Source organism: Juglans microcarpa x Juglans regia, chromosome 4S (genome assembly GCF_004785595.1).
Source record: "Juglans microcarpa x Juglans regia isolate MS1-56 chromosome 4S, Jm3101_v1.0, whole genome shotgun sequence".
NCBI lineage: Eukaryota > Viridiplantae > Streptophyta > Magnoliopsida > Fagales > Juglandaceae > Juglans > Juglans microcarpa x Juglans regia.
Window position 1 is genome coordinate 4,829,358 of NC_054601.1, and position 140,802 is coordinate 4,970,159.

General features: G+C 35.3%; 16 protein-coding genes and 2 non-coding genes across 33 annotated transcripts; 10 read left to right on the top strand and 8 right to left on the bottom strand.

Annotated features, from left to right (window-relative positions):
- Window positions 1–4,177: 4,177 nt before the first annotated feature.
- Window positions 4,178–8,450, top strand: LOC121262973 (serine/threonine-protein phosphatase 2A activator-like). 6 transcript variants are annotated; one of them, XR_005940185.1, is made up of 3 exons: window positions 4,191–5,445; window positions 7,373–7,444; window positions 7,582–8,450. XR_005940185.1 is itself a non-coding variant. In XM_041165700.1 (3 exons), the coding sequence occupies exons 1-2, from the start codon at window positions 4,289–4,291 to the stop codon at window positions 7,646–7,648; spliced, it is 1,224 nt and encodes a 407-aa protein (XP_041021634.1). In that variant the 5' UTR covers window positions 4,191–4,288; the 3' UTR covers window positions 7,649–7,663; window positions 8,116–8,450. The 6 variants fall into 6 exon arrangements, 4 of the variants coding, with proteins under 4 accessions (XP_041021636.1, XP_041021635.1, XP_041021634.1 ...); XR_005940186.1 differs by having other exon boundaries at window positions 8,116–8,450; XM_041165700.1 differs by lacking the exon at window positions 7,373–7,444 and having other exon boundaries at window positions 7,582–7,663; window positions 8,116–8,450.
- A 2,825-nt stretch (window positions 8,451–11,275) lies between these two features.
- LOC121263097 (40S ribosomal protein S6) lies at window positions 11,276–14,033 on the bottom strand. The gene is made up of 6 exons (XM_041165890.1): window positions 13,915–14,033; window positions 13,757–13,821; window positions 12,390–12,447; window positions 12,204–12,312; window positions 11,824–12,096; window positions 11,276–11,655 (listed from the first exon to the last, which is right to left on the bottom strand). Exons 1-6 carry the CDS (start codon window positions 13,918–13,920, stop codon window positions 11,417–11,419), a joined length of 750 nt encoding a protein of 249 aa, XP_041021824.1. The 5' UTR covers window positions 13,921–14,033; the 3' UTR covers window positions 11,276–11,416.
- Window positions 14,034–16,769: 2,736 nt separating this feature from the next.
- On the bottom strand, window positions 16,770–19,756 carry LOC121263026 (serine/threonine-protein kinase SAPK2-like). The gene is made up of 9 exons (XM_041165794.1): window positions 19,324–19,756; window positions 19,142–19,216; window positions 18,599–18,700; window positions 18,407–18,460; window positions 18,204–18,296; window positions 18,023–18,115; window positions 17,816–17,920; window positions 17,576–17,674; window positions 16,770–17,191 (listed from the first exon to the last, which is right to left on the bottom strand). The coding sequence occupies exons 1-9, from the start codon at window positions 19,441–19,443 to the stop codon at window positions 16,919–16,921; spliced, it is 1,014 nt and encodes a 337-aa protein (XP_041021728.1). The 5' UTR covers window positions 19,444–19,756; the 3' UTR covers window positions 16,770–16,918.
- Window positions 19,757–23,707: 3,951 nt separating this feature from the next.
- LOC121263085 (14-3-3-like protein) lies at window positions 23,708–26,160 on the top strand. Its single transcript, XM_041165874.1, has 4 exons — window positions 23,708–24,422; window positions 25,015–25,137; window positions 25,681–25,797; window positions 25,918–26,160. The coding sequence occupies exons 1-4, from the start codon at window positions 23,937–23,939 to the stop codon at window positions 25,981–25,983; spliced, it is 792 nt and encodes a 263-aa protein (XP_041021808.1). The 5' UTR covers window positions 23,708–23,936; the 3' UTR covers window positions 25,984–26,160.
- A 6,853-nt stretch (window positions 26,161–33,013) lies between these two features.
- On the bottom strand, window positions 33,014–34,484 carry LOC121263040 (VQ motif-containing protein 9-like). The gene has a single exon (XM_041165816.1). The coding sequence runs from the start codon at window positions 34,129–34,131 to the stop codon at window positions 33,160–33,162; it is 972 nt and encodes a 323-aa protein (XP_041021750.1). The 5' UTR covers window positions 34,132–34,484; the 3' UTR covers window positions 33,014–33,159.
- Window positions 34,485–40,129: 5,645 nt separating this feature from the next.
- LOC121262985 (alcohol dehydrogenase-like 2) lies at window positions 40,130–43,988 on the top strand. 2 transcript variants are annotated; one of them, XM_041165725.1, is made up of 10 exons: window positions 40,130–40,455; window positions 40,601–40,737; window positions 40,862–40,908; window positions 41,040–41,365; window positions 41,766–41,848; window positions 42,775–42,817; window positions 42,966–43,033; window positions 43,169–43,264; window positions 43,404–43,565; window positions 43,726–43,988. In XM_041165725.1, exons 1-10 carry the CDS (start codon window positions 40,404–40,406, stop codon window positions 43,840–43,842), a joined length of 1,131 nt encoding a protein of 376 aa, XP_041021659.1. In that variant the 5' UTR covers window positions 40,130–40,403; the 3' UTR covers window positions 43,843–43,988. The 2 variants fall into 2 exon arrangements, with proteins under 2 accessions (XP_041021659.1, XP_041021658.1); XM_041165724.1 differs by having other exon boundaries at window positions 40,131–40,455; window positions 42,775–42,850.
- A 362-nt stretch (window positions 43,989–44,350) lies between these two features.
- Window positions 44,351–47,001, top strand: LOC121263032 (protein arginine N-methyltransferase 2). Its single transcript, XM_041165804.1, has 3 exons — window positions 44,351–44,698; window positions 45,313–45,708; window positions 46,534–47,001. Exons 1-3 carry the CDS (start codon window positions 44,419–44,421, stop codon window positions 46,845–46,847), a joined length of 990 nt encoding a protein of 329 aa, XP_041021738.1. The 5' UTR covers window positions 44,351–44,418; the 3' UTR covers window positions 46,848–47,001.
- A 1,190-nt stretch (window positions 47,002–48,191) lies between these two features.
- On the bottom strand, window positions 48,192–50,864 carry LOC121262846 (subtilisin-like protease SBT1.7). Its single transcript, XM_041165497.1, has one exon. It carries the CDS (start codon window positions 50,747–50,749, stop codon window positions 48,437–48,439), a length of 2,313 nt encoding a protein of 770 aa, XP_041021431.1. The 5' UTR covers window positions 50,750–50,864; the 3' UTR covers window positions 48,192–48,436.
- Window positions 50,865–58,045: 7,181 nt separating this feature from the next.
- LOC121262744 (ctenidin-1-like) lies at window positions 58,046–58,576 on the top strand. Its single transcript, XM_041165335.1, has one exon. It carries the CDS (start codon window positions 58,046–58,048, stop codon window positions 58,574–58,576), a length of 531 nt encoding a protein of 176 aa, XP_041021269.1.
- Window positions 58,577–59,147: 571 nt separating this feature from the next.
- On the bottom strand, window positions 59,148–62,868 carry LOC121263003 (acyl-CoA-binding domain-containing protein 3-like). The gene is made up of 5 exons (XM_041165758.1): window positions 61,673–62,868; window positions 60,884–60,989; window positions 60,687–60,784; window positions 60,527–60,593; window positions 59,148–59,458 (listed from the first exon to the last, which is right to left on the bottom strand). The coding sequence occupies exons 1-5, from the start codon at window positions 62,482–62,484 to the stop codon at window positions 59,447–59,449; spliced, it is 1,095 nt and encodes a 364-aa protein (XP_041021692.1). The 5' UTR covers window positions 62,485–62,868; the 3' UTR covers window positions 59,148–59,446.
- Window positions 62,869–66,980: 4,112 nt separating this feature from the next.
- Window positions 66,981–69,013, top strand: LOC121263206 (uncharacterized protein At2g23090-like). Its single transcript, XM_041166039.1, has 3 exons — window positions 66,981–67,173; window positions 67,275–67,315; window positions 68,596–69,013. The coding sequence occupies exons 1-3, from the start codon at window positions 67,101–67,103 to the stop codon at window positions 68,713–68,715; spliced, it is 234 nt and encodes a 77-aa protein (XP_041021973.1). The 5' UTR covers window positions 66,981–67,100; the 3' UTR covers window positions 68,716–69,013.
- Window positions 69,014–70,941: 1,928 nt separating this feature from the next.
- Window positions 70,942–71,071, top strand: LOC121263889. The gene has a single exon (XR_005940375.1). It is a non-coding gene; the product is annotated as a small nucleolar RNA snoR80 (small nucleolar RNA).
- Window positions 71,072–74,806: 3,735 nt separating this feature from the next.
- On the bottom strand, window positions 74,807–78,897 carry LOC121262929 (transcription initiation factor TFIID subunit 4b-like). 5 transcript variants are annotated; one of them, XM_041165632.1, is made up of 10 exons: window positions 78,700–78,897; window positions 77,042–77,773; window positions 76,718–76,830; window positions 76,497–76,584; window positions 76,255–76,390; window positions 76,073–76,128; window positions 75,942–75,998; window positions 75,722–75,862; window positions 75,509–75,574; window positions 74,807–75,422 (listed from the first exon to the last, which is right to left on the bottom strand). In XM_041165632.1, exons 2-10 carry the CDS (start codon window positions 77,450–77,452, stop codon window positions 75,042–75,044), a joined length of 1,449 nt encoding a protein of 482 aa, XP_041021566.1. In that variant the 5' UTR covers window positions 77,453–77,773; window positions 78,700–78,897; the 3' UTR covers window positions 74,807–75,041. The 5 variants fall into 5 exon arrangements, with proteins under 5 accessions (XP_041021566.1, XP_041021567.1, XP_041021565.1 ...); XM_041165633.1 differs by having other exon boundaries at window positions 75,972–75,998; window positions 77,042–77,787; XM_041165631.1 differs by having other exon boundaries at window positions 77,042–77,787.
- A 9,123-nt stretch (window positions 78,898–88,020) lies between these two features.
- TRNAA-CGC lies at window positions 88,021–88,093 on the bottom strand. Its single transcript has one exon. It is a non-coding gene; the product is annotated as a tRNA-Ala (tRNA).
- A 214-nt stretch (window positions 88,094–88,307) lies between these two features.
- On the top strand, window positions 88,308–90,338 carry LOC121263186. 2 transcript variants are annotated; one of them, XR_005940192.1, is made up of 4 exons: window positions 88,308–88,771; window positions 89,512–89,579; window positions 89,704–90,154; window positions 90,200–90,336. XR_005940192.1 is itself a non-coding variant. In XM_041166013.1 (3 exons), exons 1-3 carry the CDS (start codon window positions 88,669–88,671, stop codon window positions 89,920–89,922), a joined length of 390 nt encoding a protein of 129 aa, XP_041021947.1. In that variant the 5' UTR covers window positions 88,308–88,668; the 3' UTR covers window positions 89,923–90,338. The 2 variants fall into 2 exon arrangements, 1 of the variants encoding a protein (XP_041021947.1); XM_041166013.1 differs by having other exon boundaries at window positions 89,704–90,338.
- A 26,173-nt stretch (window positions 90,339–116,511) lies between these two features.
- On the top strand, window positions 116,512–125,233 carry LOC121262835. Its single transcript, XM_041165470.1, is given in 7 exon segments — window positions 116,512–116,799; window positions 117,291–118,355; window positions 118,358–118,960; window positions 119,105–119,255; window positions 119,345–119,492; window positions 119,564–119,809; window positions 124,474–125,233. Coding segments are annotated over 7 exon segments (2,493 nt in total). The 5' UTR covers window positions 116,512–116,795; the 3' UTR covers window positions 124,750–125,233.
- Window positions 125,234–125,381: 148 nt separating this feature from the next.
- On the top strand, window positions 125,382–129,690 carry LOC121263193 (QWRF motif-containing protein 9-like). Of its 5 annotated transcripts, none has more exons than XM_041166025.1 (6): window positions 125,382–125,760; window positions 126,657–126,810; window positions 126,911–126,946; window positions 128,331–128,438; window positions 129,284–129,401; window positions 129,451–129,690. In XM_041166025.1, the coding sequence occupies exons 1-4, from the start codon at window positions 125,707–125,709 to the stop codon at window positions 128,357–128,359; spliced, it is 273 nt and encodes a 90-aa protein (XP_041021959.1). In that variant the 5' UTR covers window positions 125,382–125,706; the 3' UTR covers window positions 128,360–128,438; window positions 129,284–129,401; window positions 129,451–129,690. The 5 variants fall into 5 exon arrangements, with proteins under 5 accessions (XP_041021959.1, XP_041021955.1, XP_041021958.1 ...); XM_041166021.1 differs by having other exon boundaries at window positions 126,657–126,773; XM_041166024.1 differs by lacking the exons at window positions 129,284–129,401; window positions 129,451–129,690 and adding an exon at window positions 128,975–129,223.
- A 5,079-nt stretch (window positions 129,691–134,769) lies between these two features.
- LOC121263133 (LOB domain-containing protein 38-like) lies at window positions 134,770–135,804 on the bottom strand. Its single transcript, XM_041165935.1, has 2 exons — window positions 135,555–135,804; window positions 134,770–135,428 (listed from the first exon to the last, which is right to left on the bottom strand). Exons 1-2 carry the CDS (start codon window positions 135,736–135,738, stop codon window positions 134,986–134,988), a joined length of 627 nt encoding a protein of 208 aa, XP_041021869.1. The 5' UTR covers window positions 135,739–135,804; the 3' UTR covers window positions 134,770–134,985.
- Window positions 135,805–140,802: the final 4,998 nt, after the last annotated feature.

Below are 140,802 nucleotides of genomic sequence, written 5' to 3' on the forward strand. Positions count from 1 at the left end.
TAAAAGAATCATTACAACCAATTTTAATATTGAGAGAATCATATGATTCAGTTTTTGAGCGACACTCGAAATCACTTGGACTGAATTCATTAATATCGGATGATGCAGAAGATTTTATTTCTAAAAGTCGAAACAAATCCTCTTGATCATTATCATTATCATATGATTCAGTAAAATGTCCATACAGATCCTTTTAACACTGCTTCTAATTATTTTCCCATTGGTTTTCACTAGATTCTCAATAATCTTGTAAAAGACCTGCACTTCTACTCTGTTATCCTATTCCAAAAAGAATCTTAAATTATTAAACCCATTTATGATAAGATTGATAAAACCGACTTGGTGTTGGGGCTTGAGTGTTACAATATGTGTGTGTGTGTGTGACATCACATATAAGCTTGGTTTTATCCCCAAGAAACATAGAAAGCTTGAAAGTACAAAAAACTATCAATCATTTACCTAAGTTCATAGTTTTGTTTCCAAGTTCATGGTCATATATATAAATATATATATATATATATGTATATGTAATCTGACTAATCAAAGTTATTAAAATATTTTCTTGTTCTTCACTGTTGGTTAAGACATTGATTGTTTTACCAAAAAATTTACAACAAGAATCATTATAACCAAGTTTAATATTGGGAGAATCAGATGATTCAGTTTTTTAGCAATACTCGAAATCACTTGAACTGAATTCATTAATGTCGAATGATGCATAAGATTTTATTCCTAAGAGTCGAAACATATCATCTTAATCATTATCATTATCAGATGATTCAGCAAAATGTCCATATAGATCCTTTTAACACTTCTTCTAGTTATTTCCCCACTGGTTTTTACTGGATTCTCGAGAATCCTATAAAAAAAACCTGCAATATTACTCTGCTATCCTATTCCAAACAGAATCTCTTATTATTAAACTCATTTATGATAAGATTGATAAAACTAAATTAATCTATCACAATGCCTACATCTTGAATATTGTTACTAAAAAAAATGGAGAACCGATTCCTATACTTCCAACGAACTCCTCCATTCTAATATTTTACTGTTACTCTGACTACATCGATGTCTGATTCAAATTTATGCTTTTTCAGATCCCAATGATGATATTAAAGACTTTTCTGAGAAAAATATTTATACCAAAGCTCAAACTATTCAAATGAATAGTGATACTTTTGCAAAATTGAAATACAGGATTTGCTTGCCAAAAATATTATTAGGCATAGTAAGTCTCCTTAGTCTTGTGCTGCATTTTAAGTCTAGAAAAATGCAAAATTTGGGAGAGAGACACCTCGCATAGTTATTAATTATAAACATTTGAACAAAATCTTAGAGTGGATTACGTATCCTATCCCAATAAGAAATATTTGATTCATAGGTTTAGTAACGCAGTAATATTCTCCAAGTTTGACCTGAAATTAGGATTTTGGCAAATCCATATTAGTGAGTCAGATAGATATAAGACTTCATTTACAATCTCATTTGGACATTATGAGTGGAATGTAATGTCTTTTGGGTATTACTATTGGAGTAATGATATACCTACAACTCTTTTACAACTATTTTACAACTAATATTCAAACAACCAATGAAACCTTGCAACTTCACTAAAAATAAATTTAATATTACAAAACTACCCTCCATTTCATATAGAGTTGTAAACTAGTTGTAAAATAGATGTAGGGTTATCATTTTCCTTACTACTGACCATTTTAGTCAGAAAGTAAAGTTTAAATTTGCTTCAAAACTTGATATTGATACTGATAAAAATTTAAAATCTTTAATCTCTGCTAAAACAAAATATTTGAATTTCTTACAACATTAAATCAAATATAAAAATATTGCTCCAATCGATTGTGTCCAACAAGGGATACTACTTTTACTAATCAATTTTGGCAAGAAATTTTTAAGTTGCAAGGAGTCCAGATGAACATGAGTACCTCATACCATCCTCAAACTGATGAAAAATCTGAGGCATTGAACAAGACAGTGAAAAATTACTTGCAGTGTTTTACAGGAGATTAACCGAAGGATTGGTCAGTGTGGATCCCACTGGCTGAGTGGTGGTCCAATTCCACTTAGCATTTGTCTACGAGTCACACCCTATGAAGCCCTCTATGGGTACCCCCTACCCCGTGTACTAAACTACATCCCAGACACCTCAAACATGGAAATAGTGGATCACACAATACGCAGCAGAGATTAGATACTCAATATTCTCAAACAGAACTTGCAACATGCCCAAAACAGGATGAATAAGTATGTATATCTCAAACGAAAAGAATAACAATTTGAGGAAGGTGATTGGGTTATACCTAAGGTTGCAGTCGTACCGTCAGTCCTCAGTGGCCCATCGACGGAGCCTCAAATTGGCTCCCAGGTATTTCGGGCCATATAAGGTATTGAAAAAGGTGTGAGTCATGGCTTATACCTTGGATATGCCAACAACATCAAGAGTAGGGCTGCAAATGGTCCGGTCCGATCCGGCGATGGACTTAATGTTTTCGGTCCATCATTTTTTCGGACCGGACCTGACCGAACACCCAAAGGGACCGAATCGGACCGATAGCAATCGGTCCGGTCCGGTCCGGTCGGTCCAGCTTAATTTTTTTTATTTTTTTAAATAATTAATAAAAAAATTATTTAAAATACTAAATTAAATTAAGTGACTTATTAATGTGGATTATGTAACAAACTCAATAAAAAAATATTTTATATGGTCAATGATAATAAATTTGATGAAAATTATATTATTAATTTATATAATTACTATATAATTAACTAATTGATATTATATATTAGTTAATTCATAGATTATTAACAAGTGTTAATAACTTATTTAAAATTTTATATTGTTAATAGTGATCTGTTAGATGAAGATATATATATATATAATATTGTTAATTTATAGAATATTAACAAGTATTAATAATATATTTAAAATTTTATATTGTTAATTGTACAATTATTATATATAAAATATATATATTTTCATTCGGTCCGGTCCGGTCCGGTCCAGTCTAAAAAAACCTTAGACCATGAACCGGACTGAAAAGTTTCGGTCCTCTAAATTGTGGACTGGACCGGACCGGTCTAAGTCTCGATCTGGTCCGGACCGAAATGGTCGGTTCAGTCGGTCCGTTTGATCCGACTGGACTGTTTATCACCCCTAATCAAGAGTTCATCCCACATTTCATGTGTCCCAATTAAAGAAGAAAATAGGGTCAAGGGCAGTAGCCATACCGTTGCCGCCTCCTGTTGATGACAATGGAATCCTCTACCCTAAACCAAAAGAAGTGCTCCGTGAAAGGATGGTGAAGGTGGGAAACAAGGCACGGGTGGAATTATTGGTGAAGTGGCACGGCCAAGATGCCACCAACGCTACCTGGGAGGGATACTCGAAGTTAAAAGGAGACTTTTCTCTACCTTGAGGGCAAGGTTTTTTAAAGGAGTAATGATACTAATCATCATTTTTCTCATCATCTAATGATGTGACATTAGGTGTTTGGAGCTTATTTATTATGTTTCACTTGTGAACGTATTATTTAATGTCATATTATGGGATGATGAAAGGATGATGAAAAAAAGAATGATAAATAGATTTTTCCTTTTTAAAGAGGAATGGTATGTAACAGGAGCGGCGAAACCCCAAGGGAAAAGCTTTGTCGAAGGAAGGGGCTAGAAGGATGATGAAGAAACCTAGTACACGTGTGTGAAGTAAGTGTTTGAAATGAAGTGCAAATGGGGACCGGCGTGAACGAAAATGAAGTGTTAGACTGAAGAGGAGTTAAGTCAGTGGGCTGGATTATTAAGTCTCGTTGCATTACTTTGTAAGGGTGAGCCCAAATTCAAGTGTTAAATGTTGATTAGTAGAGTCTTGGGCCGTTTGGGCCATTATCAGTTTTATTTGATTCCTGTCGTTAGGCGATTAGTCTAATTTTTATTTCAGTCCAACAGGAAGTCGATGGCTTTTTTTAAAGAGTGCGGCTATACATCAACTGCACTCTCCGCACACTCCACATACAATTTTTTTTTTAAATTCTGTATTACGGCTCCCGCATATAGTAGGCTACAATAAATATTTTTCTTTTTTTAAATTTCTAAATCCAATGAAAAATATTAGTAATCAAAATCCTAATTTTTTTTTTTTTTTTCCTTCTCTGTTATCTGTTCTCTATTCTCTATTCTCTTCTTTCTTCTATATACCGGAGGTGCTCCCCTCTCGAAGTGAACTATTTTTCTGTGTGAATCCCGAGAGGAGTGTTACAGCTATCCACAACCCATGGACCACCAGCACTCCCCCAAATCGCCCCAAACCCCATCCCCACCGACGGCTACCGCAGCCACCACCACCGATGCTACCTGCCGCAAATGCGGTAGTCCCACCACCTTCACACCACCGCTGCCATGGTCCGAAGTCAGCCCGCCTCCGACATACCGCCCCATCCGCTCTCCGGCCATTAATCTTCCCCCAAACAACCACTCCCAGCAGGCCATAATCCTCGCCCCTGTCCCAAAGTCCCAAAAGGTCCCTCTCGTCTCCCCTCCCTACCACTTCCTACTCCCCACCAAAAGACTCCTATCCCCCGAGGACATCCGCCGCTTCCTAGACTCAGACGCCGCCAAGAACTTTCTCGGCTTCATCGTCGCTCTCTCCGAGTCCATCCGCTCCCACAAAATCTCCGACCCATGCCACTTGTCCCCGACAATCAACTCCATCGTCTCTATCATCGAGACACTAATTCGCTGGATCGACGAAATCCCTCCGCTTCAGCAAGCCTCTCGCTATGGCAACCTCTCTTACCGTACGTGGCATGACCGTCTGGCCGAAACCAGCGAGTCCTTGATGCTCAGTTTTCTTCCCGACGATCTCCAATCCGCCACGGTCGAGATCATTCCATACTTCGCCGATAGTTTCGGGAACTCGAGTCGCATTGACTACGGTACCGGCCACGAAACCAACTTCGCCGCTTGGTTGTACTGCTTAGCTCGGTTGGGGCTCATCAAAGAGGAGGATTACCAAGCTGTTGTGGCTAGGGTTTTTGTGAAGTATCTCGAATTAATGAGAAAGTTGCAATTGGTTTATTGCTTGGAGCCTGCGGGTTCGCACGGGGTTTGGGGCCTCGACGACTATCATTTTCTGCCGTTTATCTTCGGATCGTCGCAGCTGATCGATCACAAGTATATGAAGCCCAAATCAATTCATAATCAGGATATACTGGATAATTTTTCGAATGAGTATCTGTACCTTGAGTGCATTGCGTTTGTTAAGAAGGTGAAGAAGGGTTTGTTCGCGGAGCACTCGCCCTTATTGGATGATATAACCGTAGTGCATACTTGGAACAAAGTCAACAGCGGGCTGCTGAAGATGTACAAGGTGGAGGTCTTGGAGAAGGTCCCTATCATGCAGCATTTTCTGTTTGGGTCGCTTATAAAATGGTATGTAGCCTTTCCCCCATTCTATGAACAATTAGGATAGTATTATGTGCCTAAGGAATTGTCCACTTTAGTCACTTTTTTTCCTTGGCTAAAACATTGGGATATTTATAAAAGTTGAGGTCAGTTATTAGGATACATATGCTGTCCTGTTTGCGGCGTCTTGTGCTAGACTTCTTTTGTTTTCGGATCTTTCATTGCTTTGTAGGCATAAATTGATAGGCATGTGAATCCCAATATATATATGAGCGTCTGTGTGGGAGTCCTTTAGATGGTTGTGACCCACTGCATCTAAGTAAGGTATTGGAAGGAACGGAAGAAATCATTCCGAGAGAGCCGTGGCCTGAAGATTCCATAGAGTTTGGAACCTTTTCCAGCTTGAAAGATGGTTCTTATGCTCAGGGAATTGGTCTTTTCATGAGCTGTTTGATGTTGTGATTAGATCATTTAATTTTCTCTAGAGCATGCGTTTTGCAATATGCCCTAGATGAACATGGGTTATCCGGTCAGGTCTGATCTCAATTTTCATGACCTAGGAACGTGGTAGCAATAAATGATGAGTCATAGTTAGGAATGAATGATGAGTCATAGTTAGGATTGCCTTTAATCGCTTATATAGCCCAGATTGATGTAATACTCCCTATGTAGGACTGCATGCATCGCTCAGCCTATGACTCTAGCCTAAAAGGACCAGTCACAATTCAGGTTACCCTTTTTCAGGATATATTTCTGCAATGCCCTCACACTACAGAAACTGGGGTACTAGAAATTTCCTTACTCAAATTCTAACATCCTCGTCATGGAAAACTGTCTTATGTTACAGTGTCCTCAAGCTGTGTTGTGTTTATCGGTTGGCTCTAATGTTGTTTCTTTTGATCCGAGTGCGCTAACCATATTTGTGCAACCTATAAAGGGTAATCGCAATCAGGTTCCCTGTAATCGTTTTGTAGATCAACTCAACCTGGTACACATGTGAGACTCAGCACACACCTACATGATGCTCTCATAGTACACAATTCGGAGTACTGCAGAAAGTACCTTAACAGAATTGAAAAAACTTAGTATAATCATTTTTCTTCTCTTGCTTAAGGCTGTCAATGGTGTGTTGGCTTTTCTCTCTGAAATTTTGTTGATAAAAAGGAAAGCTTTCATCCTTTGAACTATACCATTTAGAGAAGCATCTGGTTTTAATGTTTTTTGCCCAGAATTTCAGACCATGTTCATAGCTCTTTTAAGATTTTGTTGGTTACTACCGCAGTGATGACCACTGTATAAAGTATGTCACCCAAATTTGAAATCCAATGCACTTTAGAAGTAGTTCATGGAAGGCTCTTTGTGAGCACCTGGGAAACATAAAGCTTTATGTCCATCTCCTTCACATGAGTGGCTGTCAGCCTAAGGTGAAGGTTAAGGCCTCGTTTGTTTTCACAACACTTCTCAACTCATCTCATCTCATTTAATCATTACAATTTTTCCAAATTTTCATATAAAATAAAATAAACAATTTGACTTTTTCAAATCCAAAAATAAAAAATAATATTAAAAAATATATATTCTAACAATACTTTATTTAACTTTCAACTTTCATTTCAACTCATCTCATCTCATCTCATCTCAAACGAGGCCTAAACCTTCACCTTAGGCCTAAACCATTCTTGTCAGATGCATGGCAACCTTTTCTTGGTTTCATTGTATGGATTTGCTCCCTTATAAAGTTTCTTCTGTGTTCATTATGCATGTTGATATTTTATGGTTGTTGTGCTAGGTTCCAATTCTAGAACATGTGTATATTCATGTTAATGTTTGGAAAGCCTGTTTACTTTTCTGAGTCACGTCTTTAAGAATTTGTTGAATATCCAATTTAGTGACATTCTGCAATGACTTCATTGCAATCCATTGGTCTTGATTTTGTTGCTATTAACACTTCTAGATCAATTGACTGAGAAGGTCTTCATAGTGGAGGTGTCTTGACTGTCCGTCCTCAGTGGTTAGGAATTGTGTGGTAAGATTGAAAAAGAGACACTATGAAGCTCATTCTTCCATGCGGATCATATTATTGCCATCAGTAGCTTTATGATAGAAGTTGCTATAATTTTGCTGACAAAACCACTCAAGATAATGCTGAAGACTGTCTTGCAGGAAACTCCTTGCCAAGTGCCGTGCACCCCCAGGATTAGTACCAATAAAAAAAAAAAAGAAATGCTGAAGACTGTCTTGCAATATGTGAGATAAGTTTGTGACAGTTTGAGAAGTTTCTATTATTAGGCATGGTACTAATTAAGTTCTTTAAGCTATATGGAATCACCTCACCGTTGGACGCTAGTTGGATGATTTTGCCAATTTACATTGAACAGCATATGGATGAATTCTCTGGGATTAATTTACCATTAGCCATAGGGCCACTGTAAGAGTAAATTTGATGGACCACCTGTTAAACTATTACTTTGAGCCTTTTTCTCTTTGTGGATGTTCGTGGGTGGTGTTATTCGGAGCAATTTTCAACTTTGGATTCCTTTCTACTCAAGAGTTGGTTTCTGATTGATAATTAAACCTCTTTTTTGTTTTTTTCCTAGCAAGGCTAATGTGATAGTTGTTATATATATACATGCTTATGATTAAGGGAAATGATTAATATTGAACTGATTTCGTCTTTTCTTTTTCATCTACTGTCAGGGAGTAAGGTGTTGGATCACCTTATTTGCAATTAGCCGTGGAACCCAGAAAGTTGTTTCTTACGACGGCCCTTGCTATTACAAGTAAGGAAACTTATTAAATTGGAAACATACTTTTGGTAGCATGTTCCCGTTGAGGATTTTTTTTTTTTTTTGGTTCTTATATGTGTTTGTGTGTGTGTGTATATATATATATATATATAGCACAGTTATGAAAGTTTATCGGCATTTTAGTGAAGGAAAATGATAGAAATTTTTGTAATAATTTCTTTACAAACTCTGTTTTAAATGGACAACATTTTTGTAAAAATGAGTTGGAAGAGTATCATTATTTTACGAAGACTTCCTCAATTTAAATCTGTGCTGTAAGATAATCGTAAAAATAGATATATCTTTAGCATTACTTTTTACAAAATATGACATCCTATTCCTTCTTTCTGTAGGAAAGGTTTGTGAAAGTTAAAGCAATGTTCCTACTTCCTACCAAGGCTCCTAAAACCTGCTGCGAGGCTATTATTTTTTTAGTAGTACTGCATGTATTTATAATTTTACTTATATGATTCATTTTGTTAGTTTTTTTTTTTTTTTTTTTATGGATTTCTAATTTTATAATTTTTAACATATCATTAACTGATGCGTGGATAAGTAAGTTTTTTTTTCAAGTACATTTAACATTTTTCATTATTTTTTATTCTTTTACTTTCAGATAAAACTGAAGCAGATTAATAACGTTTGAATTGGATTGAATTACACATGAAGAGGGCTCGTTTTACAATCTTAACGGAACTAGCATCATCGCGCAACTTAGGCTCGTTTTGATGTTGAGATGAAGAAATCTCATCTCATCCAAACACTACACAAACACAATCACTTATCAATTTTAAATATTTAATTTTTTATCTAATCATTACAACTTTTTTAAATTTAAAAAAATACAAAAACAATTTAATTTTTTTAAATCTTAAAATAAAAATTATATTAAAAATTAGATTTTAATAATATTTTAATTTTATAATATTTTTATTCAATTTTTCTAAAATTTTATAAAATATCTTAATTCGAACAATTTCAATACTATTCATAAATCTTTCATCCCATTTCATCTCAACATTCAAATAAGATCTAGGCCGGCATGCATACTGAGTGAACCTCATGGGTTCTAATTTGGTGTTACAATTGCAAAATTCAAACAATAGTATAACTTTATTCAAAGAGAAATGTAGCCACAAATAAATTTTACAAAAATAAATCTACAAATTGACATGATTTGATGTGATATGTCAAATTATAAAATTATTTTTGTAAAATAGATATAATGTATCATAAAAAATTATATTAATTTATATGTTTATTTTTTTAGATATCTTTTAGTTGTAATATTTCTCTTATTCAAAAATTACAGAATCAAAATCACTAGTGTCAATAGACTCGCTACTTATATCAAGATTTTACCTGCGAGCCTATCTAAGATCCAACAAATCTGTCATCGGTTGCAGCCCATCTAATTAGGGGTGGGCAAAATTTTTGAGATTCCGACTTCAGACAATTTCGACGAGGCTCCGATTTCGATGGAGTTGGAGTTGAAGTTGGCGAAATTCGGAGTAAGAGTGACTCTGACTCTGATTTATAAAAAAAAAAATTAAAAAAAAAAAAGAAGAAGATCAAAACGACGTTGTTACGTTTAACTGAAGACGTTTTGGTCATATAAGTGTAACTAAACGTTTCGAGAAAGGGGGCGGCTACTATGCCACCCCATTTTGACCGCTGGGCAATTTTTTTTTTTTCTTTTCATATTTTTTTAACATATTTAAATATATTTAAAAAATAAAAAAAATACACCAATACACTTAAAATCACTTTCTTAACCACTAAGTAAAAACAAAATTGACTAGCGGTCAAATAGAGATGTTAAATTGGAGAGGTAAAATAGACTTTCTCTTCAAGAAAAAGGGGGTCAGGAGGCTTCTAATTAATTTTGCAGGACATGAAATCCTCGATTTTGAAGTATAAGAACGCATTTCACCTGAAACGGTCAAATCAAATTTCCTTATTATTAGATTAGTCTGTATGATACTCAATCCAATTATTATTGGACTCAACTGACCAATATAAGTTGGGTTACTGCAATAATTGTAAAACCATTTTTTTTCCTTTATCTCTTGGAGATTTGTTTACCTGCGAGTGGTTCATTGTTCAACACTTAAAAATTATTCTCAACCTCTTGTACATGATTTTTTTGCTGGTAGAATACAATTATTTGTAATACATTTCGACAGTTGATTCTCTTGTTCAAGTAGAATACTCATCCTGCATTTTCTTTGAACAGGCTGAGGTGAGAGCGTTCTTTGACGAGCATGAGCCAGAAGGAAGCCACCCGGGAGGAGTTCATCTAGAGATAAAACGTGAGAGAGTGCATTGGAGGGTCACAAACTGTGACCTTCGATGACTTGGGTTCGTGTTACCACACCCACAGTGACTGTGATCCCAGGCTGAATGCTCCACAATCTCTTGAGCTGGCTTTCATCACCGCCGCCTACGAAAGAGGAGGATCGCATCTCAGCAAAATCTCTTGCCTCCTTAGGGATCTAGACGGCTTTAAGCGCCCGCCGACATGTATTCCCATTATCAATTTGGTATTTCGTCTATGTTATGCTATGTACTGAATGTCATCTTTTTGTAAGAATGAAGCATGTTCGTTGCATCGCGATGGTTGGCATACCATTCCTCCTCTATAGCCTAATGGAGATCCAAAAATGTTGAACTTAACATGTAGTAAGGCTCTAGTTTGGAACTAAACTAACTGAATGATTACGACGCCAATTATGCAAGCTTTGTTTACGAGAAAATGGCAATGGGCTGTGATTGTGACATTTAGAAAATTATATTTACAGGATGTATCCTTACACTGTTGGTCGATTATGAGTTGATTTAACAGATAATTTAATTTTAAATATTAACACCTTAAATTGGCACTGCCACAGAGAGACGGTGCAGATGCCCTAGACAAGGTCTTTGGATACATTTTATGAACTCAACTAGGATCTCTTTTTTGATAGAGCATCTCATCGCTATTAGGTAAAATAACGTTGAAAGACTTAAAAAAAGTAACTATAATATAATGGTTATAATCATTACTAAGCAGAGCATTTGGAGAAGCTCCATTATAGGAAACCATCAACATGTCCTCATTGCAATCTTAAAAAATATATGTTTTACCAAATTCAATACTAGAAAATCTCATAGATATCCAATGTTCATCTTCTTATCAAAATTTAATCACTTGCCCAAAGAGATGCACGAACCTATGCCACAATAGATGGCTTAGATGCGGCAGAGAGCCTGGATCGTTTCTTGGCTAAGCTTTCACTGCGACGTTCTCTTTGCTCCTTCAATCTAGTGGCAAGGAGCTTCTGGTACTCAGCAGCCTCCGACTTGGCCTTGGAAATTCTCTTCTTCTTCTCTGCAATCCTTGCTCGCTTCCTCTGCAAAGTCAATGGGGTGACCAACCTCTGAATTTTCGGAGCTTTACTCACTTTCTTCCCTGCCAATTGTACATGGAGCATTACGTTAACAACTAACAAAAACATGCAGCTAACCACATAGTGACCAAATTAGATATTTAACTTTCTAAACACTTTTAAACAAGCAAACAAAAACATTCACAGGCTCTTCTGGCCCAAGAATTCAATAATGATTGCGGAAAACTTACCAGCCTTTGTGGTAAACGATCTGCGATAGGTGTTGACATACTTTCGAACATCATCCTCCTTTGAGAGATTGAAAAGTTTACGGATCTTTGATGCCCTCTTTGGACCTCGCATTCTTGGTTTCTCGGTGTCAGTCAGACCAGGAAGGTCATTCTCACCCTTCTTCACAATAACCAAGTTCAGAACAGAAAGGTCTTGGCTGACAATGCATCCACGTACAGACTTCCTCCTTCGCTCTCCATTACGCCTACCGTACCCACGGAAGCAAGGGGTGCCTGGAAATACAAATTTAAGTATTCCTTATAATCTTACTTCAAAGACAATCTAGCAAATCTCCAACTTGAAAGCAATAGCATGCACTAAGAACGGAAGTTTGGCCAACCTCTCCGAAGCAAGAGACGAACGCGACCCGGGGTTAACACTCCCTGCTTCATTGGGAATCCTTGCTTATCACAGCCTCCCATGATTTTGAAAACGTAGCCCTTAAATTCCTGTCAAACATGCTTTTTTTTTAGATATTTGGAACCAGTAGCAGGATTTGGGAAATGCAAACATAATGGGTCAATACCTCTCCAAGAGAATCTCCACTGACTTCCTGCGAAATCCTCTTGTCAAAAAATGCTCGGCTGCAAGGTCAAAGAAACATGAAACATAAGGGAATAGGCAAAACTTTAATTAAAATAAATTTGTAATTTCAAAGACTCACATAAGCAAGTGCTACACCACATCAGTTACAATTCTGACATTTGGCCTCGAGGTTAATCTTAAGAAGTTACAAATCCAGGTAAATCATTTCTAAAAGGTTAAAAATGCTTAAGAAAACAACATATATCAATCAAACATAGAAATGATAAATAATCATTCAGCTGATTACAACAGAAGCTTCAAATCAAGGTCTTCCTAGCTAGTAACATCTGTGAGAATTTTTTTCTATAAGTATGAGCAACTCTCACTGAAGAAAGTTGAAACTTAATAGCCATCTTTTGTTCTCATCAAAACCTACAGTTTTTTAAAAGAAAAAAACCAACCATCGGAAGGGTAGAAATGCTCACCATTAAGAGGCCAGAAAGAAATATGTAACTGATCATATGCTATCAGCACCTTTTCTTTTCAAAGCAATATATGTAATACAGCAATTTAAAAACTTTTAGTCGAAATCATTGCACAAGAACACAGTATATTTTGTGGAATCCTTAAAGATGATGCCTCCCATTAACATTCATGGAGCTAGCACATATATCATTAATTAATTATCGTATGCAATTATATACACAAGAGTCCAAATTATAGGAATGATTGCTGTCAAATGAAAACAACAATAAAACGTACTCAATGCCTATGAGTTTCAGGGGAAGCAGATAATGGCTCTGCATTCACGAAGTTCAACAGAATATAAGATCTGCAATTGGAAACTCGGAATGATGGTGAATTATCTTTGATTGGACAATTCCTGGCATTCTGCCTTAAAAGGCGTTAGGTAGAACCGAAAAGAAACTGCAAAAGATGACATGCACAACCGGTTGGGAAAAATATCCCTTTGAATTTGACTGTGCAACGCCGCATTGAGCATGACTGTCATCTAGTAAATCAACTTTTCAAAATCTTTTTTTAATTTACGTTATATTTACAGCCCCTACTTCTATTTTCTAATTTATTTTGCCTTTTTCCATTAAGAAATAGAGCTTGTAATAATGAAATATAAGGCTCACATAACTCTACATATCCATATGGTTCTATTCGTGGAGTTTACATTAAAGAAAAAATCCCAGGAGAAGAGAGAGTTATATTAAGCTGGGCTAAGGTTCTTTGACTAAACCGATTCAACAAATGAAACTAAAACGAGTCCTGTTTAGAGTGAAAAATTAAAAAAGAAATAGCAACTGATGTAAAATGTAAATAAAAACGTTTAATTTCGTAAATGGGAGAGGAACTAACAGTTTCTGATCATCGTCGATTTCAAGTTTCTTTTGGCATCCCGTAGTTGGGTTTGCAATGTTGAACTGCAAAACGCAAACAACGCCACTGTTAAAAATGTCTATGAAAAAGAGAGATAGGTAGGGAGAAGGGGAGATTTAGAGTATCAGATAGGAAACCTTCATCTTGGATGAGATCTCGAGTGGCTGGAGCAGAGTCGAGCAGAGGCGGCTGCGAATGAAAGATGAAAAAGAGCGACCTCTATTTTTAGGGTTTTGTACGACGCGCTCGGAGCAGCTATTTATTTATTTTTATTTTATTGACTGGTTATTTATTGGGCCAAGGCCCAGAAGCCCAGTGAAATTATTTGGATTTCAGCATCAGATCGTTGCATCCTCTTTTTCATATTTTCTTTTTATAATTTTTAAGACAAATTCTATTTAACAGTTATACACCACACCTGCTAGTCGGAAAAAAAAAAAAATAAAATAAAAAAAAATAAAAAAACCACATCAATAGGTGTATGGTATTAGATTACTAAGTAAAAGAACTCAATTTTTAAACATATTCTCTTTTCTTAAGTTTTATATTTCTTTCTTTTCTTTTTCTCTCAAAGATACAATGAGTAGGATTTCATTTTATTCATACACTAACATGAATCTTGCTTTACCCAATGACTACCATTGTTAACCGATGAAAACAAGCAAAAAGGGTATTTGAAAAGGAAAATGATTGGGTGACTCCCAAATGTGCATATTAAATATGCTTCTTTATGTATTTTATTTTTTTAATAGTTAAAAAAATGATTATTAGTGAATTTGAATTTTTTATTTTTTTTCTTAATGATTAAATATGTTTAAAAAATGTTCGAAAAAAAAATGTAATTGCACTAGGGGGCATATTTGTGGTGCACATATGGGAGTCATCTTAGCATCATCCATTTAAAAATAACGTCTATTAGAAAAGCTTATTTATAGACAAACAAGGTGATATGAATTAAGAAAATGCAATATAAGGTTATATAAATACAAAATATTCTATTCTGCTTACTAAAATAAGACAACTATACTCTACGATCATTGTATAGAGTCCATGACATGACAGAGCATTACTCAATCCAAATAGTATAGAATAATTATATTATCGAATCGGTGTATAAAGTATATTGAATAAATTATTTACATATTATAATTTAATTTAAAAAATAATTATTATAGATTAAATTTTATCTTTTTAAGTGATGTTAAGATGTGTTCTACAAACTAAGTTGAGAATATACCACACGCAGCATAATAAATGCGGCAAAAGTTGTTTGCTTTTTCAATCCAATCATTTATGAAAAACGATAACGTTACCTTCTTATTATTACCTATATACCTTTTTTTTATATTTGATTTTTTTAATTTTTAATTTTATTTAATAATTAAAAAAGTGAATATTAATAAAATTATATATTTTTTAATTTTTTTTAATTATTAAGAATGTTAAAAAATTATTTAAAAAAATAATATAAAAATAAAAAAATTTGAAATATGCTTAGTAGTAGATAACCTTATCACTGCCCATCATTTATTCCCTTTGCATCAAAGAACGAGCCGCATTGAAATTACCAAAGTCTTATCTCTGACTACTTATCACATTGAATTTTCCGAAACTTCGTACCAAAGTTTACCATGTACCAAGAAAACAGCATCAACACATACAGGTGTGGGTTCTTTCAACATTTTTGTAGTCTTGTTATTACCTAATAAGCTGTTTGTTTTGGCTGCTATAGTCATAATCGCAACCGAAGCATTATACTAATTAAAATCATATACAAGCTTAAAGATGGTTACTCAATCAAACTTTGAGGACAACTCCTGAACACAGATTCAACTTGAGTTTGTAAAGGATCGTTGTGCCCCAACTATTGTAGGGTCTACCATCTAAAGCATCAACCATTTGCATCACGGTAAGTGCAAAGCCAACTTGAATTGTGAGTGCTGCCAACCTTCTGTACACTCATTTCAAAACACATTAGAGAGTGAGGGAACAAAAAAGGCTCATCTCTTGGATTGGTGTAGGTGCAAGAACTAATCATCTTCACAACAACAATAAAGTTAAGCTTGTCTTGATAATAAATCTATTATCTTTAGTGAATATCAAGTATTGCTGAACTTACTATATTTGTTTTTAAAAAAATGCAATATGGTATAAAAAGCACAAGTCCATTATAAAGAATTTTTCGATCATTATGTGATAATATGATGTAGTTTTCTAGAAATTGTGCAGTCCCTTTCTTTCCGATCTTTATTTTATTTTTCGTTCATATTAAGGAGAAGTGTCAATCTACTGCCTTTCGAAGCCCAGCAAAAGCCATGCGCCCCATCATAGGATTTCTCAGCTACCAATCCTTTAGACGGCCGAAGAATACTGTCAAACAGAACAGCGGGTAAGTCACACACGCAGATCAAAGCGCATGTGAGATCCACGCGCCACCGCACTGAGAAGCACTTGTTGCCGCTATATGCAGCATTTCTAGGGCCAGCCACCTCGGATTATTCAAATCCAACCGACCTCCATACTCTTAAAGTTGCTTGTGCCCCCCACACTCTGCCACATCCCCTAACCGTCATCTTCTGACGATTCGATGGATCTCATGTTTGCCATCTACCTATAGTTTTATTTTTCCTAAACAAGGATCGTGGGAAAGAGGTAGTGGCAGTCACTTGTAGTCAGTTCATACCAGTAAAATGCACCACAAATATATTCATTGCAACTTTCAGTTATAATATAATAGTCTATTTATCAGATTATATCAAAACCGCTTTAAACGAATTCCTTTTGTGAGAAATGGATGAGGGTAAAGTCATTGACCCCATATCCCCTTTTTTTTCTTTTTCTTTTTTCGTGTTATATTTGCTAGTTTGGGTCGAATGTTGGGGCCTCCCACTCTGTCAACTATTGTATCCTATAACTCCTATATATATATATATATATATATATATATATATATCTCTTTGCTTAGAAGAAGGGGAAAAAAAAGGCGAAACAGAAATTTTTTCATCGAGGAAACTACGAAAAGCAAGTATTACACGATGACATGAATAGCCCTTTTCTCTGCTCAAACTGCAGGACAGATTCTACAATAAGGAGTGGTAAAAACAAAACCACAACAAACATGAGTTTTATCTACCCTACAACTCATAGTGGGCACACAAAATCACCACTTGTTTCTATATCTTCAAGATCTGCATCAGCATCTAAGTCAAGATCGATGCTTCCTCCGAGGATATGCGCGCCAACCTCGGGGACCGCAAGAGGTTTCATTGCCTCTTGAATAATAGACAATACTTCCTCGATGCTCTGTGAGGGGTTATTTACATCATTACTCTGCCAGCTTCCTCCTTCCATTAGTTCTACAGGCAAGTTCTTTAAGAACCATGGGTGGTTTTTAATTTCTGGGATAGTTATTCTCTGCAAAGGAGCAAGGACAGAGCATGAAGAGAAAACTGAGAGATACACATTAGCAGGAGATGAGGCCTGGCTTAGCATTTGTCAACAACAAACAAGTGATTTGGGTAGGAACTGACACTCAGCACCGTAAAATTATTGGGTTGATAAATTAAAAACCTCAACATTTATTAAAGATCATATGGGGGTACATGATGAGACTTGAACATCTTCACGGCCAAAGAGAAGAAAAATCCTAAACTTGAAAACATGTATCTTGGTCTTTTAGTGCTTATGCAAAAAGGATAACTACAGTTGGGTATATGGAATGCAATTCCAACACCAAATTTGGCAAAAGCAGGCTGTCTTGTGGGCAAACCAAACCAAACCAAATTTAACTGAGCTTACCTTTTCGGGGTTGGCAACGAATATCCGAGATAGAAGATGTCTACATTCCATGGAAACTTGGACAAAATCAGGAATTTCATAGTGGACACTAAGTATCCGCTGCCATAAGCCATAACATTCAAATTAGGACTCCAAAATAGAAAAGACAACTCACGTTTGTACCATCGATATGGTAGTGGGATAGAAAATAAGAAAGGGACTAAAGGGGAGAGGTTGAAAAGATTATGCTTTAATATTCACCCCAATTGTTTTTCTGAAGTTTCTCGGATCATTAGGATCTCCAAATGGATAAGCCCCAACTAGCATCACATATAAGGTGACACCAGAGGACCAAACATCTGCAATCTATATAGATCACAAGGATTAGCTATAGATAATAGGTGCCAAGTGGCGGAAAAGAAAAGTAATAATTCAATGGATAAGGAAAAAGAAAGAACCAAATATCACCTTTCCATCATATTCTTTCTTAGACAAGACCTCAGGTGCAATGTACGCTGGTGTCCCTACAGTAGACTTCGGTTGTGAATGGAACACAGATGACTACAAACATGAGGTAAAAGGATTAGTAATCAAATTCCAATGAACATAAGGCTCTTGTGTATTTGGTTGGACTGGTGAACGCCATTACCTTTGAGTACCCAAAATCACATATTTTAACACATGGTGCTGTGCTGCCATCTAAGAGTGTATTTTCAAGTTTAAGATCTCTATGACAGATTTGCTGCAATGCATGTACACACAATAAAAGATCATATATACATAAATAAAAAGTTGGATTAAAAGGTCACAACACACATTTATACACCCCCAAAGAAGGGTCACAACTCTTACCATTGAATGACAGTAGCTGACCCCCGATATCAGTTGCTGAAAGAAAAACCTTGACTAATACAAGAAAAAAAAAAGATATGTGAGGAATGATTCTATAGTTTTATCACAGTTATTATTTATAAATGTTTCTAAAACAGAATGATTCGGCCATCACTGGACACACAAAAAACCTCATGTTTTGTCGCAGAATACCTCATTTTCACTAAATCTACCAGCATTGCATATCCTCTCAAAGAGTTCACCTCCAGCAGCATACTCCATTACTATAGCTAAATGTGTTGGCGTTAGCAGGACCTGCAACAATCATTTGAGTTCTTCAAATAAAAACCCTACCCGGAAATGGACAAAATAATGACAAAACCTTACCCCTCCCAAAACCTTTTGATTCTCCCTTTTATGCCACATGTATCTTATTTTGATACCAAGAAATGGCTTTTACAAATCTAGAAATAATGAAAGTGCAGGACTATATGATCCATCATGCATAAAAACTACTTTCTCCGTAAGCAATCAAGCAGGAACAAGCATCATATTCTGATAGATACGAGGTTTTGCTCTAAAATTAAAAAATGATCACCCACTGCTCGTAAAAGGTATTACTCCGAGAGATCGTTATCAATAAACTTGGTACGGTCCATCTTCATTAAAAAAATAATAAATAAATTATCACCCAAAACTGCAAATAATATTCACTGTTACTATGTTGAAAGAAAATCGGCACAATAGATTTCATACCTCTTTGAATCTAACAATATTAGGATGCTTCAATGACCTATGGTTCATGATTTCCCTTTGAACATGTTCATCAATCTGCAACATTAAGAAATCCCCTTAATCAAGCAGAAACCAGAACCCGTATAAGAAGCAAATAGAAAGAAACAAATAAAAGAATTAAAAGGCCGAGAGAAGAAGCAGACCTTGTGGCCTCTCTCAATAAACTTAACAGCAAAGAGTTCTCCGGTCCACCTATCTTTAACCAGCTTGGCTACTCCAAAATTCCCAGACCCAATTTCTTTCAGAATCTCATACCGTTCCATAGCTTCAAAATATCCAAAAGAAGACGAGCCAAAGCAATATCTATTCCCCCCAGCTACCCACTGTCTTGTTTCCCTACCCTACCTTGTTTACTTGACGAAACCAGAGGACCAATAAAACATAAAAGAAAAACAAAGCTCCAGCGGCAGAGGTTTAGGCCCAATTGCCAGTTGTAGCTGAGCTCGTGTTCTCATCAACTTTGACTGCCGTGAAACTTGGGAGAAGCTGGGGAGAGAGAGATTTGACACGTTCAAAATATGGTGCAGATTGGACGAAAATTGACAAATTGTAGTCGGTGCTGAAGGATGAGAAAATTCTCTTCACAGTAAAAATTGGCCACGGGCCCACGGACAAAATGACTTGGATGACTACAAGGCTACAAGCCAGTGTTTGGTGGCATGGGAATTTTTTTTTGAAAAGATTTTTTATTTTCCTTTTGAGTCGGTGGTTTGAATAATGAGTAAATTGAGATAATTTATAAATAATAATAAAATTATTAATTAAAATTTTTTAGATATAGAGGTGAAAATTTTTTATTTTAGATGAAAGTTTAAGATATTATTTTTTAATATTATTATTTTTTTATATTTAAAAAAGTTAAATTGAGATTTAAAAAACTTGAATTATTTATTATATATTGTTTAAAAATTTAAAAAAATTATAATTATGAGATAAGAATTTTGTGTCTCATCCCACTTGCCAACTCTATTAGGGCTGCAACCCGACCTGAAACAACTGAGTTTGCACCCGACCCGACTCGACCTGAGCAAATAGAGATCAAGTCGAACCCGTATGACCCGACATTCACCACAGAGGGCCAAAAAAAAAAAATCTGCGTTCTTCACTTCTACATCGATGTACAAAATATTTCTATCATCTGTATGATTTGATCATAATATCAAATTATCAATCTCAGATCAATATCCTAAAAAACAAAAAATGAAAAGCGCAGTTTTTTTATTATACATTGTATACCTTCTGCAATGTCTGAAGACCTCAAAAATGCCATATGAAGACATTGCGAACAATACTTATCAATCAAAATCTGTCACATTCTATTATAATTGATGGGGTTCAAAACCAACAAAATATAAAAAGTCGCGAATCAAGAGATGTTTCTGGATCTGGGGAAACCTTCATCTCCATACTTTCTTCTACTCGTAAAAACAAAACGTATGAAGCCCATTAATTCAGATCCAAACGTTAAAGCAAGTAATGCAAACCCCACAGCCATGGCACAGTTCTGCGGGGCCAAAGCATAAGATGAACTACAAGGACAGCTACTTGAGTAGCACCTTCTGCATCTTGGGAAACAAACAAAAAGAGAGAGAGAGAGAGAGAGAGGAAAAACCGTCGCCAACGGCCAAAATGTGAGGGCTTCATTCCCTTCCATCGCCAAGGGCTGCAGTGATACCACCGCCGTCAGCATCGACGTGAACAAGAAACAGCCACCACCGGCGACATATGTTAAGAAGGAGAAGCAGCCGCAGCAGTCGAGGTCACCGCAGTTCGCACAGGACTTGGATGGGCTGAACTGCTTCAAGACTCTCATCTCGTCCGTAGCGTCTTTTTGCTACATATAGAGAGAGAGAGAGAGAGAGAGAGAGAGAGCAGGGCTAGGGTTTGTGCTGAATAGAAAGAAGAGAAGGGGGCTGCGGTTTCATCAGTTTCATCCGCTTAAAAGTGGGTTGGACAACCCGCATCTAATTTTAATCCGATTTTATGTGGGTTGATCGGATCGGTTTTATCGGGTGGGTCGGGCTTTTTGTGTTTTTGCACAGGCCTAAAACCTATCAGAGAGATGAAGAGATGAGATGAGATGAAAACTTCCATATATAAACGGCCCTTAAATATCCATTAAATTTTCTTAGAGCAAAAATTATTTTAGTAGTTAATCCAACTAATTACAAGCAATATTGTTTTTTATCGTTTCTTTATTATGTTGATGTGATATTAAACTATATAAATTTATAAAATATGACCGATGTGATTACAAGTAATATATGTGAAGAATATTTCCTTTTTTATGAGTTATTTTATTGTTATTATTGTTTACTGTTTTCCCTTAAATGTCAATATACTCGAATATCGGTCTCATTCAAACCTCTGTGATTGTTTAGTAAACTTCGACACGAGTAATTTGCACCAAATTGCCATTAAACCATCTAAATAGATAGGTGTGTATTTGCGTCTGTGTATGTATAAATGTGCATGACACATCTTCTAGGGTCATTTTGTATTGCATACACATACACCGCACATATTTTAAGAGTCATCTTACTACAAACTAATATGTAAGACACATCATCCATACGTTAATATGACATGATTTGATTTATCGAAAATATTTTTAGTTATATTTTTTATAAATAAAATATTAACATTTCAACAATATAAAATTGCGTTTTTCTACCTACAAATTAGTTTTTGGCATATCTGGCATCTAACATACCATGTCATACCAGCCTAACTAAAAAAAAAAATTCATTTTACGTGACAATTCAAGGGTCAACGTATGGTGCTCCACTAACGTGAATTAGGTCATTTGCACATCTGTCTCCTTCGGCACAGCATAGCCTGGGCAAGAATGGACATATCAAATGAACTAATGTACACTTGATCATCAATGATTTACATGAATCAATCAATCTTTAGTAATTATTAGGTAATTTATGTTGGGGTATATTTGGAAATTGGTTTTGGAGCTGAAAATCGAGAAATTGAGTGTTTGCCCGACGTGCGCCCGAGCGTAGCTTAACCCGTGAGGTCGCTCGATGTGCACTCGATAGTGAGTTTGAGCGAAGCTCAACCCATGAGTTTACTCGAGTCCCGCGTGACAGTGAGCTCGAGCGAGACACAGACCCTTGTGTTCACTAGACGTGTGCTCGATGCATGCTCGACATGCTGCTCGAGCGAATAATGCAGTTTTTGTCAGATTAGGGTTTCCAGTATTGTTTGCTATATATGTCATATTTGAATTGTTTTGTACGACTTTTAGTATATTTTGAAATAGAACTATTGTCAAGTGAGTACATATTGTGTAGGAGAGAAAATGGCCATAAAGAGTGTGAGTTGAGACTGAGTGATTATAATCTCCCATGGTTAATAAGATTTCTGCAGTTCTGTGGACGTAGGCAAGTTCCTGAATCACATATATTGTGTATCGTGTACTTCATCATGACTGCTTTTACTTTATTTGTCATTGTTAATGTGTGTGTTTTGTACAACATCACGCAACAATTTATTATAACCAAGAAAAGAAGGGATATATAGAGTAGTCTAGAAATAAGTAGATCAAGTCCTTCCAAGCTCTTCAGAATATGGTGGAGACAACACATCCAAGATAGCACAAGGAGTAAACGCAGTGAAAGAATGAGTGTTACCACCACTACAGAATGAATGTTGCTCACCATGTCAACACAAATTTAACAGGACACAACAAGCATTAGTAAACATCATGTGCTAAAAATACCGTTCTTACAGAAATTTTATTCTTGGTGTCTTACATGATTGGCAGCCAGAATTCAGCAATTTCAGCCAGTCGTAAGCTTGGACATGAAGTATAAACAGAACCATAGAGAAGTTTGCTGAAGACTGTCATCCCAGGGTGATCATGAAGACGAAACACCGTGCGCGCCTGCTGGGAAGCAAGATACGCCTATCCGACTAATTACCCAGCCCGTAACTGAGTCCCGTAGTTTGGTAACTATAATATGGCGCATCACCGTATCCATAAAGAACCGTCATCCAAATACTTCCGAAGCAGTTGGGCCATTTCTACCCGTTTTACTTTTACAGGCCTCCGCCTTCCTTGGTACCTGGCCCGAAGGTCAGAAAAGGCCTGAATTCAAACCAGTACCAATAAAAAATAAATAAAACTTGAATAAACCCAAAAAGATTTTAAAAGCAGCCGTATCTTGAGAAAACCCAGCTTTGTCATACTTTTCCTGCTCCTCCCTTCTTCTTCTTCTCTCTCTTTCACATTATATAGGATTTTTCTCTCTACTCCTCATTTATTATATAGTATATGAATAAAGAGTTTTAATTTATAGATAAAATCTTGAATTAGTCCACTTTATTTTATATTTAATAATGATAACCTGAATATAGACTCAAAAATCAAGGTATTCTAATGCTGCGTTACATCATATATAACATAGATCTAAAAGAAGTATTATATATGTGAACCGGTTTGTAATAAATAAATAAAAAAAAAAGAAAAAGAAGCTCTTATTTATAAGCTGCAGCATCCAAAACCAGCAACTCGTGAAATAACCTCAACTCCCTTGAGATCCAACGGCTCACAGTTCGTCCATACAATCGAACTTTGAACGCAATTATCGCTCCCAGTAGCCCCCAAAAAAGGACACCCTTTCCTCCACCAATTTACTGTTAAAAGCTCGCGTCGACCCCCCAAATTTCCCCAACCCAGATCTAAAGTGCTCTAAACTCCTCTTTCCCTCTTGCTCTTTCTCTCTCACATTGAATCAAGAAAATGGCGGTGGCACCCTCAGCTCGCGAAGAGAACGTGTACATGGCGAAGCTGGCCGAGCAGGCCGAACGCTACGAGGAGATGGTGGAGTTCATGGAGAAGGTCACGGCCTCAGCGGAGAACGAGGAGCTGTCCGTGGAGGAACGTAACCTCCTCTCCGTGGCCTACAAGAACGTGATCGGAGCGCGCCGAGCCTCCTGGCGCATCATCTCCTCCATCGAGCAGAAGGAGGAGAGTCGAGGCAACGAAGACCACGTCGCCACCATCTGCGACTACCGATCCAAGATCGAGTCCGAGCTCTCCTCCATCTGCGACGGCATCCTCAAGCTCCTCGACACGCGCCTCATTCCCTCCGCCTCCGCCGGCGACTCCAAGGTCTTCTACCTCAAGATGAAGGGCGATTACCACAGGTACTTGGCAGAGTTCAAGACCGGAGCCGACCGCAAGGAGGCCGCCGAGAGCACCCTCACTGCCTACAAATCCGCTCAGGTCACTCTAATTTCTCATCATTTTGCTTTTGTTCCTTTCTATTAGGCTTTCAGATTTCTTTCTTACATTCTCTATTATACTGTATCTATCATCTGTTTGTCACGTTTAAGCAGTCTATTTGGCTTGTCTTAGTGCTCGTTAAAGATCTGTTATCATTCACTATTTATATCGGCATTGGCGCTGAATTTGAATTCCTTGATATTTGGTTGACTTTGTGATAAATCTAGATATTCATGCAAAAAAAAGATACAGGAACTTGAGGATTGACTGTTTGATAATATTTCATTTTCATTTTTTTTACGTGAACCTATGAGCGTCTATCATACAAATGCTTTTGCTTATGTCGGTTTTTGTTTAAGATTCTACATATGCATATGGTTTCTATTTCAAATTAGTGCGATTTTATTTTGTGCAGACGTTTTTGCGAGTATCATTCCGCTCTCTCTCTCTCTCTCTCTTTTGTGTGTGTTTTTGATAAAGTATTTGTCATTTTGATTCCATGCTTGAGTTTTGGTTCCGTGATAACTATAATCCTGGTCTAATTCCCACTCCTTCTGTTATATACTTACTGAATAGAGGTTTCTGTCTGCAGGATATCGCAAACGCGGAGTTGGCTCCTACACATCCAATCCGGCTTGGACTTGCTCTGAACTTCTCTGTATTTCACTACGAGATTCTGAATTCCCCCGATCGTGCTTGCAGCCTTGCTAAACAGGTTGAGGAATCTGAACTTTATCTCACTTTTCATGCATTTTTTTCTTTTAGACTGTTTATCTGCACGCTAAGGAGGTATTATTGTTGATTGAAATGAAAATTATTTTACCTAATTTTTTGTTGGTTCTCCAACTCTTTCAAATAAATGACGAGTTCTTTCTTGTTGAATCTGGTGATTTGTGTTGCTTTGACGAGTAATTATTAGGTACTCCCAGAGTATGGACACGTGATACTCATATCCTATTATACGATACTATATCAATTAAAATTGATATTTACATAAGTAATTTTAATTATATGACATGTTGTAATAAGATGAGAGTACCATGTCTCCTGTGCTCCGGGGTACCTAATAATTTGCCTGCTTTGACCATTAGTTATTGGAATGCTCTACCTTGGTAGAGCCTAACAGTAATATTTGTTCAAAGCAACCAAATAAAATATAATTGATACGACCTTGCTTATTTTTGGTTTTCAATTGTTAGTTTCATGTAAGTTCTTTTAATCTCTGTTACCAAGTACTTCTCTTTCCTGTGCAAATCAGGCTTTTGATGAAGCAATTGCTGAGTTGGATACCCTGGGCGAGGAGTCATACAAGGATAGCACTTTGATCATGCAACTTCTCCGTGACAACCTCACTCTTTGGAGCTCCGACATGCAGGTTTTTGAGTTTGATACTCTTTGGTTATTCTTTTTTATGTTTTTCCTCTTGTGCTTCACTGTTGATTTATCTATTAATTTTTGTTTTGATTCTGACGTAATATTTCTGGTTTTGATGTAGGATGATGGGGCAGATGAGATCAAAGATGCAGCACCCAAACCCGATGAACAGCAGGGAGCTCATTGAACTATGGACGAGAGTTCAACTTCTCCTCTATGTGTTTTTTAATTGGAGAAGGAGAGAAGGTGCTTGTTATTAATTTCACCGTTTCTGAGTTTTTAGGCCGCCTTGTTTATTGGTACCAATATGGTGGACATACCAAATCCTTTTAGCTTGTCTTATCAAATTATAAGCGTTTGTGGATGCGCCTGCATTTTTGAAAGCATATTGTCTATCATTAGCTTCTTATCATGTTTGGTTTTCTCCCTTGCGGGAATTGATCGATCCATAAAAATGGGTGTGTCTGGCTGTAGTTTGATTAGCATCATATTCTGACAGATTAGATTCCTGTCTACCCACCATGATCGTAGTTTACTGATTTCCAGAGTATTAGTATGAACCAGCCCATTGTTGGTTGTGCTCGCAATCAATGCCGCTAGTGAGTTAGACTAGTTTAATTTCCGTTGTGTAGGTGCCACTTGCTTCGAGTCTTGCAATCTATGGAAAACTGGATCTTTACCCTTCCCTGAAATTCGTCGTAGCCTTTGATTTGCTTTTGAATCGAATGATAATTGTGATAGTTTGTTTGAACTTTGTGAATAATGGTCGGAAGCTGAAGCTCGTGAATTTTGTTGACTCTATTATTGGTCGTTTCCGAGTCGAAAGGCGTAACGATCATTGACTTAGGGTTTGGTAGTAACGTACACTTGTTTTAAAGGAGCACGAGGTTTCAGCGTTTTTTTATGACTTTTCTACTGCGGACAGTTGGAATCTGCATTCGCTTAACGGGTCCCCACACGGATGGGCAGATAATGTTGTCATATAAACTGTTCGACATCTCTTAACTTCTAGTACAGGCTGTGCCATCTTTTATGTTTTGTTGCCCTCGATGCTCCCATGGTTCGATCGAGCCGGATGGTGATGATGATTGATGAAGTCCAATGTTTGCTTGCTTGGTAGGAGGGATGAAGAGGGAAGACCAAGGGGAAATAAGTTATTACTCGTCTTGTTTGAGAGAGAAGAACGTTAACAAGAAAACAAAGAATGGTGGATGGATAATAAATATTATCTTTATCTGATCATCTGAACGGCTAATGGCTTAAAGCAAAAAACAGATAAAACGCCAAAAGAAAAAAGTCGTTTTAGTTTTGGGCTGACTTAATTCTGATGTTCTCCCCTCTCTCTATCTAACTTTATTCTCTTATCTAATTAAGAGATTGTAGCTCTTCCTTCCTTTCTTTCACTTTCGTCCGTTTATCTTTTTCTCCAAAAAGTGCAAGTGATGTGCTTCACATGGGGTTCAAATATTTGAGGATAGTTTTTAAACCATATTGCTGACTTCTTGTTCGACCCTATGCAAGTTTTGGGACAATCTAGAAATGATGATAATATAACCGTGCCTAAGAAAATTTGGAGGAGTGTTAATGGTGGCCAGATTGAAGAGGTAAAATGGGTGGTCTTCGATAGTGGGTGTAATGTGGGGGATGTCCCCAGCTCATAATTGCCTATGGGCTAATCTGTCCCCTGCACGATTGAACGACTAGTGCTTGATGGAATGCCGAATGGGATGGGATGAGCTAATCAACCACTTGTTTTTTTTTTTTTTTTTTTTAATCTGGGTGGAATCAATTCGCAAAAGTGTTATTTCAATGTCTCCTTTCTTATATCCACTCTGGGAATATGATCTATATTTGAAAACAAAAGTAGAGAAAATAAATCTTAAAATAGGATTATCGTGAATTAATCCATATTTGTGTATAGGCACGACTTGATTCTCATAAATGCGAGAAACTGAATGAAATTTCTATATATATATATATACACTAGTAACATACATACACACACAAGTAAGGGTGGTATGCTTGCACGTATACCCCTTGCACATTGCGCCCGGTTGGTGGATAAAAAAAAAAAAAAAAAAAAGACGTCGCAAAGTAAAATCTTTTCACATAAGTAGATTACTGTAATAGTTCATCTAAAAAAAGTGTAAAAATTAAGAAAAAAGTTTTAAATAATAAAACATCATCATTTCATAACAACATGTATCAAAAGTGTCAAAAAAGCTCTTCAAATGCAATTTGTGAAAAACAAACGAATGATATATTCTTCGGCCCCATCTGAGGATCAAACAAAATAGTGTACTCTCAATAGAAATAACGCAAGATGCCTACGGTTATAGCCTGCCGACATGGTTTTTGCTGTTGATCTCTCAGATCTCCCCACCCTTTTGTTTATTCTACAACTTTTTAGTGAGATAGAATTTTGGGTCTTTTTTGTTAATTAGATATTCGATTTAAGTGTCATTTCATTAGTTTGAGAGTTGATTCTCTTGTATACGACCTGTGTACGTTAGCATTGCCTAGATTTCTACTAAGAAGGTTGAGTTCCATCTAATAGGAACACTAATACAAAGATCATTCTTTGATGTTATGCCTGCAGTTTTCGCAGTAATTTTGAATTTCTCCAATCTAGAAGGAGAATACCTCACAAATTTCACCTAACTCGTACAACCGAATCATCAACATCTTTCAATCATTCAGTTACAATTATATTCAAGATATGTGCAACACATCTAACATGCAAATATTCACCACCCAAGAATGTCTTATTTGTCTTTCTAAAATAAGTGTTCAGATATCACAAGACGACATCATTAGACGAGGCATTATCAACCGAAACTATCAAAACCAATGCCAACCACCACTCATTTATTGCGGCTTCCAAGATCTTCCTAATCGTCTCACCCTTGTGATCAGTAATTTGACAAAACTTAATAATCTTTTTGTGAAGAATCCAATCAGAATCAACAAAATGTACAGTCAAAGATATGTAATTCATATTTTAGACAGAAGTCCAAGTATCAGTAGTGAGGCATACTATAAAACCCGCTAATTGACCCCTTAAAACATCTTTATCTTTTCTATACACCTTTTTAATATCATTTGCCACAATATAGCGAGAAGGAAGTGTAAATCTAGGTTCCAATTTTTGGACAAGTTCTTAGAACCCTCTCCCCTCCACAAACTGAAAATGTAGTTAGTCTATGATAATCATGCGAGTTAACTTCTTTCTATACTCATTGGGATTATACTTCGTATACCCCTTCAACGTTGGACTCCCACTACTCCCATCTGTCATTTGTTTTAGTCCAATATCTAGTCTACATTGACTATTCTCCGATAAAGATCTTAATATTAGACTCTTTTTACATTGTTCCTCTAAATGTACCTTTAACTAGGATGTACCACATTTCTTATAGTGATATCCATATATTTTTTCACAGTGATTACATTTAGTTTCAGGGTTATTGGGTTCACCACCCTCTAGTTTGGTAAAGTGAGACTAGACTACGGAAACATGTTTCTTGCCCTGTGTGGGCTTGGGGGCGGGACAAGTTGTACTCCCAGGGGTTGGAGTAGGGTTAGGTTCTGGGACTGGGGTACTGGTAAGAGTATGAAAGCTATCACTGAAATCCCTTTGAGAATAATTCTTGATTCCCCAACACAATAAAAAAATTAGAAAATTAGGCAACATAAGACATAAAAAAAAATTATAATAATACATCACACATGAAAAAACAAGACAAATTGATCTAAGGGTTTCGATTGAAGCCCCTAAATCAATTTATTTAGGGTTTCGGATTTGGACCATAAACTAATTTAGGGTTCCAAATCCAAAAACCTACAAACTACCAAAAAAAAAAAAAATCAAACATGGTGCACACGCCACACAAATTCGTTCAATTTCAAACACATACACAAATCAGAATCCACAGCACACAAATTCTCAATCATTCACATTTTTCATCTTTGATTTAACCCATCCTTCCCCAATCTCCAATCCAAAACTCAATAAAATAAAATAAAATAAAATCTAGGTTCCAATCGAGGTCTGGAGTAAAGAGTCTTACCTTTGGCGTAGCAAACGACAGACAAAGCGATGACGAGTCTCAGTTTTTAGATGTTGTGCTTGTGTGTGAGAGAGAGAGAGAGAGAGAGAAAGAGAGAAGAGATCAAGAGACAGAGACAGAGAGCACGAGAGAATCTGAGTCTGAGAGAGAGTTCGAAAAGCTAGAATGATGAATAGGCCAAAGGGGGACTTAATAGGTAAAATGAAATGGTGCCGTTTGTCATGAACAAAACGACGTCGTTTAACTTATGGGGTGTTTTATTTATATATATAATATAAATATATTATATATTATGTAGGGTCGGGAAAAATGGAGTGGTGCTTAGCCCTTTCCGTCCCTCGCCTCCGCTAGAGGCCTCTGGTGCAGGCGGGGCCCCCCGCCCCCCGCATATGCAGAACGGAACCCCTGGGCCACATGGGTGGGGGCAGGGCGGTGCAACGGGGTGTAGGGCCCCGCTGCCCACCCCTAAATTATAATATATATAATTAATTTTAGGAAAAAAACTAATAATAATAATAAATATTTTATTATTATTATTTTGACTCAAAGATGCATAATCTAATGTTGAAATTTTTCTTGAATGACAAAGACAATTTCTAAAACTTATGATTTTGTATTTGTATATAGAAAAACTAATGATAATGCTTATTAGGGTTAAACATATTCATCAAACTCTAGTCATAGAGCATCAAATACTTCCATGAAAAATATGGTTAAAATTCATTTTTCAGATGTGAAATTTGGTACAACTCAGTACCACGCCATGATAAGGGTATTACTATTGAGGGGCTCTTCTAGCTGATCCGACTGCTTTTAGTATAAAAACAACCCTCCACTAATTATATGCCACATCAGATATTACACATAATAGAGACAAGGTACACCCACAGAGAATCACAACCTCACACAACCCTCTTTCACAATTTTCTGCATTTCGATACTCAGTTCGTCTCGTAGCTCACGTATACACTACGCCCACAGTTCCAACGCCTACCTGAGTCCTCAGTCCATCTCTTGTCGTCGCCAACCTCTCATTCCAATGCCCACAATTCCAACGCCCACCTCAGTCCTCAATCTTCAACAAAATCATGCTCAAAACTGCTCCACTCAATGAAAATCATGCTCAGCAGCTAAAATCATGCTCCACTCAACGAAAATCAAAGAAGAAGATCAGAGAAATAAGAGAAATTACTTACTGTTTTGTTGCAAAATTATGGAGTCGTTTCACCACCATCGTCACGAGATGGGTTCTATCGCGAAATAAGATGAGAGCTTGCGGGGTCGAGAGAGGTGGGTTGTTTCACCACCACCATTGAGAGATGGGGTGGCCGTCACAGAAAGGGGGTGGGCTGAGAGGGGCTTTGATTTCTTTTTTTTTTTTTGGGTTAGGACACACAGAAGAGAGGGGAGCACGAGAGGGAGACGAGAGGGTATCGTATACATACTCTTCATCGTTTACATCTCGGTCACACAAGTGAATAGGTGTGCCTCATACGTGGCATCACAAAATTGACGGGTTGTTGTTAAACGTTTATAAGCCCAATTGACTCTAAGGTATTCTCATTACTATTAGCCCTCTAACAAACTAGGATAAAAAATCGTGTCTTCGAGGAGATATTCACAAATTTCTAGAACAATAAGACAAAGGTATCTGACTGACCACAACTAAAATTACATTAAAAAAATAAGAAGACTATAAAGTACCTCGTTGGGGAGCTTGGCAACCAATATTGTTGCTACAATAACTATCTAATTATTAATTCTAAATATAGTATGTGTGATGTGGCAGACGTTACACAGATTGCCATTAAAAAAATAATCTGCACATACATAAAACTTGATCGGCAAAGACTGTCATTTTCCCATAAAATAATTAACTTGAAATGGCAACATTCAGATCGAACGAAAGGGGGTGGGAGCTTCGGCTCTTCCCCCCTCTTTCTTCTTCCCCTCCCCCCTTTTCGTCTGTCCTTGGTATTTTCTGTGTAGTGTTTTTTTTGGTTTTGTTTTTTTTGTTTTTCACGCCGAAGAAGGGAGGATCGCCGTTCCGGTCTTTGCAGCCGTCGCTATCCTACACGCGCCCCACCGGGATGAAGCCAGCCACCGATCTTCAAGACCACCAAATATGGCGTTCATCTAAGTGGAGCGTAGCCCGCACGCGCAGGACGAAGCTCCGAATCTCGTAAACGCATGCCCATCACACCCCACCGCGGAGCCCTCTGTCGATGCCACGATCGGTTTCTCTGGACTCCTTGACTCCGGGGCTTCCAAGATCGACCGTCGGTTTTTCCTCCCCGAGTGACTAGGACCCTGCACGCGCCACTGCCGTCGCGTCGTGCACTGTTCATTCGCTTTGGTTTTCTGTTTCTTTGTTGTTCTCTTCCAGTATTTTGTTGCGTTTGTTTTTGTGTTCTTCTGTTTTTTTGTTGACCCAAGTGAAGTGTTGTGCCTTTGGATCATACGCAATATGGGGCAAGAGCTGTTCGAGAGTGGGGGGCGATGTTATGGTCGGTGATATCGTACTACCAGTGCTCGCGCGTAGGTGCTACCTGCATAGTGGAGGTTGTTGTGTCCGTGTGTGAGCTGGGTGCTCGTGCCGTCAGGGTTCGAGATGCCGATGCTTGCGGTGGGCGTAACGTCCGGGTCACACCGAGGCTTGTCGTTTTGTAGTTTAGTTGTTAGTTAGTAGTTGTTAGGTAGTAGTTGTTATTTTAGTTTTTAATAAAATAGAAATATACTATTAGATTTAGTGTCCATAGTAGTGTCTCGTACTCTTCCTCCCTAGGAAGAGTTCTGTCTACAGAACGCTTTCTTTGTTAAGAGAGAGTTTATTAAGAAGTTAAGACAATGTCCACTATAAAGAAATTTGTGTGTAGAGAAGTCCCAGATCTTATGCGTAGTTGGTTTATAGTCTAAATTTTTTCATATATTGATAAGTCACAATTATAACTTTGGTTCATTAATGAAATGAGACTATTTCCATTTAAAAAAAAAAAAAAAACCATGATTCTGCAACTTCTCTTGCCTTTTATTTCGTACCCAAAAAGCAAAGAACAACTCTACAATCTAAATCTGTTTTTTGGATTGTTACATTTATCCTCACATTCTGATAAATTTTTATTTTTATTTTTATTATTATTATTTTTATATATGTGAATCTGTGGAATAGTAAATAGTAAATAATTATTCATTAAATATTCCTGACGCCCCCAATCGTTTACATATCGGCAATGATAAAACCACTAAGAGCGAATCGACGTCGTCTTGCAGAAAGGTTCACCTGAAGAAGGAACTCAGACGGCCCTCCATCTGGGGCTCTCAACCTGTACTGTTGGCGAAAGCGGGAGCTGTGGAAACCCTAATTGACCGGGCGAAGGCGAAAACAGCAGGCCTGGGGAAAGTAAGGGGTACGGTGACCTCGGCGAATTAAAACACCCGAATGGAAGCGGTGAGGTCGGCATCGGAAACTGCGGCTGTGACGGTATCGTAGCCGATGGCGGAGGAGTTAATCCCTGATGCGGCGGGGGAATTAAATTGTTCCAGCGGGGCGAGACTAGAGGTGCTAGCGGCGAGAATCCCGAGAATTGCGTAGGGTTCGAATCGACGGTGGAGACTGGGTTTTGGAGGTATCGCATGTGGGCCGAGACGGGCGACTCGGCCACCGTGTGGACGGATGGGAACGGCGGCAAAGGGGATAACGGCGTTATGGGTTGTCCAAATTGACCAAAGCTGGAAGTCGGGGCGGTGATGGGGATATTTGGGTTTATAATGGGTTGCTGTGCACGGAGATCGCCGCTGTCTAGCAGGGGAGGGGGCCGATTGCAAACGTGCGCAAGGGGTGGAGGGCGAATACGATGGAGTCGGGAGCTGGGAGGCCTGGGTGCTTGAATAGGTTGCGGCGTCGAGAAACGCCTGTGTACCGGTGAGCCTGTGAGCTTCTGGACCACGTCCCTGAAGTCGTTCTTGTTGATATTGTACACCGGCGGCTGATGTTGCTGCTGCGCCTGTGCCTGTACCTGCTGCTGGACCTGTGGCTGTTGTGAGGCTGGTTGTGATTGAGGGTGATTTTGATTAAGACTTTGACTTTGATTGGCGGGATCAGTAGAGGATTTTTTGATGCTGGGTTTAGAGATCTTGTGGGAAAGCATGTTGAGGTGTCTGAGGTATTGGTCTCTGTTGGTATTATTATTGCTACCGCTGCTGTTTGTGGTAGCAGACGTGGTAGCGGCAGTGATAGTGGTGGATTGACAGCTTTTATCCATCATACCATCACACGCAAAGACACTTAGCGGCTATGCCTCTGTGTCTGTCTGATTGTGTGTGACCGGTGGGGATAAATCTTCTTCTTATTCTGGGAATTAATCATTAAAGAGACATGGTCCGAAGACTGATATAAAGAGACGTAAAGGGAGGAAGAGGAATATGTCTCTCCTTGGTTCTATCGTCTCTTTTTCTCTCTTATTATGCTTTGAGGCTGAAAAGAAGACAATGGAACTGACCCGTAAACGAAGGCACGCATATATTATATCTTGATCTATGACTGTGAAGTGTCAAGGCTGTCTTGTTTAATCTTAATAGCGTTCCATACTCCCTACTCTTGATAGTTTTATTAAGTTAGGTTGCGTCAACCAGTGTTAAGTTCTGCTTTGAGGCTCACGGGCCGAGGTTTCAAAAATGAGGGACCGAGTCAATTCCTTGTCGTTGGTCATAGTTCAGAACCAACTTTTTTTCTTTTAAGAATGGACATATCTCTTTTACGTCGGACCCACTTTTATATTTTACTCATATGCCTTTGTCTTTCTGTTCTCAGATTGACTTAACTTTATGGCTAGAATCCGATCTTCCTCTCTTTGATCCGATGGGAGAGAAGCGGCTTCTTCCTTCTCCTCCTTTTTATCTCTCATCCTCTCACAAATCCTTGTTTATAATTTGTTCGTATTTTCTCCCTTCCTGTATGGAGGATTGTGCATAATTTATTGTGCTTATTTCTCTCAACTCATCCAATTTGGATAATTGAGTTGAAATAAGAGTGAAGAACAGCGTACTAATGCCGCACATGAATTTCCTGGACCATCACGAATACAAGCCTCTAAACGCAACGCCATACTTCTAGCAAGACTGGATTTCCAGACTGTTATCTTTCACATTTGCCTGACCAGTGACCACTGTTCAGTACTCACAATTCGCTCCCCTAAGAAGAGTGAAGAACATTTACTCATTTAGTGGGAAAAAAAAAAACTAAGCTTAGAAGAATGGTATTTTACTGATAAAATCACCATTGCAGATTTATACTAATTGAATTAATAATAATTTGGGAGGTTCTCACTGTTTTGGAGACTCCCAGATCAAATCCCAGCAAATTCCAAGTTGAATCCAATTAATATAAGCCATTTCCTGAGTGACAGCACTCTTTCTTAGAAAAAGTTTCTCTTCGACTGGAATTCTTGAGAGATGCTAGATATTTTTCTTCTTGGACACAGATTCGGCGGGTTTTTGTCTGATTTTGTTTTTATTTTTGTTTTTTAACATATTTGCTACGTGCCAGCCGATTTTCGTCTCCAAGCCCGGGTACCTGTAGCAGTTTTGCTTCTAGCAAGACTGGATTTCCTGACTGTTGTCTTTCACATTTGCCTGACCACTCTGTCCATCCATGAGGATACTATTCTAGTCAACAATTCGTAGGGGCCATATCACTCTTTTATTTATTTATTTTTCAAGTGGAGGTCATCTTTCCGCTAGCTTTATATTACACCATCTATTATTCCACTAAATGCCAGGGAAAAGGAAAAAAAAAAAAAAAAAAAAGGAAATGTGAAAGAATTATCATGAGGGAGTGGGGCGGGCATCTCTAAAACGTAAAAAAGTCTGTGAATAGAAGGTATTAATTAATTACTTAATTACTCATGATGAATGGAGGGGACTACAAAATGACCCATAAAAGCATGGATATAAAAGGGTTGATCAACGACAATCGTTGAATGGTATTTTGATGTAATGCTTAATTATTCTCTATGGAAGAGAAATGCACACGGCAGCATTAATTTTTTTTTATTAAAAAAAAAACGTAGTTCTTTATATATTTATGTGTAGTGTGTATATTCAACCGTTAGTCTCGATTACAATTCACATACCCAACTCCTTCCAGAAGCATTTCGGTTTGTCGTGGTTGAAGGGTTGGGAATTGAAGAATTTAGAGCATTAGTATTGGACTCATCAAATGAATCCAATCTTTAAAATGTGATGATTTTAGCTTTAAAATCTTGATAGTAGATTCACCATATACTCAAATGTCAACCTTTTAACTACAGTACATTTATCTTTATCTTCAAATTTGAAGACTCACTATTCACACTCTATAACCATTATTTTATTTATTTAAATTATTGTTTCATAATTTTGAGCCACAATATATTTAAGTTAAGAAATAATAATTTAAATATCAAATTAAATTATTAATTAAAATATAGTTAGTGTAATTGTAAAATATGAAAAAAAATAGATTAAAAATATTATTATTAACAAAATAATATTATATTATTATTTTGATGAATCTAATAGCTAATCCAATATGGGGTTATGGATAGAGATGTTTTTTATTTATGAAAAATATGTACTTTTCATCAAATTTTAAAGATGAAAATGATGAATCCAATACTAATACTCTAAAGATCTAATTTGGTACCAGATTCATCAATTTTTTTAGGCATAAATTTGTATTTTCTTTTTTGCATAAAAAACGAAAGCATGGAAGAATGAGGTTGATTGATCAGCTTGCCCTCAATGCCTTGTACGAGTCTTAATTAAGCTAAAACTTGATCCGTGTAATTAACAAAACTGAAAATAGTTAGCATGTATCGGTCTTTTCCTTGAGCAAAACTTCACTGATCGTAATGCAGTCTCTTGTCTCCATAGTCCAAATAATCTTTACGTTGGATGATATAAGCTTTCTTTTATACGTAATACTATTCTCCGTCTTAACTTTAATCATTCCCATTATTTTAATAAATTAATTATTTAAATAAAAGTCGGTTAAGATTAATTGGTATGAATAAAAATGATGGAATGCAAAATGAGGAATGATATTGTGGAGGATAAAATATCTAGTCTGCTGAAGGCTAGATCCAGCCCACCAAGGCACGTTAGAAGACAAAATAGAGAGGAGGGAAGTGAGAGACATAGGAGAGTAGCGGGAGACAAATGAAGGTTAGGGCAAAAGAGTAAGAGAAATGTGTTAGGAAAGAGTTGGAAAAGAATGGACGCTTAGACACGTCAAGGGTTAGGCCTCACCTTTGCTGACAGAAACGCAAAGAGACCGATCACGTCATGGTAGACAGGCACGTGCAATGAGAGCGAGTTGAAAGTAAGGGACTAGATGACCAAAAGGGATATGATCAGATCTTCTTCTTCTTCTTCAACATCTCGAGGAAGACATCTTCTCTAGCGGAAAGAGTTTTAGATTTCTTTGTGCAGTGAGGAATGAGAGGCAATGAGAAATTGTAAACAAGTATATTATAGTGAATTTTTTCTTCTCAAATGCCTGTAGACGTAAGCAACATGGCAAACTATACAAATATGTGTTCATTCCTATTATTTTATCTATACTTATTTTTCATTTACCATCATGAATTTGCACATCAATATTGTATAGCAGCATTGGAATACTATCGGGAGCTTCCAATAACTCCGATCAAGGTCCAAGTCGATCAGTATGTTGAAAATGACTATTTCTCTCCTTCTTACGTATTGTGCGATTTTTTCAGTACCAAATTTTCCTGTATTTATTGCGGTCCAACTTATAAAAAACGTGACGTCCAACTCTTTGTTTGTATCATTTGCATCTATGATTGTTTAATGGTTTTGAAATCGAGAATCAGACCGAGTGTGTGACCTGACAAAGCAGCCCGTAATTTGAATCGGGCCGCTGCTTGTAATTTGTTAGGCTTATGGACAAAAATGGAACGGACGTATGTATCGTGCGGATGCTACCTCCAAACATGTACCACATGAACTTTGGGCCTTACGAAAAATTAAAGAAATTTTATAAAAATAAATGAACGAATTGATGTAACATATATTAAATTATAAAATTATTTTTTTTAGAATAAATTTAATCTCTTATATAAAAATACGTCAATTTATCAAATTATTTTTATAAAATCTCTTTATAACTGTAGTATTTTTTAAAATAAAAATTAAAAGACTCAAAAATCATTTAACTTACCCCCTCCTTAAAATATAAAAATTAAAATAAATGATGCTGTACAGTTTTAACTATTTAATATTAAAAAATAGAGTGAATTATTAGAGTGACATAAAAATATTAATTATTCTAGATAATAAATATTAATTTTATCTTAAAAGATTTATCGAAGGATCAAAGATGTATATGATTGGATATTGGATGAAATGGAATCTGGCATCATCTCTTCGACAGCTTATGATGTGCCTACATGGATTTAGGTATATATCTCGTCCTATTATTATAATTTTTTTAAATTTATAATTAAAAATAATATTAAAAATATATTTTTTTAATAATATTTTATTAAATTTTCGTGACATCATCTCATTGGCTAACTCGAGTTAAAGAGATTAGCGTGACATACTGATATCGGGGCACCTATGCATTCAATGATTTTGTTTGTTTTGTGTGAACGTGAACTCTGCTCTTCACAGAGAGAAATGATATACTTATACTCTACAATTTTTTTTACAACTTTTTAATAAAATAATATTTTTTAAAAAATATTTATTTTAATTTTGATTTTGATTTGATGTCTTTAAAATTTTTAAAAAATATTATTTTATTAAAAAGTTGTAGAAAAAATATACATGAATGGGTATGGCTATTATTGCTCCTTTCACAATTTGTCCACTTTAGAAAAGTAACAAAGATACGGGTTTAGCTTGGCTAGATTATTTGCTCTATTAGATGAGAAATGATTTATACAAGTTTTAAATAGATAAATTTTATATAAATTTTTATAAAAATATAGATCTTATTTTAAAAAAATATAAAAAAAATTATAATTTATAAGTGAGATTTATTATTTTATAAAAAATTTATATAAAATTTATCTATTTAAAATTTATATTTAACATTACCCATAAGAGAGATTGGATGTAAGGAGGCACCGAGACAAGGACACCAGTGAGTAGCTGAGTCAAACGGACAAGGCCAACTTTATTGTACACGTACTTGTGTCGAAAATAAAACTTTTTTTTATACAATAATTTTTGGGGTGTAAAAAAAATAAAAAATAAAATCATTTAACTGAATCACATGCTATACCAAAAAGATGGAAACCGACTTGAGCGTTATATTATAAAAGTTATTTAAATGAATCGCTATATATATATATATATTTATAATTTTTTATATTATATTATATATGTTGCATGTTAAATTTTTAATTAATATAATATGAATTTCTAATCTTATAATATAAAATTAATATAACATGTGATATTACATAAAATTAACCTTATAATTTATAATAAAATATTTGATATAATATATAAATTTTAATCTTATTATATAAAATTAATTTAACATAAAATTTTAATTTTAATTTTAAACGTAAACATTAATATTAAATTATTAATATAAACTTATTTTTGATATATATATATATCAAGTTTTCGGCATAATAAATTATAATATATATATTCTTTTTGTAAATAAATTTTTACACATTTAATCATATATATTCATATATAATATATTTATACAAGTATATAATATATAGACTATAATTAAATTCAATACTATACAAGTATGTGTTAATTATTATAAAATCATATATTTATACTATAATATAAATAGACTGATAGTTTAGTTTATATAAACATCATAGTACTATTAACATAGATAATTCGTAAAATTGAAAAAATCAAACTAGACCAAACTGAAATAAGAAAAATTAGAAGTTTCGATTTTAAATCAATTCGATATTAATTCTTAAATTTTTAAAATCAGTATATACTGTTCGGTTCTAAAAAATGTACAAAGCCATACTAGTTACACTCCTAATATTTTTAAATAAATTTTATAAAAATAAATTTATAAATAAATAACAATCTTAAATTTACTTTACACTAAAAATAATTTTAAACTTAATTTATTTTGATGAAATTGGCTAAAGTATTTATTAAAAATAATCATTAATTTTATAAAACACGCCGTCCGCGAGTTTGTCGCTTGCAGACGGACTGTCTCGAAGGGCATCTCTATGGGCGTCTAAATTAAAATGCCGCTCGAAGAAAAAAATGGCCTGCAGAAACGAAAAAAATATTAGGAATGCGTATAAAATATAATTCAAATAACTAAATTTATTTGTCAAAAACTTAAGTCCTAGACTCGTAAGAAACAATATGATGGAGATCTTATGTTTTTTATTTGGGGCAGTTCTAAAGGAGGGCCTTATTTGTGAGAAGAGAGAGAAACTTTTACCTCCATAAATTGAAAGAAAGTCAGGAAGAAGATCGGCAAAGTTATAAGCTTTCCCAAAAAGAAGTGGTTAATTCATTCATTGCCATGGAAAGCCACTGCACCCCAGAAACGGCAGGAAAAGTAATCAGATGCAAAGGTTCTTTCCCTTGATCTCTCTCATTCTCTAAAATCTATTACTTAGTTTTTCTGTATTATAAAGATATATATATATCTATCTATTTTGGGCTGTTTGGATCTCTTATTAACAGAATCGTGTTTCTTTGTTTGTAATTCAAAAACAGCTGCAGTTTGTAGAAAGCCGGGGGAGCCACTCATGATCGAGGAAATTGAAGTTGACCCACCAAAAGCTTGGGAGGTTCGGATCAAAATTATCTGCACATCTCTCTGTCACCGTGATCTTACCTTTTGGAAAATGAAGGTAAGCTCTCCAATCAAAGAAAAGAAAAAAGAAAAAAAAAAATCCAGGTTCCTATTTAATCTTCCAAAGTAAAAACCTTCAAAAGTTTTATACGGAATCAACTCAACTGCGCTATCCCCTCTAGGCACCCATTGGAGTTTTTCCAAGAATTTTTGGGCACGAAGCTGTCGGGTAATTTGACTCTTCAGTTAATATTCTCAATTCTCCTGTTCAGCTCATTAATTACTATCATCGTTCTGGGTTTGTTTATTTTTCTGGTTAGTTTTGGCTTTTGATTTGGTCATGCTTGTCTTGGGTAATAGTGTCGTTGAAAGCGTGGGAGAGCATGTAGAAGAGCTGATAAAGGGGGATATAGTGTTGCCCGTGTTCCAACCAAACTGCAGGAAATGCAGGGATTGCATGTCGGAGAAGAGCAACGCCTGCTCGGTCTTTGGGAAAAACATCTCCACCGACATGCCCAGGGACAGAACTAGCAGATTTAAGGATCTCAAGGGAGAAGTGTTGCACCATTTCGTTGGGGTTTCCAGCTTCTCCGAGTATACCGTGGTTGATGAAACCCATGCCGTGAAAATTACGCCCGACATTCCTGTTGATAAAGCCTGCTTGCTTAGCTGCGGCGTCTCAACCGGTTAGTCTGTGGAAATCTCTCTCTCCTTTCTCCAGATTTTTTCCCCCACTTCCTTTCATTTTTCCTTTAATCATTTTTGCCGAAGTATTCGGATAACTTAGGTCTGTTCTTGTTCGACTGAGAATATTCACTACTATTTATTATTATTTAATATTACTATTCAAAGAATATTAAAGATGTTCTTCTACTCAAACCTAACCAATAAAAAATTATTTTCTGTTAATTATACATATTGAATTGGAAAGTAAGCAGTTGAAAAATGGAGTAGAATAGGATGTAGTCCACTCATGTTGGGATCATTTTTGATATTTTTGGGGACATGCGCTCTGCCCTTAGTGCTAAAGTCCCACTAATTCAAGTGGTCAGTTGTGGAAATGTGAATGGAGATTGCAATGTGCAGGGGTGGGATCAGCGTGGAAAGTGGCAGCGGTTGAAGAAGGATCCACAGTGGCTATCTTTGGGCTCGGTGCTGTTGGACTTGCGGTATGTAAATTGAACACAATGATCAGCAAGGCAGAGTGGGCCTTGTTTCAAGTCCATTGCTGGCCTAATGGGCTTAAATTATAGTGTCCATTTAGTAATGTCCCAATAAAATCAAACAAAGTAATTAAGAAAAACATTGTTTCACCTCTTAAATTTTAGGACCCATTTGAAAACAAGGAATATCTTAGAAAGATGGATCCTACTCATTATCTCACACCACACGCCTTTTAAGTTAATTGAATTGTTCTACTTATCATTCATATATTACATACTTATTATGAAAAAAAAGAAAAAAGAAAATTAAAATAGGTAGTGTGTGAGATGATAAGTAGAACTTTTCATCTTAGAATATATGTAAATAGTAATAAAATAATTTGATTTCAGATGTTTTATTAGGTTTTGTTAAATGTGAGAGAAAAAATTAAATAAAAATGTTATAAAATTAAAAATTTATTTAAAAATTATTTTTTTTTTAAATTTGAAAAAATTGTATTATTTTTTGTGTTTGGAGTTTGAAAAAGTTGTAATAATTAGATGATAAAGTTTAAAATTTTAAAATTGAAAATGCTTTGTTTTTTAGTGATATTTGGAAAAAAATATTTGAGAATATTTTAGTATCCGAAAGGACTCTTATTGTCTTTAATTGATGTAACATATTTTAAAATTTTATACGCTTGACTAAAAATAACAAAATAACCTAAAATAAAAGTAGCATTGTTTGTAAAAAAAAAAAAAAAAAAAAAAGTAGCATTGTTCAAAATGCTCTCGAAATCAAGTAGACTCAAGAAGTTAAAATGACATAACACAAATAGTCAAAATCATTCACTTATTTATTGGTGCCAAAGTAATGGAAGTAAAACTAATTACTACCTCACAAGAAATCATTGGAAATTTTGATGAATTTTAGAAGCACAAATTGATACCAGGTTGCGGTGGGAGCAAGACTTCGTGGAGCTTCGAAGATTATAGGTGTGGACTTGAATCCTGAAAAATTCGAGATAGGTAACTGTCTATTAACTTGAGGATCTCTCTTTCCTTTTATGGGTCGAAGGATTTTTCTCTTTTAAATGTCATGCAACAACAGGGGTTGCCATCTCATTTTAATTAAACTATGCAGGAAAGAAATTTGGAGTCACTGATTTTGTCAACCCTGCAACCTGTACTGCAGAAAAGCCAGTCAGCGAGGTCAGAGTATTGAAATGATTATTTTAAATAAAATATAATTATTTTTTTGAATTAAAAAAACATAATGAAACCCATCAAGTTTATTTTGCCGGACTGTGCTCTCTGAGTTTGTAATCTGGTGAAACCGATGAACAGGTAATCAAGGAGATGACTGATGGGGGTGCTGACTATTGCTTTGAGTGTATCGGGTTGGCATCAATAATGCAAGACGCTTTTAAAAGCAGCCGAGAGGTTCTCTGTCTCTTCCTCTCCTCGCCTTAATTTATGCATGCATGCAATATGGTTTGGTTCGTTTCAATTTCGAGTCCTTTTTGTCTTAAAGAGTGTTTAAAGAATGTTGTTGATTCGGTGGTTGGTTTTCTGAGGTCAGGGTTGGGGAAAGACGGTGATAATTGGTGTGGAGATGCATGGCTCGCCGTTGACTATCAGTCCCTACGAGCTTCTGAGAGGCAAAAGTGTCATCGGCTCATTCTTTGGAGGTCTCAAACCCAAATCCGACATTCCTCTCCTAATCAAGAAATACCTTGATAAGGTGATTATTATTAAGGCGACATTATAATCTCGCTTATTTCATACTTTTTGTGACGAAAGTGATCTTTTTTTTTTTTAAATCCAAAACAAAATGTTGTAGTGTCGATGTTGAATACGCATGATCATCGAGGTACTATAATTAGTGTGTGTTTGTGTTGCAGGAGCTTAGTTTGGACGAGTTCATAACACATGAGTTGAGCTTCCAAGAAATTAACAAAGCCTTCGAATTGCTCCAAGCAGGGAAGAGCCTCCGTTGCATGATATGGATGAATCGCTAGACAATGTCGCTACCTTGCTATCTTGTATTAATAATACCTTATCAATAAGGAAAAATAAGAAGTTGGTGATAATCATTATATGATTCACAATTTAAACCAAGATCACACTTCAAAGTTGCAATTGAAAGTTTTTTTTTAATCTTGTTTTATTCGGTTTAATATAATGTTTCACACGTGATTTCGATGTTCATATTATAATTCAAATATAAGATAAAATTGACATAAGATCCTACATTTTGAGAAGTTGATCAATAAAATTATGAATAAATATGTGATGATATTCATCCAATGAGGCGGTATTAAATTTGCAAAAAATCATTTATATATTGTAACGTAGAAAATGATAAAAGATTGACAATTGAAATATCAATGAATTTGACACTGATCAAATTGGCCGAAAAGGGGAAAAAAATATACATGAAAGAAAGTTTAATTTTAGAAACCTCAGGGGAAAACGTCAATAATACAAAACTTCAGTGGAGGAAAGTTCAATTAACGTAACCTTTAGATTTTTTTGTATCTGGGACTGGGATTCTGGAGGTCCGAGCAAGGGTTTCATACTCAATCGCGCAAGACATGGACCAATTAGGTGAGCAACTATGCGAGGCGGCGAAGAGTGGCGCCGACCCGAACGAACTGAGAGGTCTGATCGAGTCCGGAGCGGACGTGTCTTATTTCGACGGGCACGGCCTCACTCCGCTCATGCATGCATCCAAGCACGGCCACGCCCACGCTGTCAAGATCCTTCTCGAAGCCGGCGCGCCCTGGAATGCTCTCTCCCCCTCCAATCTCTCCGCTGGCGATTTTGCTATGGAAGCTGGCCACCAGGAAGCTTTTGATACACTCCTCAATGCCGGTAAGGTGCTTTGCTTGCTTGTTGCGTGCTTCAATGTCACTCCCTCTTCATTCGTCTCTGTTCTGCGTTTCTCCCTTTTTTTTTTTACTTAATTTTCCGGATAATGTCGAGATACGACAACTTTAAATGCCATAGATGGATGTATGGTGTCCCAATCCAATTGCTGTTTTCTGAAGGCGTCGAGAAATGGTTCACTAAAATCTCTTGTAGCTGATACCATAGGTTAGTCACTAACAACTAACAAGCGAGGATTATAAAACGTTACTGTGAAATAAAGGCAGTTCGTGATGTGCATTCTTCATTCTTGTTGTATGTACCCTTGATTACTAGGTCCGTGTGCATATTCAAAATTTCAAATGGATTTTGGTGACCGTAACTCCTCATGAAGCTAATATTCTTACTTCTTTGAACAATGGATATCCTTTGTTTTAACCAAAAATGGGTTTAATCTCTTTAATTGGGTCTGTATATGGAGCTAATGAGCTCAAGGAATTGGATGGAGGGTACCTGATTTCCTGGGTGCGAGAATCTAATTACATTCGTGGGTGTGTGTATTTATATGCATATACTCATAAAAGGTATATTGATATGCATATAACTCTGTATATGAACAGGGATCCAGGCTGAATTGGTCCTCGGAACAATTGCAAGAACAGAAAATAAAAATGGTAATCTTGATGTAGATTACTTGGAAGATAGGGTTATTTTTAGTGAGGATAAGCTGATGGACTCTGACAGTAAGGCTGTCATGATGGCTTGGGAGAAACCTTTAATGGAGGCTCATGCCAAAGCAGTTTGCTCAGGAGGTGGCAACATTCTGAACATTGGATTCGGAATGGGTCTTGTGGATACTGCCATTCAGCAATATGCGCCTGTCAAGCACACTATTATTGAGGCTCACCCAGAAGTTTATGAACGAATGCTTCGTACTGGCTGGGATGAGAAGGATAATGTAAAGATAATATTTGGCCGTTGGCAAGATGTTCTTCCTCAACTTGAATCTTATGATGGTAACTCCATGCTTTTTTCTATAATCAAATTAAACTTGACATCTTTATGTTTTATTTTACACCCATGTGTAAGTACACACACACAGCTACTTCTGTATATCTATGCATTTTATGTTAGAACCATATGTGTAATTCCATTATATGACGGCTAACTCAAATGTTCTCTCTAGTAACTCCTACAATTAAAATATACATGAGAAAGTGGGATGGTAGTGTTTCTTATAGCCTGACAGCCATGATTAAACTGTATAGCCAGCATACATTTGTATCTCCGCCAGCTCAGAGGTTCCCAAAAATTCAGTGAATTGTTTAAGTTATACTATTTCCTTATACCAATTTATTATTGGCTTTCTGTAACAGGTAACAATTTTTTCAATTAACGTTTATCTATGCCCAAATCTACATTCTGTAAAAATTGTCCAGCCTAACATTCATTCTTGAAGAGCAAATTTATAAATGTTTATGTGCCATGTGTAATACTGAATATGGGATTAAAGTGGAGGTGTTGCGAGAGGAGATAATATTGAAGAGAGCCGTTTGATCTAGTGTTGGGCAGTGTATGAGGGGGGGGGGGGGGGGGGGGGGGGGGGGGGGGGGGGGGGGGGGGTTGTTATGGAGCATACTTCAATGTATCTAAGATTATTCCAACTAGGGCATGAAAATCTTGCACGAACTGATACAGTTATTCATGTCTTGCATTTGAGCAGATTAATTCCACCTACTTTCCAATCTGTAATAGCAATCTGAAAATCTGTTTTTTTTAGCTGGTGCATAAGCTTGTGCTGATAATATGATATAGTAGCTCTTTGATATGCTGGCTTTCAGGTATTTTCTTTGATACTTACGGAGAGTATTATGAAGACCTGAGAGAGTTCCACCAACATCTTCCTGTGTTGTTGAAGCCTGGGGGAATCTACTCATTCTTCAATGGCCTTTGCGGAGGTAATGCATTCTTCCATGTTGTCTACTGTCATTTAGTTTCTTTGGAACTGGAGAATTCGGGCTACTCCACGCAGTTAATTCCGTTGCCTGTTAAAGATTGCTTAGGAGAAGAAGTTTGGGAAGGTGTGAAACAAAAATATTGGCAACTCGATACATATTATCTTCCTGTTTGCCAGTCAATACAAGATTCTGAGTGATTCTTATTTTGTTTTTTTAAAGATATTTGGGGAAGTGCTGATAACAAGTTGCAAGTCATTATCGTTTAATGCTTGCATTATCGTGTGGTTTTTTAGTTTGTAGGGTTAGGATCCCGTAACAGATAATCATGATAAAATTTTCTTCATATCAGACCATATATTGCCTCTTATTTTCACTGATTTGAGCCTGTGTTGGCAATGGAACTTTTCTTTTCTTTTCTTTCCTTTCTCTCTCTCTCTCTCTCTTTTTTTTTTTTTTTTTTAAACTAAAATTGGCAATGAAACTTTAAACAATGGTTCTAGTATGTTAGAGATCTGAAGCTGTAGTGGAAACATAATTGATACTTTCAGTCGTACCTCATAGTCACCGTCGGGAGACGACCTCTACATCGAATATGAATGTTTAATTATGGTAGGTCTTTGCAGTTCAAGCAACTTTCTTGGGATGTTTACTCTGAAAGATGTGAAAAATTATTGACAGGAATGAATGCCTATTAACACTAAATTGTTTTTTTTTTTTTTTCAATTTCAATCTCAACATTTTTAAACACCAAAATAATTTTTTACCTCTTAAAAAACCATCTAACCATTTGCCTAAATTTCTGTGGAAAATAAAAAAAGAAAAACTAATACAACTTTCAGAAAAATCTAAAAAAAAATCACAATTTTATCGAGAAGACTTTTCAATTCTATATATCCACTTTCACAAACCCGAAAAAAGAATATATCAAACAAGATGATAACGTTCACATAACTCCCTTGGTCTCTTTAACGAGCATAACATATACAACCTAACTGCAATGTTCCTTAAAACTGCTGGATTCCATTATAAAAGTAAAGATTCGGAATGATGCAAATTTCTCTTTCATTCCGTTGTGCTCATGAAAGAAATGTATAGGCATTCGTTTTCTACTTCAATATGAGAATGGAACTATTACAAAAATTGCAAATATTATGTAGTTGTAGATAGGATAATATTACAGGCAGAAAATTTTAGCATATTTAATATACATGCTTAGAGTTGTAGTCACAGAAATGGAAGGAGTCCCATGGTTTTCATTTTGGGGAACGAAGCAGATGATACCTTAATAGGTCGGTAAATGCAATCAATTCTAGGCAATACAGTTAAAGAAGACAGGTACTACTTATCCTACAAAATCCATGACGACCAAAAATCAGTTTGAGGCTTTAATGGCATCCTGTTATCTGTATTGATTTTGTTTAAACTCTGAGAGGGCAATGAGTTTGAGCAAAATAGATGATCCCTGTGATTACCGTTCATAATAGCAGTTCGCAACAATAACTTTGGCACTTTGCACTGGGAAGTTGAAATCATAGAAGCTGTGAAGCGAATCCCTGTTTTTCTTTCTTGGATTATATGAGCCATGATAGATGATGAGCAAGTTTTGTGAATATTAAGACATCTAGATTTAATTTTAAATCCATAAGGGCAATACTACCTTGCAGTATTCTGTACAATTATTTTCCCCAGATTTCCTTATACAGATAGAGAGCATCTAATAGAGAAACCAATTCATTATGCTTATAGAGAGCATCTGACCCTGTTGGCACTTCATATCCTGAGACTATCATGTCCAGGTGAAAGCAACGGGACTACGAACAAAGTGTGTCCCATCCGACCATTCCAAATGAGCGAAGCTGGTCGAACCAGATGGCATTGAAGTGGCAATGAACGTCACCGTGTAACTCTTCTTCTCATAGGCACCATTGAACGCCAGTGATTCTGGCTCAACCACAATCTTCACAGAGGGAACCTTTGATGGTGACACAACCACCTTATATGTAGCCGGTGTGCCCACATTACTCAGTGTCCTAGTGTATTTAACTGTGCTTGACACGCCAAGGCCACCCCCTTTGCCTGAAGCTGTCGTCAATGGAACAGCAAAAGATGGGTAATTAAGATCTCCCGTGCTGTAGTTCTTGCTTGAATCACAGGTGAAGTCTCTGTTTGTAGCTTTCTTAATCTGATCTGAACTATATTTTAAGGCGCATAGGAATCTTAGGTAGTCATCTACCGTGGCATCGTATACTAGGCCAGGATCAAGAGCGGCAACTGGATTCACATGTCCGGCACCGAAGTCGAAAGGTGTTGAGGCTATTCCAGAAGCAACATCTATTATGGTTTCCCCATTTTTGTATGCAGTGTAAGCTGTGGTCATGAGGGCAGACCTAATGGCTGCGGGGCTCCATTCAGGGTGAGAAGCCTTGAGGAGGGCTGCTAACCCGCTAACATGCGGGCACGACATGGATGTACCAGAAATGATATTGAAGCTTACATGCCTGGTATCATTTTCCAGCCCTGTTGGTCCGGCTTTACCTGTCCACCCAGCTAGGATATTGACTCCTGGCGCTATAAGATCCGGCTTGAGTATTCCTGGAGTGAGCGGGTTTGGACCTCTAGAACTGAATGCTGCAACCACCGGTGATGGTTGAACTCCTAAGTTTGTCTCTACTTTTCCAATTGTAGCTGTGGGATCATGACTCGAGAGGATATATTTCTTTATGGCGTCACCGGCTTTCTGACCTACAGCTGCTGTAGGCAAAAGATGCGCATCTGCAACTAGCTCCTCCCCATAAGAATCTGTGTTAGCTAATATCATCCCCACGCCACCAGCATTTCTAACTTCCATACCCTTTTGCACTCTTGGATTTGATCCTCTATCACATACTACAACTTTCCCAGCAACTTTTTCTGGAATTAGAGTGTCACTCATGCACAGATGACCGTATGACTCGGTGCTTACATTGCTGGCATAAACAAGTGGTACTTGTGAATCAGGTAACGGTTTCCCGTTATAGAGTGATACACCAGTGTAACTCCTTCTGTTTCCAAGGTTAACAACTGCGGGAAAATCACGGTCCAAAGTTCCGGCACCCACGGTGGTTATCCATGGCGCTACATTGGTTAGACTTCCGGGACCAGGTCCACTATTTCCTGCCGAGCACGATACAATGATACCCTGGGCTGTTGCGTTGAAAGCTGCAGTGGCAATAATGTCATTGTAGTACTCGGATACCCCTCCCCCAATAGACATGGATATTACATGGACTCCGTCTTCGATGGCTTTGTCCATTGCTGCCACGATGTCGGAGCTGAAACACCCACCAAGCCAGCACACCTTGTATGCGGCGATTCGGGCCCGTGTGGCCATACCACGAGCTATCCCAGAAGCATAGCCAAAGAGGTTAGCTCCTGCAACGGCCGATCCAGCTGCTGTGGTTGAGGTGTGAGTTCCATGGCCATCATCATCCCTAGGTGATTTTGATTCCGTCTTTGGGTCAATTGATCCAAGTGCAAGTTCATACCCTTTCGAGAAAAACTTTGCGCCAATAAGTTTGCGGTTGCAGCTCGATGACAAAAAGTTGGTCCCAACCTCACATCCACCTTTCCAGCCACTCGGTACAGGCCCCATCCCCGTGTCGTCAAAGCTCTTAAGCTCAGGCCATACACCTGTGTCGAACACCCCAACAATCACGTCGCTCACCTGGTTGGACGTGGGAAAGAGAGCCTCGGTATTCTCTAATCCGAGGAACTCAGGCGTCCGAGTTGTGTGCAGCTCGTATCTCACTTCAGGCTGGACACTGAGGATTCCCGATTGCTGTTCAAGTGACTCGGCTTCCTCGACGGTTAGCTCTGTGGAGAAGCCATGTATTGCGTTTTTGTAAGTGTAAAGCATCTCCGCCGAGTCCGATACTGATTTTAAAGATGCTGCATACCACTGAGAATGATCATTGAAACTCGCTGGCATGCTGGTCTTGTCCACCTGAACTATGTAAGTCTGTTTTGTTTTCCGGCTTTGCTCTTCTGCCGCGGCGTATACGCAAGCAAAGATTACGAGCACAAGAACCATATGTAGAAACCTGAAAGCCATAATCTTCATCCTCTCGCGGTGTCTTTGTGAGAGTGAGGTGGATTTTCAGGCTATTCAGAGAGTATAGATGTTTGCCTATTTCTGTTTCTGAAATGCAATACGGAAATGAATATGAGCTTAGACATTGCAGGTCAAGACAAAGATGGGCTAGTCATGACTCATCCATAGAAAAATACTGGGTTAAGGGCTGTTTAAGCTTCGTTTGATCTCTCAATTCATCTTAATTCATCATTATAATTTTTTCAAATTTCAATACAAAATATAATAAACAATTTAACTTTATCAAATCTCAAAATAATAATAATATTAAAAATAATATTTTAACAATATTTTATCATTTTAATTTAACTCAACTCAATTCAGTTCAACATTTAAATACAGTCTCAAAAATGAAATGAAATAGTTTTAGATGAAAGATGAAAGTTGAAAAAAATATTATTATTATTTTATAATTTGAAAAGTTAAATTATTTATTATATTTTATATAAAAATTTTAAAAAAATTATAATAATGAGATAAAATATTTTTCGAATAGAGAGATTGGGACTCGTTTGTTTTTAAAGATGAGATAAGATGAGATTAAAGTTAAAAAATTAAATAAAATATTGTTAGAATATATTTTTTAATATTATTTTTGTTTTGAAATTTGAAAAAGTTGAATTTTTTATTTTATTTTGTATGAGAATTTAAAAAAATTATAATGATAAAATGAGATAAAATGAGATGAAATGTTTCCTGAAAACAAACGAAGCCTTAAAGATAGACAAAATCTAGAATCTAATATTCGGAGGTCAAGAACTTTTGACAAAGCGCAGAAAAATGGCATTTGTTTAGTCGTCCATGGAGAATCGCACCCAGCTACAGAAATGGATGGAGCTCATTGAGTGGACTAAAGTCTTCCAAACAAGCCACTAATGCCATTAAACTTTACAGGTCAGTGTCCGGATGAGCCAGCCAATGTCATTAGGTTGCTTGTTACTTTGAATTCATATGCTATAATGTGCATCCAAGATTTCAATCACTTCTTAAATATTACATGGCAATTGATTAAGCTTTTGGATCGTGACACGTGCGGTTGTATACGTAAATACTTCATATCATCGACAGGGCGGTGTGAAAACGAAAAATATCAGCCAACCACATTATTCGGCTCAATGCATGCCTTTGCACATGTCCAAAGAAGATGCCATTATGCAGGCCTTGACGTACGAATAAAATGTTATTTTCAAACTGATTAATTCATCTTATTTTTAGAATTCTTTTCAATTTATCTTATCTAATAATTATAATTTTTTTAAATTTATATATAAAATAAAATAAACAATTTAATATTTTCAAATTTGAAAATAAAAGTAATATTAAAGGAATATATTATAATAATATTTTATTTAATTTTTAACTTTAATCTCAACTCATCTCATTTCATCTATAAAAACAAACGAGCCTTAAATTGATGAATAAAATGACTAAATTAATCATTATTTTTTTACTAAATTAACAGCAAAAGAAAGTGAAAACTTGAAGGCAATCTTTCTTCTCATCATCACGTTTCACAAAGGGGGAAAAACCGAATTTTGAGGAGGAAAAAGGTCACAAAGTAGCTGAATTGGAATCACAAGTTGCAATTAACTCAATTTCAGTGATGAATGGAAAGTGTTATGTCTTCTTTTTGGGTTAATCGATTATGCCTTTCCGTCAACCACCCACTCACAAAAAAACTACTTAAAAACTCTTATCCATAAAGGTTTAGTGGGATGGCCACTAATGATTTGATCTTAGGAATAATGAGAAAAGAAGGCATTTGGTCCTTTTTTAGGACACTCTTTTCTCCATCCATAAGCCAATTACCTTTGTACCTAATGGCATCCCATAATCATAGAGGTGTCATGCCTTCGTAAGGTAAAGTACCCAATAAATATACACTTACATAAGAACACATATTTAAAAAAAAAAACAAATAAGTGTACCTCTTATCAGCATCCATAAATGGATTAAATATATAATAATAAGAATAATAACAACAAGCAAATTGTATTATGTGAGAGATTGACGTAAAGATGATTAAAATTTTCTATACAAATTTTAGTTAAATAATGAGAAATACTTTAGTCACAATTGTAAATCTACATATTGACGTGACTTTGATGTGATAAATTAGATTATAAAATTATTTTTATAATAAGATAAATCTAATAGTATTATATGAAATAATATCAATTTTATGTGTTAATTTTTACTAGATATGTTTATATTTGTAACAAAGTAATTAATTAATTATGTTTGATGATTTTTCATGATGAGTTAGGTCGAAAGTGTAAGATTTCTCCCACAATATCGGCTATCCTCGTGGAAATTAGCTGGAATGGGCCCGCCCCACTAATAATTGATGATTATGAGATGAGAGAGCACTTTCCATTGCTTAATAATGTCTGGTAGGAATCTCGCAGCAGGGGAATAAATTGATGGCGTGTAATAATTTTATAAAATTTTAATTGAAACGTTTTTCATCATTCGAAGAGATAAAGATATATCATATGGTTTGTAATCTTTACTTTCATCCGAATTATAAAAAATAATTGAGTTAGAAAATTATATATCATAAATATTATTTCTTTAGAGTTTTTGTATATTAAAACTATAAAATATAAAAATATTGTTGCCGAAAATATGAATGGATTCGTGTTGAAAAAAATCTCGAGCCATTATTTGTGAACAAAATGATTTTATCGATGACGGTAATATTCTATTAATATTAAGAATTTAACCAAATCAACATTCGATAGTCTTTAAACTTTTAGAACCTTCACAAAATGTACATACACAAAATGTTGGTATATGTGTATATATCCCCCTTATACTTAAAAAAGCTATAAACGTGAACAGTAATAAACAGTTATACGTGAACAGTAATAAACAGTAAATTTTTTTTAGCTTTTCTTCTCCCCTTTACGTCCATCTTTGCATCCGCGTCCCTCTCTACATCCTCACATCAAAATCACTATAAAATCACAGTAAAATCACCACAAAATCAACACACAAATTACCACAAAATCATCACACAAATCACAAAATCACCACACAAGTTTCCACACAAATCACAAATCAGGGGTTGTCAGTTGGAGGAAAGGAGGAAGTGGAGGGGTTGTAGGCGAAGGACGAGGCTGGTGGTGGTGGTGCGGTGCCGTAGGGGTAGCTAACGATGGTGCTACAGGGAGAAACCCATGCGTGTAAAGGAAGAGAGACAGCTACAGGCTTTGGCCTATTGCGGGGGAGAGAGAGAGAGGTCTGTGGGGACGAGATCGGCGGACTACTGGTAGTGGTGTAGTGCCGTAAGGGTGGCTAACGACGGCGCTACGAGGAGAAACCCATGCATATAGCAGAAGGGAGAGGGCTACGGGCTTCGGCCTGTTGCGGAGGGAGAGACAGAGGTCTGTGGAGACGAGATCGGCATGGAAGGTTGGCGATGACTGGGCTTGGTGGTGGCGCGGTAGCGGCGGCCGGTGGTGCTGAGAGGAGCCGAGGAGAAGAGAGATTGAGAGGGAGAGGGGCGTGCGGCTGGAGGGAGGGAGGAGAGAGAGGGAATAGGAAAAAATGAGGGGAAAAGTTAGGGTTTGAGATTTTAAATCTCAAACTCTTCATCTTGAATCTTCAGAATTGATTCAACAGTGGAGGTTAAACACATTAAAAATAAACTAAATTAAAATAGATAATTAAAATATAAATTCAACTTTAATTTATAAAATACTAATCTTTTATCATTAAATAAATGATAGAGTTTTGTTAAATATTTTTAAGAGAATAAAATCATATAAATAATTAGAGTTTTTAATATAATTTAAATCTCATAATATTCTTAATTAACTAAAATCATTTAGATAAAATGATTTTTTTTGTGCTCCCTAAGTTATTGAGTAGTACGGTTGAATTCTACAATTCATATAATTTGCTAAAAAAAACTATTTCTAGAATATTCAAAATCTTTTCATTTTCTTATTACTCATATTACTATAACGTTTTGTTAATATTATGATATTTGTAAGAATTTATTTTTCTGCTCTTGACTAATTAATTTTATTTAAGAAAATATATTATTTTTTATATTTTATGGATATTAGTCACTAAGAAAAAGTGCATTGTACGTCACTCTGCAACTAATATATATATATATATATGCATATATGTGAGAGTATTAACTAGTTAATGATTACCTTCTAATAGCTAGGTTTGTTTTGAGGGTAAGGCTAAGAACAAAATGAATAGAATCATTAGAATCAGTTGCTATAGTTATTGGGAGTTGTTTTTTTTTTTTTTTTGGAATAAGTTATTGGGAGTTGTTCATGTGTCTTTATCCCTCCCATTCACATTTATTAAATTAAGGCAATATTAAAAGGGAAATAATAGTCTCTTTCCCATGCATGAAGGTTGTCTGAACAATTTCAACGAAGTCATTGGAGTCGTCAAGTCGTTTGATTGGACAAGTTGGAGCTTACTCTGATTTGAACTTGGCAACCAACCAACATCCGCCAAACTTAAAACATTGCTTCAATAATTTAATTGTATTATCGGTTACTATTTTATTACTATTTTATTACTATCTATTTATTATTTAAATACATTTCAAGCTTTTTTATTTTTGTATAATTTTTTTAAGTATTTTTTAACGTCTTTAATCACTAAAAAAAATTAAAAAATATATAATTTTATTAATACTCACTTTCTTAATCATTAAGTAAAATAAAAAAATAAAAAAAATTAAATACAAAAAGAGTGATAGATGAATAGTAATAAGATAGTAACCCTATCAATAAGTCAATTATTAAACGACCTATTTCTATAAGGAAAAGCAGAAAAAAAATGCTACTATTATTGTTCAAAATTATTACTCGATCTTTTTTTATTTTACTTAGTAATTAAGAAATTAATTATTAATAAAGTTATATATATATATATATTTTAATTTTTTTAAGGTTAAGGATGTTAAAAAATATATTTTAAAAAAATGATAAAAAAACAAATCCCACTAATATTTTTTTGATTAACAATCTTTAAAATTTCTTACCAAACTTAAAATCCAAAATGGGAGAACTTATGAAATGAATTTTATAAAATCCACTTAAATAATTATAACTATTATAAGACCTACTTCATGAATATTTTATATGTCAAATCTCTCTCATTTTAAGAATTTTAATATTAAGGTTAAATAATCTAAATCTAATTTCAATATGATTCTTATGATTTATTGTTGTGAAAAGTGGTTGTTAGTACGTATAATGGGATCGAGGCTGTTTAAAATTCTTATCTGAATTTAAAGACTTTCAAGTGGAAATGAAATAGACACGTAAGATATTTTCTATATTATTTATTGTATAATTTATAAAGTCAGAAATATTTGCTATAAATGCTTTAGATGTATCTTTTCTCTCACTTGGGGTTTTTTTTCATATATAATGAACTCTAATTATATAGTTTGCTCGGACAGGTTGTCATAAGGTAGTCACATCGTCTCCCTTGCAACAACTAAACTTTAACTACCCAAGAAACGTTGAAACTTTTCGCTAGCCCAGCTCGTTTTCTATATGGGCCTAATCTGTTCAAAAAGGCAAAAAATAACTCTGTTCGGCCCATTATGTACGTTCAAAGCCTTGCGGCTCACAATCCACGTGGAGTTGCTACTTGCTAATAACTTCTACTCGAGCTATATAGTATTGCTAATTCTATCATACATATATTCGTTAAAAGGATGACGCTATCATGTTGTCCAGCTCTTATCGTAAGGCATGGATGGCTCCTAGTGTAATCTCAATTTTTTAAATATTTTTAAAAAATACACAAATTTACTATTAGTAGCTTTGTGCCTTTGTTAAACATTTAAAAAAGAAAAATTAAAATACTAGCAATCAAACCCAGGGGCAAACTAACATTTTCCTTTGTTAAAATCTTCAAGGGTGGTGCTACTCATCTCCCTCATTTTGCCCCCTTACCACTAGTTCAAATTGGTTTTTTGTATGTTTTTTTTTTTAATTGTTTAAATGTTAAGAGTAATGCTACTCTCTGTTTTAAGATTTTATTATATCAGCCATATTTGCAGATATTATACATCTACATAATTTTTTATTCAAGTAATTGACATACAAAATTATTTATGATGTATTATATCAACTAGTATGATTTTTTTTTTTATATAAAAAAAAACTATTATGATTTAGGGGAACAAAATTTACAACGAAATACTTTGATATTTTTCTTATATCATTTCTCGTAGTTAAAAAAACAATATGCATATCCCAAAAGATAAATATTTTATTCACAAAAAAACTCACAAAAATAAATCTATAAATTTATATGATTTCATATAATATGTTTGGAAGGGGTCTAATTCTCTCTCGAGGGCCTGCTAGATCGTATCATGGGCTTAGATCGTAGCACAGCCCGATAACCTAGTTAATCCAAAGCATAGTCCAATCCAAACATATTCTAGTTAGAGCCGAAGAAATAACTACCCGAGAATTTCGAGAAAATGGCTATTAGCTCATTCAAAGATAAATTAAACCCCAATAACCTAAACGCTTGAATTTCAAATAATGGGTGAGATGGTTATCGCACAACAACATGAATCATCATGAGCTCTATTTATATCATCCAGGTATGATTATGAAACCTATATGAATGAATTGTTAGAGAGATTTTCATTATCTTCATTGACTTAGGTATTAGAGGCGTTCTCTCGAAGCTCCAAGTCTCATTCCTCTTTGGTTGCAGTGATCGTGTGTGCGCGAAGGTGTGAGTCACGTCCAAAACAATGTTAGATTGTAAAGCTATCTACATCTAACGTATCGATTTGTAAATTTATTTTTCTAGATATTCATTTTTCATTTAAATCTACCACAACTGGCTTGCTCACCAACTTGGCACCCTTTGTAAATCATGCAGATCGCTCTCGTCACCAGAACAGCTCACACGCGCCGGCTCATGGCGCCCGCTTTCCGTGGGATACCCGCCTCCTAATCTGCCGCAACACCTCCGGACCTATATATATTTATAGATATAATTCCGAGGTTTCAACTCCCAGCTTACTACATACACGTAGCGAGAAGGATAAGACAGCGCGCGAGGAATATTAATTAAGTGGTAAGCACTGACCTTTGATTCTATGATCTTTTCTCACATATGTATCCAATATATAGAAGCATTTAATTTTAATTCAATTTGCTACGTACGTTTTCTTTATATATGTACTCTTTTACTTGAGAGATTCTTGTGTTGTTTTGCAAAAGTGCAGTTGCATTTCGAGCGAGAGCAGCCATGGGAAGAAATAATGTGGTTTCATGGAATCTCAGTTTCTTGGTTTTGGGGCTCTTTAGCCACGTACTGGTCGAAGCTAGCAGAGAAGGGAGGTTCACGAGTGGTGAGAGATATGGTTTGGGTAATGGGGTACGCAGTAGGTTTAGTGAAGAGGCTGGCCATCTAGGGCTTACAGCTGGTGGTTACGACGGAGGATACGGCGGTTGGAGTGGCTCTGGTGGAGGGTATGGCAATGGTAATGGTGGTGGTGGTTATGGCTCGGGCATTGGTGGTAGCGGTGGAGGGGTTGGTAAAGGAGGGGGCTCGGGTGATGGCAGCGGTACTGCGGGCCAAGGTGGTGGGTATGGTTCAGGTGGTGGTAATGGTGGCAATGGTGGTGGTTTTGGTGGTGGATGGGGCAATGGTGGGTCTGGTTCGGGAGGGGGAGGAGGTGGTGGCTTTGGGTTTGGGAATGGGGGCGGTAATGGTGGCGGAGGTAAATATGGCTCAGGCTATGGTGGGGGATCCTACAATCCTCCTGGAACAAACTAAAATGAATTTTACTTAGTCTGATTTAAAATGGATAACAAGGATGACTTTTCTCCAGGATATAAAGGCCCAAACAATGTTTCAAGTCTCTTTGGGTTTTAGCTTGCCGTCCAAGTATAAAGCTTTAGCTATATTATGTAATAAATCAAAGTAACTGTCTAGCTCTTATTAATTTGCTAATGCCAGGTGCCTTCATCATTATCAATTGCAAATCTGCTTTCGCAGAGAATACTTGTGTGTGTGTGTTTATTCTCTTTTGCTCTTTTTGTGGAACACTCAATAATCTGTTCCCAGTCAATTTTTCCAACCAGTTGTGCAAAGTCATCTCTGCCAAAGATCGTTCTAGGTCTTTGGATGATAAGTTGTAAGAAAGATAAACAAGTCAAGCTACCCTTTTTAATGTTTATATGCCTCGTAAAATCGAAATAAATCAGAAGCAGTACCCTACGTTGTTTTGCTATCAAGAACACTATCGTTCTGTTTCATTATCCAAAAGCCGCGTCAATCAAAAAAGAAAAAATGTCAAAACGTTGCAAGGAAAAGCATCCGTGAAAAAACTTCCACGTAAAGTCAGTAGAGCAATAACTTCTATGTCAATTCTATATACATCAGCAGGTAATGAATCTTAGGAACCCGAGATAATTATATTCACACCCATAACATATGCACAATACATACATAACATATGTTTTATAAGAACACAGCATCATGATGAACCCAGGACACATAAATGGTAAGCGTAAACAGCACAAGAATGAAGAACCTCTCAGACTGTAAGCTTATTCTAGACTTGGAGATTAAAATCAGACCTGCATCTAGTCAAGCAAATCCAGGAGAATGACCACTGTGGCTGGGGAGGTCAGAGCAGTTCTGTCATTCTTTGGCCTGGAATTTTCACACTAGACGATGTTATATATTGTCTTATACATGATTTTATACTATCAAAATAACTCAACATATGCATCAAGAAATGTCAGAAACCGGGAGATTAGATCGGACATAGGACAAATCAAAGATTACTGATGCTGGGAGGCATAAATTATGAACTGACATATGCAAGGTTAGAAAAACTATACAGTATAAAATCACCAATTGTCCCAAAAATTTAAGCTAATGGAAATAGGTAAATTTTATTAGTTGTATTTATGTCTTAACACTCATCACGTGTGGGCCAGACTCACCCTCAATTAGTGAGTTCAATACGTGAAATATTTAATTATATAGGGTAGAGTGTAGAGTTAGAATTTAACCTCATGAACTCTACTCTGATACCATGTGAAATCATCTGCATGTAGAACCATTGACTCAATACTTAAATGGTTGGCCGTCCATTTATTTCATTTAGCTAGAACCAAGTGGCTAAAGAAGCACAAGTAACGTAAAAGCCCTGTTCCTTTTGGTTTTGTTGCTCTTTGTCATATTCTTCATAGTACAATCAACATGATTAGCAGACATACTTCATTTTTCTAAGAACAGTCACGTGGGCAAATAATTTTTACATATATACTCCAAAAATACAATCATTTTGGTAGTGAAAGTGAAATAATGAAGACGACGGTCCTTAAAAAGGTTAAAAGTGATAAAATTGGAATCATTTCTTTGGAGTACAACAGCTGCCTATTTTAGAGGATTCCTACAACATCGCGATATTTTCTTTAGAGTTCAGTTTTGAAATTTTCATGTACAACCTGGTTCAATATTAACACAGTTAGCTCTTAATCTGGTTCTTTTTTTGTACACTTTTTGTTTAAAAAAGAAAAAGAAAACTCCCAGTCTAGACACAAAAGCATAAAAAATTATGTGTGTATTGTATATGCTGTGAAATGAACTTAATGCAAATTATGCACTTTTCCACAGAACCTAACATTCTGAATGGTACTCTGAGGCGGCCGAGAAGCAGAAGCATAAAATGCGGGATAGGTAACTAAAGTGTGATAAACTTCACAATTATACCTTGTAATCAGAGTTTGGGCCCCCACTACTACAACCTCCCTCAGCTCCAGCCTTCTGTTCTGGTTTCCTGCAAGTGGGAGAAGAATGTGCAGAAAACAGAGATACAATAAACAATGACGAGACATTAAAGCAGATGGAGGCATCAAGTCTAGTAGACTACCTTTCATCAACATCACTAGGTTGATGAAATGAAAATGTGCTCAAGTCAACAGCAACGGTGGATATTCCTGCTTCTGAGGGTTCAGGTCTAAAGCCACCCTGCATAAATAATTACATACAAATTAATTGAGCCAGACATTCCATGGGAGCATCATTGAGAAATCCAGAGATACACATTGATCAACAGCAAAGACTCACTGCAAATTCTCCTTCCATCCAGGCAGGAACTTTATCAGAGAGAATTTTGATATACTGTTCCATTGCCACCTCTGGACTCATTCGCCCCAGCCTTTGCCAAGCATTCCTTGCACAACGTAACCAGTGCCCTCGATCACTCACACATAGCAGCTTTCAACCCTGTTATTATGACTAGCAATCAAGCTATACCGTGTAATTTGGTTTATGGTACTCCCTAGAGTGTTTTCCTTATTCAGTTTTTTTTTAGTTTGATAAAGGTTTCTGGTAAAAGATTTTACAAGTGCTATTGTGTCAGACTCTTTTTGAGCACTAGATGAAATGTGACAGATCTTGTGCGAGTTACTTGGGAACATAACTGCTAAGAAGTTGAAAGAGAGGAAAAGAATGTGTAGGACTGAGCCAAAACACTAATTTTGTCTCTTTGGTTTTGGCGGGCTAGTGAACTAGTTAATCATGTCGATTGCAGATTAATTAGTGTTTTCTGCTGTATCACTTCCTAATTATCCCAGTATTTCACTTCAAGTATGGATACAAGTATTTTCAAAACTCCTAATTAATTGTTTCCATTCTTTTGCTTAGATCTAATGAACTTCTATTGTTTTCGGACAATTCATCGAGCATAGATATGATATAATGCCGATTGAGAAGAACACAACTCATTCTCGGTCTCAGTCAAGCATTTTCTATTGGTTGACATGATTCAACAGGCATAGATACAAATCAACATATCTATGAAATCTAATTTCAATTAAAAAATGAAAGAGCAGGGAGCAGAGGAAAGTTTAGAACCACTTGGCACGGGCAAAGAGCTTGAGAGCCATAGGCTGAGGGTCGCGGCAAGGCCCTTCGGTGGCAATCCTGTGAAGCCCGTACAACTCCATCTGCAAATCAGTCCCAACACCTGCCATCGCCAAAGGATCCTCATTATCCCCTGATGACGACTCAAGAACGAAAGTGGAGGCCGCCGCGAAAGCCTTCTCCAAATCAGTCGTTTCAATCCCTTCCCAATCATCCTCGTCGCTATCAAACCTCACCTCCTTCTCTTCATTTGTTTCCTTCACTTCACAGTCCTCAACCCGATTAATCTCCTCAGATTCAGCAACAACATCATTGTTTGCTGCCGACTTGAAGCCCACTCTGTTCTCTAAGATCTCTTTTACACTAGCCGAATCCTCTATATTTTCCTCCGATAGCTTATCCGGGAATCCAACGCTCTCCGGGAACTTGTCGACGTCGGGTTCTTCTTGCAAACCACACTCGGATAACTTTTCCGGCAAGTCATGACAGCGATGTATAATTTCCACAATCTCCTCGGCCGGAACCTGTAGTCCTTCAAATTCAGCGACCTTCATCGGAGGCGCTTCGTCGAGGAATTCATGGACGTTCTTCGTAACGCTCTCGGAAACCGGAACGGTCAATCTATCTCGGGATGATCGTATTTCCTCCATAACAATCCGCTCACCAACGATTGGAGAAGATTTAGAGAGCGAGTGGGGGGGACCAGCGTCATCAGGAAAAGCAATGGAAAGGAACTTAGCGACGAGGAAAGGGAGGAGAAGAGCAAGAGAGGCAGTCAGGAAGAGCAGGTGAAAAAGCTCCATTGGTGTATGAAATTGGAAGAAAAAAAACAACTAGAGAAATCGCAACAGGAGTAGGAAAAGGAAAGAATATTGAGTTGGTGAAGAAGATGGATGATCAAAGAAAGAAAAAGCAAGAGCAGAGAGAGAGAGAGAGAGAGAGAGAGAGAGTTGAGCTTTTGGCTGAGGAAGAGAGCAAAGCATATTCGCTTTTTCCGCTTTTATTTATTTATGTATTCATTGATTTGCTATGGCCGATCATAAAAATGAAAAAAAAATAGAGAGACACGGTGGCCAAATCCAGCTAGGGGCTGACGGTTGAGTTCATCCGAAACTTTGCTATGCTAACTGTCACTCAACTCTCGACTCTCACGTTGATGATGGTGGGGGCGCCTTTGCCCCGCTCTCTCTCTCTCTCTCTCCGTGCATGTTAATCCTGCGAGCAGTGCTATACACCCATACACGCACCGAGGGTGTAGCAAGAGACGGGTATCGATAGGAGTAAAATAATTTTTTAAAAAATAAAATTGACAACATCGTTACAAAAAGTATTTTTTTAATTATTAAGTAAAAAATAATAATAATTTATTAAAAAACCAACTGTTATGAGAGTAGCATTAATATTTAGCAGGTAAATGGCCTGAGGTACAAAAGTTGAATGTTGGTTGGATTAATGTCTCGTTTGTTTTCAAAAAATATTTCATTTTATTTTATCTAATTATTACAATTTTTTTAAATCTTAAAATAAAATAATATTAAAAAATATATTCTAATAATATTTTATTTAATTTTTTAACTTTAATCTCAACTCATCTCATCTCATCTCCGAAAACAAACAAACCCTAAGCTGATCTGAGCAGTCGAATAATTAAAAAATTTTGGAACTAAAAGAGTGGTCTACATCTGACGTTCCATTAACCAATAAATTGCATGCTTCATGTTTCATAGCCTTTGATGATTAGTAGGAGGGAAGATGGTGAACAAAATGACTAGCAATATGACATTGAATAGATTCTATACTTGTCTAAGGAGAATTGTGTGATTCTCACGTCGTAGTCTTACAAGTTCAAAGAATATGAGGCTAATGAATGACGGCAAGGAAAATTTATTGGAGGGTTACGAGAGTGAAGTGACTTACAATAAAAAATGAATTGGACTTTCAGTACTTTGTCTCCCCCACAAAGTAGAATACGTCGACTCTAGAGTTAGAAAAAGCAATAAAATTAAAAGTAATGTCCACAGTACATGCGAATCATGCATCGGCGGTGGAAGAACATGTTAGATTAAAAAGATTTGAAGTTGAGATCAACATTCTACATGCCACTTTGAGCTACGCACGAGGCACAAACATCTATTGATTACGGGGTGGAGGTGTGTTTGGGTTAAAAGAGAAGCTCTCTCTTCATTTGTTTTGGCTAGCTACTATATATTATTTATGTAAAACATCTTCTCCTCACTTGACTGAAAATATTCATCACTTTTAGATTGTGTTTGATTTTTGAACCAAATTCAACTCATTACAAACTAATAATTGATAAGATTAATTACTTTTTCAATTTCATATAAAAAAAATTAAACTTATTTCAATCTATTTCATATATTTTAACTTATAAATTTAAACTCATCTCAGTCTAAAAAAGTTAAATTCATTTTAATATGATCCACAAAATATTACTATTCACAATTTAATTCAATTCAACTCAATTCATCTCAACATCCAATTTGGCAGGTTTGGGGGTGGGACGAGACACAAAATTATCATCTCATCTCATCATTATATATTTTTTAAATCCCTATACAAAATATAATAAACAATTTAACTTTTTCAAATCCCAACACAATAATAATACTAAAACATAATATTTTAAACACTAAAACAAAACATAAAATTCTCATATCACCTCCCAAACATGCACCGTTTTGTTCATGGTGAAAACTATATTATAATTTGAGAAATGATTTATATAAATTTTAAATAAATAAATTTCGGATAAATCTTTTTAAAAAAGTGAACCACATCTTTAAAAGTACAAAAAATTATTTTTTATTAATAACACCTACTATTTTACAAAATAATTACACAATTTTTCCATTTCAAACTTATACATCGCATTTCTGTCTGAGAATTAAGTTGACACGGACACGGGACACGGACAGACACAGTAGACTATCGAGTAGGTGGGTTTGTCGCTACATTTTCTCTCATGAAAAATTATTCTCATCTATTATTATTTTTCACTCTCTATTATTCATATTATTAAAAGTAATTTTATATTAAAAAACACTCTAACACTATAAAAAAATACCCTCATATCCAAAAATTTTTTTTATATAATAGATAAAATATATGATGTAAATAGTTACTGATTCAAAACTATTTCTCGCATTATTATCTCGGTTCAATTCCCTCCGTACACGGTCGTTTTCTTGTTGGGCCCCAAGCTCACATGAACTATTACATTTTTGTTTTGGATTACGAATATGTATAGGCCTCGACGCGAACATGGGCATCTTTTGGGTGGGCCTTTGATAATTCTTTCGACTACGACTACTTCGGACATGCATAGTAAGTTGTTCTGATACAATTTTTATTAATTTCATTTTAAATTATAATATAAAGATACTCTTATGATCATTTTATAAATTAATTAATTAAAATTATTTTAAAAAAATGGTCTTGAAAATAATTATGGGCATTTCCTCTGTTGTACAATGGCATGAAAAAATGTTTAATTTCTTCTCTATTTTTAATTAATGATAGAATGTGGTCTAATTTTGTTGATCAAATTTATTTTCTTTCAAAATAGTGTCTGTACTTATCCCTAGTGTCACGTCCACGGCATTCGGCCATTTATTGTAGAAGTCTCTAAAGTCCAAAACAACCATCTAACCAACAACGACTCTTCTTCATTAAAATGGATGGGTGACGTTTTAAGAGAGTATAATGGATTTGCTTTCTTTGCAACATTTATTTGTGGTTTATGGGTGAGTTGTAATGGGTCCACCACGTGTCCTAATTTATGGTGATCGGAGACTAAATGACTAATTTAGGCATTGAAATATTTTCAGGTATTTATTATTTTATTATTATTTTTATCTATTTTTAACTAATATTCATTATTATTTAATATTTTTTCATTATTTTTTTACTACAATTTATAGAATATATGAGAATACCTCATTATCCAAATGCAACAACCTTGTTTGTTTTCGCAGATAAGATGAGTTGAGATAAAAGTTAAAAGTTAAATAAAATATTTTTAAAATATATTTTTTTAATATTATTTTTAAAAAAAATTAAATTATTTATTTTATTTTAATTAAAAATTTAAAAAAATTATAATAATTAAATAAAATGATATGAGAATAATTGTAAAAACAAATAAGACCTAAGCAGCCTAATATTGCCACCACTCATGGCAGCAAGCTCCAGCTGTATATTTCTAGAAGAGTATTGCTATCAAATTTACTTGGCTCTTGATTTATTAAAAAAAAAAACTCAAAAAAATATATCTAAATCAGAAGAGAATCTTCTAAAAATTTAAAAGGATAAAATTCTAGATTCTAGATTTTTTCTACCATTTTGTATTTGTGTTTTTAATTTTCTTAATAAACAACGTAGCATCACATTGTTGTGTCATGTTAAGAAGATTATTTTAGTAATAACTTTCAGATAGCCAATTAAAATCATTCTTTCTTGAAATAGCTTACCTATTTACAAAGTGAGAGATAATATATCTTATACAAATAAATTTATAAATTAACATATTTTAATTGTAAACTAGATCAAACTTATCACATTATAAATTTATTTTTATAAGATTCATGTAAATCTAATACTATTAAAAATCTTTATTCTACTCATTATTCATATACCATATACTTATTATGAAAAAAAAATTAAAAGAAATGTGGTGTGTAGGATGATGAGTAAGATTTTTTAATAAATAATATGTATTATAAATGGAGTATAAATTCAGCAATAAAACTTATTTATGGGCAAGAGGTAGTGAATTTGAGTCTTGACAGATCTGACAATATAAGAAAGGATGAGAGTGACATGAAATTCATGCTCTTGTCTCCAACCACCACTCTTTACGATATGGCGGAAACGAAAATGATCTCTGAATTTTATACGTTTTTATTTTTTGTTTTAAATAATGCGATGGCTTCTAGACAAGTCTCACGTTTTCATCAAATATTAGTTAGAATAAAAGCTCACGTTTTTATTTTTATAATTTAAATTTGTTTGATAAATTTATAAATTAATTCTTTTATTATAAAGTATATATAATGTAATTCATATATATTTTTATAATTTTTTTAATTGATTTTTTATTTAAATAATATTATATATAATCATAAAATGTATAAATATTATACGACCGTTTTAAAAAAAAGAAATCTATTATTAAAAATTTATTTATTTTATATATTAATTCCGTATTTATTCATTATTTTTAAAATGATTACACGCTTACGCACGATTGTAACTATAATTCTCTTCGTATAAATAGGTTCAACTACGAAATTTCTTGGTAGCTCCTGAGATAGGGTCTTTTTCTTTTCTGTTCTTTTGTATCTTAGCTTCACCCCTGTGTATATCCCTAGATCGGAAAGAAGAAGAAGCACAAGTAGCAATGGGAGGAGGCAATGGGCAGAAATCCAAGATGGCCCGTGAAAGGAACATGGAGAAGCAAAAAGCTGCTAAAGGTACACAACTATGTTTTGTTTTGTTTTATTTTATTTTTTTTATATTTATAATTATAGTCTTACATCGTATTTTGTTAGTAATTGGTCGGATCTCTGCGCAGGAAGTCAGATTGAATCGAACAAGAAGGCCATGACGATACAGGTAAATACTCGGTGACACTGCTTTTCGAGGTTTATTATGATGTTGTTATTAGATTTCTAAGATTCGGTTTCGAACATATATATCAGCTGTGGATGTTCTAATGGGACTTCATTTCTCGTTATGATTTTTGTGAAATCCATGTCTGCGCTCGTTACTATCTTCGTAGTTCGTGCAGAAAAATTCATGTCAACAGAAACAGTAGCAGATTTATTTATTAATCTCCGGCATGAGAATTATCCCAAGAACAAATAATCATTCGCATTGGCTATGTCTATGTCCTAATCTGAAGGCTTTCTCGACAAGGATTGGGTTAAATTTATCCCTTTTTTTCAATTTATTGAAGAGTTTCGCTATTTTCGTTGTCTCACTTCCAGCACACTGGGTTGTTGTGGCATCACCTATTAACCATTACATCAACTCTTATGTTCTGAAATAGATAATGTCACTCTCAAACACAATAAGAGCCCTCTGATAGTGATGGATCTAGTCAGGTTAAAACCTTCCACACATGCTGGGCTACATTCTAGTCCTCTTTCTAGGGGGGAAAGTGTTAGAATAAGCAAGTCAGTTGGCTATGGTTGATTGAAGAATAAGTTAGTGAATTATGATCTAAGGTCTAGCACAGATGTTTATAATCCAGATTTCGGACACTTCGAGGTGGTTGGAGAATATGAGCATAAAGTGGATCTCTCAATATCATATGATCCTACTTGCCGTGAGAGATTATTTCTTCAGAATGCAGTCTGTATCTGAGATCTTTTAACCAAAAATTAATGGAAGAGAAACTTATATTTCTTGGAATTACATTTTGAAGTTACTTATCAAAAATAAATGGAAGAGACATTAAAAAGTGGATATATCTTTTTCATCTAGTGGTTTTAATTTTGTAATTGTAACTACTTATATATAAAGAAAGTTGTGGTTTTGTAGTTGTTCTTAGCATTTTGGCATTAATTCCCATTAACTTTAGGGGTAATGTCTCAAAATGGGATAAAATGTTATAGTTTGAAGGTTATGTTTTGTGCACAAAGCCCTTTTAACTCCTAATTACATGTAATGCGGTGATTATTAGCAGAATTCTTAATTTTATATGTTCTGTTCAACAAATCAGCGGATAGCTATCTCTTTTTACAACATGAAGATATTGATACAACAGTATTGAATTCATTGATGTAGCATCGATGACCAAGAAGCTTTTAAGGTGATTTACATTTAGACAAAACACCTTTTTTCCATCTTCATTTTTGTTTCTGATGTATGGTTGTTGATGATGATTGCAGTGCAAGGTCTGCATGCAGACGTTCATCTGCACCACGTCCGAGGTGAAGTGCAGGGAGCATGCTGAAGCAAAACACCCCAAATCTGATGTGCACACTTGTTTTCCTCATCTTAAGAAATGATATAATATTGAGAAGTACTTGTAGACATGGGTGCAAAGCCTAATCTAAGATGTCTTATTGTTATAAGTTCAAAGCTTGTGCAAAAGAATCATTCCAGACTTGAGGGAGGAATAATCAAGACCAAAAACCGAAATCAAAGACCACAAATCGGAAGGATTGCTTTTCACAAGCTTTAAACTAAATCCCAATAACGCGAAGCTTTGCACCCATATCAATTCATAAGCTTAATCTGTTTGTGAAACTAAACTGTTTGTGGAGTATCTTGTATCTTGTATTATTATCGATGCCTTTGCCTTAATTTCTTAGTTCAACCTGCATGTTAGTTATGCTTGAAACTAATTAAACAGTAAGAGAAGTGCTAGATCCACAAAATAATTGTATAAGAATAAATTTACAAATTGATGTGATTGCCGGATCTATTTACAGTAGAAAAAAAGCTTTAATATGGCAAATTAGATTAAGAGCACTGGCAATGGACTAGCTATTGCCAAGTCCCAAGTCTAGTTTGCATCTGGTTTTGTGATAAAATCCCTGGCATTGGAATCGGCAAAGCCATAATTTTCTAATTTATGCTACAGTAAATCTCCTTCTCTCGTCATTGTTGGCGAGCTCCTGTATAGGAATAAATGAATATTTTATCACTATTCGTCCAATTGCCCCTCTCTTTTTCCCTCGTGTTTTCCATTTTCCTCGTGTTTCCCTCGTCTCTCATCTCTCGTGTTTCCCTCTTTCTCTCACCATTTTTTTTTCTGAAACCTTCTTCCTCTTCTCTCTCTCGCTCTGTCACTCGTCTCTCCCTCTTCTCTCAGTCCACCATTTTTTTTTTCTGAAACCCTTTCTCCTCTTCTCTCCGTCGCTCGTCTCTCCCTCTTCTCTCAGTCCACCATTTTTTTTTCTGAAACCCTTCTTCCTCTTCTCTCCCTCGCTCTGTCGCTCGTCTCTCCCTCTTCTCTCTTTCTCAATCAATTTTATCTTCGTTCCTGGGTCGATCTTCCACGGTTGTGCAATTTCCTCTCTCTCTATCGGCTTGGCTCAACAATGCAGCACTCTTTTTCGGTTTGGGTTGGTAAAACTACCGAAACTTTATTTGGGTAAGCTTTGTATTGAGTAATTTGAGTATCGATTGGTGAATTTTTGAAATGGGTATGAATTTGTTTGGATAAGCTGGTTATTATTGTTGCTGATTTTTCTACAATTGGCGTTGTTGATTTTTCTGAAGTTTGTGTTGCTGATTTTTCTTCAGTTGTTTATTATCGCGTCCAGCCAAACCTCCTCTCAGATTGACAATTTCTAAAGTTTGTGTTACTAATTTTTTTCGTGTCTCACTTTGTTTACTAGTCATTTTCCAGTATAGTTTCAACATACATTCTACAATTTATTAAGTGTTAGAAATAGGACCATATACCCAAATTGAGTTGAAGATAAAAAGCTCATGGAACTTTTTATGTTGTTGAGTTTTTTTCGGTTTTTTTTTTGTTTGCTATACAATACTTGGTTTTGTATTGTTTGTTGTTATTGTTTTTGTATTAATTCAGGGTTTTGATTTGGACCTATTGGAGTAATTATCAATCTTTTAGAATAGAATACGTGCAATAAGGTGAATGCCCTCTGTGAAGTTGACTTGTCAAATTCTTATGGAAACCAGGCTTGTTGATGCTGAAAGGCATACCCTTCTGTACACTTGAAAATAGATTTAAAGAGATGTCCATTATTCGTAGCATTAGGGAGTCTTCACAGACCATGGGGACACTATAATTTTCTACCCAAAATAACATCTTCTTTTGCTGAATGAATGCTGCTGCAACAACAATATTCACATAACAAGTGCTCAATTTTATCATAAAGATAATTTGGAGATTACTATTGCAGCATTCCCCAAACATTAACCAAGAGCCAAAGAGAATTGGTTTGATGTGAACGAGTAAAATATGATTCTCCTTAAAATAAAGCATTGTTACTTCAAGCTAGAGTAAAACATATTTACAGTACAAGTAAAAATGAAGTGCAAAATGATGTTGGCATCACCCTTTTCGAGTAAACTTCCATTTTCTTCCTGTAGCATATCAAGCTGCAGTGGAATTGATACCTCAATTGCAAAGGCTAATTGACAACCTGCTCATTGTCCAAAACTACAAAGACTTTTTTCTGTTTGCTATACAATACTTGGTTTTCTATCATTTTGTTGTTATTGTTTGCTCTCTCCTTTCATGTAAGCATGTTTTAGGGTGTATTTATGTGTATATGTAGTAGTATATGTATGTGGGTAATGGCTTGGACGCTACATATAACGTTTGTGACTATCCCAATCGATGGTTTCTTTCAATGCCATTTGATCCTGGAAACACCACATATATTATTTGTTATCATCGTTAAGACACTTCTGACTCCACAACCAAAAACAGAGTTTACTTTGTTGTTCTTTGCAAAACAGATGAGGAATAAAATGTGTTTGCTGTTCTTCTTTGCAAAACAAAACACGAAGTTTAGTTTTGTTGCTGTTTTGCAAAGTTGCTGTTTTTCTTTGCAAAGCAGAACAAGAAGTTGATTTCTTTGCTGTTTTTCTACATATTTTTCTACATATTTCTTTGCATACCAGCTTATCCAAACAAATTGATGATGTAATATTTGTTGTTTTGTGGGATTTATGGACAGTTGGTAATTTTTGACTTGAATGAGACTGTGTTGTTGGACTTCAATGGGACTGTGGGACTCTTTTGTATGGGCCTATTTTGTATTTGCACTTAGTTTGGGACTGTGTTGCTAGACTATTTATGGGACTGTGTTGCTAAATTTGAATGTGACTCTTTTGTATTTGCACTAAGTTTGGACTCTGGTTTGTGTATGGTTTGTGTATGGCTTGTGTATGGTTATGTTTTAGCATAGAAGGACACACATACTCCACTGATGTAGTATTATGGAGATGCATAATATGGTTATGTTTTGGACTAAGTTTGGACTCTGCCATGACAACCTTGTTGGTTGTTTTTTTGACTTCACATTTCTCTCATTGCTAGAATCTTCAACAAGATTTGGTTCTTGTTGGGTTTGTTTTTTTTGTGAATGATTGGTGTCTGTTTGGTGTATAAATACTGCCATTTATATTGGATAGTCCTAGAAAAGTGGCTGTAGGTGGTTGTTTGATGCAGTTTAGTGGTGAATCAAGTGTCTTATTGTATTATAGTGGAGCTCTTATTTGTTTCTTTTGTGCTGTTTATTTGATGTCCATAAATTGTGTCTTCATTATTTTTTGCATTTATTTGAGCAAAGTCTTGTAACAGGTCTCTATCTCTCTCTCACACAATTTTGATGTCCATATCTGCATGATTCATTGTGAGATTTGATTGCACTTGCAATTTTATAGGAAGTGATATTATAATAGATGTGGTTAAATACCTCGGTTAATATTAGTATGAAATGTTAATATTAGGTTGAGAAAACAAATAGTTGGGAAACAATAATTTTAAGTAAAATGTAAATTATTAATTAATATATGAAGTGTATTTGCAAAATTTAAAAAAAAAAATTGTAAAATATTATTAAAATATATAATATTATATTATTATTTTGATTTTAAGATGGCTAGTCTAATGTAGATTCACCTAGCCAAAAGTTAAAGCTATAGTCAAAACCAGTGTTTTAAATTTGGTACCGTACCGGCCGGTAAGGTCGAAATTTTTCGTTTCGGCCGTCCGGCCGGTACAGGTACTATACCTGTTCCGTACCGCCCAAAATACCGGCCTCAATTTCGGTCTGTACCGGCCTATATTTCGGCCGGTACCGACCGATATTTCGGCCTGTGTTTTTTTTTTTTTTTCAAACTACAAGCTTATTTTTTAACTCCCAATTCAGACTAGACTATTTATAATTTATATATATATGTATTTGTATATAATTTATTTATATATAGACTATTATTTTAGAATATAATTTTTATATATATTTATATATAATTTATTTATAGATTGACTATCCCGAAACGTTATCCCGAAACGCTATCCCGAAACGGTACCGGTACTGAAATATTTCATTCCAGTGCCTTGACCGGTACGGCGTCCGGTACGGTATTCAAAACATTGGTCAAAACTTAAACTTCTAGCTAAAATTTGAACTTGTCAATGGCTAGGCCATTGCCAATGCTCTAAGTTGTGTGTGAGTTGGGACGTATGGGAAAAAGAGCTAGAAATTTACCAGAATTGTTCCGAACCCTTCTCGGGTAGACGTTATGGACATTAATGGCTTTGCTTAGTTTAGAAGGAACAAAGAATGACTTGCCATCATCGGGTCACCAGATCTCGATTGGTCCGTATTTAAGAAGGAAGTGATTGATGCTCCACGGAATGATCATTTGGGGACCGGGGTTGTCTGTTGAAGTGAATGAGGGTGAGGTGTGGTTACTCTGAATGTTGTGGTTATAAATTTAGAAAGAGAAACACTACTTTGCCCACCCATTTGTACCGGTCTATTTGACCGTTTGGCAAAAATTTTTTTTTTTTACTTAATGATTAAGGAAGTGATTTTAAGTATATTGGTATATATATATTTTTTAAATATTTAAATGTATTAAAAAATGTGAAAAGGAAAAAGGAAAAAAAAAAATTTTGCACTGGGCAGTCGGGGCGGCATAGTAACCACACCCATGTAGAAAAATTTTAGTACTCGCGAGTCGGTTCTATACCATACACCTATTGAAATAAAAAAAATAAAATAAAAAAATTCTACTTAACATATGTGTGGTATAAGACTACTCTGTAGAATAACTCATAAATCTACGTCCAAAAAAAAATAAAAATAGAACTACATAAAACCCTTCAATAAAAGTTTAAAATAATTAAAGAAAAACACAATCGAAAAAATAAATTAAAAAAATGTGATTTGTGTAAATTCAATCAGGACTGATGTGAAAAACCTAATTTACACCAGTCCGCGATTGAAATTATTTTCTTGCTAAAATTAAGCAATTGCTGTAACTTCTTCGGATTTTCTTCTCGTTCAGCTAAATTGCAAACCTGATTAGTATACGCGTATATATATACCATCTAAAACAAAAAATGATAGATACCATATCCATCCTACTTTTATTATATTGCATTAATGTGACATCATCTATAATACTTGGATTAGTATTTTTTTCTTTTTTCTTTTTTGTGTAAAGAGAAATTCAAAGGTTAAAGAACAATGTTACATCAACATAATGGACTGAAAGTGAAGTTAGAAGTATAGAATATTGCATATCTTTTTAATAAGAGAATATTGCATATCACAGCGTCGCCACTCAGAGGGGGGGGGGGGTGGAGCTTCGTCTCCTCCTCCTCTCCGATCGCCCAGCCGTAGTTTATAGGTTTTTTTTCTAATTTTTTTGAACCTTTTCCGACGATAGTAACTAGTTGTTCCGATCTGCTGCTTGCTGACCTTTTTCGACCGCCACGTGCCTCTCCATTAGTCTCCCCAGCCGCCGATCTGTTGGACGAAGGTAGAAATCTGTCCAGATTAGTGGCACGTATGGCTCACGCACGGCTTACAGTAAGCGTAGGTCCCACGGGCCACCACACCAGAAGGGGTTTCTAGCCGTCACGCGCGGCACCACAGTGGCCAGCGACCTCGGATCTTTCAGACTCGCCTGCTCCTTTCTTGCTTAGTGTGGCGTGTGCCTTACACGCGCCACTGCCGTCAGTGGCGGCCTTTTGCCGGTGTATTGGATCTTCTAGTTGTTGTTCTCTTATGTTCCTGCTTTCTAAAACCAGCGATCAAGATGATATGGTCTTGATAGTTTCTTACAGTTGGACCAGATCAACAAAATGCAACGCACCCCTCTCGACTACGACGTTTAGTCGTAGGTTTATAGTCTGTTTATCAGACTATGTCAAAATCGCTTTTCAACGGCATCCCCCTGTGAGACTGGGTTATCAAGCCTTTGACTTACTCCTTTTTTTTTTTTTATCTTTATTTTTATTTTTATTTTGGTGCTACTTTTGTTTGTTTTGGGAAGATTGTTGGGGACTCCCACCCCACTGAATCTTGTATCACTGTAACCGCTTAGTTTATCTATGCTATCTTAACTTGTCAAAAAAAACAAAAAAGAATATTGCATATCTACTCAAACAAATTCTAAAGTTTGAAATATTAAAGGGGGAAAAAACACAAGATACCATCTTCTAGTTAGGAGGTCACAATCAATATACTTTTCCGGTCGATGGTCATATTCTCTCTGCCGAACTTCAAAATGACTTCAAAAGAGAGATTACTTCAACACCAGCATATACTTGCATTCCAAACAGAAACGCTGATTAGACGCTAACAGCTGAAAAACGAACGTCTTTGCACCTGCTTCACTTACTCAACGATGCCATCAGAGCGATTCTCTCATATAGACTTGACCTAGACATCTGGGGTTCCCTTTCCAGGACTGCAATTACATCCTTAATGGAGATGTTTCGAGCCACCTTAGTTTGAGGCACAATAATTTGGTTCCTTCCAGATTTTTTAACAGCCCCTGCTTTTCGGGGAGGGGGAACAGATGTTGACAGAGGCTTGCAACTCGCATCTTTGCCTGGCTGAGAGCCAGATGCATTCATCCCTCCTTCACATTTCTGCCGGGCTTGCTCAGCCATAAGTTGCCATCTTGACAGCATGTCATCTCCTCCAACAGCAGCGAGGGCAGCCAGATTTGCAGCCGTTGTCCTCGTTTTGTCATCCTCCTCTTTGTTTGCCTGCACCAAAGCACATAATCAAAATTTTGGACATTTGGTTGAGTTGTTAATATACAATGGCTAGCAAATTGAATTATACTGCATACCTTAATGGATTTAGCACGACCTTCATCTTTATCCTTCTCGCCATCAAGTCCATTATTACCCTCAGGCTGCATTGGGAGATTATATAATAATTATCAAAAGCATAGAGAAATGGATACAGAATAAAGATTTTGTGTGCTTTATGATATGCACATATAAAGATTCATACTCTTAAGACCTCAGTTTATCATCTCATATAATGCAGCGGCACTCACTTCATCAAGTCTTCGAAGCCTCTCTGCTTCAGCCTGTTTTTTCTCCCATTTCTCCCTAGCCTTCTTGTTCATTGTCATTATTTGATGTCGAACATCTGAGGTGATAACAGTTCGGTGTCTTGGTTTCTCAATATCATCCCGCTATAGAGATCCAATATTCAGAGCTATTTAATTACAGATAACCCAAGTCAGAAGTGGGAGAAGGAAAAATAAAACTTGCCTGTTTTGACAGTCTGATCAGATTACTTAATAGTCCACGCACTCTTTCCTCCACACACTGAAGATTTAGTTGTGCATGAGAACGCGTGTAAGCCTCAATAAAGAAAAAGGACCAAGTAGCTAACATCTCACCAATGACAAGCATCGCTCCACATCATTACTTATACTCTTCAAGCCACATTTGGCCACTGCCATACAGAGAATACAGCCAAAATCTCAATATCCCCAATTTTTGTTGACAAGCAGTCAAAGGGCATACAGATAAAAAAATGGTGGCACCTCTCTAAAGAATAGGTATTCACTAGAGTACTAACCGATCTCTGCCAATTTTTTCTGGAGGGCTGCTTTCTGCAAAATCAATCTTTCTTCCTCTTCTTGCACAACTCTTCGAGATGCTTCTGAAACTTGACTATCCTCCTTGGTCACAGAAAATAACTGTTCTTCCTCTTCCTATTTAAGAGCAAAATATCAGGAGGGTTTTGAGGACATCTGCTTAACTCTGATTATTTATTTAGCTTAACCAATAGGTAGAGCTGAAAGTGGGAAAATAGCATACCCTCAGATTTACTCCACTGACAGCAGTGACATCATTTAGTTGTTCAATGCTTTGATCCGAAACGGCCATGGATACTTTTTGCTTCTTACTGTAGGGTATCAGATAAACCATACATGAACAAAGAATTCAATAAAAAGGTTGCTATGGGGGATGGCAGAATCACTTTGAAAGCATTGATAGTCATCCTCAGGCTGTAAAACAACAGAAAAAGAGTTATCCACCTTGGCAGAGGTTGTGATGAACCAAGCGTATCAAGTGGTTTCTTCTGGCCAATAGAAGGCTTTTTGGAAGGTGTTCTTGCAGGAGAGGCTGCAGATGTGATGCGAGATCCTAACTGATAAAATGTAAAAGAAAAAGATTTTTTTTATAAGTAATTGAATATTTTATTGAAAACCGCAAAAGATGTAGCCCAAGTACACAATGTATACAAGAGGAACACCTAGTTAGAAATAGAAAAAAGATATGAGAAAAGTCATGGAAACTCAGCTCATTAAGATCTATAGTGGTAGCCCATTAATTAAAAAAAACACAAAACTCAAGATTGCCGGGACATAGGGATCTGACTGTGTCGGCAGACCCATCCTCGAAGGATGCTTTTCTAAAGCTTCATCCATGTAAATTCCAGAAGCTACATTTTCCTGTTCAAGCTGTGCAGCATAATGAGAAGACAATCCATGTAGATGAAGAAAATGGGGCCTGTGCTGCTCCTCAGTTACCTGATCAAGTGATTCCTGTTTTACACCGGCCGTTGATGGTGAAGGGGTAGAACTTTGTTCTTTATTTGTGGATGATTGCCGAGGAACCAGAATATGTTGTGATGTTGAACTGTTTGCCAAGTGAGAAACAGATCCACCCTGAACTCTCTTTAGATCATTGATAGAGTTTTGCCTTTGAAACTTAGGTGTGCCCATTGTGTTAATGCCCTGTGTTGTCCCATTTAACTGAGTTGAACTCATGATCTCATGCTGTGAGATTTTCCTTACTTGTGCATCATGAGGTTGTGGTTTGACAGATGATGTCAAAGAATTGACATTTGTCCCAGAATATGGGTGAAAATTACCACCAGTATTTCCATAAATGGGAGGAAAGTGCAAATGCTGTTGCTGCTGCTTATTGAGTCCTTGAGTAGGAATTGAGGACCGCTCCCCTTCTTGATTGATAGTGCTCTCACTGGAAGAAGACACTCGACTTGCTAGTGCTCAGAGAGAATCTGACTGGCCATTCACCTCTTGAGGTTTCTGCACATTATTTTCTATAGTTGGATAGCTTGAATCAGCCTGCAGTTGGACAGCTGAAGAGGTAACATGAAGATACGCAAAAGAGCTAGCACCCTTCTGAGGAGGTTGTGCAAATGAGTGGAAATCACTGACTTGTCTGGAACTAGACCAGAACAGTCTGTCATCTACTTATTCCTATCATATATTAAGCAAAAGATGTCCATTTTGCAAATAATTTTTAATCCAGTTCCGAAGGGTCCCTGCAACATCAACTTTTTTTGGGGGGGGGGTGGTTCCCTGTGACAGCAGCATCTTCAAAACTTTGGATGGCGATTTAGCACAAAATTAAGAACAGAGTTCACACCGACTGGAACTCTAGAACGTCCTGTGAGATGCACAATTACAAAAGGTGCATCCTTTGCTTCTATAGTTTACTTATTATTTAGATTTCTTAAAGCCTGAATTTCCCTTTAAAAGCAATCAGTGGATGGGAAAAAAATGCTAAAAGATTCTTGAACATGACTTCTTTCAAAACCAACAGCTAAACACAGGCAGAGCATATTTCATCCGCATCATAGAATATTCTAAACTTATGTAGTTCTTAATTAACGTGATATTCATTTAATAGTCCACCATAGACGATGCCCGCGACGGCCTTCAATTTATATCAGTGATCCGCAATTTTTATGGTTTTTCGGAAACTATTTTTTGTGTGTGTCGGTAGAACTCTGGGATAATTCTTTTTTGATAAGTGAACTCTGGAATAATTCTAAGCAAACATTAATCATATTCAATTCCTCTGATAACATGTGCTGATGGATATTTGAGCAATCTTGGATGATTTTCTTTAAAAAAAAATAAAAAGGAACCAAATATTCATGTATACAGCGCATCGTAACCTGAAATTTTATGAATTACACTACGAATTAAGAACCTGGGAAAATTGCATAGCATACAAGAGAATTTGAGAAACCGAGAGAACGCACCTTTATCTGAATCAAAGTTGTGAGAAGTGGAGGCATCTCCGCCTATGTCTCTGTTTAGGGCAGCCTGGAGCGCCTCCACGTCCGCCCCCGAATGCATACTCTCGTCCTGCGGTGCATATCCAAATTTCAACAGAAGTAGAGAATCTAAACTCAAAATTTCAAAATTCCAGAGCAAGCGAGAGAGAGAGAGAGAGAGAGATTAGTCACGAATGTGATTTTCTGCTCTATATAAAATTCTCATTTCATTAGAATTCTTCTAAATATTAATTTTCAGTCATGGTATGATATTGTCATTGAAGTATCATTAATAATAATTAGTTTTTAATTACTAGGTATTATTAATTTTTTTAATAATGTGAAACTGCTGGATGAGTGTGAAATTATTATCTTTTGAATAATATTATATATTATTTTTTTATCCTATTTTCAAAAATTACCAATTAGATTAACTCTTATTTTCTTAAAATAGAAAAATTCAAAGATTGATAAAATAAAAACAAGAAAAATATATATTAAATAATAAAGCATAAAACTTATCCAAAAACTAAAGCCTTAAAAATGCCAAAAAGTGAAAAATAAATTTAGAAAAGTAAAATTAAGAAATTAAAAACAAAAAACAAAATACATTAAATATTTATGCAAATCCAAAGCGGAAGGGAGGATTTCCCCTTGCTGGAAGGTATTTTTTTTTCTAGAATAAATCTTCACTCACCAGGTCCCGATGCAATTTATTTATATAGTGATTAAAAAAATATTTTTTAAAAAATATTAAAGATTTGAAAAAATGAAAAAATAATTTTTTTTTTAATTTTTAATTTTTATAATTTGCGGTAGCCATCCTCATGCTAGCACGGCTCTTATTTTATTTTATTTTTGTAATCATTTTCTTGTTTTCTGTTTAAATCTTTATAGGTTTTATTTTAATCTTGAAGGGAATTTTAAATTTTGGCTATTCTTAATTTTAATTTGTTATCTAATTTGCAATTTTCTTATTTTTTTCTGGTATGCCGTACAGCTGAAGGTTGGCTGCATCGATGCTTGCGTTTAGGTCCAGTTTGGATTCATAATCTATCTCAACTCATTTCAACCCATCTCACTATTATTTATTACTATTCATCAACTTTTAAATCTCATTATTATTTACAACTATGTCATTCTTCCTCGAACCTTAGTTTTCGTTTTTTTTTCAAGAAATACTTTAGAGCAAATAATTTTTATAAATAAATTTATATGATTTGATGTGATATGTTATATTATAAAATTATTTTTATTATAAAATAGATAAGATTATTGTAACACCCCGTATTTTAGTGTATTTTTACTGAAGGAATTATTTTTATGTAATTAAAATAATTTCTCTTATTTTAAATTGGTTGGATTTTTAGTGAGTTTATTTCTATGATTTTAATTGGTGGAAATTAATTTTTATGTGCTTTCTTAATATTTATTTATTGTTGTGCATTTAAATTGTTTTTCATATTTAATTAATTACCGTGGGATTTAATTATTTCAATTTGACTTTACCATTACGTTTAAATTATTTCATTTAACTTGTGGTTTTAAAATCGTTTCCGTTGGATCATTTTCGTCACCCAAGTTATGAGGATTGGACCTCATTTCTTTTCCCTCTATTTTTTCTTTTCCTTTTCTTTTCTTTTCTTTCTTTTCTTTTTTTTTCTTTTCTTTTTTTCCTCCTTATTTCCCCTCCCCCGCGCGCGGACCCAGCTCCCTCTCACTCTCTCTCTCGCCGTGCATCCATCTCTCCCCCAGCCCGCCGCCGTGCGCCGGCGGTGGTCGACACCGCCCGGCTCCCCAGCTTCCCCAGCCACCGGCGACGCCACACCTCCGTTTCCAGCTCCATTCGCGCCGCCGTTAGCCACCACGAGCCCATTCAAGCCGCGGCGTCACTTTCGTTCCAGCGCCGCCGTCGCGCCACCTCCGGCCACCATCTTCCTACCACTTCATCCCCGGCCTCTTGGCAACCCATTGGACCCAACCCCAGCTCCGATCCGTCACCGGTGAAGCCCCACCAAGTCCATCTCCGATTTGCACTTTTCGGGCCTAAAACCGCCCCTTGCGCCGCCACCCACGGCAAACCACCACCACCACTAGTTTCACCGACCTCCCTAGGCCCTACCCTATCAATCTTGGGTCTTCGTTTGTCCTCGTTGGAAAGTTGGTAATTGTGACCCACGGCCACAGTGTATTTTACACTGTGGTGTTGCTCAAACGTCGCTTTTTTCAACTTCGCAATTCTCGGAAAATTATTATATTGCACTGTAAGTATTTCTTCAAAGAACTTTCGTAATTTAAATGTATTTTTGCACTAACCCATTTCACTGTGTTTTTGGCATGCCGGACTGAGTCCGAGGAGTTCGGGGGTCGGATGGATTTGTGATTGGAGTTGTTTGGTTGATTTGGTTGATTGGATATTTGTTGTTGATGGGTTGTTTGGATATTGTGTTGGTACATGTGCATTTCATTATTTCATGCATGATCATGATTGTAAAAGAAAACTGGGTTTTCGTGTATTGCATTCATGTTCATGTGCTTTGAAAAGCTATGATTTTATGTGAGAATAATTTTGGTGCGTGTGTATCACGACCCCAAGCCGAGATGGGGCATTAACTCGGTGGAGCTCCTCTGGTTACTCGGGAGCGGAATATACTGAGTAACGTCCCCTGGATTGTCGCCGGGCGACAATGGGATCGGACGAGATGGTCTCGTGCCGACTCCGTGGTCCTTCTGCTGGCGGGGACTAGAGGATGTCTGGCCACGTACGCGCTGGGCGCGGAACTGGGCATCGCTCGTTGCGTAGTGTGAGTGCTTGGCCACGTACGCGCTGGGCGCGGAACTGAGCACCGCTGCGAAGCCAGGACGTGCGGATGGTCCATAGGGGAGACCATGGTGCATATGGAAATAATGCATGGTGCATTTGGTATTAATGCACTATTTTCTGGGAAAATAGTGCGAGTTGATTTTTTTGGGTAAATCATTTTCTGGGAAAATGTTTTACGGATATTTTGGGCCAAATGGGATTTTGGCGTGTGTTGGAAAATTATCATTTTCGGGAAAAATAATGTTTTGTGGAAAATGCATGTTTTCATGTGCATGCATGTTAGTTGCATTTAATACATTTTGTATTATATTGTTGTTTGGGTTATACTTACCTGCGAGACCATTTTGTGGTGTCGCAGATTTTGATGCTGAGGAGGAGGAGGGCGAGCCGGAGGAGACGGCTCCGCCTGAGGAGTGATCTGGGATCACTCGTTTGTAGCTTTAAACTATTGTAAATTATTTTATGGATGACTGTATAACTGCTATTTAAATCTTTACTGTTGTTTGATTGTAATTAAATTCTGGTACTTAGTTGACTATCCGCTGCGTTATTTTATTTGAACACTGTTGCATTTACACACACTGGCACTTCGTTGGGATGTGTGACCGTGTTGTCACCATCCTGGCGTCTCGATCCCTGTGTATTTTTATAAGGGGGATTGGGGCGCCACAGGTGGTATCAGAGCAGTTCGGCTCTGGGTAAAACCACATGTCCCTTAGGATAGTACCAGAAAATTATTTTTATTATTATTTTAAAATAATAAAATTTTTGTTTAAGTGGTGTAAGTTAAGTTATTTATTTTATATTATGAGTTTATTACTATTTTATTTTATGTTAATTGATGTTAATTGACGTTATTTGTTTTTATTGTTTTAATTAGTGTTTACCTTTGGTTGAGTATGGTTTTATTGGCTTTGTTTATTTTATTGTATAATAATTCTGTTGTTTATTTATTTTATTGTATAATAATTTTGTTGTTTATTTATTTATTTGTATGTCATTTTAATTTAATTGTTTTATCTTATGGCGGATTATTTTATTGTTATATTTATTTTATGGTGATCTACTTCATTGGTTTTATGCATTTTGTCGTATGTTATTTTATTTATGAAATTTTATTTTATTTTGTTTTGTTCGAAATTGAAAGGTGGGTTAAGGGTTATGTTATGACAGGAAGATGGTACGACTGAGAAGGCCATTGTTAGGCTTAAACATTGGTATAGTAGGCCTGAACTCTTGGTGATTGGTTGTTTTAATATCAAGGCTTGAACATCAGGGTCTGGGTGAACTCTTTGGATTAGGTACTCAAGTTGCTGCTAAGGAGGGGAATAGTTTTTAATTGCTTAGGATAATTGAGGATTTAGGTTCCGTAGAATTTAGGTAATGAGTCTTTGAGGTAGGGGGTTGTAAGTTCAACGAATGTCAATGTTAGATTTATGAGAAGTTCATCTAAGGTTTGTGGCCCCATAGTTTTTTTTGAAAATAAGTTAATGGGATTTAAGCTGGTAGGTTCAACAAGCAATTAAGAGATTTCTTAGACTAGAAGTTTTTGATCTTGCCGACCTCGATAAGCAATTTGATAACATTTGGGGTTTTAGAATTTACAAGTTTTATAAGGCGAATGTTTTAGATTTGAGTTCATCGATCTTGAGGATTTCAGGAAATGATTTATATCTGGGTTAAGGTTTTAGAATTGCAGAGTTGAATGGCTGAATTAAAATAGGATTGATTTGAGTTGAGTTACTGATATGAGAATTTTTAGGGGAGAATTTCTTTGGAGATGGAAGATATTGATCTAGTTCGGTTAATAATTATTTTTAGCATGAGGTTACAGTGTCAGGTTGAGGATTTAATTTATACCAATTTTAAGGATAATAGATGGTGACGATTTAAGAAATGATTCTTATTGATTTCGAGGATATAGGTTTAGTGATGGAAATGGTAATGAGGATCACTTGCACGTTTGGAGGATTATTGGTTTTGGCTAAGGGTGCGTAAGATTGATGTATAGTAGTGGTGAGTGGTTATGGATTTCGGAGAGTATAGGTCCTAGTCTCATTTTGGTTTGAAAGAAGTGGTTTTGGTAGGTGTGGAAGAGGAGTCGACACAATAGTAGTAATTCAAGAGACCTTGGCTTGGAGTTTTTGGTGAGTCGATCGAAGTGTGCAATTGAAGTGGGTTACTCAATGAATCATGGTTGGGAATAGTTGTTGTGATTATCTTCAGGAATTAATTGTGACTTGAGGTTACCTAGGAATTTAAATTTTAAGGTTATACTTTCTTTTGGAGTTTGAGCATCTAGTTGGTTGAATGAAGGACATTGTTATTTAACTTGAAGAGAGATTGATGGGATGTCACGTATGGTATATGATAAGATCTTGGAAGTTGAAGTTTAGACGTTAGCGATGAATGATATGATCAAGTATGTGAGTTAATAAAGCATTAGGATCCTTGGGTGCTTTGCAATGGCTTTTGGTAGATTGAAGATTTGATCAGTATGGTTTGCCCTGAGGTTAATAGTGATGTGCTATTGAAGGAACTAGTTGTGTTAATACTAGCTTATTGGAGTAGAAATAGGTGGGCGAGTTACCGAGGAAGTTTTGTTAATGTTTTGGTGAAGTCAATGGTGGTTCGTTGTGAGTTTAGTCACCGTTAGATTAGATGATGTTTAGAATGTAGATGGTGAGCTTTCGGGTTTAGGTTGTTAGGTAGAAGTCTCTAGGCACTCTTTTTGATTCGCTAGGTTGGAATTGAGTCTTTTAAAGTATGTTTCTTATCTTAGAGGAGATGAGTGTATTTTGGGTTGAGGTTGTTTATTTTCAATTTGGGATGCTGAGGTTGTTTGATATTGGGTTTCTGTCTTTGATCATGGTTGTATTTTATAGAATTTGATTTTGATCAAGGCAGCAGAAGTTAATTGAGGAATTTGAGTTATAACTTGTGGTTTGGGAGAGAGAGTGTTTTTTCTACCAAATTATGATAAGGGTTTTGGTTAGTAGGAATGGAGCCACCTTGTACTCTTGGTGTTAGTTTCATGAGGACGTAAGTTTTATGCATGTGGCGAATATCTGAGTGCGCAGCAGAAGCGTGGTATTTTTGTTGTAGTCAGGAGTTCAAATTGTGCTGATTTGAAGAATTAACGGTGACTTGAATTTTGAGAAGATATTTGTAATTGGAGATTAATCATTTGGTTGTGCAATTTGTTATTGATGGTTAACATTGGAAGTGGCTATTAGGTTTCCAATAGTAGAATTCAATAAAGGTTTAGAAGTTGGAGCATAGGAGTTGATTGCAGTTGGCACATATTATTGTAAGGGCTTTTGATCATTGGAATTTATTGGATGTTGTATTAAGGTTCTCGAGGAAATGAGATTTTTGGATAGCAGTCACTCTAGGAATACTGGTCGTGATGTGTCATTGGGGGACTAAAACGAGTATATTGGATATTGCCATGTTCATTGAGAAATGTACCACGTGCCGTCTAGTTAAGGTTGAGCATCAAGGTAGACTTCAACCTCTCCCTATTCCAGGGTGGAAGTGGGATGATATTTCTATGGATTTTGTGGTAGAGTTGCCGAGGACTCCTAGTGGGAAGAACTCAATTTGGGCGATTGTTGATGTCTAAGATATGTTGGTCATTTTCAGATCGTAGAGAAGGTTGCGCTTGTTGCTTATAGAGTGGCCTTGCCGGACTATTTTGGCGGTATGTTCTTAGTCTGCTCTTAGTTGAATCTTATTCCTGTCTTAGTCTTAATGTTGACCTTGCCAATTTCGAGGACGAAATTTTATTTAAGGGGGGAGGATGTAACACCCCGTATTTTAGTGTATTTTTACTGAAGGAATTATTTTTATGTAATTAAAATAATTTCTCTTATTTTAAATTGGTTGGATTTTTAGTGAGTTTATTTCTATGATTTTAATTGGTGGAAATTAATTTTTATGTGCTTTCTTAATATTTATTTATTGTTGTGCATTTAAATTGTTTTTCATATTTAATTAATTACCGTGGGATTTAATTATTTCAATTTGACTTTACCATTACGTTTAAATTATTTCATTTAACTTGTGGTTTTAAAATCGTTTCCGTTGGATCATTTTCGTCACCCAAGTTATGAGGATTGGACCTCATTTCTTTTCCCTCTATTTTTTCTTTTCCTTTTCTTTTCTTTTCTTTCTTTTCTTTTTTTTTCTTTTCTTTTTTTCCTCCTTATTTCCCTCCCCCGCGCGCGGACCCAGCTCCCTCTCACTCTCTCTCTCGCCGTGCATCCATCTCTCCCCCAGCCCGCCGCCGTGCGCCGGCGGTGGTCGACACCGCCCGGCTCCCCAGCTTCCCCAGCCACCGGCGACGCCACACCTCCGTTTCCAGCTCCATTCGCGCCGCCGTTAGCCACCACGAGCCCATTCAAGCCGCGGCGTCACTTTCGTTCCAGCGCCGCCGTCGCGCCACCTCCGGCCACCATCTTCCTACCACTTCATCCCCGGCCTCTTGGCAACCCATTGGACCCAACCCCAGCTCCGATCCGTCACCGGTGAAGCCCCACCAAGTCCATCTCCGATTTGCACTTTTCGGGCCTAAAACCGCCCCTTGCGCCGCCACCCACGGCAAACCACCACCACCACTAGTTTCACCGACCTCCCTAGGCCCTACCCTATCAATCTTGGGTCTTCGTTTGTCCTCGTTGGAAAGTTGGTAATTGTGACCCACGGCCACAGTGTATTTTACACTGTGGTGTTGCTCAAACGTCGCTTTTTTCAACTTCGCAATTCTCGGAAAATTATTATATTGCACTGTAAGTATTTCTTCAAAGAACTTTCGTAATTTAAATGTATTTTTGCACTAACCCATTTCACTGTGTTTTTGGCATGCCGGACTGAGTCCGAGGAGTTCGGGGGTCGGATGGATTTGTGATTGGAGTTGTTTGGTTGATTTGGTTGATTGGATATTTGTTGTTGATGGGTTGTTTGGATATTGTGTTGGTACATGTGCATTTCATTATTTCATGCATGATCATGATTGTAAAAGAAAACTGGGTTTTCGTGTATTGCATTCATGTTCATGTGCTTTGAAAAGCTATGATTTTATGTGAGAATAATTTTGGTGCGTGTGTATCACGACCCCAAGCCGAGATGGGGCATTAACTCGGTGGAGCTCCTCTGGTTACTCGGGAGCGGAATATACTGAGTAACGTCCCCTGGATTGTCGCCGGGCGACAATGGGATCGGACGAGATGGTCTCGTGCCGACTCCGTGGTCCTTCTGCTGGCGGGGACTAGAGGATGTCTGGCCACGTACGCGCTGGGCGCGGAACTGGGCATCGCTCGTTGCGTAGTGTGAGTGCTTGGCCACGTACGCGCTGGGCGCGGAACTGAGCACCGCTGCGAAGCCAGGACGTGCGGATGGTCCATAGGGGAGACCATGGTGCATATGGAAATAATGCATGGTGCATTTGGTATTAATGCACTATTTTCTGGGAAAATAGTGCGAGTTGATTTTTTGGGTAAATCATTTTCTGGGAAAATGTTTTACGGATATTTTGGGCCAAATGGGATTTTGGCGTGTGTTGGAAAATTATCATTTTCGGGAAAAATAATGTTTTGTGGAAAATGCATGTTTTCATGTGCATGCATGTTAGTTGCATTTAATACATTTTGTATTATATTGTTGTTTGGGTTATACTTACCTGCGAGACCATTTTGTGGTGTCGCAGATTTTGATGCTGAGGAGGAGGAGGGCGAGCCGGAGGAGACGGCTCCGCCTGAGGAGTGATCTGGGATCACTCGTTTGTAGCTTTAAACTATTGTAAATTATTTTATGGATGACTGTATAACTGCTATTTAAATCTTTACTGTTGTTTGATTGTAATTAAATTCTGGTACTTAGTTGACTATCCGCTGCGTTATTTTATTTGAACACTGTTGCATTTACACACACTGGCACTTCGTTGGGATGTGTGACCGTGTTGTCACCATCCTGGCGTCTCGATCCCTGTGTATTTTTATAAGGGGATTGGGGGCGCCACAATTATGATCTCTCCTTGCTTCTCCCTCAAATCTTCTAGGCCTTTTTATTTTCGAAAAATGTTTTAATCTTAAAAAGATTCTACAAAAATAAATGTATAAATTGATGTAACTTGATATGATACGTTAAATCTAATATATTACATTATCCCATCTTAATTTATTTGATTTCTAGGTAACTCTTAACACTTTTTTTTGTATATATATTTATTTTGCGGTGCCAAATTCATAAAATTCAAACACAAAAATCAGACTTGTAACCCATTCTCAACAGCTTAAACGCGGGTTTGTTTCTAAGATGCCATCTTTGCTTGCAATCCCATGCTCCGATACCTCTCTTCTTTACGGTAGGAAAAAAGAAAAAGCCCGAAGCAACGAGGGCGTCCGCCCATCATTCAACATTTCTAAAGTGGCGCTGCGCCGCTCCGCTCCGCATGAAAAGTTAAAAAATATGGAGAAGTAGGATGGAGGTGCGGGGAATCGAACCCCGTGCCTCTCGCATGCGAAGCGAGCGCTCTACCATATGAGCTACACCCCCTTGTCTGTGACTTCCAATAGGCTGAAAACACAAATTTTATGGAAGTACGAGTGGTGTAGTTTTATCAGAGGTGCGAGGGCTTTTCTGTCAGCAAGAATGAGAACCGCAAAGACGTGCCCAACGGCTCTCATTCCACCACGACTCGGCGCAATTAAAGTCGCTGCATTCCCCACTGTTTCTGCAACAACTATCAAACAAAGGCAATAACTCCTCTCTGTGCATCTTCACGGCAATGAAAGACAAAGGAAATCCTTATGACATGGTCTCCTTTATTTATTTCTCACTTGCTGCTGCTCCTATTTAAAAGCACGCATACATATTACTACATTTTCAGTGTCTTTAAGCGGTTCTTTCGTCCTTTTACTCCACGGATTTTCTGGTGGACTTTGGAGTTCTCTCAATCTATAGGTGAAGAAAGCCCGTTATACTAGTCTACTTTTTGGAGTGGGCTAAGTAGCTTAAAAAGGGGGAGTTTTTAGTACGTAGTCCTTAAGCCATTGGAGCACTTTTTTCTGAGTTCATTCTCATTTGGTATTTTCTGGTGTGTTGGAATCACTTAGTAGTAGTTGGACATTATGAAGGTTTCTGGGTTATGCGTCTTGTTCTTGGCACTGGGGACAGATTTCTTGCTTCTCAACTTCTCGAGTGGTATAAGTACTGGTTCCTTTATTATTCCCGGTACGCACTTTCCCTATGTGTTACTTCTATTTTTCTGCATTGTTCTGTTTCTTTGTTGCTGAAATTTTGGTGTCATTTTATGATCATGATTTCATTGATGCTTTTGTCTCTTGTTTATTTGTTTTGGTCCCCAGGCCACTTTACAATGCAATGCCATGCTATTATTGTATTCTCGTTGTTCATTTCGATGGCTGCATTTCCTGTTCTGCATGACAAAAGAATCTATTTGGTCTTTTATAATTTAAACTTGGACAAAGATTTTTATGATTCGTATTATTAGCCGGAGATCAATCATGAATGAATCGGATGGAACACTCTTTCTATTATTAATGACGACAGATGGGTTCAATTAACCATAGAGTTGTTTGCACCGGCCGGCTGCAATATATGGACTATCATGATTATCAGTTCCATCTGTTTCATTTCGCTATTGTTTAAAGATGCATATTTTTTAGTGCTAAAAAAAAGACGTATTTTTTTTTTTTTTTTTTTTTTTTACCATTGTCTCTGTCAGATTTCCAACATGTAATTAGTTTGATGATAATGCATGTATAAAACATCAACGTTAATCACTGGCTATAATTGGAACTATGAACATGATGATCATAACCTACTAGCCTGGCCTTTCAATGGACAGCAGGAGGTAATAATGATCTGTGTTAAAAGATTGGATCTCATTTCTCCTCATCTTACCATGCACTTTAAATGCTGACAATATATATATTTCGATTTTATTCCAGAAATGGTCTTCGCCCAACATGCTGGCGGCGATGCTATGCCATTGACCACAGCGAGTAGGAGGCTGAAGGTGCATTCACTGTAACTCTTGGGCTCGGAAATCCTCTTGACGTAATCAATGTTTCGGGCACAGATTTTTTTTTTTTTTTTTTCACTGAAATTATGGGATCTGTTCTTTTTCGAAAAAAATGCAGGAAAATGGCCATAATTCGCGCTCTGAGAAGAAGCACCGCCAAATAGGTGATGTAAATCTGGATGATTACCATCCCATGATCCAGTACCAAATTCAAAGGCTTCCTTCAAACCTGGACCTATCGAACACGGGACTCCTCTCATGCCATTTATTCCAAGACCTTCGCGGCCTCCTACCCCTCCTGAAACTGGAGGATTTGCATAGCCTACTCACGATCTAGATCTGTTCTTCAACAGTGGATATGCATGTAGTGAGAAGTATGAAAAAAAATGAAGAACCTTGCGCGCAACTTAATCATATACTCTCGTTGTTTCTCTGTATTTATCAATCATGTAGTTGTCTTCTTTCATCCTCTCAAAATATGATTGTCACCTTGATCTTTTCACTTTAATTATTCTATTTAGAGCAATCACTTTAGAGATGATAAAGTATTGAAGTTGGTTTAATGTGATGTTATTTTCTAGAAAACTCTTCATATTATGTTTAAGTTTACTAAGTTTAGTCTTTACTATTATTAGCTATTCTTGGAAGTTGTCTTTCTGATTTAAAGAAGTTGTGAGTCTCAATGTAAACATATATATCAGATTAATGAGAAATGAAGGGGTAGAACATTTAGAATCAATCTTCACGTTGTAGATTGAAGTTTCTCTAAAAACCTCCTATGTTTTCCTTCTGTTTTTATCAACAATTGGCATCAAAGCAAACCAGGTTGATCTGAACTATCGTCAATGGCTGCCTTTGGGGCAACAACATCAGTTCCTATCTTTAGTGGTGAGAACTACAACTATTGGAGCATAAAGATGAAGAATTTTTTCTTATCTCAGGATCTCTGAGATGTGGTAGAAAAAGGAGTTGCAGTTCCTTCAAAAGGAGTCTCGGACTTTACACAACAGAAACAAGAAAGTACCAACGATGCAAGGGCTTTGTTTATTCTGCAACAAGCAATGACTGGATCAATCTTTCCAAGATTGATGAGGGCCAATACTTCAAAGGGTGCGTGGGAAATCCTGCAGTCAGAATTCCAAGGAAATGCAAAGATAAAAATAATCAAACTTCAAGGATAGAGAAGGGAGTTTGAAAATTTAAAAATGAAAGAATCTGAAGAGGTGAAAGAGTATTGCTCTAGATTAATTGAAATTGTTAATCAAATTCGTCCTCATGGTGAAGAGGTTGTTAATCAGAGGATCATTCAAAAAATTTTGATTAGTCTTCTAGAAAAGTATGATCACATTGTTGCAGCAATTGAGGAATCGAAGGATCTACAAACTTTATCAGTTACTAATTATCAGTTACTAAACTGATGGGATCACTTCAAGCTCATGAACAGAGAATAGCAAGGAGTGATGGCTCCTTGGAGCATGCCTTTCAATCTAAAGTAACTCTAAAAGATAAGAAAGTGAAAGATTATAAGAAGAAGCCACATAAATATATCAAAAGCACACAGATTACATTAAAAAAGAAGGAAAGATAAAAGGGAAAGAAAAGCAAAGTGAGTTTCCACCTTGTGGTATTTGTAAAAAAAAAATCATCTTGAGAAGAACTGTTATCATCTCGGGAAGCTTCAATGTTGTAATTGCAATAAGTTTGGACATATGGAAAAAGATTGTAGATTCAAAAACAATCATCAAGATCATTATTTTGAAGAAAAGGAAGAAAGTGAGCATCTGTTTTTTGCTTGTCAAGCTATTACAAAAGAAGAAAAACTTTGGTTCATTGACAGTGGGTGTAGCAGCCATATGGCCTCAGATGAATGCATCTTCACTGATTTGGATTCATATGTTAAAACCAAAGTTAAGATGGGTAATGGAGTCTGGTTGAATCCAGCGGCAAAGGCACAGTGGCCATCTCGACAAAGAAAGGTACAAAGTTTATTAAAAAAATATTACTTGTTCCTAGTCTTGATCAAAATCTGTTGAGTGTTGGTTAAATGATGGAAAATGGTTATTTTTATTCTTTGAGAATAATCTGTGCAAAATATATGATGAAAAAAAAATAAGTTGAACTTGTTGAGGTAAAAATGGGAAGAAGTATAAATTTTCCTGTTCAATGGAGCTTTCCTAAAACTATGGTGGCAACTGTGGAAAATATTATGTTATGGCACCAAAGATTTGGACATTACAACCTCAACTCCTTGAGATTGCTGCACCAGAAGGAGATGATGAGGGACTTACCTCTCTTAGAAAAAGAAGCACAAGTCTGTAAGGGATGCATGCTTGGGAAACAACATAGGCTACCCTTTTCTTCGGAAAGCACATGGAGAACTATAAAAAAATTGGAGCTGGTTCATACTGATGTGTGTAGGGCTGTAATCGAGCAAACCCGAGCCGATCTTTGGCTTGCCGAGCTCGGCTCGACTCAAAATACTCGAGTTTGAGATTTTTTTTTTTATTCTTTGTTCGAGCTTGACTCGATAAGCTAAACTCTCAACTGGAGCTCGAGCTCATCCCACAAACGAGTTCGAGTCGAGCCGAACTCGAGCTCGAACTGTTTATTTTTTTATTTTTTGAATAAGATTTAATAATTAATAAATTAAAAAAATAAAAAATCTAATATTAAATTTATACAACTAACAAGTAGAATCTCTATTGAATTATAAAATTTTAAAAAATTTATAAATAATTAATATCTAACTAGTTGATATTTATCCAAAATAACAATATATTATATGCCTACATATATTATTAATATATACACTTAATATGATAGCATATATCTATTTCATATATGGTTCCTATATAAAAGTATATGAAATTATTAAATTTTATTGACTAATTATTATACAAATTATAAAATATACTTATGAAGTATATTCACTATATAGACATAAGTAATTAGATTACATATTATATATTTAATTATAAAAATGGTATGCTTATATTATTAGTTACTACATATGTGTGTGTGTGTGTTTATACATAGGTGTATTGTATATATTTATTAATATATGAATGAGTTTTAATCGAGTCGAGCTAATGAGTCGACTCGAGTATAAACGAGCGAGCCTTAGCCGAGTTGAGTCAAGTTTTGTCAAGTATGTGTCATTTAAAATTCGAGCGGGTATATGTTTTCACGAACGAGCTTTTTTTTTCATGAATCGAGTTCGATTCGAGTTTAACCGAGCGAGTACCGAGCGGGCTATCGAACATATTGGTTCATTTATAGCCCTAGATGTGTGTGGTCCAATGAGAACTTCAACTCACAATCAAAGCAGGTATTTCATTCTCTTCATAGATGATTTTACTAGAATGATGTGGGTATATTTTCTTCATGAAAAATCTGAAATTTTTGGAACTTTTAAGAAGTTTAAGCTATTGGTTGAAAATCAGTCTGGTCATATAATTAAATCATTGAGGAGTGATCGAGGCACTGAGTATAACTGCAAAGAGTTTGAGAAATTTTGTGAAACTGAAGGGATTGAGCATCAATTAACAGTAGCATATTCTCCCCAACAGAATGGAGTATCCGAGAGAAAGAATAGAATAGTGATGGAGATGGCAAGGTGCATGTTATTTGAGAAAAAATTTCCTAAAGAATTTTGGGGTGAAGCAGTGAATACTGCTATGTTTTTACTTAATCGAGTACCAACAAGAGTAGTAGAAAATCAGACACCTTATGAGGCACGAAGTGGAATAAAACCTACTGCAAGTTTTCTAAGGGTGCTTGGTTCCATATGCTACATCCATGTTCCATCTTAGAAAAGAAGTAAACTGGAAGAGAAAGCTGAGAAGGGTATTTTTGTGGGATATAACACTATTTCAAAAGGCTTTCGAGTTTTTAACTTGGAAACTAGAAAGCTTGTTGTTAGCTGAGATGTAAGGTATAATGAGAATGCCTCTTGGGATTGGGAAGCTGATAAGGTGGTTCAACAAAGTGTAGAGATACCACTTGTACCATCATCTGAGATAGAAGAAGAAATAGAGGATGAAGTAAGTATTCCTCTGAAAAATGAAGCTGGAAGCCCCACAGCAACCCAACAGATTTCCTCTAATAGTGATGAAGAATCAACATCAGAATCTCCTATTAGAAGATCAAGATTACTAAGTGATGTTTATGAACATCAAGATTACTAAGTGATGTTTATGAACATTGCAATTACACTTCTCTTGAACCAGAGAGTTTTGCAGCTGCATCAAAAGAAAGAGTGTGGCTGAAAGCTATGGAAGAGGAGATAAAAATGATTGAGAAAAATGAAACTTGGGAATTAGTGACTCAACCTTGGAGTTAAATGGATTTACAAGACCAAGTTGAATTCCAATGGTTCAATACCGAAGCATAAAGCAAGACTTGTAGTCAAGGGCTATGTACGGCTATGTACAATAGCTAGGAATTGATTACAATGAAACTTTTGCACCTGTTGCAAGAATGGACACTATAAGAGCACTTGTTGCACTTGCTGCTCAAAAGGGATGGAGAATCTGACAACTAGATGTAAAGTCAGCATTCTTAAATGATGTTCTAGAAGAAGAGGTTTATGTCAATCAACCTGAGGGATTCATAAAGGAAGAAGGACAAGTTTACAGATTAAAAGAAGGCATTGTATGAATTGAAACAGGCATCACATGCCTCGTATCGAAGAATCGATAGTTACTTTACTGATCAAGGATTCAGGAGGAGTAAAAGTGAACCAACCTTGTATGTGAAGTCACAAAACAGTGTTGAAATGATCATTGTATCCTTGTATGTTGATGATCTTGTCTTTACAAGAAATAATGCAGAAATGATTGAAAAATTTTAAAAGGAAATGATGGCCAGTTTTGAGATAACTAACTTGGGACAAGTTTACAGATCTGGTCTTGTTTGTATTCAAAACCCACTTCAACTCATCTTAACTCATCTCATCTCATCATTATAACTTTTTCAAAATTTCACACAAAATATAATAAACAATTCAACTTTTTCAAATCCCAAAATAGTTTTTCCAAATTTTCACACAAAATATAATAAATTATTCAATTTTTATTCTACTATTCATAAACCATCTCAACTCATTTCTGAATCCAAATCACTCCAATATGATAGGTTGCAAGTCAGTTGCAACACCATTGATTCCTAATGAAAAGCTAAGAAAGGAAGATGGTGTCAAGAAAGTGGATGCATCAACTTATAAAAGTTTAGTGAGAAGTCTGCTTTATTTGTGCAATACCAAACCTGATATTCTGTTTACTACCAGTTTACTTTCAAGGTCTATGCAATGTCCAAGTCATATTCACTTTGGAACTGCCAAGAGAATTCTAAGGTATTTATAAGGAACAATTGGTTTGGGCAAGGGGTACAAGAAATCTTCAGGAACAAAGCTAGTTGGCTTCACTGATAGTGACTGGGCAGGTTCTACAGATGACATGCGAAGTACTTCTGGTTACTGCTTTAGTCTTGGATTTGTTATGTTTTCATGGAGTTCAAAGAAACAAAGAAATGTAGCTCAATCCACAGCCGAGGTAGAGTATGTTGATGCTGCTGGATTAGCAAATCAGGCCATATGGTTAAGAAGAATTCTAGAAGATATGGGGGAAAAACAACAAGGTTCTACTGAGATTTTTTGTGACAATAAATCAGCAATTGACATTACCAGGAATCATGTTCAGCATAGTCGAACCAAGCATATAGCAATCAAATCCCATTTTTCGTGAAGTGGAAGTAAGTGTAGAAATTGAATTAAAGTTTTGCCGTTCAGAAGAACAAATAGTTGACATTTTTACAAAAGCTCTTCCTAAAGACAAGTTTCAGTTCCTCAGATCAATGCTTGGAATATCTGAAAAATACATCAAGAATGAGTATTGAAGTTGGTTTAATATGATGTTATTTTCCGAAAAACTCTTCATATTATGTTTAAGTTTACTAAGTTTAGTCTTTACTATTATTAGCTAATATTGGAAGTTGTCTTTCTGATTTAAAGAAGTTGTGAGTCTCAATGTAAGCATATATATCATATTAATGAGAAATGAAGGGGTAGAACATTTAGAATCAATCTTCACGTTGTAGATTGAAGTTTCTCTAAAAACCTACTATGTTTTCCTTATGTTTTTATCAACATAAAGTTACTACTAAATAACAAATTGTACACAACTATGTAATAAAATAATATTATTTTAATTTTTACTTTTGATTTGATGTGTTTAACTATATAAAACTTTTTTACAATTCTTAATAAAAAATATTTTTTAAATATCTAAAAACATCAAATTAAAATAGAAGTCAAACTAAAATTTGAAAAAATATATTATTTTAATTAAATTGTAAAGAAGTTGTTCGTCTATCAATTTGGATAGTGGCTCATGAGTATTTAACCAAGAACATCAGAACTTCAAATCTTTCAAGGCATTTTATTTTTTAAGATCTTGTTCGCCGAGGTGTAGATATATTTAGGTCATGTTTGGACACTCTAGATGAGATGAAAACATTCATTTCAAAACTTTTTATAATCTCATTCTCAAACATCATTCAAATACAAAATACTTTTTAATTTCAAATATTCAACTTTTTCATCTAATCATTATTTAATCGTTATAACTTTTTCAAATCTTCAAACAAAACATAAAAAACAATACAATTTTTTCAAATTTAAAACAAAAATTATATTCAAACAATATTTTAACTTTATAATATTTTTATTTAGTTTTTTCATTATCCAAGCATACCCTTAATGTTGAAGGCTGTTGTTTTTCTTCCGCCTAAACTCGGGATCGTCCTCAATTTTGATGCCATATATAAAATCACATGTCTCAAAATTTTAAGTAGACGATAAGATACAATGAAATGGACAAAACAAGATAATTAGAAACGTGTGGAGAATTAATAGTTCTCGGTTTCTCGGTCATCCGTAGGGGATTTTTGTAGAATAAAGTTATCGGCCCGTTACAATTTCTAGAGGGTGGCCAAAATTGAAACGGGAAAAGACACAAAAATTAGCTCAATATCAACTAGAATTAAGTACGTACTGATTAGCTAGCACCAACCTCGATGCCTGAATATAATGAAGTTTCTTATTCCTCGAGCTAAAATCATCACCATCCGCCCATGCATTTTGGTTCTTCCTCAAATATCCTTAATCCAATGCTTTACCACCAAAATGAACGCTTTGGTAGTTTGAAAATCTTATCAAATCACATCCTACTGATCTAGAGATGTACTGTTTTTCTGATTCATTTGTTTTTAATTCCTTTAATAAAAAAACAAAAAAAAAAAAACTAGATGATCATGAATTCATGATAATAATTGCTGAGTAATATTATTTACAGTCGTAGAAGGTGCAAGAGCCACACAATCGTTTTGAAAAATAGTAGAGTTTACTGGTAAAAAATTAATTTTTTCATGTAAATTCCGTATTTATTTACTTTTTAAAAATAATTTCACAGCGTTTATGCATTCCACGACTACAAATATCATTTCTCCCCCAATCAACCTATTGAGTCTGAGTGCAGTAGTACTGTGCATGCCTGTGAAAATAGAGTAATGTTGGACTCACAAGACACATGAGCTGATGTTGTACTTGGTGATAAAATTGAAGGTAAATATGATAGCTTAGCTTTTGATGCATTCATTTAGGTAATCATGATTCATGACATCTTGCTGTCCTCTAATTATTCTCTCTGTACATATGAAAAATTGAAAGTTGGAGAAAGCTTGCTATTTATATTTTCATAAAAAAAAAATGATAAACACACATAATTTTTCACAACATTTTATACAACAATGTGTTAAAAGAAATGTTATTTTTGTAAACTAACTTGTAAAAGTAACATCATTTTACCAAAATTTCCTTATTTTACAATAGGTGTTGTGAACTATATTATGTGAGTGTGATGACCCGAGCTTGTTTAAGTATGGCACATATAATTTATTCTTAGTTGATATGGCATTTTATGAGCTTTAGTTATTTTGGAAGGCCTTAAAGTTTTTGATTTAGTAACTTGAGCCCAAGATGGGAATGACCCTAGAACACCTTATAATTTTCAGCTCTATTTGGAATCCCAAGCCTAATGGATTTAGGTCTATGACCCAAACCTTAGTCACTAATGTCATGTGTCATGCATGTGTTGCATTATGAATTTGGCCTTGATAGTGGCCTAAGGGGGAGAGAGAAGTGGAGAGAAACATCAAAAGGTGGTCTGCACGCCTGCCCTAGAGGATTTGCCGCTTGTCAACATGTTAGAAACATTCTAGAAGAATTAAGGGACAAAAGGAACCTAGAAAGACTAAAAGATTTTTGGCAAACCCATTTTCCCACACACTTATAACATTGTCTGGCCTTATTTCAAGTTCCGAGGTAGATTTCTTGGAAAGGAAAAGCCTAGGAAAGAGGAAGGAATTTTCTCTAGAAAAAATGAATAGGGAACCGAAAGGGACACATGGGATTTCTGATTTTGTCAGACTTTGCCAAGTGTCAAGCATTAAGCTTATAGAAGATTAGATGAAGAGACTCTTGTATCAAAGGACAAATATGCCCCTAGAATTTTGGCTACCACATTTCCAATGCACATTTTCACTTGTCATTTGTCACTTAAGTTATTTTTAGACTAATGGCACATGATGAGTCATCTAGGGAAGGAGTACTAGGAGATAAAGCATCAACTTGGGAAGTGGAAGAGAGAGTGGACGGCTGGGGCATGGCACACGCCTATGCCATGTGTCACTCAAGCGAAATTCATCTCTTGGGAAAAGGAAGAGACATAAAGTGATTTTACCTCTTTGCCCTAATATGCAATGCACTTAGTTGAGAATTGGAAGGGACATAGAAGGAAGAGGAAGATTTTGGCTAAAAGGAAAACCCACACGCCACCCAAGCTTTTTGCCTTCCCAATACAATCCAAATGTGGGAAAGACCAATGGTCATTTGAGCTGGAGAGAAAGGAAGAGGGAAATGTCACTTGTCTTACATGTAATGGATTTCAAGCAACCAATGAGGGATTGAGAAAAATTCTATAAAAAGGGAAGAGAGTCACACGCCCAAGACTTTCTTCTTGGTCTTTTTCGAGTTTTGCATGTGTTCTCAACTTTTCTACATTCATCTCACACCTTCACTTGAAGATTCTTGCACTTTCTCGCACTTTCTTTTCAACCAAACAAAGGAGATTATTTTTCAAGAGAGGATTTCGCCACCATCAAGGATAGACAAGGTAAGGATCGGTTTTCCCTAGTCTTGCACACACAAGTCACATTCTCAACTCAAAATGAGGTTCAAATCTCATGAAGATTTCGAGAATGGTGAAATACAAACACGTTTCTACCAATTCTTATAGAAGAAGGTTTTAGGGCTTTTAAGAAACCTTTGAAGCCGAATGGTGGGGGATGTATACCCTCCATGTTTTTCGATCACCACGTGTATTCATCTTATTTCAAGTCTTGTTTTACTATATGAGTGAAATGAATGGGTTTTGACCTAAAAACCCTAAAGTCTGAAAGATTTGAGATCAAGCGATGCCCTAGAAATCCTCACACACTCAAGAACACCAAATAGGATCTTTTTAGACACTCTCTAATGAAGCACATTCAGATTTACAGCTTGTTAGTATTTCCTTACGTAGATTTTTGTAAGTATACACTCAAATTACTCTTTGTTCATACATGTATATATTTGTGTAAATTCTTTCATTGTTATGTTTACTTTGGTTTGCTATCTCTTGTTTGTTTGTTTGAATATGCTTATATGATCTTGTAATATGAATATTACATGAATGATATGCTTTGATTCAAGATGAAAATGGCAAGAGTGTTCTAAGCATGTTTCAATTCTAAGAAAAATATTGTGGTTGATTTGTGTTACTTGAGGATTCGGCTATACCATGTCTTGGAAGTTTTGAATCTTGGCCAAATACTATGATTTTATGTTTTATTTCGTTATGCTTTGATTTCTAAGCAAGTATGTTGGAAGAAGAAGCATGTTCAAATGATGATTCTTCATGTTTTTGCATCTATATGTTTCGGCTAAGGCCATTTCTCATGATTCTATGTATGTGTTTTGATATCTCATATGCTTTATGTTATCATGCTATGAATTGAATATGTTAAGCTTGGTTATTTCATGTATGAGATTTCATATATCACATGTCAAGTGTAAATACGCATGTTTTAATTCTCATGTCACATGCATTTGAGGAAAATTGTTTTCAAAAAGTATTTTAAAAAAAAAATGTTTGAAAATTTTACCATGACCCTAAGTGTTAGGACGAGAGAATGTCCTGGTGGAACTTCTCTGTCCACTTTAGAGTGTTTAAGAATAGAATGGTAACTCATGAGTCGACAAAGTACCATTGACAAGCCTCGAATGGATTCTTTTCAAAGAATGCTGGAGCGAGGAAGCTCCTAACGCTAGTGGGTGCATAATGCATGTAACCCAACGAAGTAAGGTCGACTTAATATGAAAATTTTTTTATGACATATTCATCAAGGTGTACAGACCGTTGATAGTGCGGTAACTAGCAGAAACACACGGTGCTAAGGAGAACCGTGTTGTGTCCACCTTCTGAATAAGGATAAGAGCTTATATGTTAAGGATCACTTGATGTAAATCTTGTGATATGATAAGGACCATTGGCTGAAAATCTTGTAATATGTTTTGATAAAGTAAGTTCTGATCACGTGAATAAGAAAAGTTAAGAAGTGTTTATGAAAATTTAAGCCTATGTTACAAGTCTTTTGAAAATGGTTAAGTTATATGTCAAGTACGTACATGTCCATGCACGCATTTCATGATTATCTCTTGTATGCTTGTGTTAACTGTGGTATGTTGTGTGATTACTTGTTGAGATTTCTTGAAATCTCATTGTGGTAATTTCTACTACCATTCTCCAGTCGAAACGGTAGAAGTTGTTACAAGTATAGAAGATGACACCCATGACCAAGAGGAAAAGAATGGCACCTTCTCCTCCAGAGAGGATCGTGCCTAAGATGACTACAACTCTGCCTGAGCCCTCCATCCTGGAGTGACTCGAGACCATCGATCAGGAGATCTCCGGAATACTTGAATTCATTGCGAAATTTAAACAGTGTAACAATTGGGATAAAGATAGGACCTTGGAAAAGTGAGTGAAACTCGAACCCTCTTGAAGAAAACGGCAACCTAGGTTGTTTTGTGGAAAAAAAAAAAAGGAACTTATGGTTTAGATCTCAACTTTTGTGGAACTATATTTTAAGGAGGTCCCGTGTTTTAGGAGATTTAAACTATATTTTATGCTTTTAGGATGATATATATTTATAATACTTGTTTATGCTTTTTGGACAATGTTGGGATATGATGTTAGTACGGTGTCATGTACTTTGTAATTGCTTATCGCATTGCTTAAATTAGTCGACCTTTACTATTTTTTCGTTGCTACGTTATTGCATACTATTAGTGTATTTAAGTGCATAACATATTATCTATTTGTACGAGAAGTGTGTAACCTTGTATTACATATCTCGATATTTCAATTACCGTTCAATCTCAAGCGAAGGCGGGCGCCAAAGTAGGTATCATTACTCTTCAGTTTAAGGAAGAAGAAGTCCTACAAGCAGTTGTAGGAATTGGTAGTAGATTTTTTTTTTTTTTTTTATTATGCATTAAACCTGCAATCATGGATGCATGTATATACTATTGTCCATTGATAAAGCCCTCAGTACTCAACGTCTGCATTGAAGTAGTGATCTCGACGTCTGCATTCATGCGTGCATCAATTGTACCCAAAAGCGGCACACAAAAATTTATATATTGAGGAACATATCAAATGGCCCCTGTCTCCTGGCTAGCTAGCTAGCTATCACCGAATAATTAATATTTCCAACTTAAATTTGTTTTCACATACATTTTTATTTTCTTTTATCTCCTTTAATTATTATAATTTTTAAATTCTCATATTAAATAAAATAAATAATTTAATTTTTCAAAATTTTAAAATAAAATTAATATTAAAATAATATATTAAAATAATATTTTATTTAATTTTAAACTTTTATCTTAATTTATTTCATCTCATAAAAAAATAAAGGAGGCCTAATTTGTGACCCCCATAAACTCCCTCGATTGATTTGGTCTCGTTTGTTTTCAGAAAACATCTTATCTCATTTAATTATTATAACTTTTCAAACTTCCTAAACAAAATAAAATAAACAATTTAACTTTTTTAAATTGAAAAAAAAAATTATTAAAAAAAATATTTTAACAATATTTTATTCAACTTTCTAATTTAATCTCATCTCATCTCACATCGTTTACAAAAATAAACAAGTATCATTCATGCATGCATGCTTTCACTTTGATCAAAGGAGAAGCAACTGCATTTGTCTGTCTCCTCATATTTGGTCCGACCATGAAATATTCCTTGTGTTTTTCGTGTGAAAAAAACAAAGAGGGTCCGGAGCTTAACTTGTTCTAATTTATTATTATTATTATTATTATTATTTAGATTAGAGAGCGAACGCATGAAATACACCCCAAAGCAACTTTTTTTCGTCTTGCCAGCGGGCCTTTCACTCTCTGTGAAGTACTCTGAAAAAAGATAAAGAAACATGAAATACCCCCAAAACATCATGATTGAGCAAGGTACTTTATAATATCAAATTCAAAAACATCAATTCCATAAAATTGACACATTCGTATGACAAGACTCCATGACGTTCTAATTCTCTTATTATTGTTTAACATTTCAAAGAAATATAGAAAAATTTAAAAGAAATAAGTACGTCCACCAGTTTACTCAGTGACTAGCCTGGCCACCTACGTAATCAACAATTATCAAGATAACAAGATCAGATACAAAAGATATGGTAAAAGCCAAAGAACAATGACCAGAGGACGGTCTGCATTTTCTTAACAGTAATGTTAAATATTCTGGACGTCCGTAATCGTCGTATAATCTTTTTAATATAAATTATATTTGTTTATTTTTTTAAACAAAATATACGGTACTTATATATTTTATGACTGTAAATATTATTTATGTTTTGCTGAGTTGGTAAGATAGTTAATACAGTGACATATACAGATTTACTTAGTACATTAATTCATTTATTTTTCCCAACTGTTTTGATATATTTTCCCACATTTAATTAAGGTGCACTAAGGTTACGTTTGGGTACCAAGAGTACTTTAAGTACTTTCATTACTATTCTTTACTTTATTATTACTTTTTACATACTTCTTTTACTATTCATTACTTTTTATCTACTATTCATTATTCTATTATTACTTTTTTTATTAATTTTTTACTATTATTTATAAATATTCTCAATACTTCTTAAATATTCTCACTACTTAAACGTAGCCTAAATCAATTTCTCTATACCAAGCAAAGCTTTTAAAATTAACTAACCCAAGACATCGCTCCTCGCAAAAGTTAAAGATGAAGTTGTATCAGTGCCCCACGATTTCTGTTTTAAAACTAAAGTGTCGGTATAAACTTTGAGCCCATATTCGCAATTTATACGGTTAGCTATAATTAAGATTAACGTTATATACATCTATGAATTGTATAAATGTTATGTATTTTTTTTAAAAAGAATAATATATATTATTAAAAAAATAAATTATTTTATATGAGTTTTATATTTACTTCTTTTAAAAGAGTATACAATATTTACACACTCCATAATTATAAATATTTTTTTTTATAATTAATAACCTGGAGTACCAAATTATCAATTATATGCGGGTTCATGTCTCAAAAACTCGATTAGTCATAGGGTTGAAACTTTTTCGGTTTGGACTGAAAAAATCAACTAGACAATTCACTCCTACTCGGTCTCAGTCCATGGTATCTCCAAAATTCAGTTTTCGGTCTGGTCTTGGGATGTAATTTTTTTAGACCGGACCAAAACTGACCGAATCATTTACATATAAAATTTTTAAATATTTTGTATATAGTATTTGTATAACTTATTTATGTAATTTTTATGAATCTATCACTATTGACCATATAAAATGTAAAATAATATATGTTATTAATAAACTAATATATCATACTAAATCATATAATAATATATGTTATTATATAAATATATACTCTACTAAAGTACTAACTTAGTAACTATTAAAATTATAAATATAATTAATTATTTTTTTAATGAGTTAGTTACATAATCTACATTAAAGAGTTCACTTAATTTTATTTTATTAATTTAATTAATTTTTTGTATTAATTCATATATCAAAAGAAGAAAAAAACGTTCTTAGTTCATAATATGGATCGAATCGAATAGATAGCTAAAGGTTCGGATCGGACGTACATCCCTAATTGGTCAAAGACGATTTGCCCAATCTTTAAGGAAAAAACCCAAAAGAAAAAAAATATATATATATATATATATCTTATATGTAATAAGCGGCTATAAGCAGCTGTCGTCCATCTTTTTTTTCGATTTTATCCCTGGTTTTCAATTCATTTTCCTCTCCGATGTGTTGCGTTCTTGTTTGTTAATTTTTTTTCCTTTTTACCCATTCTTTTACATTTTTTTCCCCTTTGTGTCCCACCTCTTGCTTTATTTTTTTTCATTCTTATCCTTAGTTTTTATATTTATTCCCGTCTGTCTTCTCTTTTATTTTTTTCACCTTTTTGACCCCTGCTTTTCTGTTTGTCCTCTTTTCGTGCAAAGCTTCTGAAACATTCTGGATTATTTCTCTTATTTTACCGCCGTTTCCATCTAGAATTTTTTCTTCTAGATTTTTCTTCTCCATCTTTTCCCACCGCTGCTATGAAAATAATTTTTCCTTGTTAATTTTAATACTTTTTCACACCGCTTCTGCCGCTTCCACCGCTTTGTGCTGGGAATAAAAATAATTTTTGCTTTCACCGCTTGCCGCTTGGTTATTTACTATAAATAGACTGCTGACATTACAACGTTTCTCACAAAAATGTCTCTCCGCTCTGGGTTTTAAATTTGCGCCTCAGTTTTTCGATTTCACAAGTAAGTCTTCTTATGTTGATTATTCGCTTCTTTCATGTTTATTATTCTGAACTAAATATTTTTGACTATTTATTCAGTTATTTATTTATATGTAATAATTAATTGTTAGAAGTAAAAAAAAGTCAAAACGAAAGAACAACAATAAAAAGTTGGATTCATATTTAGTTTGTATTTGTGCTCGGATGACTATAAACTTTTCTATCCTTTAATGAAATAGTACACGTGATTAAATTCCAAACTAAAAAACAAAAAAAAATTTAGCTTGGATTATTTTAGACCAAATACTTACAATCTAAAATTTTAACGTAAATTCATAACATAGTAAGCATTTACGTGAGAAAGAAAGCAGAAATTGGAAGTAAAAAAAAAAATCTAGGTACGACTAATAATGTAAAAACTACAAATTACAGCTACAAAAAACAAAAACAACATCTGTAAACAGAGTGAGTCATTTTTTATATGCAATATATAGATTAAATGTTATATAATATATATATAGACGCACTCAATCTGTTTATATATAGCACTCAATATTTAAAAATAGATGAATAATTAGCTAAAACATATAAAATAAAGTTCTCATATAAACAGATGTGTTAAAATCCAAACTGCAAACTTTGAAATTAAAAAGTTACAAGCTGCAAACTATCTAAGATACAAACCGTATAGTGTTTATCAGCTACTTGCTACACATGCACATTAAAAACTTACAGAATACAAACTAGAAGAATAAAATTTCATATGGTCATCTCTAAAACTTATAAAATAAAATTCTCATATAGACAGATGTTAAAATGCAAACCATGAAGTATTTATGAGGTAGTTGCTACACATGCAACTTAAAAAACTATAGACTACAAACTAAAAGAATAAAACTACATATGGCCATCCCTAAAATGGAAACTACAGACAGCTACTAAAGAATATATAAAAACAAAATAAGGAAATATTAACATTTTTAAATCAACAAAACAAATCTACAAATTTGTAGGAATTTGGAAAAAAAATCCCTTCAATTAAAAAAAAAACTCCTGCAACCCAAAACACAAAAATAAATCAAAATAACAAATAAAAAAAAAGAAAATCGAAGGAATACATTATAATTTGTTGGAAAAAAAAATACCTGCCGACAAAAATACGATCGCAGCGATAGATCCGAAGAATAGATCTAGAGATCTTCATGCATTTAAAAAAAATAGACCTGCAACCAAAATAAAAATCAGAAGATAGAATCTAAAATTTGTGTCGGTTGAGAAAAAACTATTTACACGAAGTGGGGTAACAATCACGGAAAATGTGAGAAAATAGACCACGAAGAACAAACCAGAACACACCAAGCGAAAGGAAAAAAATATTAAAAAAAAAAACCCCCCAATCTGAAAGATCGAGCTTCAAATTTGTAGAGTTTCAGAGGCTTGGGAAAAATCAGAAAATAAAAGGAAATACAGGGATGGCAATTTTTACAGATCTAGAGATCTATATAGGCATCGTAAAAAAAAATGCTTCCACACAAAATATTCGCCATAGCAACCCATGGGACAAAAAAAAATTCAAAATGTGAGAACAAAAAATCTCAGCTCTGTTTGTTCACAAAAAAAAAATTTATGCGGATTAAATAAACCACCACAGAGAAAGGAAAAAACAGATCAAACCAAGCCACAACCCATCGGACAAAAAAAAAATCTAAATGTGAGAAAAAATATCTCAGATTTGTTCGTTCACAAAAAAAAAAATTATGCGAAATAAATAAACCACCACAGGGAAAGAAAAAAAGATCAAACCAACACACAACAAAGAAAATAAACAAGAAAAAAATTTGTTAGATCTGAAAGATGGAGCTTCAAATTCCTAAGATTTCGGAAACAAAAGTGGTGATTTTTGTTTCTCAGTTGAGAGAAGATGTAGAGATCGACAGGAACAAGAGAGAGAAGCTGTGAGAGAGAGATTAGACTGAGAGAGGAGTTGCGAGAGAGAGAGGAGTTGCAGAGCGAGAGGCGAGAGGAGTTGCAGAGCGAGAGGAAGACTCTGGAATCGACGAAATGGAGGAAGCGGCGAGTAACGATGTATTTATAGTGGTGAATGTAGAATTAGGGTTTGCTTTTAATGGAAACGGTGCCGTTTTTGAAGTGGAATGGAATGAGTTGTGCCGTTTTCAATCAATATTTCAGTTTAATAATAATATTTTTATTAATATAAATATAAATATAAATTTGCATAAACTAAAAATATATATTTTATTAATATAAATCTAATATTTTCTAATGTATTTTTTTTTTTTTTTTTTACAAATTTGTTACTTTTGTTCTTAGTTAATTATTCCTTGTTCCAGTTGTTGTCAATTTGTTCTACTTCCTCTGTTTTTTTACTCCTCTACTTTTTGATATGTTATCTTCTACATCATTTAAAAAAATTATCTTATATAAATGTATCTATACTCAAAATAAATTGTTCACATTGTATTTTTGTTGTATGAATAATTTTTTTTTCTAATCATATTAATTTCTTTTAATATATTTGTTTTATTTTAAGATATACTATCTCATTTAATTCATTTAATATAATCTGTATAAAATTATTTGTGTATAATTAAATTAGTTAGCACTTAGCAATGTATTTTTGTTTGTCCTCTACTTTACTTTCTGGTACTCTTGTTTTTTTTTTTTATTTAAAGTATGTTTTTTATATTTATTACGTAATATTTATTTCATTTATTCATATGCCATATTTATATGTCTAATTAATTATTGTTTAATTCTTAAATTTGTCTGTTAAATTCATGCAATGTCAATAATTTGTCATAACAAATGAAAAATGTCAGATTGGCGGGATTTGAGACTATGGCAGGAAGAAATAGAATATACAGAGAGCTTTGTGTTTTGTTGTTAAGAATATGGTGGAAGAATAGAGATGATAGAGACAGGAATGAAGAAATGGGAGAAGTACAAGAGAGAAAGACATAGAAAGAAAGAGAGAGAGAGAGAGCGAAGAAAACTCTGGAAGCAAAGGAAATAAGACGCTGCGATTATAGTACAGCTTTATTTAACAAAATACAATGTATTATTAAAATAATTATGTGATTTTATATAATATATTTCTTTATAACATGTACTTTGGTTTTGTCACTTTATACTTGTCTCGCTGTTCGTTGTTTAGCTCTATTTCCACTGACTTTTTATTTGCCCTTGTCTCCAGGTATGTATCAATATTGTTTATACAAATAAATGTTATTTTTTTTATTTTATAATATTTAATTCATTTATTTGTACAAATGTACTGTTTATTTCTTCGAATCTTCTTCATGTGCTTTTTATATTTACATGTTTGACAAATTGTTATTGGTTTCTTATTAGTTCATAAGATTGCTGCGATATTCCTATCTTGTCATAAAAATGCCAACTGGTAGGTCAATCTTATTTAAAAAAAAATTTCGATTTCTATTAAGACTTTTTTAATTAATTTGTATCTAACATTCTTTAAAATTAAATTATGAAGAATATGGAGAAAATGTTCCAAAAAAATATTGGTACGGTGCTCAATCAGAGGAGAAGAAAGAAGAAATACGTCGAAAGAAGAGAAAAAGGTATGCTGAGTTGAAAGAAAATCAAAATAAGAGAAATCAAATAGAAACAAGATCCCATCATAATTTATCTTATACTTCAAGGGATGATGGAATTGTTTCTATAAGAGAAATTGGATCTTCTTCAAACACTCACAGTTTTGACAATACTGTGAATAGAAATGGATCTGCTCTAGAAAGACTAAGGACTTCTATTTCTAATAGTATTGTCAATATTCCAACAGGGAATACTTGTTTTAGACAAGTATTGAAAACCATATTTTTGGAGCCAAATCATCTAGTATCAGTTATTCCATGTCAATATTGTAGAGCAAGAAGATTTTATCATGAGCCAAATGGCTTCTGTTGTGCTGATGGGACAATAGCATTGACTTGTAATCAAACTTCAGACGAGCTTTATCAATTGTTTACTTCTGATTCGACTGAGTCCGAAAATTTCCGTACATATGCACGTACATACAATAATAAATTCGCTTTCACGTCTTTTGGAGTTAAATTTGATGCAGACTTATGTAGAAGGAACAGAGGAATTTACACATTTAGAGTTCAAGGATAAATATATCACTACATTAACAATTTAATCCCTGAAGATGGACATCCTTCATATTTACAATTATATTTCTATGACACTGAACATGAGCTAAACAACCGTATAGACAATGCAGAAAGATTGGATGCTTCTATCATTGCTAAGTTGATGACTATACTTAATGTTAATCCATACTGTCACTTCTTCCGAATGCTCAATAACATTCCAAATCTTGAAAACCATACAATTCGTATAAGATCAAATGTTGATTTAGATCAACGTGTTTATAATGCTCCCTCAGTATCACAAGTTGCAGCTATATGGATAGAAACTGATACATCTACTGAACAAAAAGGCAGAGATATTATTGTCTTCAACCAAACAGGTGGTAGTCATATTGTTCAATATTATTTTGGTTGTTATGATCCGTTACAATATCCACTACTGTTTTCTTTCAGTGACTCGGGTTGGCATCAAGGAATCAGGAAAATTGAAAGAGGAACAATATCATTAAACATCCAAACATTAGAATCCCATCATATTCAACATTCAAATAGCGCAGAAGAATTTCTTCGGAATGAACAAATAGTCATGGAAAAAAGGAAGAAATTGCCTACAGTTTCTTGTCGGGAATACTATTGTTTTAGACTACAAATGAGAGATATATATAGATCAATTTTATTATTATCTGGTCGTTTGTTACAACAATTTGTTGTTGACATGTACATTAAAATAGAAACATCAAGATTAGATTATTTTCGTTCAAAACAACATGAAATTAGATCAGATGTATATCAAGGCATTGTAGATAGTATTTCAATTGGAGAAACTAATGCTTCCAAAATTGGAAAACGCATTATCTTACCTTCATCTTTTATTGGAGGTCCAAGAGATATGCGTAAAAGATATATGGAATCAATGACTTTAGTTCAACATTTCGGCAAACCTGACATTTTCTTAACTATGACATGCAATCCAAACTGGAATGAAATTTTAGAACAACTAAATCCACATGAAGATGTTCAAAATCGTCCTGATTTAATCGCAAGAATCTTTAGAGCAAAATTAGAAGACTTAAAAATTGATCTGTTCAAACAACAAATTTTTGGCAAAGTTGCAGCATATGTTTACACTATTGAACATCAAAAAAGAGGTTTACCACATGTTCATTTCCTAATTATACTTCAGAGAGATTGGAGAATTTATACCCCTGAAACTTTTGATGAAATTGTTTCAGCAGAAATACCTGATAGAACAAGTAATTTACATTTGTATAAGGCCGTGGTTAAACATATGATGCATGGTCCTTGTGGAATATTGAATCCAACCAATGTATGTATGAAAAAAAACGGCATTTGTAAAAATCAATATCCTAAAGAATTTGCACCTACAACAACTGTTGGAACAGATTGTTTTCCATTGTATAGACGTCGTAACAACGGAATCACTGCTAAAATTAGGGGACAAAATTTAGACAATCGATGGGTCGTTCCGTACAATCCATACCTCCTTTCCAAATATAACTGTCATATTAACGTTGAGATCTGTTCTACAATTAAAGCTGTTAAATATTTATATAAATATATCTATAAAGGACATGATCGCATTGCTTTCAATGTTACGAATGAAGAAAATAACGAACAAATTGATGAAATTAAACAATTTCAAACTGGCAGATGGATTACTCTACCGGAAGCAATGTGGAGGATATATGGTTTCACACTTAATGAAATGTATCCATCAGTTTATAGTTTACATTTACACCTTGAGAATCAACATTTAGTATCTTTTCGTGCACATCAAAATCTAAACACTGTCTTAAATTCAGATCTGTCGAATAGATCAATGTTAACACAATTTTTTTATAGGAATCAAATCGACAAAAATGCACGAAATTTGTTATATAGAGAATTTTCACAAAAATTTGTTTGGAATCCAGAATATAAAATCTGGACTCCAAGAAAAAAGAAAACTGTTATAGGTCGAATTATTACAGCTAATCCATTTGAAGGCGAAAGATATTATTTGCGAATACTATTAAATCATATAAGAGGACCAACATCGTTTGAAAAACTAAGAACAGTTAATAACGTTGTCCTACCAACATATCACGAAGCAGCTACTTCACATGGTTTGTTAGATAAAGATAGCAGTCTAGAAGATTGTTTAGAAGAAGCCTGTCTATATCAAATACCAAATAGTTTAAGACGTCTTTTCTCAACAATTTTAGCATATTGCAATCCTACAAATCCAAAACAACTCTGGGAACGATTTGAAAAAGAAATGTCTACAGATTTTCTTGCAACAAACATACCATTAGGAAATGTTAGAAGAATGGTTTTGCAAAATATTGCTTCCACACTTGAATCTATGGGAAAAAATATAAATATGTATCATTTTGCTCCTGTTGATACATTTTACAATGTCGAAGAATTTATCAATAGGGAAATTGATGATGAGCGAACTGTCACAATTCCAATAGAAGATTTACTTGCATCAAATTCCTTAAATTCCGAACAAAAGAACGCTTATGACTTGATACTACAAACCTTATCATCAAATGAGTCTACTGCATTTTTCATTGACGGTCCTGCTGGTACTGGTAAAACTTTTTTGTACAAAGCACTTCTAGCTACAATCAGGTCAAAAAATATGATAGCACTTGCAACTGCATCATCGGGTGTTGCTGCATCAATCTTACCTGGGGGACGAACAGCACACTCAAGATTTAAGATTCCATTAAATGCAGATAAAGATAGCACTTGTAATGTCATTAAACAAGGAAGTCTTGCTAAATTGTTACGTCTTGCAAAGTTGATTATATGGGATGAAGCACCTATGTCTACAAAATATTCCATAGAAGCATTGGATAAAATGTTACGAGACATAAATGATATAGATCTCCCTTTTGGTGGCAAAGTTATTGTTTTTGGTGGAGACTTTCGGCAGGTATTACCTGTAATTCGTAAGAGTACAAAAGAACAACAAATTGATGCAAGCTTGGCTTCTTCTTACATATGGTCTATCTTGAAAAAAATCAAATTAACAGAAAATATGAGAGCTAGATTGGATCTTAATTTCTCACAATATCTAATCGAAGTTGGCAATGGCAATGCTCCAATAACAATCGATGAAAATATCAAAATTCTAGAACAAATAATTATCCGTTATAACAACGAAGTTGAATCTCTAAATTCTTTGTTAGACGCTGTTTATGGAAATATGTCAAACTATTCAAACAATTTAACAGAGATGGCCAATCGGGCTGTACTAACTCCAAAAAATCGATCAGTCGACGAAATAAATGCTATTCTCATTGACAGATTCCCTGGCGATATAGTACGGTATTATAGTTTTGACGAGACAGTTGATGTATCTGAACAGGGAATTATGGAAGATTTTTTAAATACATTAACACCGAACGGATTGCCACCGTATGAATTGTTACTTAAGAAAAATTGTCCTATTATGTTACTTAGAAATATTAATCCTTCAGAAGGTTTATGCAATGGAACACGGTTGACATGTTGTAATTTTAGTCGTAATATGATTGACGCACAGATTTCATCTGGCCACTACAGTGGTAAAAGAGTTTTTATACCTAGAATTCCATTTTTACCAGAAACAAATGAAGCTAATGGCTTTCCATTTAAAAGAACACAATTTCCTATTAGATTGAGTTTTGCAATGACAATAAATAAATCACAAGGACAAACATTAAATTATGTTGGAATATATTTACCAGAGCCTGTTTTCTCACATGGCCAATTGTATGTTGCACTATCGAGAGCTAGAACTTCTGATTCAGTAAAATTGCTTATAAAACCAACATCAAGTACTGTTTGTGAAATAAATTATACAAAAAATATTGTATATAGAAATTTCTTGAAATTAACAAATTCATTGTGATATAATGTAAGTGTTTAGATACTTTTAACGTCATTATTATTTATAAACTTGTTCATTTGTTTTATTAATATTATAGATTCTATGTTATGTATTAACATTTCTTAATTTTCATAGTTTTATTTGCAGTAAACATGCGGACCGTCTATAAATCTATTAAAGATATCACTCAAAACACCAGAAACTGGAAAATAAAAATGATTGTTGCTGAGAAGTCACCAAAACGTGCAGCTCAAAATTCTCCTACGAGATATCAAAATTTGATACTCATGGATGTTGAGGTATGAAAAAAGTCCATTTCATTACTTATTATTGTCTTATTTGTGATTTAGAATTAAACAAATAAATTTCATTTTTATATTTTTATAGGGAAATCGTGTGCAAGCAGTCATTTTTGGAAAAGACATTGACTTACATGATGACACGCTCAATGTATACCAATCCTACTACATTGCTAATGCCTACGTCAAACCATTAGATGTAAGACATAGAAGAGAGGCATATGAGCTTCAGTGGATAATCAATTCTCGAACCATTGTCGAAAATATTGAATACGACGAATCATCGCTTAAACCACCAGATTATAATATTGTTCCTTTAAATCAACTTGATATGTACAAGGATACAGATGCAGAAGTAGGTACGTATTATATAAATATATCAATATCTTTATATGTTTCTCTTATTACAAAATAATAATAATAAGAAGTTTATAAATTAGATATTCTGGCAATAGCAATTAACACAAATGCACCAAGAGAGGTTAACAAAAGTCATGGAAAATCGTTGGTGCAAGACACATATGTGGTCGATTCAAGGTATGAATATATATATTTTTATATTGATAAAATTTTTACTTTAATATCTTATAATACTCTTATTATTGTGAATCTAACATTGTTTTTATTTTTTGTAGTTTAAAAGTTCTACGTTTGGCAATGTGGAACAAATTTGTTCATGATGAATGCCCTGAAATTTGTAATGTTATTATGCAAAAGCCAATTATTCTTGGGACAAAAATCAGAGTCTCTTCGTATAATGGTATTTTTTTCTTAATATTAACATTGTTATTAATTATTTATCTTACATTTATATATTTATTTATACATGTCTATAATGTAGGCTTATCGTTATCATCGCGACCTACAAGTGTTTTCACTATTCAACCCTTTCTTGCATCTGCCGTTTCATTACGTACATGGTAAATTATATGCTTAAATTGATTTATTATATTTTTTATTTAAATACAATATAAATTTTATATTAATCTTTATCAATATATTAATCTCTGTCAATATATTATCCTATATGTTTAATATATATTTCTTCTTATTTAAATGTTTTACTTTATGTATCAATTCAAATGTTCAGGGCAACAGAAAACAATTCGTTACTTGAAGAAATAATTGCCAAAAATTTGAATAGGACAGGCGCGTCAACTTCAGGCGGTTCTACCAATCCATTAATAAAAATATCAGAAATTGCCGAAGCCTTAAAGTCTATACCAGCAATGACGGTATACTTTTATTGCTTAAAATCATATCTTATTTGTTATAAACAATTATCTTTTTCACTTCTTTAGATTTCTTATGTTTTTTTGAAATTTGGAGATTGGAGGTTGGTCGGGATGAAATGGAGATGCATGATGCAAACTTTTGATTTGTGTGTTGTGAATTTCGAACAATACATGTTTCTGAATTGTGTATTGTGGATTTGAAAAAATATGGAGATTAGAGGTTGGTTGGGATGAAATGAAGATGAAAGATAGAAATTTCTCAATTGTGTCTTATGGGATTTCAAAAAATGTGGATATTAGAGATTGGTTAGGATAAAATGGAGATGGAAGATAGAAATTTCTCAATTGTGTCTTATGGATTTGAAACAGTGCCTGTTTCTATGTTAGATATTGTGGATTTGAAAAAAATATGGAGATTGGAGGTTGGTCGGGATAAAATAGAGATGGAGAATAAGAATATCTGAATTGTGTGTTGTGAATTTCAAATAGTGCATGTTTTTAAATTAACTATTGTAGATTTAGAATATAAAGATTAGAAATTGTTCAGAATGAAATAGAAATAAGAGATAAAAACTTCTTAAATATATCTTGTGAATTTGAAAAAATGCATGTGGTCAAATTTAAAATATTATTTGTTTTTTATGATTCAATTAATATTATTTGTGTGTTGTAGTACATGTTTCTAAATTGTGTATTGTGAATTTGAAAAAATATGGAGATTGGAGGTTGGTTGGGATGAAATGAAGATACAGGATGGAAATTTCTCAATTGTTTCTTATAGATTTCAAAAAATATGGAGATTGGAGGTTGGTTGGGATGAAATAGAGATGGAAAATAGAAATTTCTCAATTGTGTCTTATGGATTTGAAACAATGCATGTTTCTATATTAGATATTGTAAATTTGAAAAAATATAGAGATTGGAGGTTTGTCTGGATAAAATGGAGATAGAAGATAAGAATTTCTAAATTATATGTTGTGAATTTCAAACAGCACATCTTTTTAAATATAATAATACTAAACTTTTATTGATATGTTTAATACATACATGATTGAAGTCAGATTTATGATGTGTGATTTACATTTGTAATTTTTGTATTGTCAATTTAAAACAGTTCATATGTTTGAACTTAGAATATTGATTATTTATTAGTTTCTATTAACATGATAATATTACATTTTTTTGATATATTTATTTGCCAATTTTAATGCAGCGATCAACATTTCTGGTTAAAGGGAAATTTACAATATCTGATCTGCATCAACCATTTTTTTACTTATCATGTGCAAACTGTAGTAAAACCACTGGATACGAGAAAGATGAAGAGTTTTTATGCTATAATTGTAAAGAACTAACAACTGCACAACCAAGGTAAATACTCATCATGATATTTTCATGTTAACAAATCTTACATTATAATTACAAAATATTATTTGGCAATACCAAGAGATAATAACTTATTTATTATTCCTAGATCCCGTGTCTATTTAGAGACATTTGATGACAGTAGCTCGATCGCAGTAGTAGCCTTTGAACCTACAGTAGAACGAATTCTTGATTGCACAACAACAGATATTGTACAACATGCAGAACAGGTAAGATTTATACTTTTAGACACATTTAATAAATTTAACAAATTATTTTTTTATATGTTTTTGTCATTACAGGAGGATCGTTCGTACATAGAGAACATTACAAATAAGATTCAAGATAAACAGTGGATGATTGTTTTAGGTGCATCTATGAATGAATTTGGAAAATTGCGCTAAAACAAACTTAACGTATTATCTGTTAATGACATACTTGAGACAGTAGAATAACTATTTCAGAGAGTTTCTTCTACATTTCCAATTATTATGATGTATAGCTATAAAAATTTCATGTGTAATCATGAGATAACTTTTACTTTTTATCTGTAATTGTAATGATAATGCTTTGGTTCCAATAGTCACTTTTTTTTCTATAACAGAACATTGTGTAATTATAAATATGTTCGTATAAATTTTTATGTTATAATCATGAATACTCTAAAAATTATATATATGATTATTTTTATAATGAATAAGGATTATAAAATATAAACAAAACAATTACATTTTATAATTATATGTATTAACTTATTTTTTATTATTACATATTTTTAGATTTCATAAATATTATTTTTTCAAATATTTTTTATATTGTCACAACTGGGCACACGTGCAATGCACGTGTTTGCCCTTTACTAGTATATATATATATATATATATATATATATATATATATATAATGTCAACAAAAAAGCATGATATGAGCAAGAAATGGCGTCTCCTAGACTCGAACTGGAGAAAAGAAACCTTAGAAACGACTGACGTTTTAGCCAACCACACCAAGCATGTTTTTAATCTCTTCTTAAATATAAGGCTATTTGAAAAAGAAAACGCTAGCTCCGTCTTCATCCGATGACCGGTCTGTCAATTGGCAAAAAAGAGAAACCCAAGGCGGTGAGTGACTCTACTCTACTCCAACATCTGAAGTTCTCAACGGCCTTTTTCTCCCCTCTTTTCAAAGAAATTCCCTCCCGATCGACTCAATTCGGACGAAGCCCACAAAGAACTAGAAGTTCACCCAGTATAATCTCAAAGGTCTCTCTCTCTCTCTCTCTCTCTCAATTTTCCTATTTTGCGGTGATGTACACCACGTGTTGTTCTGATGGGTAATTCTTCTCTATTTCTATATCTTATTGAGAGAGCGTATTCTTCTCTCGTATGCAGTTCATATATTTCTGCTTTCAAATTGGTTTGTATAAGCTTTTTGCTTATTTTCTTCGATGCTGCAAAGCCTTACAATATTTAAAATGCTTCTGAAGAGTTTTTTGTTTATCATCATAGAACTTTCAGTAAGAGATGAATGGAAAAAACCCAATAAGTAATATCTGTATTCCACCAGCACTGTTACATAAAAGTGATTCCGAGGACATTATTACGGGTGATTTTATTGACAAGGTACAAATTCAGTTATTTTTGTACCGTGTTTCGTTGAATATATCGAATTTGTATGCTATTCAGATATTTGATCACTTGGCTGTAAAATTTCAACCAGCTCTACCTGTAGCGAACATTCGGGATTTTTCCATCTTTAAATTTGATATTTGTAGCCCTTTTTTCTTTTGTGGGGATGAGTAATGTAGTATTTTCTTTTTTTCAGTTGGAAATTGTGAGATGGCAAAACAAGCCAATACCGTTTTCCTTGAAGAATGGCTGAGAAGCATTAGTGGCGGTAGCAGCAACATCGGCTCTTCATATTCCTCTCCCTCATCGGCCCGAGCTATCATTCAAGCTTGGGCTGAGCTTAGAGACTCCCTTCAACACCAATCATTTCGTCCCCATCACCTCCAGTCTTTGAAAACCCTTCTCAACTCCCAAACGTCTCTTCATGTGGCTGACCCGCAAGCTAAGATTATCCTTTCCATTGTTTCCTCTGTAAACCTCTCTCTTCCGCCTGAATCATATCCTTTCTTTCTAAGGCTTCTTTATATCTGGGTCAGGAAATCCTTCAAACCCTCTCTGGTTCTAATTGATTCCACTGTGGAAATCATTTCTCAACTTTTCAATGCTCAGTCTGATTCCATAAAGAGTCCACTCTTCTTCTCTGAGGGTGTTCTCCTTCTGGGTGCATTATCTTTGGTGCCTTCTGTGTCTGAAAGCTCTAAAACAGTCTGCTTGGATATGCTCTGTAGACTGTTGGGGGAGGAGTACCAGTTGATTGGTTCATCAGAAGATCTTATTTCTTATATCCTTGCGGGGATGGGGTATGCTCTATCGTCTTCTGTGAATGTTCATTATGTTAAGATTTTAGATTCTCTATTGGGAATTTGGGGGAGAAAAGGTGGGCCTCATGGCAGTGTGTCTCATGGGCTCATGATTTTGCATTTGATTGAATGGGTGTTATCTGGTTTGATCAATGCCTTTTCTTTTGAGAAAATTAATGTTTTTGGCCATGAAGCTTTAGAGACTTCAAAGGCAAACTATGTTCCGTTTGTTGTTGTCATGGCTGCGGCTGGAGCATTGAGGGCTCTCAATAAATCTACAATGAGTGGTCTGGGATTAGAGACTGTTTCCAGACTAAGGATTTCTGCAGAGAATCGGATAGAATCTGTTGTAAGAAATATTATTTCCAGGAGTGGTGTTACTAATTTAGGTAATGATCTCACCAACAGTTTTCTACTGCAGTGTTTTTCATTAGCACTTGCTCGAAGTGGCTTCGTTTCTTCAAAGGCCCTCTGCTTATATGCCTTGCATCTGCATTGTTGACTGAAATCTTTCCTTAAGACGTTTATATACTAAATTACTTGACTTCCCACATGCCAACTCAGTAAGACTGGGGCATGATGAGGTAAAAAAAACATGTGGATAGTGTTCCTTTTAAGGAAGCAGGGGCCATAACTAGTGTTTTCTGCAATCTGTATGCTTCAGTAGATGTAGAGAGCAAGTGTGTGGTGGAGAATCTTCTATGGGATTACTGTCAAGATATCTACTTGGGACATAGGCGGGCAGCTTTGTTGCTTCGAGGTAGAGAGGATGAACTACTTCGGGATATGGAGAAAATTGCTGAATCTGCTTTCCTTATGGTTGTACTTTTTGCATTGGCTGTCACAAAATACAAATTAAATACAAAATTCAGCCATGAAACACACAAGGACATATCAGTACGCATATTAGTTTCATTTTCTTGTCTAGAGTACTTCCGCCGCATTCGTTTACCAGAGTATATGGATACAATTCGAGGGGTTGTAGGGAGTGTTCAGGAGAACGAATCTGCTATAGTCTCTTTTGTGGAATCTATGCCTTCTTACATGGATTTGACAAATGGACCAGGTATGGATTATATGCCATTTAAACTGTAGTTTTCATGTTTAACTTTATATCTGCCATTTCAAGGTCCCTAATGATCCCAACCCTCTTTTTGTCTCTCTCCCTTTAGATGTTATCCATGCTAAGATTTGAATTGTTGTTTTGTAGATTTCTGCTCCTCTCAAAAGATGGAATATGTATGGTACAAGGATGGTGTGCAAACTGCTCGCATATTGTTTTACCTACGTGTCATTCCAACTTGCATTGAACGTGTGCCTATTTTTGTACTTAGGAAGGTGGTAGCTCCAACTATGTTTCTGTATCCTTGAATTAAACTATCAAATTTTACGAGAATCCCTGCATTCTATATCATGGTGAACATTTTGCTTCCTTATCAAATGCAATTAGACATATGGGACATCCAAATGGAAAAGTAGCTAGAGCATCACATTCCATGTTTTCAGCATTCATATCTTCAGGGAAGGATTCTGATCAGGATGAAAGAGTATCATTAAAGGAGCAGCTTGCTTTCTATTACATGCAGAGATCTTTATCGGTAACAAAACCTAGAAAGCATATCGTGAACTTGCCAGCAAAAGATTGAATACTAACTTTGATGTAATGTAGGGATATCCCGGCATCACTCCTTTTGAGGGTATGGCTTCAGGAGTTGCAGCCTTGGTTCATTATCTTCCTGCTGGAAGTCCAGCCATTTTTTATTGCGTCCACAGTCTTGTGGAAAAAGCCAACACACTATGCGGTGACATCTTCTCTCAAGAGGCCGGTATGGGGAAGAATTGGCATGGAGAGTCAGAGCCTTGCAAGAAAATTCTAGACTTGCTTCTACGGCTTATTTCCCTTGTTGATATACAGGTTATATTTATTTAGTTAACGCCACTTACTCATTAACTTCTTGTTTCAATTCCCTCGGTTTCTTTCTACTCAGTGAAAAGTCAGCCCTTCAATTTTGTTTTGTGTCCCCATTATGGGTTCTATATATTTCAGCTGAAGTTATCAATTGACTTCATATCTATTGAATGTGGTTGAGATAGAAGTAGAAAATAACTCCCACCATCTTTTCTGAATTATTGTTCTGCATGTTCTTGTATGTGTAATGATGAATTTTATTTTATTTTTATAGGCAAATGATTATATTATATTGATACGAATAGGCAAAACCCGAGTACACAGGTAGGATACAAGAGATTACACCTATTTAGGGGGAATAAATAGAAATAAGAAAAGCATGAAAATTGAGGTCATTGAAACTACTGCTTTGACCCAAAGAAATAGAGTTCTAATAAACAGTAATCTAATCTCCTCCAAAGAGCGCTCACTGTCTTTGAACGTTTGGTCGTTACGTTCTTGCCAAATACACTATGGAATATAGATAGGGATCATCTTCCACACAGCTGCTATTTGTGGAATATCGCCGAGGTTCGGCCAACAAGCCAGAAGTTCGACTATTGTAGCTGGCATAACCCAATCTAGCTCTACCCTTTGGAATACATTGGCCCATAATGCTCTAGCAATCTCGTAGTGTTGTAGAAGATGTCCCACAGTCTCACCACTTTGCTTACACATACAACACCATTCCACCACTATCATCCTACGCTTTCGTAAGTTATTCATCGTCAAAATCTTTTCTAGAGACGCTGTCCAAAATGCTGTCCTAGGAGGAGCTTTATTTCTCCAAATTCTTCTCCATGCAAAGAGGTTGTTATGTGATTCTGTGAGGGCCTTATAGAAAGAGCGAACTGAAAAAATACCTTTTCTATTAGGTAACCACCTCAAAGTATCAACTCCTTCATTGCTCGGTCTCATAGAGTATAAGAGTTACAAGAATTCTACAAAATTGTTAGACTTCCCAATCTTGGGTCGCTCTGGTGAAGCTCACATTCCTCTGTAGTAAATCCCCCTCCCTCTCTATAATGTCCACCATTGAAGCTTCTTTCTCATGTGCAAGTGTGAATACTGTGGGAAATGAATCCCTAAGAGCTCGATCTCCACACCATATGCTGTGCCAAAATTTAATTCTTGAGCTCTCTCACAATTCTAGTATGACAAACAAAAACTCCCCACCCTCGTCTAATGTGCTTCCATAGACTGATGCCATAAGCCCTACTTACCTCCTTAGTACACCTCCCCCCCCCCCCCCCCAAAAAAAAAAAAAACTCCATACTTGTAATCAGACACCGACTTCCATAAAGCTTCATGTTCCATATTATAATGCCAAAGCCATTTCCCAACTAAAGCCCGGTTGAACACCCTCAGATTTCTAATTCCCAAGCCGCCAGAAGAGATTGGGGAGCATATCTTGTCCCACTTGATCAGATGAAATTTAAATTCATCCCCAAGTCCGCTCCAAAGAAAATTTCAGTGCAATTTCTCAATATGTGTTGCCGCACTCGCAGGGATTGGGAATAAGGATAAAAAATAGGTAGGTAGGTTGGAAAGAGTGTTTTTTATTAGTGTAATCCTACCACCTTTCGACAGATACAACCACTTCCAACTTGCCAATATTCGTTCAATTTTCTCAATTACTGTATCCCAAATAGTTTAAGCCTTGGAGGCGGCCCCAGAGGAAGGCCAAGATAATTCATAGGGAAAGAAGAGGGCCAAGATAATTCATAGGGAAAGAAGAGGCCTTACAATCAAAAGTGTTAGCCAGTATCCAGATGTTACGAATATTACCAACTGGAACCAACTCTGACTTGGATAAATTCACTTTTAACCCGGAGACAGCCTCAAAGCAAAATAGAAATGCCCTTAGCCTGAATCTGGCTTTATTCTACCTCACGAAAAATAAAGATATCGTCTGCAAACAACAAATGGGAAATGTGAATGGTACCTCGACGCATGTCACAAACTGAGAAACCTATTATCAACTATCGCTGATATCATTCTGCTACATGCCTCCATGACTATGACAGAGAAGTGGGGACAAAGGATCCCTTGCCTCAGGCCTTGGGAGCTATTAAAAACACCCACTGAGCAGCCATTCACCAAATTGAGAAGCGCGCCGTCGATATGCACCACATAATCCATATGCACCACCTCTCCTCAAAACCACACCTCCCAAGCAAGTATAACAAAAATTTCCAATTGACATGATCTTAGGCCTTTTCCATATCCAACTTGCACACAAGACCTAGGTTACCTGATTTGATTCTACTATCTAAGCATTCATTGGCAATGAGTACTGATTCCAGTATCTGTCTTCCCCATACAAATGTGTTTTGGGGTTTCGTAATGATCCGCCCCAATACTCCTCCCAATCAATTTGCAAGCACCTTGGAAATGATCTTATAAATCCCATTCACAAGGCTAATGGGCCACTAATCTTTAACCTCTGATGGCCCAATCTTCTTGGGAATAAGAGTAATAAAAGTGGCATTAAGGCTTTTTTCAAATTTTCCAACTGAGAAAAATTCATGAAATACCTTCATTATGTCATCCTTCACCACTTCCTAGCAAGCTTGGAAGAAACCGATAGAAAATCCATCCGGCCCAGGTGCTTTGTCTTTAACCATATTCCTTACCACTTCATGAATCTCAGCCTCCTCAAACGGCCTCTCCAACCAAATGTCATTTTGCTGCTCAATGGACTCAAAAGGTAGCCCATCAATCTTCAGCCTCCACCCTCTGGTTTGGTAAGTAATTGCTCAAAATATCCAGCCACATGTTCTTGGATCACAGGGATCTTCGTGCAAACAGATCTATCAATATTCATCATTTCAATGGCATTAGTTCTCCTATGGGAATTTGTCACTCTATGAAAAAACTTCATGCTGCGATCACTCTATTTCAACCACAAAACTTGAGATTTTTGCCGCCAAGAAATCTCCTCCAATAAAGTAACCCTCTCTAGTTCTAAGGCTAGTTCTGTTCTCCAAGCCAATTCCTCTGGTGATAGGGCCTGTCCCTCCTGTGCTCTCTCTACCTCATGAGGCTCCTCCAATAATGACTTCTTACGGTTGCCTATATCACCAAAAGACTGCACATTCAAAAGCTTTAAATCTTGTTTTAATGCTTTCAATTTACCTACCAGGATTAAACTAGGGGTACCTTGGATTTGATAGGACGACCACCATTGCCTAACCCGCTCCACAAATCTGTCAGCTCTTAGCCACATATTCTCAAATTTAAAGTATCTATTTCCTTCTTGAATTGCCCCACAATCCAACAAAATAGGGAAATGATCATAACAAAGGCGAGGCAATCTTTTTTGACATACCTCCGGGTAATGAGATTCCCACTCCGGGGAAACTAAAAATCTGTCCAATTTAGATTATATTTGATTATTGGACATGTGAATGCACCACCCATGAGAAGAAGGTCCACCAAGCCCTAGTCAAAAATACAATCCGAGAAATTCGGCGTTGCTGGCTGCAACTTGCTATCTCCCAATCTTTCACTTGGGAATCTGACAACATTAAAATCTCCACCTATACACCAAGGAAGTTCCCACCAGCTGTGTAAACTGGCCCCTCTTCCCATAAAGAATTTCTGCTACTGTCCAAGGTCGGTCTGTAAATTCCAGTAAATGCCCATTGAAAATTATTCTCCACATTTTGAAAAGAACATGCCACTGTGTATTCCCGATATATTCCTCCATTTTTTCTACCACCCTTCTATCCCACATAACTAGGACACCCCCCGATGCCCTATTGAAGCAAGAAAGACCCAACAACATATGAACAGCTCCATAAGCTTCTGATGATGCTGTTTGAAATATTCTCCATCTTGGTTTCCTGCAAGCACACAATAACTGCCTTCCACCCTCGGAGCAAATTTTTTATCCGCAGGCGCTTATTAACCTCGTTTATCCCTTGGACATTCCATAATATAATCTTAGGCTTCATAAAGAAGTTGTCGACCCCCTCCCTTTAGATCTTTCACTGTTTGAAATGCCCTCATAATTAATTGACCAAGTTAATCTCGTGAGCTCCTGCTGTTTTTTTGAAACAGATTTCTTGATCTGCATATTTCCCACTTCAATGGCCGTTAGCAAAGCCATAAATTGTTCTTCAAATCCTTCACACTCCAGCTCCACACAATGCTGAATCTCCTGCACCTTATTCAAAACCCAGTCCGAAACCATATGCTGAACTGGTGGTAAAGCCTTCAGTGGTATAGGCTCCCATCCATCTCATGATCTTCCATTGATGCCCACTGCGATGCCATCAGCGATCCTATCTCATCCTCAGCAAGAAAAGACCTCTCGGATGGCCCCAAATCCTCCCCCTCGCCACTCCCATACTCCGGAAAACGAGATGGCCCCAAAACCTCTCCCTCGCCACTCCCATGTGCTGAAAACAACACATGGGCTACATCTAGAGGCTGGCAACCCTTTGCCGGAGAAGATGAATTTTATTAAAAAGCACCTATCAAAAAGTAATAATTTATTCAAGAGTGCAAAGACAAAATTCAAGTATACAGGAGACTCTTGTTTAGAAAGTTGAAAAGATACAAATAATGATCTTGTTTGAGAGAAAAGACACTTATTTAATGTTTGCATTTACTTATTTTTCCAGGTGCTACCACACTTGATGAAGTTGTTGGCACAGCTGGTCGTCCAGCTACCCAAAGATGGCCAGAATATGGTTCTCAATGAGCTATATTCACAGGTTGCAGAATCTGACGATGTCACACGCAAACCCAGCTTAGTTTCATGGCTGCAGTCACTGTCCTACCTTTGTGCTCAAGCTGCAAGTGGAAGTGCCACCTACAAAGGGATGGAAAGAGTAAATATGACTTCCGCACAAAGTACAGACTCATTAAGCCTGACTAAACTAAATGCACGACTCTGAGGCATTGACTTTGCACCTAATTGGTTTCTTGTCCGCAGTCCTCTCTTGGTCTATGATCTAGTTACTTGGGTCTCACCTTGAAGTCTGTCACAGTACCTATTTGCTGCAGGAACTGGTACAACATCAATGACACTGGAATTGGGAATGCGAGGGCTACTCGAAAATCCTGGAATCATGGCAGAAGTTCAACAAGAGGTCTAGAAAGTAGAATCAGATACAAGATTAATAGGCGATTGCCTTTGTCTTTTAGAACTGTAGCAAATGCAGATGAATGCGGTTATGTAGTCTCAAACAATGCGCATGGGAAAACCCCCACTCTTTTGTTCCCAATGGGTTTCTTTCAGGGCTTGGATTTTCTTTCTTTTGAGTTGGTTCCATTTAGCGTGGGCTAGTGATTCTGCCCTGGTTTCCCATTATCAGTTGATGCATGGTATAATTACTCTATCGTTATGTTTTTCATCCAAATTTATTTTGTTCTTCAATACGATCTATGGTTAGTAGGTTACAATTATTTGCTTCCAAAATTTTCTTTAGGCAATTCAAGTTACAGATGACTCATGATATCATGTGCTGGTCCCCACTGAAAGGTATGCAGTGCCATTTTAAGTTTCAATGGCATGTTATGTTAAAAATGAAAAACTCGTGATGATGGTAGAAAGGATGAAGTATGATTTAGGAGAGAAAAATAGTATATGCATTATTCTTGTTGGAGCTGGATGTATCAGATAATGGTGTAATGTTTTCAAGTTTTGTATGTGTGCATTTTAAGCTAAAGATGTCAAGTGCTACTATGGGGTTCTGATTCTATAAAAAATTGTGAAGGGAAAGTAGATGAATAAAATGTGTTGAGAAAAAAGAATGTGTTCTCATTCTCTACTATTCATGGAACTAGAGCAATGACTGTGGTAGATTGCAGGGTTCAGTAGTGGCAGGAAGGTCAAAAGCCAAAAAAGTTGAATGTCTGGCAAAGGAGAAGATTACGAGACTTGCTCCTATGAAGAAGTTGTCAATGTATGAACTTTGTGTACTGAAGACTATTATCTGCATATAATTCTAGGGTTAATCAGAACTAAATAAGTCAGCTATACATGATGACAGGATCCCACAGTTTGTGACATATTATCTTGCCATCAAATCATTACTTGTTTGGACAGTCTGCTGACATTAATATATTATATATATATATATGCATGATACATGTAGTAAGTTGGCAATGAGTACCCATGCCATTGTGCCTCAGTCTTTCGCTTTTCGTATGACATTTGCATAGGTTGGGTCCTACATAAGTTGCATCTTGTGACTACATTACCTGGCTCTGCCATTGGTTCAGTCAGTTTGAGACATCCAAATATGGCATGGTTACATCCTAAGGACATCCCCAGATGTTACATTTGTTCAAAGGACATCCCCTGTTTGAGAGCATTGTTTTTGTCATTCTACTTTTAATAGTATTTAGGTTTATCCATGTTTTTCATCATTATTGGTGGATTGTCAAATGATTCAATTACTAGATATGCAGCAAGTCTTGAAAGTTGTCCTTAATGCTGTATTTCATCCCATTGTTAAGACTCAAGAGAACCACCTCCCTTCCGTGCCCATTGCCCATGAATTTTTCTGGAAAGGCCATGAGGGACTGAACTCTTAGATAAGATTTGAATAATTGTGGATGAGCCAGGGAAGCAATTCATGACACACCTAAATTTCTCCTGGGTCAGTTGGTTTTAATACTGTTACACAAGTCGTGTGTACTGAAAAATTGTAACATCAGCTAACTCTTTAGAGTTTCTATCTCTTCGTGATGACATGGAGATATTGAGATGCATGCATGCTTGTGCATGAGAGGGTTTATTGGTACTGCTTTCTCACTAAATGTTGCGTATCATTCAAATTGTGCTTTATGGGTGCAGATGACATATTTGGAAGAGTGGGCTCTCAAGGACTGGGATTACTTCAGTTCTTTGTTGGGGGCTACTGAAGCTTTGAAGGCTAGCACTCTCCGCCTTCCAGTTGTTGGTGGGGCAAAAGTGAGCGCCAACGTGTCTGCTGCCCAAAAATTGTCATGTTTGTGGCTTAGTTATTTTTTTATATGGTTCTTTGGGTGCAACATGCTGATGTCCAAAATGTGAATGATGCAATTTGCTCAGCTGTTGATGTTATGCAGGCAATGGGATCCTCAATCTGTTTATTGTTATTGAAGGTGATTTTCCTTTTCTATAATCCTCTGAATTGGTCTTGCATATAACTTTTTCTTTGAAAGGGAAGTCAGATTTTATATGCAGAAATTTCCAAATATTTCATGTCATAACCTTCTTGGATTGGTGGTGGCCCTGGTGGGTGGGGGATTGTGGTAGGTCTAGGGTTTGAGCTTCCCTAAGAAAACTTAGATGCAAAATGATCCGTGCTTTCTCATGTTATGGCCATGGAGATGCACTCATTTGTTTAGAGATTATTTATTTATCGTCCTATCTTGGTTGTTTTGGATACTTGTAGCAGCAAAGATGTTGGGGCCATTTTCTTCTCTAACGGGTGCTATGATCCTTGAGGTCATTTAGTGATTTGGACTTCCAATTAAATTCCATCTTCTCACTTGGATCTCTTGGTACAACCCTTGTTAAAAAGTGTGCCCAATGCCCACATGTTAATGTCCACATTTAACACTATCTCTGACAGCAGGCATTTCCCTGTTTAAGTCCCATATATCTTTTACTTGTGAGGAAAAAAAAAAAAAGAAGTCCTATATATCATATTCAATATTGCAGAGTCACCTCTTGTATACATCCTGTGTACCTAGACAATATCTGTTCTTCTTTGAATATTAATAAATCTTTGCCTATGAAAAAGTATTTCAGAGCCACTCATTTGGGTCACTGATATTGCAAATGACTTCCGCTCACTCACTTTTCTCTCCTATAACTATTTTTCATCTTTTTATATCGTTCAGATTCTTTTCCAATCATTCTTATACATCTCCCTGGCCCCTGGGGGCTCCTGCTGTAAAATTTGTTGTACAGTTTGTCATTCTTCTCATCTCTTTTTACATTTTTTTTTTTTTTTCTCTTGGCAATCATTCTTCTTATCTCTTTTCATAAGTAGTAATCTCATTTAGCTTTCCTGAATCATAGAACTCCATAGTGCAGTACCATCTTGGCTATCATGACACTTTAATGTCCTCGTACGCTATGGACATGCAGCAAACCATCAGTGGAATATAATTCAACTTAATGCCAACTCAACTGAACCTCAGTCAATGAGTCAATTCTAAGGGGAGGTTTGGATAGTAAGTTAAGTTGTGATGAGATGAGATGAGAGTTGACAGTTGAATAAAATATTGTTAGAATATAATTTTTTTAATATTATTATTGTTTTGGGACTTGAAAAAACTGAATTGTTTATTATATTTTATTTGAAAGTTTGGGAAAGTTGTAATGATTAGATAAGATGAGATAAGTTGAGGTGGTTTTTTAATCCAAACAAGGTTAAGCCCCCATCTTTCTTCGAATTTGATCATTAGAAGTAAAAAGTATTTCATTTCAAAGCTGAGCTTATTTATCCTTGTGCCTAAAGCAATTTGTTATTGTTAGGTTGGGGATCTGAACTCTTTGGTTTCTGAACTTGGAAATATTAGAGTGAAAGATTGTGCTTTGCTTCATCAGTGGAAGGATCTCCTGTCAACAATTGCAGTAATGCAGGTAATGGTAGTTGCCACATAATTGGGGGTGTTCAAGCATTTGTTTTGTAACTAGTTGGCCATTCACATGTAGCATGGCCAATGTCCACCTCAAGAGTTTCATTTAGCCACCAGCCCAAAATGTAAAACAATTATCATAATCCCCAGTAAAAAAAAAGAAAAGAAAAAGACCCTCTAATGTATGAAACTATTAAAGAAACCTGTGTTATTCTGTAAAAAACTCAAAAAAGAAATATGTAATTAGGGTTCTGCTAAGACTTATTTTAGTTCCAAATCTGTAAAAATAAACTACGATTTTTTCCCAAAACATTTCAAAATACAATATAAAATGCATAACCCACGAGTTTCCCACATCTTTCTTTCAGTCTCTGTTTTCTCTCCTTTTATTACCCACAACTTTGAAGGTGAGCAATGATTTTAGATGGAAGCAGGAAAACTTTATTTAAAATTTATGGTATTTCACACCATATATGCGCACTCACGTCGTTTAACTAATAAATATGTCGATAATGTCGTGTAAAATTTATGATTGTACAGCTAAAGCCCCCCAAAATTCTAACCCCGAGACAATGAAAGTGTAAAGCTCAGTCTCATTTGACTACCTAATACATACTGTACACCTTGTTTCCTAGCTAGGATCCTTGGAACCAGAGGATATTTTATCTTATGATGATGCATTTACAATTGATAAATGGCAGAAGATCATAGATGCTCTTAGATTGCACACATTTATTAATTTTCTTATAGGCTTGGGGAATGTCTGTGTATGTATTTCAATGGTTCCATGCAGTTCCCTTTAATCCAATAGTACTTGATGAAGTTCCCATTCAATGTGTCCATGATCAGGAATGAATGCTTTTAGAAGAATAATATAAAGGATACACTCTGATAGGTCATGTGTACTGCAAGCTAGTTCTTCTCTACTTCTGTGGCCAATGAAAATCGTTGTAGAAAGAATCTTTTTGTGGATGAAAAACGTGATGTTGCTCTTCATTTGGGCAATAATTTTATAGTTTCCTGTTTGACTTTTGTCATCCTTTGCATTAGTTTTTCTTTCACAATTGATTGCGTCACCCACTAATATGTAGAAAGCGAAGCTGAATTTATTAGCCTTTGGAGAGACAGATAAAATCAAGTGTATATCTCTTTAGTTCCTTTACAACACATTGATGTAGACTCGATGAAAAATTTATTGGGTTTATTTTGTAGGTCACGTTAGGAATAACAATTTATTAACTTCCAGATAATCCCTATGTGATATCATTAATTTGGATTTCTTACATTTAGGGCTCATTTGAATAGTGAAATGAGATGGTTTTAGTTGAACGTTGAATAAAATATTTTTAAAATATTATTTTTTAATATTATTATTGTTTTGGGATTTAAAAAAGTTGAAAGTTGTAATAATGAGATGAGATGAAATAAATTTATTTTTGTATCCAAACGGACCTTATTGTTCAAACTCTCCGATAAGGTGAGAAAGTGAAAAGAATCTCATTTTCTCCGAACCTAAATTTGATATGAAAAAAGGTTATCTAAATTTAATTTTAAAACTTATGATCGCGAAAGAAAGTCTTTAAATAGGAAAACTATTAGCTAATCCAAAAATATTAATGGCATGATGTTCTTCACTTATAATAGGATTTTATGTCATTCAAATTGTTTGTGTAAATTCTTTTTATTTTTTTAATAAAAAAATAAAAATAGCATGTGTTCGTATTTCAAAAGTACATAATAATTATTGTTTCAAATAAGGGTAATAGATTGGAATAACTCCACTATAAATATTAGCAACAATGTTGTTAATGTTCTAATCAAAAGGAGTATACGAAGAAGATACGGCATACGGTACCAAACACCTTAGATCTGATTATTGATGGGAGATCTTTTTAATGAATAAGAAAAAATTTATTAATAATTAAGAAGAATTAAACCCCAGTACTTATATGAATAATTCATCTATAAGATAAAAGGTTCAACTCCAATACCAGGAAATTTAAAATAAAACTAATTAATTGACTGGGGATTTGATGCTGCTTGCGACTTTAAAGGAAAATGATGTGCTATCACCTCTCAATTTGATCATTGTTCATGTATTTTATTTTATTTTATTTTTTATTTAATAATTATAAAGTAACTATTAATATATTAATTTTTTATTGAAAATTTTTTAAAAATATTTTAAAAAAAATATAAAATAAAAATATAGGTAAAATTATAAATATATGTAACGTTACTTTTTATAGCCCAATAGTAAAATCTGGACTGGGCGGCACAGTAGCACTATACTAAAGTAAATTAAAGTACGAAAGACGAGATTATCTGCAAACATGACCCATAGTGGAATGGAGGAAGAGATCTCAGATGTGGGATCCACAGCATACGCGGCGATTCGAAAGGGATTGGAAAACACAATAACCGACATTAATTGGGTGTCGTTTTCGTGTGCTCGAGATATACAATACAATAGGTGGTGATGGCGTGGAACCCATTCATGTGGGGGAGAACAGTGTCTTTTTCAACCCACCACTTTGTGCTTTGCCAAAATCTTATATAACTTGCCACTTGGGGGACCCACCTTCTTCATTTCTTCCCAAAATCTAAACTCAAATTCATTTTCAAGTCTTGTTATGTACCCATCTATACTTCTTCTTATACAACAAGAAGCTGCAATAATCAATCTCAAACATTGTCTTCCCTATATGGTTAAGATATGTCTTGATGGTTTGTAGAGATCATAAGATGAACTTTGGTCATGTTTTGCAAAATCATTACTGTTATTTTGGATGTTTTTGTGACATCATTTTTCGCAATATATTTCACAATTATATTTTAAGACGAAGAGTATATTTATAAAATAATTTATAAAAATAAAGTTGTTTTATAAATTAAAATATAGTTGTAAAATATGTTGTGAAAATTGATGTTTAGTTATCATTACTCATGAAATACACTAGAATTCATACCAATTTTGTTGATTTTTGGCATGAGATTTATGAGAAATTCTACATGGAAGTCTTACATCACACATTTCCATCTAATCTGTTTATGATTTGTTATTTTTGTCATTATATCTTAATGCTTAAATATGTATGTGTTTAAATAGATCGATGACAAAAATGGCAAATCACATATTGATTAAATAGATATATGTGATGTAATGCTTTCTTGTAGAATTTCTTGAGATTTATTAAAGTAGATCCAGACGGTTTCTACTATTATTACAATATACCCTCTAGAGAGAGAACGTCCACCTCTCTAAAAAAAACTTCCCCAAGTCAAAACTCGCTAGAGGGGGTGGGAGTTTTGGCTCTGCCCCTTTCCAATTTTGCATTTGTGTTTTGTTTTCTTTTTCGTGTTTTTATTAGGTTTAATAAAGAAGGTGATCCCAGTTTTGCATTTGTGTTTTGTTTCTCCTTCACAAATCCACAATTTGGGTTTGGAAGTGCTGCCTAGTGGTTTGGTTTGGTTGTGCGAGGGATGCGCCGGTCGGGTTTGGGTGCTCGTGTGGTGTGCGATAGTCATGATGGTTGTGCTCTGTGTGATGGGTGCCGATGCTCATGATGTGCAGCCTGGTGGAGCTGCCTAGGTGGCCATGATGGTCATCAAAACCCTAAGGGGTGGCGAAAATGATAGAGATGAAACCCTAAGGGGCCTTCCTACTTGCATATAGGTTGGCTTTTTTGTTTGGACTGGGCTGTGTGCTTTCTTCCGTCCATGTGGTTTTTTGTTTTTAGATATGTTTTTAGTTTTTTTAAAGTGTTGTACTTCCGTTTTTTGAATGTTTTTTTACTCGAATGAAGTGTTGAGCCACCTGGATCGGATACAATCTGGGGCAAGAGCTGGTCAAGAGGGGCGGACGATGCTATGGCCAGTGCTCGTGTGTAGGAAAAGCCGCCTGCGCATTGGAGGCTGGTGTCCGTGCGAGAGCTGGGTGCTCGTGCCGACTGGGCTCGTGAAGTCGATGCTTGGGGTGGGTGTGCCGTCAGGGCTCATGCCTATGCTCATGGTTCTGTATTTTTTGTGTTTTTATTGTATTTTTTTGTTTTAGTAATTAATAAAAAAAGAAATAGACTTGAACTTGGTGTCTATAGCAGCATTGTCTCATACTCTTCCAGCTCCCTGGAAGGACCAAGGGGGCTATTTAGTTATATTTTTACAGAGCATTTTCTTTATTAGGGGAGAGTTTTTTAAAAGTTAATATAATGACCACCACAAAGAAATCTGTATGCGGGGATGCTCCAGAGCAGATGCGTAGTTTACCTTATAGTCTGGGTTTTTCTTATATTGATAAGTCACAGTTGTAATTTCGGTTCATTAAATGAAATGAAGTCTATTTCCTTAAAAATAAAAAATAAAAAAAAAAGTTTAAAACAAAAGTTATTTGGATCATTTCAAGTTATATATATTAAAAAGTGAAATGACTAAAGTGTCTCGTACTTTGAACGAAATTGATTTTATAAATTTTATAACACACAATAATCAAACTCATAATGATAAAGGCTTGTTTACATTTTCGAGAAAACTTGTCTTATATGCAATATCGCTTAAACAGGCATGCAAAAGATTACAATATTCAATCAAACACGTGTAATGTGAATATCTATTACAATATCTAAATTTGAAAGCGTTTGTTTTTAATGCATTTTGTTTTTGTTCACCCACGTCAGCATCTCAGATGTCCTCTTCCATCGATCTCCTCGTTCATCTTTAGATGCTGATCTTCCATCAAATACTATGATAGTCTTGAACTTTTGTTACAAAATTTATTACTACTCGTCTTTTATTTTTTTTAACAACTCTGCCAGGGCAACCGACGTGCGAAACCCGGGGCAACCGTGGGGCTTTATGTCAGCCGATGGATAAAAAGTTAAAAAAATAAAAACAAAAGACAGAGGTAAACTAGAGGGAAAAGAAGAGGGAAAACTCATATTTCAGAACAAGTGAAAGAAAAACTGCGATTTTGCTCCTATCATGGAAGAAACTCAGATTGTTGCTCACAAAACTTGATTTATACTTCACTTCCAGCTTAGATTCATCCCCTTTTATTTATACTGGAAGAAAGAAGAGGTCGCGATCGTCATCATCTTCAGGTTTGGTAGATCTCGTCCATCTAGTTTCAATTTTTGATCGAGCTTTTTCGTTTTTCATGATGTTGTCATGGTAGCAATCAGATATTTAGAGAAAATATTAGAAACGTTTTTGTATATCTCTTTATGAGTTGGTATTTATTTTTCTCTCTATCATCTTCCACTGCCTCTTTAAACTCTAAATTGTTAGAAAAAAATTGGTAGTGAGTACACCAAACTGGTAGTCAGTATGCCAATGACATAACTTGTTGTTTACTTTTGATGGATCAGTTGGTAATGGTAAAGTAATGATCATTCTTGTCACAATCACCAAATTTCTTGCGAAAACTTTCAATGATTTTGGAGTTTATCCAAACGGAGGAGTGAAAACTATGAGGTTGGCAAAGACGAATGAGTGAGAACTTTCAATGGAAGACGGAGGAAAGGAGGAAGGTGGATTTCAAGGGAGCTTTGGAAATGGGGGAAACTGCAAGTGGTTTGGGAGCTCTAGAAATGGTTGCCTTAGTCTTGATTCTGACATGAGAAAAAAAGGGAGAAGACGATGAATATATAAACATCGTAGTTTTTATTTTGCCACGTGGGACGCGGTTATTCCGTGGTTCTCCTAACCGGTTGCAAACAGACTTTCTCTTTTTTTAATCTCGTACCTTGTTTATGTTGAGTCCAACAGTCATTTATTTTATAAATTCTGTAAATCATTTTTATTTTTATTTATTTTTGGTTAGAGACAAGAAACAATTTAATCATCTCTGTTTAATTCATCATAAACAATTAACTTTTTTAAATTTTAAAACAAAAATAATATTAAAAAAAATTTTATAATAATATTTTATTTAATTTTTAATTTTAATTTCAATACATCTAATCTCATATACGAAAACAAACGAGACGTAAATCTTTTAATTATATCTTTCATTGGGAGCCGAAGCTCATTAAAATTACAATAAATTATTAGAAATCTTTTTTCAAGGTAATTGTTGAAAATTTTATTTATTATGTTTGAGTATTTTTTTCCTTTGCATTTATGGACATAAACTAAGCAGGTCCATTGGGAAAAAAGATTATACCTCTGAGATTAATCGAAGCAGTTTGCACGCTTGGCAGAAAAAGATCACGGCTTCAACTCATCTCAGGTGCCCAATGGCCGCCAATGCCCCCAAGTGGACACGTACGGCCCCCACCAATCCATGCAAGCAGGCAACCCTCCCTAGAAAACGACAACGTTGGATTCTCAACAATACAAACTCGGAAACCAAACAAAGATTAATATTATTAACGCCTAAAAACTTGGCCGGAAACCTTGTTCAAAAACTCGCCGGAGAAATTTCCGGCCGACGAGACTAAAATGTTTTTATTTGTATTCTCTCTCTCTCTCTCTCTCTCTCTCTCTTACATTGCTCACTGATCTTTACGCCGCAGGACTTCATCGGAGACAAAAACTCTCTTTCTCTCTCTCTTTCAGACAAATAAATTAAGAAGCTTCCGATCCTTGCCAGGGCTTCCAAGGCTCGTCATCTCGGAATCGTTGGACTTGAACGACGTTGTGAAATCCATAGAGCGCTTGACTCTCCATGGGATGGGCCGTTTCAGGGCAGCACTCATATCGTTGGAGAGCTTAGGTGCCAGCGAGAGGGTAAGAGGATCAGACGGTTGATTTTCTTTCATGGACAGCGCGGATGGACTGTAAAGAGTTTCAACCGCAGATTCTTCAGTGCCGAATGCGTCCGGGGAAATTCCGGCCGTTGCGATATCCGCTATAGGCGTGAGATCACCACCGGCGAGGGCTGTCTCCACCGCCAAATGGCATAAGTGCCACATGCCACGCGATAAAAGTCCCACCGCACCATCCACCGGATTCACCGTGCGGCCACAGGCTTCATACAACAAGGACTGGAACAAAGCTGAAGATGGAAGGGAAAAAAAAACAAAAGCAAAGGGAAAATCAACAACGATTACAATCACAAACAAATTTCTTTTCACAGGAAGGAAAATAAATAGAAAATGGAATCAGAAATCGGAAAACCGACCGGGTCTTTGGGATTCGGGGACGGCGGAGATGAAGGAAAGAAGGTCGCTGCGGCCGAAGAACTTGGCGAGCAAAAGAACGGCGTTGCCTTGGGAGGTGGGAGAGTTGATCCACTGAAGGCACGATCTCAGGACGCATGTCTCGCCACAGCCCTTTCGCAGTACGCGGCAACCGTTGCAGCTCATGGTTTTGACGGATTTTCACGCTGCTGATTGCAGACCAAAGAGAGGGAGTGAGACTGGAGAAGAAAACCAACCATTAATAAATAATAAGTAGATATATACGGACAAACAGACAAAACATAGGATCGAAGAAAGGCAGAAATTACAGTCACGGTTGTGTTTGGTCGTGTTAAGAAATAACCATGGTCGAGTTAAGAAAAAAAAAAACCGGGTAATTTGAGTGTTGATGATTGGATTATAGTGTACGGTGCGAGCGAGGATCCACTCCAGAGGTCGGGGTGGGAAGTGTGGGGGAGAGAATATCGAGACCTTCCAAACTCTGGGCAAGAGCGGCTACGTTTTGCCGCAAACCCTCTGGTCTTTGTTAAAAGACTTGCATCGATTCTTGCATCTCTTGCCTTCGGTTTTTTGGATGATGCGATTTAGGCCTAGTTTATTTTTATAAAATTTTTAATAATATATTTTATTTTATTTTTAATTTTTATCTCAATTCATTGTATATTATTTGTGAAAATAAATGAAACCATTTTAGATAATATATTTGGCTAATAAATCAATATATAAGATTATTTTTAGTAAAAAAAAAGCAATATTTAAATTTTGTCTATGCACTTTTTTAATTAATTTTATAATATTTATAGACAATTTCAAACTTAAATTCAAAGTAAAATAGTCCACTTATAATAATAATCTCTCCAATGTCGGATTTCCTCATTAATTGCCTATGTCCTTTTCGTGAATGAATGATGCTAGGTATAAATATTAAATGTATAAATTTTTTTATAAAAATGTGGGTATGTTTCGGATTCCTATGTACTTTTTGAGTGGACTGTGACCAATTGAGAAAGACATTGACCCTTTTTTTCGGGCTGTTACAAATAGAGTCATCCTCCTAGGGTCGGTCGAAAATTAAGCTCTATGAAGTAAAGCTATTGGAATTTAGCAGTGCCTATATATCTTAGTTCAAAGAGATACCTCCCAACTGTTTCAAAAAAAAAAAAAAAAGAGAAGAAGAAGAAGAAGATACCCCACCTTTCCTTGCTTGAGAGCTATATATATATATATATATATATATATATATATATATATATATATATATATTTTATGTGGGCGGTGGAAATTTCTAATCACCTTTTCATTTTTTTTCCTGTAAAATAATATATACTATGGGATTATTTTGGTGTGCTTTCCTATCAAATTCCGAGTAAGCAAATCATATGTCTATAATTTATTTGAATTATTGTAATTTAAGAGGGATATTATTGTAATTTTAAAAAATTTTAAAGATAAAATTATTCAGACTTGTATGAGCAGTCCTCATTTAAGAATTGTACGTAGCATTACTCAATATCGACTATAGTATATATTTTGATTAATTGAAGGAATAAATAACACTATTACTTATTAAATTGAAATTGAAAAACATATTTTACCAAATTGGAGGTTAAGTATACAAATTCTAAAGGAGAAAAAATATTAATATATATTTATAAGGCATGCGGTATGAATAATAAATGTAATAAAGTGTTTACATGATATAATTTTATTTAGAATTTAAACTTTACAATTTGAATATTACAAATCAAATCATACGAATAATATAGATGATGTACCATATACATTAATTTGAGAATGAAATAACTAAAGAAAAAATAAATTTAAAGTTGTATAAGTCAATTAATTAAATAAGAAAATTATTTAAATGTAATAATTCATTGAAGGTTGGATTATTATGAATAAAGAATAAGGAATAATTTTTATTATTATGAATAAAATCCATTAATCCATTGAAGGTTGGATTTTGAACAGGAATGCGAGAGACGCGGAAAAACGAGTGGATTGAAACCGCCGCTGTTTTTATTTGTTGCGAGTCAATTGTCCCATGAGGCTAATATTAATATACTTTTTGCATTTCTCTGATATTATAATTTATTCCCTTTTAGCCTTTTTGTTAAAGAAAAAGGTGAAATTGGTGGAGGATGCCGTGGAACCTACTTCCACAGCAGCAGGACTGACGTCTGACGTGCACCGCACAATTTCTTTATTCTTTTCTCCTCTCGAATATCTTATTAAAAAATATTAAAAATACAATTCTTTCTACAATTTCTTTTGAAGCATATTATAAGGCAAGGCATTTTTGGTAATACACATGACTTACTAATCATTAACAATTTTTCTATAATTTACTAATAAAATATTAATTTTTTAAAGATTCTGTTTTTTCTTTTTCATTTTAATGTGTTTAAATTTTTTATACGTTACATCTATTTTAATATAAAAAATATTTTATAATTTGATAGATAATATTAAGTCATATCATTTTATAATTTTTTTAATATAAGATTTATGTTTACCTGGAACTTCTCTTATGGAATATAACATAATCATAAAGATAAAATATATTTGATTTTGTGAAAACATCTAAATTGTGAAAATAGTTTTAAAATAAATTGTGTCTCTTATTATTCAATTATGGGTCTCACTTAAATGAATTTAATTTTTTTAAATTGAAATAAATTTAATTTTTTAAATTAAAATATATGAAGTAAGTTGAGATGAATTTAAACTTTTATAAAAAATTAATTAATTAACACAACTTTAATTGATAACGAGGAAGGCTTCATAGTTTGGATAACGAGAGTACTCAAATATTTTTAAATATTTTTATTATTATTTTTTATTTTATTATTATTTTTATTTATTTTTTTTTTATTATTAAATATATTATTATTATTTCTTCACCACTGTTCACAACCACTACTAACTTTTATTATCCATCTCTTGAATCAATGTACGCCCACTCGTGGCACGACTGCATGCCGGTGTTCTAGACTCTAGTCTATTCGTACGTGCCTGGCTTTTGTGGTCTAGCTCTTGCTTGCGGATAAGGATGTTAAAGAATCAGCAGCAGCAGCCAGCCCCGATGATTGGTGCATGACCAACATTGACGAAGTCCATATGTACGCTTTTGTACACAGGAGTTCATTCTAATTATTATTTTCAGTCATCACATATTTTACTTATTCTAATATTTTTATAATAAATATATAATATATAGATGATAAGTAGAATAATTCAATTAATTTAATAAAATAAAATAAATACTAATAAAAAATAAAAATAAATTTAAAATACATAAAATATATGATATAAAATGATAAAACCTTTATTCAATCACCAAGTGCGAATCTGGTTACGTTGCAAGCCTTATTTCGAACACTTGGTGTGCATTTCTTTACGGAGGCATCACCTGGCAATGCCTCGTGGTCAGCACACGATGCCAATTACTGGCCAAACGAGTCTCGTCTTATGGTGCATGCCAAGGCATCTTCTTGTATGTGACACTTGTCTTGAGTATTTGGCAGCCGGACTGCCCATCTGCATGCGTTGAGTTTACAAATTGTTTAGAGTTCAAATAAATTATATATATATATATATATATATACACACACACTGATTTTATTTATGCCATCCATAATCTTATCTTTTATTATTAAATAATATTATATACAAGTCTTGCACAGATTTTTTGTAAAAAAAGAGACCCTAATATAAAAAAGTTTGAAAATTAAATTCATTTTTTTGTGGAGTTTATTTTTTTATAAAAAAATTTACGGTAAGACTTGTACATTTATAACTTGTTCTTAACATTACTCATTGTACTTGAACTAATCAAAAGCTAGCCGATAATACATAATGTTTTTATTACATATTTAGCCTATTAGATGGTCGAAACCATCCTACAACGAACTCATTCACTAGCTAGACAACCACTTTGCATAATGATTCTTGAATCATTCCGTCGTTCTGATGGTCAAACCAATCCACTCAGGCCATCGCAAATGGAAATCTTCATTTATGAGTTGTTTGAATACAAAAATCCTCTTAATTCATTTCATATTATCATTATAATTTTATTATATTTTAATACAAAATACAATAAATAATTATATTTTAAAAATTTTAAAATAAAAATAATATTAAATTATAATATTTTAATAATATTTTATTCAACTTTCATATTATTTCATCTCTCTGTTTAAACCTCCATTGAGTATTCCAAAGATTCACCAAGCTTCAAGTATTTCAAAGATTCTCGTATTGCATAATTATATATGTTATTGTCAGTGATTTATACAACATTAAATGCCGATGTAAGATTTATATTGTTCAAAAATTCTGCACGAACGGTGTCAAGAGTCTGATAACCTAATGACATATGACACGTTTCTCACAACCAACAGCACACGTCGCGTGGCACGTTCCTTGCCAACTCGTGCACCTACATGGATGAAACTATAATCTCCCATAACGGGGTCGCAGTAAATGGGTTTTGGATGAACTTTTAGGGGGCCGAATATAATTTGATTACAGGCCCAATTGAATTTGTAGGCCCGGATATGTTTGATTTTATGTAAAATTATTAAATAAAAACGAGGGGACTATGCTCATCTCTGGACAGAGATTTTTTTTTTCCTTCTTCTGAGGAAATGCAAAACATAAATTAAGCTGAATCTTGAATCTGACGTCTTGAGATTTATTTGAGAACAAAGAATCTCATGCAGGTATAAAAATAATTTAATTATATTTAAGTATCCAATTTCGTTTTATTTTTCTCGATTTATTTTTATAGCAAAACAAATTACAACGGTACAAATCTAGAGTTTTACAAAAAATCGAGAATCAATGAGATATGGATGGGTTATATATATATATATATATGAAAAATACTATAGATACAAAGGAATCATACAAATAGATCTCACACACTGATATGGCAACCAGCGTACCACGTCTCCCTCTATTTTTTTTTCTCCCTCTTATCTCCCAATGCATCTCCCCTCCCCTCCTTCTCCTTCCCTCTCTCTCCCCCCTCCCCATGCTCGCCATGGTGGTTTGGGACCACCTCAAGGTGGACAGAAGCCGCCGGCAGGGACATGGGAGCTCATGGCAGTGCCATGGCGATTGCGACTTGCTTGGCCAAAGGCCGTCTTCTGTTGGTTGGGGTGGTCAGGAACCACCCCGAGGGGTAGACATCACCGACGAGGCAAAGGGGAGGAGGAGAGA

What these genes read in the sequence shown, in the direction of transcription:
- LOC121262973 (XM_041165699.1), top strand. Translation starts at nt 4,289, where the DNA reads ATGGACCACCAGCACTCCCCCAAATCGCCCCAAACCCCATCCCCACCG. An exon ending in TTTGGGTCGCTTATAAAATG is followed by an intron (nt 5,446 to 7,581) that starts GTATGTAGCCTT and finishes ACTGTCTTGCAG; the next exon opens with GAAACTCCTTGCCAAGTGCC.
- LOC121262744 (XM_041165335.1), top strand. Translation starts at nt 58,046, where the DNA reads ATGGGAAGAAATAATGTGGTTTCATGGAATCTCAGTTTCTTGGTTTTG.
- LOC121263133 (XM_041165935.1), bottom strand. Translation starts at nt 135,738, where the DNA reads ATGAGCTGCAACGGTTGCCGCGTACTGCGAAAGGGCTGTGGCGAGACA. An exon ending in CCCCGAATCCCAAAGACCCG is followed by an intron (nt 135,429 to 135,554) that starts GTCGGTTTTCCG and finishes TTCCATCTTCAG; the next exon opens with CTTTGTTCCAGTCCTTGTTG.
- LOC121263193 (XM_041166020.1), top strand. Translation starts at nt 125,707, where the DNA reads ATGTCTGGCAAAGGAGAAGATTACGAGACTTGCTCCTATGAAGAAGTT. An exon ending in CCTATGAAGAAGTTGTCAAT is followed by an intron (nt 125,761 to 126,656) that starts GTATGAACTTTG and finishes TTATGGGTGCAG; the next exon opens with ATGACATATTTGGAAGAGTG. An exon ending in TCTGTTTATTGTTATTGAAG is followed by an intron (nt 126,947 to 128,330) that starts GTGATTTTCCTT and finishes TGTTATTGTTAG; the next exon opens with GTTGGGGATCTGAACTCTTT.
- LOC121262985 (XM_041165724.1), top strand. Translation starts at nt 40,404, where the DNA reads ATGGAAAGCCACTGCACCCCAGAAACGGCAGGAAAAGTAATCAGATGC. An exon ending in TAGCTGCGGCGTCTCAACCG is followed by an intron (nt 41,366 to 41,765) that starts GTTAGTCTGTGG and finishes TGCAATGTGCAG; the next exon opens with GGGTGGGATCAGCGTGGAAA. An exon ending in TCAAGAAATACCTTGATAAG is followed by an intron (nt 43,566 to 43,725) that starts GTGATTATTATT and finishes TTTGTGTTGCAG; the next exon opens with GAGCTTAGTTTGGACGAGTT.
- LOC121263003 (XM_041165758.1), bottom strand. Translation starts at nt 62,484, where the DNA reads ATGGAGCTTTTTCACCTGCTCTTCCTGACTGCCTCTCTTGCTCTTCTC. An exon ending in CTCTTTGCCCGTGCCAAGTG is followed by an intron (nt 60,990 to 61,672) that starts GTTCTAAACTTT and finishes ACGTTGTGCAAG; the next exon opens with GAATGCTTGGCAAAGGCTGG. An exon ending in CCTAGTGATGTTGATGAAAG is followed by an intron (nt 60,594 to 60,686) that starts GTAGTCTACTAG and finishes TCCCACTTGCAG; the next exon opens with GAAACCAGAACAGAAGGCTG.
- LOC121263085 (XM_041165874.1), top strand. Translation starts at nt 23,937, where the DNA reads ATGGCGGTGGCACCCTCAGCTCGCGAAGAGAACGTGTACATGGCGAAG. An exon ending in CTGCCTACAAATCCGCTCAG is followed by an intron (nt 24,423 to 25,014) that starts GTCACTCTAATT and finishes TTCTGTCTGCAG; the next exon opens with GATATCGCAAACGCGGAGTT. An exon ending in CTTGCAGCCTTGCTAAACAG is followed by an intron (nt 25,138 to 25,680) that starts GTTGAGGAATCT and finishes TGTGCAAATCAG; the next exon opens with GCTTTTGATGAAGCAATTGC.
- LOC121262929 (XM_041165632.1), bottom strand. Translation starts at nt 77,452, where the DNA reads ATGAGTTCAACTCAGTTAAATGGGACAACACAGGGCATTAACACAATG. An exon ending in TCATCACAACCTCTGCCAAG is followed by an intron (nt 76,585 to 76,717) that starts GTGGATAACTCT and finishes GATACCCTACAG; the next exon opens with TAAGAAGCAAAAAGTATCCA. An exon ending in GAAAAAATTGGCAGAGATCG is followed by an intron (nt 76,129 to 76,254) that starts GTTAGTACTCTA and finishes TCTGTATGGCAG; the next exon opens with TGGCCAAATGTGGCTTGAAG.
- LOC121263032 (XM_041165804.1), top strand. Translation starts at nt 44,419, where the DNA reads ATGGACCAATTAGGTGAGCAACTATGCGAGGCGGCGAAGAGTGGCGCC. An exon ending in TGATACACTCCTCAATGCCG is followed by an intron (nt 44,699 to 45,312) that starts GTAAGGTGCTTT and finishes GTATATGAACAG; the next exon opens with GGATCCAGGCTGAATTGGTC. An exon ending in TCAACTTGAATCTTATGATG is followed by an intron (nt 45,709 to 46,533) that starts GTAACTCCATGC and finishes GCTGGCTTTCAG; the next exon opens with GTATTTTCTTTGATACTTAC.
- LOC121263097 (XM_041165890.1), bottom strand. An exon ending in ATCGACGATGATCAGAAACT is followed by an intron (nt 12,448 to 13,756) that starts GTTAGTTCCTCT and finishes TTGACCTTGCAG; the next exon opens with CCGAGCATTTTTTGACAAGA. An exon ending in TCGTCTCTTGCTTCGGAGAG is followed by an intron (nt 12,097 to 12,203) that starts GTTGGCCAAACT and finishes TTGTATTTCCAG; the next exon opens with GCACCCCTTGCTTCCGTGGG.
- LOC121263026 (XM_041165794.1), bottom strand. Translation starts at nt 19,443, where the DNA reads ATGGAACGGTATGAGATTCTGAAAGAAATTGGGTCTGGGAATTTTGGA. An exon ending in TTATTGAGAGAGGCCACAAG is followed by an intron (nt 19,217 to 19,323) that starts GTCTGCTTCTTC and finishes TTAATGTTGCAG; the next exon opens with ATTGATGAACATGTTCAAAG. An exon ending in TCGTTGCCAACCCCGAAAAG is followed by an intron (nt 17,192 to 17,575) that starts GTAAGCTCAGTT and finishes GCTCCTTTGCAG; the next exon opens with AGAATAACTATCCCAGAAAT.
- LOC121263186 (XM_041166013.1), top strand. Translation starts at nt 88,669, where the DNA reads ATGAAGGTTTCTGGGTTATGCGTCTTGTTCTTGGCACTGGGGACAGAT. An exon ending in TGGTTCCTTTATTATTCCCG is followed by an intron (nt 88,772 to 89,511) that starts GTACGCACTTTC and finishes ATTTTATTCCAG; the next exon opens with AAATGGTCTTCGCCCAACAT. An exon ending in CAGCGAGTAGGAGGCTGAAG is followed by an intron (nt 89,580 to 89,703) that starts GTGCATTCACTG and finishes AAAAAAATGCAG; the next exon opens with GAAAATGGCCATAATTCGCG.
- LOC121262846 (XM_041165497.1), bottom strand. Translation starts at nt 50,749, where the DNA reads ATGAAGATTATGGCTTTCAGGTTTCTACATATGGTTCTTGTGCTCGTA.
- LOC121263040 (XM_041165816.1), bottom strand. Translation starts at nt 34,131, where the DNA reads ATGATGGATAAAAGCTGTCAATCCACCACTATCACTGCCGCTACCACG.
- LOC121263206 (XM_041166039.1), top strand. Translation starts at nt 67,101, where the DNA reads ATGGGAGGAGGCAATGGGCAGAAATCCAAGATGGCCCGTGAAAGGAAC. An exon ending in GAAGCAAAAAGCTGCTAAAG is followed by an intron (nt 67,174 to 67,274) that starts GTACACAACTAT and finishes ATCTCTGCGCAG; the next exon opens with GAAGTCAGATTGAATCGAAC. An exon ending in AGAAGGCCATGACGATACAG is followed by an intron (nt 67,316 to 68,595) that starts GTAAATACTCGG and finishes TGATGATTGCAG; the next exon opens with TGCAAGGTCTGCATGCAGAC.